Source organism: Perca fluviatilis, chromosome 14 (assembly GCF_010015445.1).
Source record: "Perca fluviatilis chromosome 14, GENO_Pfluv_1.0, whole genome shotgun sequence".
Classification (NCBI taxonomy): Eukaryota; Metazoa; Chordata; class Actinopteri; order Perciformes; family Percidae; genus Perca; species Perca fluviatilis.
The window spans coordinates 1,533,447-1,655,342 of NC_053125.1; the positions used below are offsets into that span (position 1 = coordinate 1,533,447).

The window sequence follows — 121,896 nt, forward strand, 5'->3', positions numbered from 1 at the left end:
CAAGTTCTGCAGCTATAATAAGGAGCATCTTTTATCTATGATCTCTGTTATTCACAATGGACATCAGATATAATATAAAAGCGTATGTCACAGTGAATCTAAGAATATGTGTACCATGTCTTTGTGTGTTCATATTCAACTGACATGTGACTTTGGGAAGGAGTGCCATGTTTGAAGCAAATTGCAGCAGAGTTAATGTTCCGTTACTGCCTTTTTGTGTGTCACAGCCACTGCTGCAACTGCTAACCGTGGAGAAAAGTGTGCGCAAAATCAGCGGGTCAAACATCATCATATATATATAGTATATAAGAAGATATTTGTTGTGTTTTTTTGATCATCGGCATACACTCCCTTTGCCCTGACACAGTATCTTTGCCTCATGTCTGGCCCTCTGAAGACCTTCTTGGCTGCTGAATTCTGAACAGAGACAGGAATACAGTAGTAGTCAAAGACAAAGGCTTAGAAAACCCTTTGATATCTCTCATGGACAAAAAAAGGATTTTATTTTGGAGACAATCTTTTTACCTGCAGAAACCATGAGCAGACAACTCCCTTGACCTGCAACTCAAAATGAATATTTTAATCAAATGTAACACCTGTGCTTCTTGCAGAAGTTTGGCAGCTAGAAAGCCCATTTTTAGGATGTGGATAATTTTGAGACATCCACTCTCTTGTTTCCAGAGGCCAGTGATGAAGAGGAACAGGAAAGCCTCGAGCAGACCCAGGAGCTCTTCTCCTCAGAGGAAACAACCTCAAACCCTTGGAAGGAGACAAGGCGGCAGGGCGTACAGGGGACGACACGGCGGCACCAGGTCACCATCATACATCTCCAGATCCCAGTCCCTGTCCCCTGTCAGAGCTGACACACAGCGCCTGGCCCGGCTCAGTCTGGACTCTGGAACTGACTGGGACACAGCTAGCACCTCCCAGCCTGTAAGCACACACAGCACAGTTTGATTCCAAAATTGCCAAAAGATTTTAAAAAACTGGCCATCATTTCCAGCCACTAGATGGCAGAGAAGAGCTAGGTTAGGTACAGGAGTTATTTCTACAGCACTGGGCTTTTTTTAATAACTTTGATCTAATACAATTATCACTCTCACCTCTCTCCTCTCTGATGTAATGTTATGTATCACCTGTGAGAAGGTTGGAGAGTCCGTTGCAAAATGCATCTGTTTGCCAGAAGCAAACCAGCAGTTCCTGTTAGCAGAGACTGACAACTAGCCTATCGACGCTTAAAATTACAGCAACAGCTGCTAAAAACACCACTACCACAGCACAGTCCTCTCTACCCAACGGACAGCCACACTTTCTCCGCTTAAAATTACGGCAACAGCCGCTAAAAAAAGCGCAGTTACTATACTGGCATTAGCATTGTTGTCAGAAAAAGCTTAGCATGTTTCCTTAATTTCTGATGACATATTGTGGTCATGTTTGGATTTAATACAGTAAATATATTTCATATTGCACGATTGCACCTTTAAACCTCAGTTGGCTATTTGCTTGGGCGTTTAGCGTTTGTTAATATCTAACAAACGTCAGATATTATATTGCATAAAAGTCTAGTCTAAAAATGGCATAGCAACCTGTGCTTTAAAAAATATATATATAAAAATCGAGAATCGAATCATGACCTTAGAATCGAAAATGAAATGGAATCGAGGATTTGGAGAATCGTGACACTCCTACTAGCTACAATTTGCCACTAAAAGCTACAGGTCATATCAGACCAAGTAAGGCCACAACAGCAAACCCCTGAACTGGTTATAAATTAAACTTTTCATTTGTTAGACAAATATTTTGTTATTTCTTAATTCAAAGGTTATGTAGCCTGTAGTTCCTGATTCTGTTGTGGCATCCAGTTGTGCCAGTTTTCACCCATTTCGATGTTTTATTAACTGGGGGAAGTCTCAAACCAACTGAACTGGGAGGATATATGGGGATTCATATTGTATACCAAAACTAAAATAAGGAAGTGTGTGTTAAAAATAATATTCCACAACTCTTTTTTTTTTTTTTAAGAGAAAATGCCATTTGTGCTGCTCTCCATTGCTAATTATTATTATTATTATCTTAAGCTAGTCACACCCATTTCAGGAAACATTATATCTGCTGTTCGGAACACCTATTATATGACTTGTCTCCTATATTCTTATCACAATAAAATGGTCCAACCTCTTTGCCAAGAGAGCTACAGCCCTGTTTGTGTACATCCTGCAGCAGTTTGACCTGCAGGCCTGCTTATTGTGTCATTCTTCTCCTGCATGTAGATGCTGCCTTTGTGGCCTGGAGCCAGTCGCTCCGCTGTGTTTACCAAATCCTCTTCACCTTTGACCAGGTCTTCATCAACAGGTAGAAATCCTCATATAATGCTGCTTTGATGCTACTAAACATGGATTACAGTCTCAAACAACCTACCGTAAAAGCTTGTAAAGTTTTTTATTTTTATTTTATTGTTATACTGCTCTGTTGACATGATGTTAGTTTGATGATAAAAACCTACTCACAGTTAGTTTCTATTGCTCAATAAATGCTAATCTGTTGTCACTCAAAAACAATTTCCCCTCTTTTTGGCGGTACCAGTGAGATATTCTCCAACTGGCAGAAGCAAAACCTTATCCAATGGTTTGGTAAGATCACAATTATTTTGTTATTATTTGGCCTCTTAAACAGAAGGTAATGGGGTTTATCAGATGAAGTACAGAGCTGGAGTCAGGATGTGGTTAGCCTAGCTTAGCATAAAGACTGGAAGCAGGGGGGAACAGCTGTCCAGTCCAAAGTTCAAAAATACACCTACCAACACACTCACTAATTAAGACACATCTTATTTAAAGGTCCCATGACATGGTGCTCTTTGGATGCTTTTATATAGACCTTAGTGGTCCCCTAATACTGTATCTGAAGTCTCTTTTATATAGACCTTAGTGGTCCCCTAATACTGTATCTGAAGTCTCTTTTATATAGACCTTAGTGGTCCACTAATACTGTATCTGAAGTCTCTTTTATATAGACCTTAGTGGTCCACTAATACTGTATCTGAAGTCTCTTTTATATAGACCTTAGTGGTCCCCTAATACTCTATCTGAAGTATCTTTTATATAGATCTTAGTGGTCCCCTAATACTGTATCTGAAGTCTCTTTTATATAGACCTTAGTGGTCCCCTAATACTGTATCTGAAGTCTCTTTATATAGACCTTAGTGGTCCCCTAATACTGTATATGAAGTCTCTTTTATATAGACCTTAGTGGTCCCCTAATACTGTATCTGAAGTCTCTTTTATATAGGCCTTAGTGGTCCCCTAATACTGTATATGAAGTCTCTTTTATATAGACCTTAGTGGTCCCCTAATACTCTATCTGAAGTCTCTTTTATATAGACCTTAGTGGTCCCCTAATACTGTATCTGAAGTCTCTTTTATATAGGCCTTACTGGTCCCCTAATACTGTATCTGAAGTCTCTTTTATATAGACCTTAGTGGTCCACTAATACTGTATCTGAAGTCTCTTTTATATAGACCTTGGTGGTCCCCTAATACTCTATCTGAAGTATCTTTTATATAGGCCTTAGAGGTCCCCTAATACTGTATCTGAAGTCTCTTTTATATAGACCTTAGTGGTCCCCTAATACTGTATCTGAAGTCTCTTTTATATAGACCTTAGTGGTCCCCTAATACTGTATCTGAAGTCTCTTTTATATAGGCCTTTGTGGTCCCCTAATACTGTATATGAAGTCTCTTTTATATAGACCTTAGTGGTCCCCTAATGCTGTATCTGAAGTCTCTTTTATATAGACCTTAGTGGTCCCCTAATACTCTATCTGAAGTCTCTTTTATATAGACCTTAGTGGTCCCCTAATACTGTATCTGAAGTCTCTTTTATATAGGCCTTAGTGGTCCCCTAATACTGTATCTGAAGTCTCTTTTATATAGACCTTAGTGGTCCCCTAATACTGTATCTGAAGTCTCTTTTATATAGACCTTAGTGGTCCCCTAATACTGTATCTGAAGTCTCTTTTATATAGGCCTTAGTGGTCCCCTAATACTGTATCTGAAGTCTCTTTTATATAGGCCTTAGTGGTCCCCTAATACTGTATCTGAAGTCTCTTTTATATAGACCTTAGTGGTCCCCTAATACTGTATCTGAAGTCTCTTTTATATAGGCCTTAGTGGTCCCCTAATACTGTATCTGAAGTCTCTTTTATATAGACCTTAGTGGTCCCCTAATACTGTATCTGAAGTCTCTTTTATATAGACCTTAGTGGTCCCCTAATACTGTATCTGAAGTCTCTTTTATATAGGCCTTAGTGGTCCCCTAATGCTGTATCTGAAGTCTCTTTTATATAGGCCTTAGTGGTCCCCTAATACTGTATCTGAAGTCTCTTTTATATAGACCTTAGTGGTCCCCTAATAGTGTATCTGAAGTCTCTTTCCTGAAATTCAGCCTTGGTGCAGAATTACAGCCACTAGAGCCAGTCCCACAATGAGCTTTCCTTAGGATGTGCCATTTCTGTGTCTGTAGCTATTGAGGAGGAGAGTGGGGGGGCAAGGTGGAGGGTGGGGGTGTGGCCTTGACCAACTGCCACTTTGCTCATTTGAAAGCCATGATGTCTCTCTCTCTCTCTCATGGGTGGGCCAAATTCTCTGGGTGGGCAAAGCAGAGAAAGGGGAGGTAACCTTGCTCCTTATGACCTTATAAGGAGAAGATTCCTGATTGGCCCATCTGAGCTTTCATTTTCTCAAAGGCAGAGCAGGATACCCAGGGCTTGGTTTACACCTATCACCATTTCTAGCCACTGAGGGACCATAGGCAGGCAGGGGGAACTCATATTAATGTTAAAAAACCTCATAAAGTGACATTTTCATGCCATGGGACCTAAAATAAACTGAAATGTGAATACAAAGATTACATTATTACAGTATTTGTGGTTTTTATTGAACACACTGTTCTGCTACTTCTGTGCAGTGTCTTGGTTTTGGTCTCGCTGACACCAACCTAACTGTGATACTAAGGGCGCTGACACACCAGGCCGATTATCGGCCGTGGGACAGTCTGGCGAGGTCAGTGACTCAAATCTTTTCGGTGTGTCCCGTGCCGTCGTCCGTCATGTTCGGTCAGCGGCAGGGCAGTCGGGACTCACCCGGACTACAGTCTCTCAAAATCTGACGAAAATCTTTTTAACTGACCTTTGTTGAGCTGAAATGAAGACAGATTCAGCAACTGCACGGCCTATTTCTCTCTATAAATGTTTTCAGAAACACGTTTCAGTGAACTATTTTAGTACAATATGAGATCGTATTCTGAACGGCCGCCATGACAGTCTGGCTTTGAATTTCCGGAGAAAACAAAACCATGTGACGCGTTCGTCCAATCAGCTGCCGGTTTTCGGCAATATGTGTCTACACCTTAAGACGTCAGCAGTTGTTCGCCAAAAAATAGTTCCAGCATCTTAACTTCCGCTAAATCACAAAATAGTAATTTTTACATTTCTGTTTGTGTACAGAGTAAACAAACGGGATGCAACATGTTGTTCGGTGAGCTTTAGAAGATGTATTCCTGAACTTTGGATCAGAGCCAGCTGTCTACGCCTGCTTCTATTCTTTATGCTAAGCTAGGCTACCCACATACTGCCTCTAGCTCTGTACTTAAAGTCACGGACATAAGATTGATAATCATTTTCTCACCTCACTCTTGGAAAGAAAGCAAACCGGCAAATGTCCAAACAAGTTCAAATCTATTCCTTAAAGACACAACCTGGGACTGAAAGGATTAACTCCAGAAAAGCTAAATCTAGCTACTTTTTTGACGAAGATGTGTAATGTTTTTATACACAAGCCTTAATCTGAATTATAGGGGGACATGCTAATTTTCTGATAGCAACTATTATTTTGTTGCTATATTATTGTTCAGAATGTCGACTACAGAACCATACCAACCATTTGAGTCAAAGTAACAATACAGTGGAAAAATACAAGTAAAACGAGTAAAAGTCCTGCATTCAGAATAGTATTCAAGTAAAACTACAACAGTATTTCAGTCAGGAGAGACTTAGATGCAGATATGCAAAGGTTTATTTGTACATATACATAATATGAAATGTACAGAGTCTTTGGAGATTAGACTCCATCGTTATAAAATAATTTTTAAAGGGGTCGAGAAACCAAGACATATCCCCCCGATGGAGTCTAGACACTGGTGGTGGTGGTGGTGGTGGTGATGGTGGTGGTGAAGGAGCCTGAAGACCGGACCGAAGGAGTCGATGGGAGCGGTTAGCCGGAGGAAGACCCAGGGTGCCGTGGGTGACGGTGACTGGAGGTGGAAGGGGGGAGGAGGAGGGTCGCACTCTTTGCCTGAAAGACAGCTGACAGCAGCAGAGGGAAGAACAGATTTAAATCAGGGATGTCATGCTGTGATTGGCTCGTGAAATACATGGCCGATTCTGACTGATTTAACTGAGAAGTGAACGCCTCGAACCAGCTGATCAGTTTTAGGAGGAGAGAGAGAGGTGATTAAGTTTAGAAGTCTTCCTGAAAGAATTTGCGCGGAGCTTCATTAGATTAGATTAGATTAGATTCCATTTTATTGTCATGAGTGCAGAGTACAAGTACAAAAACAACCAAATGCAGTTTGCGTCCAATCAGAAGTGCAAAAAGAGCAGAAAAGCACAATGCGATATACAAAATATAGACGGGTATAGACAGGTGGTGCATAGACAGGACAAGAAATATAGAGCAGTGTAGACAGTAGTATACAGTTATAATAGTAGTAAGAATAATATAGATATATGCAGTGTATTAACAGAATATATTATAAGAAAAACAGAATAAATATGGATATTCGGTATGAACCATATAGACAGATATGAACAATATGTACAGCTATGTGCAGTGTGGTAACAGTACCATTGTAGTGCAGAAACAGTAACATTATAAGAGTAGTAAGAATAAGTGTATGTGCAGGATGAATAGTATGAAGAGCAGTAGAATATGGCTATGTATAAGTGGAGTTACAGTATGTACATTTGTAAATAAATAGGACACTATGGGTGGGATAGGGGGGTTGGGGGCTTAGTTGGTTGGTTGTCACTGGAATGCAGAGCTAGAGTTCAGTAGGGTGACGGCCGCAGGAAAGAAGCTTCCTCTGAACCTGCTGGTTCGGGTGCGGAGAGACCTGAGACGCCTCCCGGAGGGGAGTGGGGTGACCAGTCTGTGGTTGGGGGTGAGAACAGCCTTTGATGATGCTGCGCACCTTACGCAAGCATCGCATGCCCTGGATGGCCTCTATGGAGGGGAGTGAGGAACCGGTGATGCGTTGGGCAGTTTTCACCACCCTCTGCAGTGCTTTCCGGTCGTGGGCAGAGCAGTTGCCGTACCAGACTGTGATGCTCTCGATGGTGCAGCGGTAGAAGTTCACCAGGATCTTAGGGGACATGTGGACCTTCTTGAGTTTCCTCAGAGATAAGATAACAGTCCCCCGGATGGATCTATTGTGCCACGTATTGAAAGGGGACCCCTATTAACTGTTTCACCGCTGAACGGCATGCTGGGCTCTCCGTCGCTCACTACAGTACATTCAAGAACAGATGAAGAAAGAAAGACCGGAGATTCAAAGCTACAGCGGTGTGACTTTCAGAATGAACACTTTTTTTCCCAGGAATTACCTTGTCCCAAATAGCTAGCTGTTATCAAATTACGTGTCTACTCTAGCACTGCTATGGGATGCAATTGTCATGGCAGGTGTATTCCTCAGGACCCAAAAAAGTGCAGCGTTGATTGTAAAGTTGTCTGGATGAGCGGTTCTGGAGAATCGGTCCATTCCCAACAGGCACTGCTAGTGTACATCATAGATTAGGTTGTCAGAAATGACTGATTGAGCCTTTAATAACTGCAATTGAGACCAGCAATAGAGAGTGAAATACATCAATTGCTGAGGTGCAGATGCATTAATTAAATTTGATAGTGAAAGAAACCAATAGAAAGTAACCTGTCTCTGCTTCAATTGACAGGTTGGAGGGTTACCAGAAGACGACTCCAGCTCTTCAGAAACACATGACCCCCTTGACCACCACCAAGGTCCTGACCCCTCAGGGCTGTGGCGGTCTTATAGGGAACAGGCCAGGCACAGCAGGTCTTTTTCTTGAATAGTTTTACTCATTACACATAATATAATCATGTACCTCATTACAAAGAGAATGTAATCAAAACAATATCAAAGTGATAACAACGCTTTCCCAATAACTGCACAAGTTAAATAAAGACGCAGTCATTAAATGAGCTTTGAAGCTGTTGGAAAACGATTTACTTCCATCTTGATGAAGTTAAGCTAGCAGTTTTCCTGTTTTTCAAGTGTTCGTGCTAAGCTACGTGGAAGTCCGGGTAAAGCAAAATCAGGGATTGATTTTCTAAACACATTATCCATAACTGTGTGTGCTACTGGGTTAGCTGCTAATGATAATTTGTTGCTGTGGAGCGACACTCTTTCTTCAGCTCGGTAGGTGTGTGCTACCTTTTTATTATATGTGCTAGGCTAGCAAACTAACACAGCTGCAACAAGAGTCTGTCGATGCACAGCGGCCCATTGCAGCGGCTTGTTCTTGGGCTTAGTGCCGCCCCCCCCCCCCCAGCATCTCAGAGCAGAGAGAACTGATTATTGTTTCCATGATTTTGAAACCTAAATTTAATATACTTGCCAATTGTTTTAGGCATTCAAATGTCGTGGTTAATAACGCATTTTTGTGTGGTGTGACAGACTTAGAACACATTTCATTTTGCTCTACCAGGACTTTAAACACATCATGGACTGACAGTGTCGCTGTAATAGTTGCACAGGGATTATGAATATCACACCTTTCATCTGACTTTGAGTTTTATTGCAAACAAGTGTATGCAGATGACACTGGGATGTTCATTAGTCAAGCAAGTAATGATGACAAACAAAATGTCACTCAAGCTGAAGTTCCCTGACTGTTGGTTTGATGTTCAGGTCTCAGTCCAGCTCTCACAGAGAATGGGAAGAGGTCCAAGAGCGTGTTCGGGGACTCCTTACGACACCAAAAGCTGTACGCCGACTTGCCTATGTAAGTAATACATAACGTTAGACTCCATGTTAGATATCACAGCATCAGCATGGGTTTCAGTCTACTGTTAGACTTGCTACCATTTATACAGGCAACTACATGTCTATGTGTTCAGCTATTACAATATCCAGTTATAGTTGTCTAATAGGAATGTTAGCTTCTTTTGCCCTTATTGGCCACTTTCAGTGGGCTCTTGGAATTTGTGGTCATCTGAATAAGACATTCCTTTAAAACTTATTCTCCATTAAAAAAAAAAAAAATCTTATTTTTAATTCTTAAAGAAATTCACTTCAACTGCAGCAGAAACCAGGCCTTTATTTGAAACAGGCCTATTTTAGAGAGATTCCTTTATTTTTTACTTTCCCTGTTTCATAAATTTATCTTAACATATTTCAGTAAGAAGCCTCCTTGTTTTCTGACCTGGTTCTTTTTTAATTTGATATTAATGCAATCTAAATACTTCCTCCATGGCTTTGGTGTTGCACTGATGAAATTAGTGCTGTGATATTTACCATGAACTATTATCTGTATGTCGTAAAGGTTATTTCTCCCCTCCCCCCTTCTTTTACGTGGCCTTAATTAGTGACCAGCCTTTATTTGCTCTCGCTACTATTATTTGAATACTGGCTTCTATTTGAAAATGTAATGCAAAGATAATACTTTTAGGTAAGTTTCTTATTTGTAGTTTATATTTGAAGGCAAACTTGTCCCTGTGAGTTTTATCACAATTCTGCTACTTTAATGCATAAATAGCAAGAATGCACTGAAGATCACAAGTAAAGGATACCGCAAAGAGAATATGACTGGTATTGTGTTTTAGGGGGCCACACACTCCGAGGTAGACAGGGTTTTAGCCAGGAGGTCCATCTCTCCAGGTCCACCGTGATGACCTGGCCAGACTCTGGTGAGGTGATTTCAGGAACCTTGTTCTGTTTTTTTTCCCCCGACAAAATTTTGTTAACTGGCTCTGTATTCACTGTTCTTATATTGCTTGTGTTGTTCTGTTGGTCTGTCTGTTGTAAAGTTGTAATTAAATTTACTTTCTTGGGTTTCCCAAAAGGGGTCATTCCAGGCGTATGTTTATTTTATTATTTGCAAAAATTATTATTATTATTGTACACTCACTGTTGTACAAATGCCAATTAGGACCCCCCCACCCCTTCTGAGGCAACAAAGCTGCAAAAAAGCCCCAAATTGTATTTCTGTTATTATACTTGTATGATGTCTGTCTTTTTCTTCTCCTTTAGGGAAAGAGACTATCACCTTGCCAGGTGTCTTCGTGTGTGTGTGTGTGTGTGTGTGTGTGTGTGTGTGTGTGTGTGTGTGTGTGTGTGTGTGTGTGTGTGTGTGAGACATCTATACATCACATTATGCCATGTTGTGGATTGAAATAAAAGTAAAATATGGCCCTGTTTTAACCTGGTTTTAATTCAATTCAATTCAATTCAATTTTATTTATAGTATCAAATCATAACAGAGTTATCTCAAGACACTTTTCAGATAGAGTAGGTCTAGACCACACTCTATAAATTCCAAAACCCCAACAATTACAGTAATTCCCTCAAGAGCAAGCATTAGCAGTGGCTATTGCAACAGTGGCGAGGAAAAACTCCCTTTTAGGAAGAAACCTCGGCAGACCCAGACTCTTGGTAGGCGGTGTCTGACGGGGCCGGTTGGGGGTGTGATGAACAGTGACAAATAATAGTCACATTAAAGATAATGGAACAGTGACTTCGAAGGTCATCGTGGAAGTTCATTTCATAGCAGGTCACATCGTGTCATACCGAGTAGTGCAGTCTCCAATACCGGATCCTGACTACTCTGTGCGTATGAACATCACAGCAGGGCGTTGCAGGATGTAACGTGGCGCTGCAGAGCATGGGTAGATATGGCGGACGCAGCAGGACTCAGCAGGACGTGGCCGGGCATTGCAGGGAATCGCAATGACATAAGGACGCTAGGTTAGTAACAAGCATTTCTGGGACAGGATGCATACAAAATTAACAAATGCAGGAAAGCATGAGGAGATTAAAGAAGAAGGAAAGGAGGAGCCCCCAAACTTCAGATTATGCATGAAAAATCAACATGTAAAAATATCCATTATTAAAATATAAAAATATGTTAGTTCAGTATAACATATCAATGAAAGTATATTGTATTTTGCATTGAAATTATGTTTGTTTTGGGTTCTGTATTCACAGTCTGGGTGTGTGGCTCGGGTGTGACTTTAAGGCCAAACGGACAGAGGAATGCAGGGTATAGGACGGTGATTGCCAAACCTTTTTAAGGCCTGGCCCCCCTTTTGTAGATGCAAATATTTTCTCGCCTTTGTTTTGGTAGTTGTGGTGTTTGGTGCGGCTTCATCGTCTGCTTTGCGTTACCTGGCGGTCCTTTCAAAACAACTCGGCTATGAATTTGCTAGCAGTACTGCAGAACCATGTGTTACGTCTTTTGAGTAGCCATTTGACACACTTCTACTTGTAATTGCTTTACATAATTGTACGTTATTTTCCTTATTATCCTAATTTATTTATCAAATAATTTTTCCAATTCTGAAAGTTTTAGGGCCCTTTTCTTGCACTCAGCGCAATTGCCTTTGTACACCGACGCATGTATCATTCCTATTTTGCACCCGACGCACAGCGGACTTTTCCCTACACAGACGCACCTCGGTAAATTAGGGAATGTATTTGTGAATTCTGTTAAAGAGGCAGAATTATAGTCCATGTTCTCTATGCTACATCCAAGCTGACAAGCTTACATCATGGAGTCCTCTGGTAAATCCCCAGAAGGTCATAAGTAAACTATGTCTGTGGCAATGCAACTCTTTGTGAACTACTGCCATATATCAGAGAAATAGCTCCTCACCGTGACGTTCAGTCATTAAGCTCCCGCTCTGTCGGGAACATTGTGATCTATTGCAGAATGGCTGCTGAAACAGAACTCTATTTTGGGTTTAATAAGCAGTCAAACTATAGGTCTTAGTGACAGTGCAGATTGAACAAATATCTTTAAAAAAACAGACAGTGTGGAACTAGCAGGCGCTGCTGTCTCCAACGACAGTGAAGATGTTGGGTGACTGTAGCTTATAGGGTTTTTCCCATGTTCAGTCCGCTTTAGCCACGGTCGCAATGCCAATTTACTGTTATAAGATTCAACAATGTACATATACATAACCTTCTACCACAATGTCAAAAGGCAAATGTGTTTATACCTGTTCCACTCAATGGCCACTGCTAATACTATTATTATTATTAGTCATAGTTCTATTCTCTTTATTGTTAGTATTATTGCCACTGTTTAATCATGTCATTCCATTATATCCACTGCTATAAATACCCCCCCAGCCGGTTGCGTCACATGGCCGACCACCTAGAGCCAGGTCGTGTCCGAGGTTTCTGCCTGTTAAAAGGATGTTTTTCCTTGCTGCTGTCGCACCAAAGGCATGCTCTTGTGGGAATAGTTGGGTCTCTATAAATTATAGAATGTGGTCTAGACGTAGTAGACGTCTTGTAACACGGAATTGGTCTACTTTTTAAGTTTTTCCGCAGGAAGGGTTGGGTTAAGTAAACATATTTTGCATACACATACTATCTAGAAAGCGGACGAAGATGGATGGATGGATGGATGGATACTATCTAGAAATACAAAACCCGTCATTTAAATAAGACAATGTATTTGTGTATACCCGAAAGTCCTACCAAACTGACTTCAGATCAGCATCTACACAGACACCAACACGCCACGTAATGTCACCCACACATGCACAGGTACGTCACGCTCGGTTACGCTAGGTCAGGTCCAGTCGGGACAGGTCACGACTCGGAGTCGGTGGCGCAGACAGTGAAAGGACAAAGCAACAGGTTGGTTTTTGCATCAGTGACACCCGTAGACTGTATATAATAGAGGTGACACTACAAAGCTATATTTTATATACTGTATCTAATTTCATGAGGCCATTTTAGGACCTAGGTGAAAGAAATGTTCAGGGAAAACTGTTTTTAATGCTGACACACTAAACATTTATGATGTATTACTATACATTTGGCAATAATAGCAATGTTGTTGGAATTAAAAAGCAGTGTATATGGTTTGGCAGTGGCATATTATTAGCTATGGTATTAGGCTATTTTTTGGGCTACTTATTTGGCCATTGGGCTTTTTTCACACACACCAGGCAACCCTGCTTCTGGCTAGACTCATGATTAGCCTGACTAGGTTTCTGAATGATATCAACAATGTCTTCAGCTTGACAGCAAGTTCACGTTCATGTCCACCACCACTTTCGTTGCCCTTAGCTCCACTTTCACCGTCGAAGACTTTCCCCCGCGTCGATATGTGTTTCCCCCTTATCTCTAACCATAACCATGGATGGGGGTGCTTCGCATTTTAACAGGAGGGAAAGACTAAACAACACAGGAGGGGAACACACTTCCACACAACACCGGCAACAGACAAGCGCTCACAATAGGAAGTGGGCGTGTCCGGCAAGCTGAAAAGCCAGACTCTGGCAGTTGTGCTATCGGGGTAAATATGTCCAAAGCTTATCATCGTTATCGAGCTGAATTTTTTGGCGCTCCCGTTTCAAGATGGTTTTATTGCCCAGCCCTTATTTGCACCATAAATTGATGCAGACTGCAGGAAATAAAGTGTTTGATGTTAAAAAAAAATTTTGCTACCAAAAAAAAAAGCAGACAAAAAAATTAGCAACTTTCTTTTATTTGCTTGCAGTTACACTTAACTTGGTACATGTTGATTCACATACTGTAGGTTATCAAGTAGTTGTCTGTACAGAGAAGCAGTTGTTGATGCCAGTGTACTTTTGAAATGTAGAATACAACCTGTTTTGTGAAGGCTTATCTGCATCATCTCTGATTAGTATAGAATTACAAACAAGCACCTTCATTCACCCATGTTTTATTTTAAATGTGGCCCTTTTAGCAGTGTAGGGACGACTACAATCGAGACACTGAGACTTAGACTGCATTCCAGACACAATGGATTAGGAAATGTTGAAAAAGTAATGGACCAACCTTTTGACATGAAAGCCCAAATAAGAAACTTAGGCAAGATATGTTATCCCCAAGCATGTAGTCGTGAAATCCCACAAAACTTGAATGCAGTCGGTAAACAGCATTAGGCCTACTTCATTTTTATTATTCTGAAAATAGACCTTTTTTCAACACTCCAGGACCTCAAAACTATCTAAATATGTGCATGATACTTGGTTAAAGTCAAGACAAAGCTAAAAAATTAAATAAAAAAGCATTTGCTGTATTTTCTATGCTAGGTAGCTGGAACATTGTTAAACATTGACACATTAGCTGTTGCTTTAGGAATAGTATTTAACACCGAGCATAGACAATTTCACATTTTTCTTATATGATTTTTCCAAACTGGACCACTGAAATGGGCAAGTCTACATAGAAAGGAATTTTTAAGAGTAGTGTTTGCAGTTACTAATATGCTATGCCTACCTAGCTACTAACATAGTGAAGTATTAGCACATTAGTTGCAGTTTTGGCAGCAGTACTAAACTACAAAAAGTAAAGAAAATCGTACAGGTGTCCTGCCCTTTCCAACCAACCTACATCTCTGGTATGGAGAGGATCCAGCCTGTCTCCAGTGTCTTGCCCCAGCAACCCTGAAACACATCCTGGTGGGTTGCAAAACCAGCCTCACGCAAGGCAGATACACCTGGCGCCACAACCAAGTGCTGAAGTGCCTGGCTGCTACACTGGAGAGTAAGAGGGTAACCGTCAACGCCATGCCCCTAGAAGCCCGGAGTACCTTCCGGCAACCAACATCCTTCGTCCGGGAAGGGGAGAAACGGTCGACCAACCGATCGCCTCCAAGACTCATGCCCACTAAACGCATCCCGGGACTGGGAAATGGAGGTAGACTTAAGTCAGAGGCTCACCTTCCCACCTGAAATTGCAGCGACCAACCTGCGACCAGACCTGGTCCTTTGGTCCAAATCCTGTCGACGCGTCTTTATAGTGGAGCTGACAGTCCCATGGGAGAAAGCCATCGATGAGGCAGTTGAAAGGAAACGGAAACTTGGCTGACGAAGCAGAGGACCGGGGCTGGAAGGTAAATGTGCGTCCAGTGGAAGTGGGCTGCAGGGGGTTTGTAGCTAGTTCCACCACAAGGCTACTAAAGGAGGTTGGAATCAGAGGACAGGCTCAGCGGAAGACCATCAAAGACCTTGCAACTGCTGCGGAAAGAAGCAGTCACTGGCTGTGGCTGAAGCGGAAGGAGACGCTATAGGCTGCCAAGTGACCTCATGGAGCCTCCAGTGCGACACACACCCAGGTTTGATCAGCCTGCGGTGGGCCAGCCTCAGGTGAGGGATGTATTGTGATAAAAGGCCAAAACACCCAATGATTGATGTGTCGTATTGGAGCCACCAGGCGGTCATCCCCCAATCCAACCCCACCCAAAAGGACATCTCCAACAACAGCGCTTGTGCTGAATATCAAGGGATTCTAACATCTAGTCCTAGTAAGCATACATAGGTTTTTTTTCAAGCTGGACCACCAAAATTAGTAACTTCAAATAGAAGACGGTTTGATTTCGACCATTTGATTATACCATAAATAGCATAGCAAAATTGGAAGAGAAACCCCTCATCTTTACCTCTGTCATGTCTTCTTCAAGTTGACTCCAACAAACAAGTCTACACCACTTATTCCAAGCGTAATACTGTAGAGTATGTGCGTGTGCGTGCATCGTAGTATGCAGTTCCTACATGGAGCCAAATGCACAACTCTAAGTTGTAAGACATGGACATACATTTTATAAAATAAAATTGTAAGACCAGGAGAATCACTCGCCGTGAGTATCACAAGTAGTGCAGCCAGGGAGCATTAACAGAAGTACAGACGTTTGTATCATCTGTGGCATTTGTGTCAAAGCGTTAACTGTCTTTGACATTCTAAAGAAGGCGAGGCCCGTTCGGTCGGTCTGTCCATCCAACACATTTGTCCAGAGTATTTCCAAAACTTCTGACCAGATAATTGCCAGCATCAGGACCCCATTTCCACTGGTTCACAAGAACTATCAACATGTAATGACTAGGGGCGGCCTCTAGCTCACCCAGTAGAGTGTGTGCCAGATATGGGCTGAGTCCTTGGTGCCTTGGTGGAACAAACTTCAAGCTAGCAAGCTGGTAAGAGAAAAACTATTACTACACATTACTGTATTGTGTGAACTGTTAAAGGTCCAATATGTAATATATTTACTGTAATAAATCCAAAAATGACCACAATATGTGATCAGATATTAAGAAAACATGCTATGTTGAAATACTATCTTTTCCGACAACAATGCTAACGCCAGTATTTTCTCCTTTTGAAATTTTCGTTCCGTGACTGAATTTCTGTTTGTGTTTTGGCCTGTGTGTTGGTATCAACTGCTCAGTTTGACAGCCAGGCCGGGTTGCCAGATATACCTGTAAAAAAATAAACCCAGCACGCTACAGCTGGAACGTTAGTACAGCCATGAAAGCAGCAAACAAATGAACAGGATCAACGTAGATAGATTCTACATGACGTAAAAAAAAACCCGGTATGTTTCTGAAGTGGGCCAGGCTAGCTGTTTCCCCCAGATTCAAGCTCCAATCCAAGTTCATCTTCTCCTAAGCGCCACACTTAATACAGAGACATGACATTGGTATGGATCTTTTTACATCTATGTCTTAGCTGAGCCATTGGTTTAAGACCATTTGAACATATTTTGACCCTCCTTCCAGGCAGCGCTGCCTGGAAGGAGACGTTGGGGGGGCTTAAAGCACCATCGAGCGTTTCCCCACGCTGCCTAAAAACAGCCACAATTTATGATAATTATACTTTGCAATGAATCAATACATGTTAATGATTTGGTTTTGAAAAAATGTCTTCAAGTTTCACAGTGTTCAATGACTTCATTGTTAATAACCATCTCCAGTCTGTGTGAAGTCTCCATAAGCTGCAGCCAGTGATTAGCATTTCATTAACATATTGCTTCATTCAACTTGGTGAAAAACCTCTTTATATGTTTGGCACAGTTTAAATATACAGACAAAGATATACAAGCAGTGCATTATGGGGGCATAGCCATTCAACAACACCCACTCAATAAAGACCATTTAGAAATTTTAGAGAATTATTGTCCAATGAAGGAGCAAATAAAGTAGGATTTGGGTATTGTTTTGTTTTTACCTGTGTTAAATTGATAATTTATTTTTTGCAAAATACACACACACACCCGCAAACACACGCACACGCACATGCACATGCACGCACACACACACACACAGAAAACTGACATTTTTTAATCTTGGCACAATTTGAGTGTAAGAAGGAAGCACTTTAATCTAGTCGTGATGGTAAATGTCCAACATGAAGAGTGATCATCTTGGATAAGCGTAATGGAGGCTGCTATAGTGTGATTTCTGATGTCTAAGGATGGGTCTGGTTGGATAGTTTTCCACTCTTGTCAGGGAGCTAACACGTGATGGAAGGTTTTCCGTTTTCCATCCATAGCAGCATGGCACTTTCTCTGCTCCTCTGAACCAACCAACAGGCTAAAACTGAGAGGTTTCGGTAAAGGAGATGGCATCTGTCTTGTCGACCGTGAAGCCTCCGTTGACGTAGGATTTCTTCTCGCACTCTTCGTCATCCAAACTGGCTTCCAGAGCAAAGGGGTTAGCAACATCGACGTCTGATGTCAGATCCATCCTCTCCAGTTCCCTCTTGGAAAGTTTCTGGACGATACCGGCTCCGTAAGCATCGCCAAGGACGTTGATCATAGTACGGAACCGGTCCCTGAAACACAGCACTCAAAGTCAATCTACGGCATTGCTCTTAAGTTACAGTTCAAACAATTTAGTAGGAAAACTAGTCAAGATAGAAGGCCAACAGATAAACCTACAGCAGCCAATCCACAGCGACTATCAGAGTGACATCACTTGCAGGTAATCCAACAGCTGTTAAGACTATGACCATGGTGACAAGGCCAGCATTAGGGACTCCTGCAGCTCCAATACTGGCAACTGTTGCTGTTATACTGCAACACAGAGACACAATGTAATTAATATTCTTCATAATAACATTCATAAATTAAATGTGAGTGGCCCTAAATGGCGGCAAGAGTGATTGTTTAAAATAATTAAGACCATCATTAAACCGTGCAAATGTGCAAGCAAGTGTAAGCAAAACGATCTGTTGCTACCTAGATATAAGCGGTATGTACCAGAAGAATAGGCATTTATAATTCATTCAGTCACCTATGCGTTTCCCGACTGTATTTGATGGGAAGTAAAGTAAACGCACTGAACCGCCTCACACAGTCCCCTTTTAGCAACAAAGCTAATGACGTAACGAGTAAACGTTAATGGATGGTCAATAATGGATAAATTATGGACAACAAGACTATCAATACTGGATCTAAGAGAATGGATTTATTATACACAAGTCCCCGAAAAAAAAGCACGAGTTCCAGACTGGATAGAAAAGCTTTTGCAAGGGCTACAATCTCACCGGGGGACAGGACAGCATCGCAAAAGAACAGCTGTTAGCTTCCAGAGGACGAAGGCGGTAAGAAGCCAGCTTTTACCCATGTGAGGTTATTAAATCATCAATAAACGACGTGTTTCGTTATCGTATATGACAAGCTCGGACTCAGATGGTTTAGTGCATGCATGTATATTATAAGGTGACCAGATCTCTGAAATGCAAACCAGGGACAAGTAGAGTTCAGCGTCCAATATATCATTAAAATAGGCTTCCTCTGTTCAATTCATTTTTTCTGATTTCAGCTCTGAGAAGCAAGAGCTTCACATGAGAAAATTCCACGTAAAAAAAAAAAAAATAAACAACCCAATAATATAAAATATTTTTTTTTTTTTTTTAATAAAAACTTCTTTCTTTTTTTTCTTTTTTTTTTTTTTTTTTTTTTTTCGGTCGGACAGGCAAGCAAAGAAACGTCCAATATTTTTGCATCAATCATAACAACTAGAGGTGTGTTGCGATCTCACGATATTAAAGTATGGCGATATTTCTCGTTGTGTGTGTGGTGCAGATAGCCTGACGTAGTCCTACTCAGATTCTTAGTTTCACAATATGAGTCTGATGCTGCTCCACTGGGATGTGATTATGGGGCGTGTTTCAACCGAACCAGGAAATAAAAGGCCTCTGCACTCAGTTGGATAGACCTACAACCAATCAGAGCAACGGAGTATGTGACGAATTGCGCCCCGGCTTCTTAGCGACCATCGGGGGACAGCTGATAAATTCAACTTTTGCCGAATCCCGTAGGAAGGACGGCAAAACGTCTTTCCAATCGACCAATGCCTGTCAATATCTTCTGTAACAGACGCGATGGCGGAATCTAAACATCTCAATTCTCCAGCAGCAGCCATCTTTGTTGTAAACGAATTCAACCCAAGCGCTCTTTGGTGACATGATTGATTCCGTTACGCAATAAATTCTCGCCTGCCTAGTGTGCGCCAAACCAAAAAAACGGGAAACTGTTTTCAAACTGAAATTATGCGACACTCAAAGCAGAAGTTGGTAGATTTGCAGACTTTGAGATTTAGATATTCCCACATAACCAGAGCGTTTGCATATTCAGGCCTGTGAAAGGTCTTGTTTTGCTTGATTTGCTAAACTTTTTGCTAACTTTTTAGGGATGTGGACCAAATTGTACGTGAGAAGGCTATATGAGACGTGCAATAATACAGTCAAAAATATTTGACTTATAATTAATAAAAGCATGTCAATACACTATTCATGTCTGGCCCTTCAGTGAAATTGAGTTTGACACCCCTGTTCTAATATATACTGTACTGTTTGAATTGACAAACGAAGGGTTGAACACGGTTCGTATAACCCTGATCCGACCCTGGTCATTGGTATAAAAGAGGTATTAGTAACTATGATGTACCTGATAGTAACAATTTGGCCCACATCCAGAGTGAAGTCGTTGAGCTGCGCGATGAAGATGGCAGCCACCGCCTCATAGAGCGCCGTCCCGTCCATGTTAATGGTGGCGCCCACTGGGAGGACGAAACGGGTGATGCGCTTGTCGATGCGATTGTTCTCCTCCGCACATCGGAAGGTGATGGGCAGGGTGGCCGAGCTAGAAGACACGACAGCGGTTGGCACACGATGCTTTTCATTCACAAATATGAAAATGTCTAATTTCCTGAAACCAGTAAACAGTAATATATAACGTTTAAATGCGTTTGTTGCTTTTAAGGCAATGTAAAAAGGTTCTGATTCTGACCTGGATGAGATCATGAGTGCTGTCACCAGGGCCTGAGCCATTCCCAACGCAAACGTATACGGGTTCTTCCTCACAATGACAAAGAAGATCAGTGGCAGACAGATGGTGGCGTGGATAGCTAGACTGAGGGACAAAACAGATATGATTATAGAACATTATTTTATTTAATGCGTATTACAAGCGCAATACGAGTTTTAGAGAAATAGATACACTCTCATATGCTTGTGGGTTAGAGTTATTTATTCTGATGACGTTCTGGCCTTCTTCCAAATCAATGTTGATTTGGAAGAAGGCCTGAGGGCCAAAATGTCATGCTTCAATCAATTTCAATTTCCAGGTAATACATTTATATCAATGTGGTATAATATAATTAAGAGAACTGTATAAACGGATTTCCTTGGTACGAATGCGGCTATGAAATGTGTGTAAATCAATCCTTTTTGGTCGTAATATAATAATAGCAGGAGGGGCAATATTATTAGGTTATTCTAAAACTGGAAAGTGGTTTATGTGGGCAGAGGGCAGTGAAAGTGCTCGTGTAGATCATGGATGTATTATAAAACCGTGTAGATTCAAACCACTTCATAAACCAGTCACGTGGTACGGACGGGCAGCGAGGCTTCGGACGTCATCCGTGACGTCATCCGTCTTAAACGATACAAGCCTCGATACGTGCTTGATGGAAAACTCCCAGGATTTCTCGCCACACGCTTCGAAGCCTCGCCACAGAACATCACTTACATCGCTGCCATCCGCCACCCAAACCTTTCTCCTTAAGCGGACTTTCGCTCTTTATACTACTCCTAGTCTGGCTCAATGGTTGTAGATGGGCTTTGCACTGGGCTGGGACGGTTGTGATTGGTTAAACAAAATGCAAACAAGCCAGAGCCTTTTTTTTCCCCTCTGTCCCAGAATAGATAAGCGATGTAGCCAGACCATCCTCCAACGCTGAGCAGCGTTGTGGCGATAGGCCTGGCAATGCGAGACTGTACTACTCCCTGCCATTTTTGCTCTTCATGGTGCATCATCTTACAGACGCGAATGGGTGATCCAGCTTACCAATAGATAATTACGGCCTACTGAGCCAAATTGGAGGTAGAGAAGGGCCCCACCGCCTTTATAACAACTGATAACGCCCATTCAAAGCAGGTGCTTTTTATGCTTTGATGGTATTTTAAATGAAAAGGCTCATTTGGAGAGCTTTGACTTCACTTTTTTGACTTTTTCTGTTGATTGTGTATAAAACTCACTGTGAATTATAGTCATAAAGCAATAATGCATGGAAACGTTTTGTATAGGTTCTGAAAGCTGCATTCAGAACATTACAACAGTTACAAGTGTGCACATTTCGTCACCCGGAGCCTTGGGCCAACCCTGTGACCTAACCGTAGGGGATTTACTGTACAGTCTTTAATGGTGTCACTTAGATTTAGTGGCATGGGCGTAGCTTTCATTACTGCATCTGCAGGTTGAGCAGTTTTAAATGTCCTTGGCCCTTATCAGTGCCGAACCAGAGCTCAGCTTTTACTGTATCACTGGAGAGAGAATCGGCCTAAATGTCAACCATAAATCCCTGTGTCTGAAACGGGCAGATATAGAGTAATGGGACAGCTTACCCACTCAGCACCGTCACCATATAAAGACCCATCTTCTTGAAGATCTCCCAGTCTTCCACCTCGATGATCTTAGCAGCAATTAGGAACAGGATCCCTACTGGCATGTAGCTGAAAACACACACAAAGTCGGAGTCATGTGGGGTATAGAATTAGATTATTATTTTGGAAGATTATAGCAAATACTGTGCTTCTGGACTACAGCTGAACGCTAACTCGATTAATCGATTGAAAAATGATCGACAACACTGATTACCATTTAAGTGATTTTTTAAAAAGGAAAAAAAAAGCTTCTCAAATATGAATGTTTGCTGGTTTTCTTATCTATGATAATGAAATGAACATCTTTGGGTTTAGAATGGTTGTTTGAACAAATGAATCAAATTGTCAGCATGAATATTTAAATACTGCATATACCGAAGATCCAAAGAGTTTTGCTACCCAACCCAGTGTTAGGTTAGCGGTCAGGTTTGGGCTGTTTTCGCTTCAAACTCAGGTTGGGTTTTAGCATTTTTGAATATAATTTATGGAGAAGTTTCTCTCTTACTCTTTTTGATAATGCCAAATATAAATGTGCTACAGGCAGCTTCAAAAACTCCAGTGGGAAGAGGGCTGGTTAGCCAGATCAACTAACCGTCAGTATAGTAGTAACCGTCACTATACATTGGGGAAGTTATTTGAAACTGTAGGCATGAAAACCTTTTTATTGTAGCATCTATCTTCTGTGGTCTCATATTATATAATTGTAAACGTGTATTCATTTTAGTATTATGTGGGTGGCTTCATTGTTGAGCTATATTTTTTGCACTTGGCATATGTTTTTATGTTACGCTTGTCCTTTTTTTGACTGTTATGAATTAGTAAATAAAGCATTAATAAAAATAAAAAAAGTAAAGTCATCGCAGGTTTCATAAAAAAAAAATCGTTAATTTAAGAGTTTAAACGGCATTCAATTAATTGCATCATGCTCACTAACTTAAAGTGATGGTTCGGAGTAATTTACCCTAGGGTCCTTTGCACCATGACCTCGAGCCAAACACCCCCCCAGAAGCTTTTTTCACCTGGGTCTAACATTGGGCGAGTTAGCGTAGAGTAGCGTTAGCCGCTGAATAGCTTAGCGCGGGGCTAATGGACCCACGTTTGTATCTCTTAAATGACCCCACTAATAATGCCCGAAATGATACCAAAGGTCTACACTAGTACATATAGGTTATGTACTCATAAAACGATGGATTGGAAAGTTTGTAAGTACACCAGAAGTTTATGAACACTTGCCTGCTCTCTTCTGCTCTCTGCTGCTGCTGCTACCTGCAGTTAGACTCACAGCAGCAACAACAACAGCAGAGAGCAAAAGCCAGCAGGCAAGTGTTATTTACATAAACTTCTGGTGTACTTAGAAACTTTCCAATCCATCGTTTTATGAGTACAGACCCTAGGGTAAATTACCCTAGGGTAAATTACTCCGAACCATCACTTTAACCGTGACCTCATTTAGAAAATAACTCGCGATTTCGTATTCTGAACATCTGAATTTACCGTTGGACACGCCCAGGCATGAGACGGGAGTTGTCCAGGTTTGCAGCCATACGCTCTTGGAACAACGAGCTATTTAAGCTCTTGTGAATGCGCACAGATTCACAAAATGGATCAAAACGAGCCGAGGACGAAAATACGGCTAGCTGGAAGCACAAAAACCTAAGAGTTTCACTCCAGACCCTGTCGGGTGAGGAAACCTGATTTTTTTATTGACGCTCTGTATATCTTTGCCAAGCGCAAACCAGTACAGAAGGCATCAATAAATTGTTGGGGAGGGGTCATGCCTCTTTTCCCCAATCATTTTGGAGGGTCATAGGAAAATGTATTGCTGGCAAAGGGAGGGTCAAGTCTATTTTGACTAAAGATCCCAAAACTCCTCCAATAAAAAAACGAACAGTCCCTTACGTTTTTTATATTAAATATCACAGTATAGGATATTAGTTTATTAACGTTAGTATATTTTGTAATGTATAGCGATGTAGAGATCTTTTAAAAGACGTGTTATAGTTAAAGGAATACGCCACCGTTTGTTGACATAGGGCTTATCACGGTCTCCCCTAGCTGTAGGTAGGTGGGCCAACGCATTTTTTTCTCAGTGCAAGTAACTAGGTTGTTTTTTTGTCTTTTGTTGGCTCACTTTTACTCCCAACATGCTAACCGGCAACATAGGATTCCATTCACTACGCTAAGCTAACTAGCGGCGGCGCTGCCGGTGTTGCACCGGACCAAAACAATGCATGCACAAAAAATGCATTGGCCCACCTATCTACAGCTAGGGGAGACCGTGATAAGACCTATCTCAACAAACGGTGGCGTATCCCTTTAAAATAAATATACCAACACAAATAGTCATGTATATCTTGTTGTAAGTTTTCCATTTTATGGACATAATGAACAAAAAAAGAAATTCCAATCGTTCGAACCAGTGTTTTTTTTAGAAGGAACATTTGAACATCATTTTTGACCAGTTTTGACAGCTCAAACATCATAAAAGAGACATTCAAAGCTTAATTCGGAAAACCTTAATAAAAGCTTTAAATGTAAAAGAATGACATTCAGTTCTGCCCTATTAAACTACCGTTTACCAAGGTCAAGAGCATTAAAGCCTTTTTGGTAACACTTTACTTTAAGTTTTTTTTTTTTTACATAAGAGTGATATGACACTGTCATGAACACATGACACTCACATGACACTGTCATGACACATGAACCCTAACCATAACCATAACCATAACTTGTCATGACAAAAGCGAATGACACTTACTATCTCGTTATGTCATAAATGTTTATGACTTGTTTATAATGTTTTATGACACGTTCATGACAGTGTCATGTCGCTCTTATGTAGAAAACTTCAAGTAAAGTGTAACCACCTTTTCTTGTCAATCTAAAGCAAATATATCTCTATATCACAGGAAAAAACTTGGGGTCTCAAATTTGGCAGCATCAGTCGAGTTTGACCTGTCTTAAAAGATAGGTACGGGACACGTTCAGGTCTAATATCCATCCATCCATCCATCCATCCATCCATCCATCCATCCATCCATCCATCCATCCATCCATTCATCCATCTTCGTCTGCTTATCCGGGGTTGGGTAGCGGGGGCAGCAGCTCCAGCTCCAGCTGGGGACCCGAAACTTCCCTTACCCGAGCCACATTAACCAGCTCTGACTGGGGGATCCCGAGGCTTTCCCAGGCCAGGTTGGAGATATAATCCCTCCACCTAGTCCTGGGTCTTCCCCAAGGCCTCCTCCCAGCTGGATGTGTCTGGAACACCTCCCTAGGGAGGCGCCCAGGGGGGGCATCCTTACCAGATGCCCCAACCACCTCAACTGGCTCCTTTTCGACACAAAGGAGCAGCGGCTCTACTCCGAGTTCTTCACGAATGACTGAGCTTCTCACCCTATCTCTAAGGGAGACGCCAGCCACCCTCCTACAGAAAGTACTGAAAAGTACTGAAAAGGTCTACATGCAAGTCATCCAAGTTTTTAAAAACTGAAACTATGATCATAAGCTTAACCGTGTAGATTTGAAATGTCCCTTTAAAAGCCCATACCTGGTCATCAGTCTTTCATACGTACCACATAATGATCTGGACCAGTTTCATGGTCGCTTCATTCAGGGCATCAAAAAATTCCAGGAGGATACGGCCCTTTTCGCCCATTTTCCCAATGACGAGGCCAAAAGCAACGCAGAACACAATGAGCCCCAATACGTTGATTCCATCAGAATATGTCCCAACGATTTGATAGTCCTTTGTTATGTTCTGCCAAGAGAGGAAAGACAAAGGGATTTTTTTTCAGCTAACTGAGAGCAGGTCAGGAATCTGATTTGCTCACTCTAAAGATCCATTGATGAGCTGTGCAAATGTTTTCTACAGGATCCCAGCCCAATGACCCATGGCTACTTATGACTCATTATTGGGTCTTCTGATGCTTTGAGATCAGATGGTGGTTGCCAGGTGGAGAAACATGAAATGGAAAGGGCAGCAGATGGATCGACAAGGACAACACTGTTGTTATTTAAAGATCAAAAACCTCAACATGCATGTAAATGGATATCCCCAACAGACACTGGTGAACTCTGGTGCAAGTGTAGCTTTGGCCATGCATCAAAAGCATTAAAGGGGCGCTATGCAGTTTTGGCCATTTCTTCGCTTCGTTTTCTGGCTTTTTGCTGGCAGGTTTCTCTATAGAGCTCCCCCTACAGCTTCGGAGTAGATATTTGGCAGCTCCGATGTTTACTCGTGTCTGACTCCTCCCTCGGTCAGTCTGCCTTTTCCTCTTTCTCTGTTCCTCTGACAATGCTTTCCTAGCTTTCTGCTTCTTTTTACCTTGTTCTTATAGCTAGCCGGTTCCTGAATGGGGGCGTGTGGGCCTACGTGTGCAGTGACGTGAAGCAATTTGTTACATCGCGAGACCTGATATCACGCGATACTTCGTGACGGCTCGCTGGCCCAAAGGGTGGTTTTTCCCGCTCACAGGTGCTAGGGGGAAGCGAGACAACCACCATTCAACCCGTAAAAAAAGTCATATAACCATTCCAATGACTCCGAAGCTGTTGAGTTAAGGTAAATTAATAGTTCCCCTTTAAGGTACTGACTGCTCTAGATGAACAGAGTAGAGTAATGGGCACACCTACCTCTACCACCGACATGATAGTAGTTGTGAGAGGTGGAATTGTGGTGGTGTTGACTGAAACTTTCGGAGGCTCCAGCTCTTTGCGCTTGGTCTTGTACTGGAGTGGAATTGGTCAAATTTCACAACATCAGAGTTACGTTCACACGGCTACATAGTACACACTCACCGGACTGGTGTAGGTTTAAATGACACTTTAAACATGTGTAGAAAGTGAAACATGGACGAATGATGGATGTGCGAAGCCTCTTACTTGCTGAAAACAAGCCTGCACCAGATTTTCGGGGAACATGTTTCTGTCGATGGAAAAAAAAACAAGATTGGGGGTTAATGAATATAATAACGTGTACCGCACTCATTTCCTGACAGATGGGTCATTGCAACAACTCGTTACGGAAGTCAAAATCCAGCAGAGAAGGATTTTCATATTCATAAAGGATGTAAATGTGAGCAAGGTAGCTCAAACACTCAAATGCCTTTCACAGCGCTACCAAGATTTTGTCAATAAAGCGTTGGGGGGGAATTGGATTTTAGTATCATTTATTAGTTACTTGTTATGAATATTCTGTTGAGTCCACTTAGCAGGAAGCTACTAGGCGATCGAAACGCAGCTGTATCTCACATCTTTCATGTCTAATGCAACACGTATGAAGAGGCACTAGGTTCAAGCTTGCTAGCCTTAGATGTTTAGGATTTACCATGACCCTGGCTTAGCATAGCAGTGAAGCGCTCTCTCTTTTATTCTTCACACCACTACTTTTGTCACTTTGAATTTGTATGGCTTAGTGTATCACCAATAATACGTTGGAGGAGAAACAGTCAAAAGACGCAAAGAGATGGAAAGGCATTAGGATTCAGCCAGGAGGAGGCTACTTTATCCCACCTTTGACTGTGGATATTCAGAACAAGTATAACCACGTTGATATGTTGCACAAACAAGTTTGTTTAAAGCATAAAGGCCGAATAAAGGTGACAAATGATTATTGACTGATCACCAGTTAAGTATTTAAATTTTAAATACTATCAGGGACAGACTAAGGGCCCTATTTTAACGATCTCTGCCTGGCGCAGGTGCGTTTAGGGCGTGTCCAAATCCATTTTTGCTAGTTTGACGGCAGAAAAAAGGGTCTGTGTGCCGGGCGCATGGATATAAAGGGTTGTACTTAGTGACTTCATTAATCAGAGGTGTGTTTTGGGAAATCATAAAATCAACCAATCAGAGATCATCTCCCATTCCCTTTAAAAGCCAGGCACGTTTGGACCTTGGAGCATTGCTGTTATGATGGAGGATTTGCTGAGCAGGAAGGAGAGAAGAAATTGAAGTTAAAGTGTGCGAGCAGATTATATCATAATACTATTTCACGTTGTGATATATTTATTTGTAATCTTCTGCATGTGTTTGTGCTGCTGTGCGTCCCTGTGTGTGTAACAAGCATAGTGTTCGCGCGCTGTGCACGAGCCTAGGACCATTTCACTAATGTTCTGTTAAAATAACAATGAAATGCTGCGTTATTGACTTTAGACCAGGTTTTTGTTGGTCAATGGCGCGATCACTTCCCGCTGCCTCAAGATAGCAATACTCCCAGAATGCACCTGAACACACCTCCCTGTAATACCAGCACGCCCGTGGGCCACAGATGAGCACAGGTGCATTTGCGGGCGCTGAACGGGAGACTGACAACTGCCTCAGTCTTAAACTAGCAGAGACAATTGCATCGGGCTTTGCGCTGCGCCGGGTGCGAGATACTGGGCCCACTATGTTGACTATGTTGTCACTTTAGTCTGGATCAACGGAAGTACATTTCCAGGATAAGGCCTGACATCTGGCGATGTCCCTCAACTTCCGCTCTCTGTGTAGTGTGTTCCAACTCTCTTTGCTTCAACAAACAACAAACTAGCAAGCTACACACTGAAAATTTCAAGTTTAGAAAAAAGATTTGGATCATGCAACAAGGCAGTCCTGCTTGGCTTTTTCTGGGAATGATTTCCAATGAATATATTTACGACATTATCTCTCTAACTGAGGCGTTTTGGGAGCGATTAGTGGGATTGCTAATGAAGTTGTTTAAATAGCACAAGTTACGGTATTGTGTGAACAGTTAACTTCATTTAATATTGTATGTGGCATTTTCTATTGCTACACATTTCTGTCTATCTGCGTAGGAGCGGTTTAATTTTCCTATCCCAGAATGTATGTAGCCAGACCTTCCTCCACAGCGCTGTGGAGATAGAGCTGGAAATGCGAGAGTATACTGTAAAAAAGTACAGACCCATTTAGTTATGTCCACTTATTTCTTATTTTTAACTGAACAAGCTTATACAAGTTTTGGATTTTGAACTCAACTTTATGAGTTTTTGAAGGTTAAACTTGCATGTATTCATTGGGTCGACTATTTAAATTTTTTATCAGATATGTATGTGTTGATTGAACTTGGGTATGTAAGTTATCAGTTGAAAAAAAAAGTGTGTGTGTTGCAACAAAAAAGAGTTGCCTTTCGAGTTTAACGAGTCTTCACGGCATAGTTAAAGCATGGACACAATAAATTAATTATACACCGCAGATAGGTGATGTAGCCTATGCAAATTTCTACTAAAATATAACACGTGTTGTGGCAAACAAGAATGCACTGGTGGGAGAAGGGAGTACCTGTCAAAGGCTTGTGAATTGTGAATTTGGCATTTCACTCTTCTCAAATTGAAATGTACTTGAAAAGTACTTCTCAAAAGTCAAACGTTTAGCTCCACCCACATTTAGCCCAACCCCAATCTACGTACTGCAGTCAGGTGCAATTGGTTCATTGGTTGGTCAATTCCCATGATGCAAGGCGGTAAATAGAGTTGTGTTAAAATTTGCTGAAAAGTTTGCAGTTTGTTCGAAATACAAATGTAACTATGAATTCCGTTTATTAAACGTGTGCTTAGAATGTAGTGTTTTGTTGCCTGGTAATTGTCATTGTTGTGCTGGTTTACATTTGTAACCATGAGTTAAGTGACTGTTATGTTTGATAAGAAGAGCTGGAGTATTATGGTGTAAAACGTTGAGCATTAATAGGCTTCCTTCAGCTGTTAATCTGGGGTGTGTCACTTCACTAGCCCAAGTGATGCAAGATCAGTGGCTTTAGAGGGACCCCTATTTCACACGGGGCTCTGGGGTGGCTGCCCTCAAGCACCCGCACTATCTCTATTATAAATGTGGTTATGTTATTTTAACTTTAAACTGTGAGCTGTAATAAAGCAGAAAAGTATGTCTGTTATACTAGGCAAGGAAGGTTTCTTGCATTATTAAAGAAAGTAAGTTATTTGTTTTAACTTAAAGTATGAAGTTAAACCAAGTAATAAAAAGTTAAAGCAACTAAAATAACAACTTTAACAAAACTAGAACACTGTAGTTACATCAACCTCATTAACTTTAATTTCTAAGTTGAAACAAAAGCAGTCTTCAAGTTGAGTGAACTTCGATTTTCAAGGCAGCAGGTGAACTTGCATTTCCAAGTTAAACTACCATGAAATGTATTACAGTGTGTGATCTTTTAGTAAAAACATTAGTCTGCTTAAGTTGAAAGTATAAGTTCAATTGCTGCTTTAAAAACATGAGTACACCTAACTTGAAAAGACAATTGGTATGAATACAGTTAGTTGAAATGGTGTAAAATTGTATGTTTGTTTAACAAAAGGAAGCCAGTTTCCTTGAATATACAATGTAAAATAGATGGTTGTTTTAACTCACAGTATCAAGTTCTAACAATAAATTATTATTAATTAAACATCTTCTCTAACTTACCTTCGTGAGTTGAAATAGCATACAATTGTATTTTTGCTTGACAAGAGGAAGCAAGTTTCCTTGAGTGGACAATGTAGTATTGATAGTTGTTTTAAATCACAGTATCAAGTTCAAACAATAAATGATCATTAATTAAACATATTCTATAATCTAACTTTGTGGATTGAAACAACACTATTCTTAATGTTGGCTTTACTCACATTTTTAAGGCAGCAATTGAACTTACATTTTTAAGTAGAACCACCCTGATAATTTTTACAGTATACTGACACTTTAATGAATGAGTGGATACTTCATGGTTATGAGACATTTGTATCAAATAGGTCAATAGGTCAATAGGTCACCTGACGAGGTCCAAGAGTGTGTCAACTGTTGTGACGTTGGGCGTGGTCCCTGCTCTGTCAATGTGGTCAGCTGTCTGAGAGACGCCCGGTTTGATAGTCATCACCAAAATAATCCCTGCAAAAGGACGACAGCACTCAGTATGCTGTGATGACAACTTGACTCATTAAATAGGTTTCATTTCAACCACCACTTTTACATTACACCATCTGAGTGACTTAACTGAAATAAACAGAGAACTAGAGAACTGAAGAAAATAATCAACTCACCAAGAATAACCGCAATGATGGTTGTTGAGAAATAATAAATAACAGCTCGCAGGCCTATCTTTCCCGAAACCTCGGAGTCCAGGGCTGCAACACCTGTGGACAAAAAGCACAAGATTAGAGAAGTCTCAACTTATCAAGCTCTGACTTAAAGGTGCTCTAAGCGATGTCGGGTGACGTCATTTCTTGTTGACGTTCAAAGTATTGTCAAACAAAATGGAGGCTAGCTTGCCCCTCCCTCCTCCTCATCCCGTCCCCTCCCCCTCCCTTCCGCGCAATAACCCCCCCAACCCCCACCCCCAAATCATTTTCGTCGGTTATTGGCTGGAACACTGTTTGTTATGTTTCGTGGTGCAGGTTGGCGCACTTTGTTGTTGATGGCGTTTGTGGAGCCTGGGCTGTCTACAGAGACCGTGTTTTTTTACAGTGTGGGCAAAAAACCCCCCCCCAGTTTTTGGAAATTTTTTTTTTGTTTTTTTCCCAAAAAAAAACCCCCCACAAATAAAAGTTTTTTTTTTTGTTTTCACAAAAAACACACAAAAAAAAAGAATAATTTTTTTTTTTTTGGGGAGAAAAAAAAACAACAAAAAAAAAAAAGTTTTTTTTTTTTTTTGGGGAGAAAAAAAAAACAAACAAAAAAAAAAATTTTTTTTTTTTTTTGAAAGAAAGCACAAAAAAAGAAAAAAAAATTTTTTTTTTTGTTTTTTGAAGGGAAAGAAAAAAAAAAAAAAGAGAGGGTTTGTTTTTTGGGGGGGTGGGGTTCAGGGGACAGACAGCTAGCGGATAGTGAGGAGATATTTTTACAGTGTGTTCAGGAGACAGGCAGCTAGCAGATAGTGAGGAGATATTTTTTACAGTGTGTTCAGGGGACAGGCAACTAGCAGATAGTGAGGAGATATTTTTTACAGTGTGTTCAGGGGACAGGCAGCTAGCAGATAGTGAGGAGATGTTTTTTACAGTGTGTTCAGGGGACAGGCAACTAGCAGATAGTGAGGAGATATTTTTTACAGTGTGTTCAGGGGACAGGCAACTAGCAGATAGTGAGGAGATGTTTTTTACAGTGTGTTCAGGAGACAGGCAACTAGCAGATAGTGAGGAGATGTTTTCTACAGTGTGTTCAGGAGACAGGCAGCTAGCAGATAGTGAGGAGATGTTTTTTACAGTGTGTTCAGGGGACAGACAGCTAGCAGATAGTGAGGAGATGTTTTTTACAGTGTGTTCAGGGGACAGACAGCTAGCAGATAGTGAGGAGATGTTTTTTACAGTGTGTTCAGGGGACAGACAGCTAGCAGATAGTGAGGAGATGTTTTTTACAGTGTGTTCAGGGGACAGACAGCTAGCAGATAGTGAGGAGATGTTTTTTACAGTGTGTTCAGGAGACAGACAGCTAGCAGATAGTGAGGAGATATTTTTTACAGTGTGTTCAGGGGACAGGCAACTAGCAGATAGTGAGGAGATGTTTTTTACAGTGTGTTCAGGGGACAGACAGCTAGCAGATAGTGAGGAAATATTTTTTACAGTGTGTTCAGGGGACAGGCAGCTAGCAGATAGTGAGGAGATATTTTTTACAGTGTGTTCAGGGGACTGGCAACTAGCAGATAGTGAGGAGATGTTTTTTACAGTGTGTTCAGGAGACAGACAGCTAGCAGATAGTGAGGAGATGTTTTTTACAGTGTGTTCAGGAGACAGACAGCTAGCAGATAGTGAGAAGATGTTTTTTACAGTGTATTCAGGAGACAGACAGCTAGCAGATAGTGAGGAGATGTTTGCTGTATGTGACAAAAAATGTTGTAGCCTAAAAATCGCTTAGAGCACCTTCACAATTTTTACATTAATAATTGATCTCGTTAAAAACTTTACAGATTGGGCTTTTGACACCTCAGCCATCAACCATGGCATAGTCAGGTGATGAGAACAGCGACACATCATTCGAGCATCAAGGTAATGTGGTAGTAGGCCAGTAGGCTTATCATAAAAGTTTCTAAATAAAAGTAACACATTTTTTTAAATATGGTTAACCTGGTGTTTTTATTTTGTAATGAAATACCCAAATGATGTAGTTGAAATGTATATGGATTATACAAATATAATGAGCTGGGTCTGCTGTCTAAGTAGAAAAGTCCTTGTTCCTTCAGGATGAATGAATAACCGGTTTAGTTAAAAAATGATGATAGTTTTTTTGAATCCGACAACTGAAAACTTCTGAACAATGCAAGATTTGCATACCAGCTTTTCTTTAGAGCTACCAACGAACCTTACAATCGTCTTCATCTGATTGGGTGAGCAAACTTCATCCCATGACTCACAAGTACTGAATAATAAATACTAAATGAGTTCAGCAGAGACAATATGTGGATGAAGACTGAGATGCTGATGAAAGATTAAAAAAAAGAGAATTGTGGGGCATTTAAAGCTTCTATTTGAGAGCAGACAGTGGAGAGATGCCAGGAAACGAGGGAAGATAGATGTTAGGAATGACACGCAACAAATGTTGCTTGCTGGACGTTAATGTCACGGCCAGCACCTTGACCCCTAATAATCAGGCGGTCCCTGTCAGGAGGAATACAACTCAACCTAGAAACTATAGAATCAATATATGATTTGATCATAAACATGGGAGAAATGAAATACACCAATTTTAGAAATATTTGTAGTCTTCACAACCATTCCATGTACTGTAACAATAACCAATACAGCTTGAATTAAAGTCAAAGCTGAATAGGTGGGTTTACACGTCCATCTACATTATCTGTGAGCATTCTCACTCCTCTGCATGCTTGTTTTAGCAGAAAAATAAGGGCTCCAAGCCTGATCCCTATAACTACAACAGGCCTCCATATGTTTCTGAGGAAGTTATGGCACACCGTGAGTGAGGTGCGCAGGTGGGGAAAACTCTGGGGAAGTGCAGGTGGAAAAAGCAAATCCTCATACTCATCAACAACCAATTCAGGAACTGTTTATCATGGATAAACGATGTAAAAAAAAAGAAGAAGCTCAACACAATCACAGTTATGTTTCGTAAGCAAGATCGATCTAAAGCTTCGTTGAAATATTCAATTAAATTCAAGTAACTGCTTCAATTTGCAACTTTAAAAGGTAAGTTTTTGGACCTGGACCCTATTTTCCAATGTTTTTGTGTCTAAGTGACTGAACAACAATCTTTGACATTGGTTCAGTATTAAGCCAGACCACTGCAACAAGCTACAATGTTAAGTTATTGGCCAATTGCGCACCTTCCATTTACATCCACTAAAAGCGCTGTTTTGACACTGACAAACACCACTGACCTACAGAGGGACCACCCGACTCCATTTCAATAAACAGTAATTTTATCATCATAAAACACACTTCATTCAAAGTCAACAGAAACAAAATAAAACTATGAAAAGCCGTCTTGGTTCATCTTTCCACTGTTACAACAATCACCACTCTGGTTTGGTTGAAATAAACCCTTAATTCACCTATTTACGTATGGACATCTGCAGGCTCTATACACTCCAAAATTACGGATTATTTAAAGGAAGTCTAGTGGGTTTGGTGATAGCGATTTCAGAGCTGTTTCTGGTTAATAAACTGCTTCTACAATAGCCTAGCCTGGTTAAACCCTGACGAACTTCCGGCAAATTTGAGATTTGCTCTGCAAGTCCGTCCGGCCAACAACCCATTCAAGCCCATTTCCAATTTTTCCAAATCGAGGCACCAATCACAACCGTTGAGGCGGGCTTTACACGATGACGATAGCGCAGCGACGGCGAGCAGCTTCTTGTTTACATTCATGCTGCTACGTCACCCGGATCGTTGGTCTGATTGGTTGAAGGACTCTCCAATTGCACCCAGAGGCATTTGAGCGGCGTCCGTTGGTGACGCACACCCCTTTGGAAATGGGCTGTGAAATTAAACTTCCACAGACCCACTCTCAGTTACAACTGAGAAGGGTCTGGTATCAACCAGGCATACAATAGCCCTAACAAATTTCAGAGGGAAGCCTCTATATGCTGTTGTGGATGTTCAATATATTTGCTTGTTTACGCCAACCACCAAGGCAAATTCCTCGTAAGTACTTACTTGGCAATAATCCTTTTCCTGATTCTGATAGGGTGAAGGGTACATCTCATTAGTATCAGCTACATGCTGCATTAGTCTGCAGCTACATTCTTTTCTCTTTATCTTTCACAATTATTTTATTTTGAAGTCATCGCTAAATAAGTTCAGCCATGCACACTTTCTCTTGGCCTCTGTGGCTGAGTACAAGATTTATGTCAAATTTGAAGTAAATTTTAAATATGTTCACTTGATCATAAAAGCATGGAATTCCGTATACTACAGTTTGAGGTGCTGAACATTTTCAGAAATGGAGCCATCGCAAAAGCGCCTCGTAGCAGCCGTGGCGACCATTTTACTTTCCAGTCACTGTATGGGGCGGCTGTGACTCTGGTGGTACAGTACCATTCGGAAGGTTGGTTGTTCGATTCCTGGACCTCCTCCCCCATGTCAAAGTGCCCTTGAGGAAAGGGCCCTGAATTGCTCCCGATACTGTGCCATCGGTGTGTGAATCTTTATCTGATTAGCAGGTGGCACCTTGTATGGCATCCTCAGCCCCAGTGTATGAATGTGTGTGAATAGTGCCTGTACTATGTGAAAGCGCTTTGAGTGTACCAAATTTCATGTTTTTATGAAAAAGTGAACATCATTTTCACATATCACCTGGACTATTACTATTATCAGTTCATCTTTAACCTTGTGCATATCAACTTAATTCACAGTTTTCACTGGTATCTTATAATGCACTTTTGTTTCTGTTATCACAATTCATCACTTTTACCAAGCGTACAAGCAAAAATATATTCACGTCACCTGTTATCATGCTTGAGATGATGAGCGGGAGAATGACAAGCTTCAGCATCCGCATGAGGATCTCTCCCGGGAAGCCAAAATACTGCTTGTCCAGATGGGAGAGGGAGGCATACTCTCTGACCACGACGCCCAAACTGATCCCTGATCAGAAGAAAGACACATATATTATACGTGGGTCAAGCAGGAAAAGACAAGCACAATGCAAACCTTAAAATTGGAATCATGTGGCTTAAATAAATCCAGAATTTTCTCTGCAACTGTCACTGTCACATTATTTCACAGGTCAGTGAGGTTTCATCCCTACAGAATTCATGAGGCACAACACACGCTCTAAACTTCACAGGTCCCACTCAGTGGTTTCAGTAATGCACTCCAAGCCTCCTTCTGCGTTATCACACGTAACAGAGCTCCATTAAAGATGCTTGTAAAACAGTGCGCTTACACAGCAAACTGTACGCTGATGGCCTGACTACACTGAGCCATCAAAACAGGACCTATACCTGATGGAACTGCCTTGGAACTCAATCTTTTACATTTAGCAAGCTACAGATTCAAGCCAACCAGCAGCAGCAGCAGCAGTTTGGACCTGCAGTGAAGACGTTTCAATGCTGCCACCTACAGGCAACGACAGTTTTAATACTAACATGTTAACACTTATGCCACCTGCAGGCAATGAGTGTTACAGCTGCAGCTGTTTTCTTTGAGTGTGTATGTTTTGTTCGTAAAGACCTGACCATAATCAAATTACCAAAACTTAATGACATGAACCGCGATAGAGACAGGGCGCATCACGTCATAACCTGAAAGCCACGCCCACCGTGGGGGAAGAACTCTCTGCCCTTCATTGACTTGTAATGCTGGAAGGGGCCTCCCTTTCAATTTCATCTGCTAGCAATGAAACGAATAACCCAGAAGTTGTTATAAGCTGCCGATCCAAAAAACTGAGCTTTTATGAAGACAGAAGTGGAAACAGATGTGAGGAATCAGCAGGGAGAATGGGAAGACTGTGGGATCCTGACACTAAGCTAACTAAACGATATGTCCGACATCAACTAACCACTAACTACTACTAACTAACCACTAACTTACAAAACAGATATATTTTTAATACTTAGCCAATGATTAGATGTAGCATTAAAATATCCATCCACATTATATTAGTCTTAGTCAGGAAGTTGTGATTGCTTATTTGCAGTGTGTTCACAGGTAACCTGACGCGCCAGATGTTTTTTTTACACAGAACCGGGGAGATTTTTTTTCTGTGTGATCCCACGTTTCTCGCGTGACTTTGTGATTATTGCGACAATCCAGTTGCCTTGCAAGGTAAAGTTCCTGGTGCACCTCGTAATACTTTCTGTAGCAGTTGCTTTCATAAAAACACAAAGGCATCTGCCCGGGTCTGATTTTTCCTGCGCAGTCACAGAATGATTTGCGGCAGGTAGACGGCACTACAGTCACACATTTGTAACACCGAAAAGCCTGTGTTAGTATATGCCAGGAGCCAGGTAAAAGGTAGCAGGAGATTTTCAATTACTAATTTGCAATTAGCCATACATTTTTCGTAAAAAGGCCCATGTTTGAGCTTTATATATTAGATTTCTCGCGTAAAAAAGTTTAGTAACGAAACATTGCAGTGTTTGAAATATGAGACGTGCTGTCTTGTCTCCAACGTACGTGTATGTCAACCAATCAGCGCGCAGCTCATCTAAATATTCATGAGCATATTTGGAAGAAAAGCTCTCGTTCCAAATAGGGCCAAAACACAGGGATATACACTAGCAACCGGGCCAGTTTCAGCCCAACCAATGTTACATACCCCATTAAGAGACCATAACCCTTGTGTTGTCTTCTCGTGGACATGAACTTGTTGGCCATTTCGGGTCAAAATTGAAAATGAACTTTTTTGTCAATTAAACTAATTTATATGAAATTATACCTCATTTGTTTCTTTAAAAAATGTATACATTATGAATTATTATGACTAATAGTTAAGATCAGAGAATTTTGAGTGGATCACAGACTGCTATATGTCAAAGTTTAGTCTGGATACTGTTTTGAAGCCATTTAAACATTTTAAACATCCAAAACTCAATGGAAGTAATCATTAATTTTACCTGCGAAGGATGTTGTATGGGTTCCATACCATACAATGTGCATCCATGTTATTTTTGGGCCATTTGGTTGAAAGAAACCCATATTTCACATGTAAACAACTTTAAAAATGGGTCAAAATTGACCCAAGGACAACACAAGGGTTAAGGAACAGTGTGAAATACCCTATACAGTCCTTCCAGAAAAATGCGAAGTTTTTTTGTGATTGTTGCGGGCACAAATCCTCGATTATGCGGCACGTTTTCTTAAAAAATGCGATGGAATATGCAGGATATTTATGCAATTTTATGCGATGAAATTGCAGGAACTTGCAAAAACTGCGGTTTGATGAAAAAGAGAAAAAAAGTGATTCCCCCAACACCCTGCTTTTTGATGATGTTCACGTCGCGTAATTACGTCACTTCATAACAATCCCATGGCAACAGGGGGAAGTAAACACAACATTTTTCAACTTTCTGCTAAGATATATGTGACTTTTTTGCAACGAAAATGCGGGGATTATGAAATCATGCAAGCCCCGCATATTTTGCGCGGAAATCGGCAATTTATGCGGCGAAAGTGCGGCGTATTTGAAAAAATGCGGCCCCCACATAAATATGCGGACTTTGGCTGATTATGCATTGAATTATGCAAACGCATAATCACGTTTTTCTGGAGGGACTGCCTATATAACCATTCTATCACCACTTTAAGACAGCAGGTTTGGTAAAAACACTACCGCTTTTGTCCAAAGGGGCCACTAGAATCAACACAAACTGAAAGTTACACATAGACACTTTAAGTAAAGTCACATAATTCATATATCGATTTCAGAAAGCCACATTTTTTTTTTTTATAAAGAAGAACAGGTGATTTACAGAGCAGATCTATAGATTAAATACACCGGCACAAACAGGAAATTACTTATCTCGTAAAAGTAACAAGTTAATTGGGCAGAGTATAACATTTAAGTTATTTACTTTCTCATTGAGAGTGCCTGCTTCAGCCTAGCTTAGCATAAAGACTGGAAGCAGGAGGAAAGAGCTAGCCTGACTCCGTCTAAAGTTCAAAAATACATTAAGACCTCTTAAAGCTCAGTAATCAAGACACTGAAAAAACAGAAATGTAAAACTGACACACTTCCACACCCAAATTCCTTAATCTATTGTGTAATTACATGAAGTCACAGTGACTGGATCATTTGTTATCGTATTAGTTTGTCTCTTGTATTGTTTTGTCTGTATTTTCTTGTCGAGTTTTGAGTCTTGTGTTTTTAATATCCATTGTTGAATCTATGCTTGCCTTGTACTGTCTCTTATGTATTTGTTGTTGAATTTTATGTATTTTAAAGGCCCATCTAGGGACAGGGATTAGAAATTAGCCTAGGCTATAAATGCCGTGGTGTGGCATTGGTTTATGCTACATACCTGTCCCTTTAGAAATAGGTGTTAAAATAAAGAAATAATAATGGGCATTACAACAGGACTTCAGTCATGCATGAATCCATCATGAGTCATGCGGTGGTTAAGCATTTCTTAAGTATATGATTCCTACCCTTATAAAAAAGTGTTACCAAGTAAAGGATGTGTTAATCAGTGAGCTTAGAAGGTGTTGACATTTGTATGTTTGAACCATAGACTGTCAAAATAAGGTTTGAACTTTAAACAGAGCCAGGCTAGCTGTTTCCCACTGCTTCCAGTCTTTATGCTAAACTGGCTTATGAATGAATGCAATTTTTAAACGGCTTAGGGCATAATCTACTTTTAATTTCACTTGTTAGACTTCAGACGTCACTACGTCTACTTAGTTTACGGTGTCTGAACACATGCTGCTTAGATTCTCTGCTATACTGCTGCTGCTGCCTCATACACATATCTATTTATTAGTAGTTCTGTTTTAATGCATAGGCTATATTGAAGGAACTGACAGATTGCATTTCATTGAAATTGTATTTTTTTATGATTACAAGTGACAAATAAATAAATGGAGTGATCAATCGATTGATTGATTGATTGATGGGGCGATCCTCACAGAGCCACAATCAGCTGTCACTTCAGTCTGGTCACGTCCAGACACTGCTCTCTGCCTCTGGAGGACAGAGGCTGTGTCTCCTGCAACCTCACTCCATTCTCTCATGAAAGATAATCATGGATTCACATCATGATTATCCTTAACACACATTAAGCATTTACTGTTTGCTGTTTAGTTTAAGCAGTGACCAGCTACTGCAAAAGAGGTAGATTTATGTCAACAGTGACAGCAGCTGAAAGCAAGACTGAATCCTAAAGCAAATTATTTATGGTTATGGACACATAAACAGAAATGCAGATGAAAGCGTCTCATTCCCTCAGCATGTACAGTACACGAGCAGGCATGTAGGGGCTTCACGTACCGAGCAGCACTGATATAACCGTGGCAATCAGAAGCCAGTTCCTCTTCAGCAAGCCTTTCAAATTCACGCCTCGTCGTTCTTTGTTACCCATCATGTCCGTGGTGTTGTTGATTTTTTTCCAACCCCCAAAAAAAGGAGAAATCACAATGGCCCCCTGTGGAGACACAACAGACGCTCGGTCAGGATGTCAGGTGCAGACGACGCAGAGACGAGGATGGAGAAGCCGTGTTGCTACAGCAAAGGATGCAGCCGTCAGACGCTGCTTCTGGCCAGCCAGCGATGGTGTGAGGCAGCGAGCGAGTGTGTGTGTGTGTGTGTGTGTGTGTGTGTGTGTGTGTGTGTGTGTGTGTGTGTGTGTGTGTGCTGGAGAGAGAGAGAGAGAGAGATAGAGAGAGAGAGCAAGAGAGAGGGAGGGAGACGTTCTCCTTCTCCCTCTGCCACCCTTCCCCCACACACTGTGTCTCTGACATTTTCTTTTGTAAGTGACACCGGTCTGTGTTGTAAGTAGAGAGGAATTAGGAATTATAGGAAACTTCCCCATTTGGAAACAAATGTAATCTAAAGTGCTCACATTGTGCTCATTTTCAGGTTCATAATTGTATTTAGAAGTTATATCAGAATAGGTTTACATGGTTTAGTTTTCAAATAACACCATATTTTTGTTGTACTGCACATTGCTGCAGCTCCTCTTTTCTCCCTGTGTGTTGAGCTCTCTGTTTTAGCTACATAGTGAGACATCTCACTTCTGTTCCATCTTTGTTGGGAGTTGCACATGCTCAGTACCTAGGTAAGGACTACTAGCCAGTCAGAAGCAGAGTATGAGGGCGTGCCCTGACAGTACCTAGGTAAGGACTACTAGCCAGTCAGAAGCAGAGTATGAGGGCGTGCCCTGACAGTACCTAGGTAAGGACTACTAGCCAGTCAGAAGCAGAATATGAGGGCGTGCCCTGACAGTACCTAGGTAAGGACTACTAGCCAGTCAGAAGCAGAATATGAGGGCGTGCCCTGACAGTACCTAGGTAAGGACTACTAGCCAGTCAGAAGCAGAGTATGAGGGCGTGTCCTGACAGTACCTAGGTAAGGACTACTGGCCAGTCAGAAGCAGAGTATGAGGGCGTGCCATGCTAGCAGCTAGGCGAGCATTATAACGTGTGTTCCAAAGTGACCACGTCTGTCTCTGAAGTAAAGGCTGGACTACAACAGAGCTGTTTGGAGCAGTTGGTGAACAGGGTTTTCTGTTGGAGATGGTAAGTCCCTTTGGGGTAAACTTTGGGCTTTTTCACTTTGTAAATCTATAACGTGCACAAAAAAGATATATAAACAAAAAAAAAAGGGAAAAAGGCAAAAAGCATAATATGAGCACTTTAAAGGATGTTTCCAAGATGTTCTATGATCTATAGCTGACATCAACCCAGAGCAGTTCCACAAGCTAAAAATAATGTCTCGGTCTGGATTCCAAATGGATTCTGTCTACTGTACTGTTATGTCTGTACAAATACAAATTGATTGAACTGAATCAGAAGAAAAATCTCTGCATATTTCATCCCTCCAATGTGAAAGATGTATTTGAGTTCTGAGTTTAAAGTCAGAAGTCTGAGAATAAAGTCAGAGCTCTCACTTTACTCTCATAATTGTGTATTTAAATACATATTTCACATTTGGCCCTAATCCTCAACAAGTCCTCCAAACCATACAACGATATTGGTTGTATTGGTTGTGTATTCCTACCTGCTTATACCTGCACAGGAGCGTTTCATAAATTAGCGCCCCGAAAGGTGGCAGGAAATACATCCTCATATCTTAGAGAAGGTAACGGTCGGGGTTAATGTTCTGAAACGGTCGCAGTTTGGTTAGGTTTAGGCACCAAGACAAATGAGTTAAGTTTAGAAAAATATCGTGGTTTAAGTTCACATCAGACGCTACTCCACTTCAGGTGAGGTTAAGCATGTGATGCAGAACGTGTCATACTGTAGCTCTGTATGTTCTGTAAAGTAAAGTAAAAAAAAAATTGCTGTTTACTCTTTTTAATCAAACGGGACATGTACCCTAGTACTGTATTTGTTTGACCTATCCACCACCCCAACCTTACACCAAAATCTGGCGCTCTTATACTTCCTCACCTTACTTCCTGCTTTGCCCCTGTCATAACTACTACGGCCACTAGAGGGCACCGTCACTCGAAACGTAATATAAGCTGCAATTGCTGCTTAAACAAACAACCCATGTGGCCGTTTTTCGGGGAAGGACAGTCTCCAAACACAACAACATTACTCTCACTACAGATTTTTAGGTCTTCATTTTATCCTGGGCAAAGACAAAAGATATACTCTGGCCCCTATACTGAAAAAGGGTTACTATATTATTGTATTACATAATAATAATAATATTAAGATAACGGTAACTTAATTTCTATGTTTGTTGCAACGTAGAAGTAGTACAATACAACTCAAGAAACTTAAAGGTCCCATGACATGGTGCTCTTTGGATGCTTTTATATAGGCCTTAGTGGTTCCCTAATACTGTATCTGAAGTCTCTTTTATATAGGCCTTAGTGGTCCCCTAATACTGTATCTGAAGTCTCTTTTATATAGACCTTAGTGGTCCCCTAATACTGTATCTGAAGTCTCTTTTATATAGACCTTAGTGGTCCCCTAATACTGTATCTGAAATCTCTTTTATATAGACCTTAGTGGTCCCCTAATACTGTATCTGAAGTCTCTTTTATATAGACCTTAGTGGTCCCCTAATACTGTATCTGAAGTCTCTTTTATATAGACCTTAGTGGTCCCCTAATATTGTATCTGAAGTCTCTTTTATATAGACCTTAGTGGTCCCCTAATACTGTATCTGAAGTCTCTTTTATATAGACCTTAGTGGTCCCCTAATACTGTATCTGAAGTCTCTTTTATATAGACCTTAGTGGTCCCCTAATACTGTATCTGAAGTCTCTTTTATATAGGCCTTAGTGGTCCCCTAATAGTGTATCTGAAGTCTCTTTCCCCAAATTCAGCCTTGGTGCAGAATTACAGCCACTAGAGCCAGTCCCACAATGAGCTTTCCTTAGGATGTGCCATTTCTGTGTCTGTAGCTATTGAGGAGGAGAGAGGGGGGGGCAAGGTGGAGGGTGGGGGTGTGGCCTTGACCAACTGCCAGTTTGCTCATTTGAAAGCCATGATGTCTCTCTCTCTCATGGGGGGGCCAAATTCTCTGGGCGGGCAAAGCAGAGAAAGGGGAGGTAACCTTGCTCCTTATGACCTCATAAGGAGAAGATTCCTGATTGGTCCATCTGAGCTTTCATTTTCTCAAAGGCAGAGCAGGATACCCAGGGCTCGGTTTACACCTATCACCATTTCTAGCCAATGGGGGACCATAGGCAGGCAGGGGGAACTCATATTAATGTTAGAAAACCTCATAAAGTGAAATTTTACTATACTTTATTTAGAAAGAAAGGTGTCCCTATATTCAAACTGAAAACACAAAAAAAATGCTGTTATGAGCACACTGCACCAACATCCTAGCAACTTAGTTGCATGGCAATACAGTAATGAATCTTGAAAACTTGTACTTTGTACATGCATTGTAAAATTGTGTAACATTGTAATATGTGTAGATAAAAATAAACTTTTACTTCCCGGCTTTTGTGAGAGTCCTCCCCATGTTGGGCCCCTGGGTGCTTGGTTATCCTCTCACTACAACACCTCTGCTTACAGGTATCTCCTTATACATCTGTTATGTGACTAAGCTGCCATCTACTGTACCACCTTGGGACTAGTTGGTTGGACAAATAACCTCAAGTCAAGGTCTACTTTATATCTTTTTGTGAGCTTTCAACCCAACCCTATTTTTTGATAGTATTGGACAACTATGCAACATCTGAAATACTTTCAATGACAATGTTTAAAAATCAAATTCTATAATATCTGCATAACATGGCTAAATCATCAAGATAAATAGAAAAATGCATATGGAGCCGGAGTGTGCAACAATAATTTCTTATTTTCAAGTCTACTCCCAGGGGTCAGCACCTCAGGATATGCCTTGGCGTGTGTTACTTTTCTATAATATATAAAGTTAGACGACTAAAACAGGTTAGGCAAAGTTTGTGGTTACCATTACAGTAACTGCATTGCAAGCATTAAAGGTGCAGTAGGTAAGCCTTATAAAACTAACTCTGTCATATTTGCTGAAACTGACCTTATGTTCCAGTAGAACTACATGAAGCAGGTCATTTAAAAAGAAATCCAGCTCCCCTTGCACCCCCTACAGCCTGTAGTGCGATTTGCAAAAATCCACAGCTCACTGTTCAGATGCACCAATCAGGGCCAGGGGGGGTGTCTAACTGCGTGTCAATCACTGCTCAGGCACACGCATTCATTCTCCCTTGTGGGGGGGAGGGGCTTAAGAGACTGTTTTGGGCTTTAACGGAAAGGGGAGAGGGACTGAGAAGTTGTCGATGTTCAAATTTTTTGGATAAGTCCTGGATCTTTGCAATCCAACCTACAGCACCTTTAATTATCACCATCAGCCTGGGAATCATATCATTTGGACAAAATTATGAGGGATGGTGCTGGGCTGTTAAACGCATTTCACAATCTTCTTTCAGAGATGGGGGGATGGTAACCTCTGTCTCAGTTCAAAGATGGCATCAGATGTGAATGTCCTCCTTGATCTTCCTCTTATCGTCCACTGACTCCTGGTCGATGACCTTTGAACTCTCCATAGTGGATGCTGTGAGTAGACTGGTGTTCACAGATAACTTGTTAATGTGACCAAAGATGTGACCAAAGTTCAAGACTGGTGACTGCAAATTGAGCCAGTTCTAGTCTCTGATGCAGTTGAAAGCTTATACTGTTAAAATAATGGACGAAGTTTCCAGGTCTGAGAAGTGAAGCTGAAGTGCCTTAAAGCTGCATTCTATCTCATTTCCAGCACTTGTTGCAAAAGTCTATGAGAAAATGTCCCTACTTCTCACTTGATTTATTAAGTCAATAAACATTTTCCTTTTTTAACCCTAATCATCATCAAAGTTAAAGGGGTGATAGAATGATTATATAGGGTATTTTACACTGTTCCTTAAGGTCTCCTAATGGGGTATGTAACATTGGTTGGGCTGAAAATTGCCCGAATGCTATTTTATTAGGCCCTTAACTACCCTGTGAATATGGCTCTATTTGGAACAAGAGCTTTTCTTCCAAATATGGTATGCTCATGAATATTTAGAATGAGCTGCGCACTTATTGGTTTGAGCAAAATACATAGAAACACATGGGAGACTCGACAGCAGGTCTCATATTTCAGGCACTGCAAAGTTATACATTGTTTGTCGGGCTATTTCGTTATTAAATTCACTTCTGAGACTTTTTTAAGCGAGAAATCAACTATATAAAGCTCAAATATGGGCCGTTTTACGAAAATTGATGGCTAATTGCAAATTTGGTAAGACTGTGTGTCGGAGTTCAGCTCCGGTGCTGCCTGTGTTGCTGCCTCGCCGCCCGGCCTGCCCTCCTTCACAGACCCCGGCCTGCTATGAGGGACTTGGAGCTCCGTCACGGCTGGCAGCCCACAGCAGTCCATACCCGCGCAAAGGCACCGTTTTTTGGGCTAATGGCCTACCAAACGCCGCTGCCCTGACAGAGCTCCAGGGCCTGCAGCTCCCCTCTTCCTGCTAGCTAAATGGCCTATGTGTGAGAGTGAGAGTGAGAGCGCGGTCAGCGAGCTTGTTACACCAGCAATCTCTTACCACATGTTACACACATGTCACGCCACTTATACAACATCTACCTAAAGGTCTTATAAAGCTAACAACGGTGTCCGATTTCAAGTTAATGAATATTTATGAAGATTAGGGGTTTCGTTAGCTGCGACTGTCCCTTCAATCCTAGCTATGTGTAGCTACAAATCACGGATAGTTAGCTTCATTTTCGGTCGTAATTCAAGTAGATTTACAGTTTGAATTTCGTCACGCCACTTATACAACATCTACCTAAATGTCTTATAAAGCTAACAACGGTGTCTGATTTCAAGTTAATGAATATTTGTGAATTTCAGAGGAATTCTAAGAGGAGGCTAGCTAGCTCTCATTGATAGAGCTACATCTAGCCGCAGGCTCTATCAATGAGACTCGCGGACAAGCAGAGTTTATTTCCCCAATCGTTCACCAATTAGCCATCCATTTTTGTAAAACGGCCCATATTTGAGCTTTACATAGTTGATTTCTCGCATAAAAAAGTTTCAGAAGTGAATTTTGTAATGGAATAGCAGAGATCTGCGCGACCTAGATTCAGAAGACTACCTGATCTCAGGTCAGTTGTGTAGCCTATATAAATTTTGGGGCGTGACCGTTCTCTTAATATACCCATGGGTGTGACAAAGGTACAGGTCCTGAGATGCTTATGTAAACAACTAGCTTTGTTGAGATTCGCCCGTTTTCAGTGGCAGTTTCAAAATATGAGATTTTCATAGTAAAGGGGTGTCAATGGGATTTTGAGCTTCTATGTATGTCCTATTTACCCACTGAACTGTCGTTATTCAACTATGACAGGGTAAAATCGGTTTTGCATTCTATCACCCCTTTAATAGGAACATTTCGGTCGCCTAATAATGTCTTGTTCAGCGACTGTAGATCTGCTAAATAGTCTCAAGAGGGAACTTGTTCTGGTGGACCATTTGCACCACGCAAAAGAAAACGCCACATACAATATTAAATGAAGTTAACTGTTTACACAACACAGTAAAGTGAGCTATTTAATATGACTGGATACATGGTTAAACCTCATTGGCTCTTACCAGTGTATCTCCGTGTGTACTTCATCCACAGCAATCCCACCAATCAGTCCCAAAATGTCCCAGTTAGAGAGGAAACGCCCTAAACATATTCTTTGTAAATCTTTACAATCATTCCCTGAAAGAACCAAACAGGCCTGTCTTGTTGCTCGATCCAAACTTTCTTTAAAACTTGCCATTTTCAGCGTGTAGATTGCTAGCTCGAAGTTAGTTGTTGTTTCAAGAAGCGAACAGAAGAGTTTGAGAACGACAACCCACGGAGAGATGAAGGTGAGGGACATCCAGTGTGTGAGCCATGCTCCGGATGCCAGGCAATTATCCTGAAAATTTACTTCTGTTGATTCAGGCCAACCCGCTGGTAGTCTCGCATTGCACTGCGGAGGAGAGTGTGGCTAGTTCACACGACATTCCGGGATAGGAGAAAAACATGCTCTGGTTTATTGGCATTTCTTTAAACCAATCACAATCGTCTTGGGCGGCGCTAAGCGCAGGACCTGAAAAATGGCCTCAGGAAGGAGCTTGTTTTCGTGGAACATTTTCACAAGAACTTAAGTATCAATGCTATAATATTAAATAAGATAATATTATAAACAGTATCCGGCAGTCTAAGAATAGTGCAAACAACTCAGATATGTAAGTACACAGTATGGGTGAATGTATTAGTCCATGTTCACAAAAGATAAACAGTGTACACTGAGGACACTGTGTTGTAATAAAGTCAGCTGTGCCAATCATTTTGGGGCAGATTATGGGGGGCACTAAGTGGACGGATTCACTGCCGTTAGGAGCTATATGAAACCACACAGAGATGCAGTATGTGAGGATGCTTTCTGTGGTGCAGCATTAAAAAGTCACCAGCACCCGTTGGGGAAGACCAGCTTATTTTTTTTTAGCAGCCTCAGCAACGTGATATCATGACTGCACGTAAACATGCACGCCACTTTCTAAACCTAAGTGGCACGTGTTATCTGTACGCATTATGAGTTATGTCTACACCAGAACGGGACGTTGCATTTGGAGCTTGGGTTGGGTTTAGGAAAAGAAGAACGGGACAGTTGGATTTAGGAAAACAATAACAGGACGCGGGACAACAACGGCACGGTTGGGTTTAGGAAAAGAAGAAAGCAACGGTTGGGTTTAGGAAAAGTGACACGCGGGACACGAAGGAAACGTGACACGTGGGACACGATCCCCGGTCTCCTGGGTGAAAGTCCTGTGTTTGACTCATCGACCACCCCAACTAACCTCCTTACGCGGATTTTCGGCCTTCATACTCGCTACGGCGTAAATTGACACGCAATCGCAAGGTAATGTATGTCAATGGAGGCCAAACGGCATTGATAAACACGCTAACAACCGATTATACGTCTAGATAACACGCTAAAATGGCATACGAATTGGCGTGCATGTATGTACGTGTAATACGCCACTTCATGAGATCAGTCTAGCCTCAGAAAAAGCAGCCGTTACTGCGCTTTCTTGACCAGTGCAATGGTGCTATTAAGGGACAGGCCGTTCTCTGAACACACAGCAAAGACCAAGGAGCTAATTGTCAACTTCAGAAGGTCACAAAATGATAAGGATGCTCCAGCTTCATCAACAGGGAACTGTGTCCAGCTTCAGATTTCAGGGCAGTGGGCACACACATTTCAAAGGACCTCGACAGTCACATGGTCCACTATCACCACTGCAATGGCCTTGTTCTACACCGCAAACTAGTTTAGACTATCCAAAACCAGCAGCAACCGCCATAAACTGGTTTCAGCTAGAATTTCGAGCAGGAAATGAAACTGTGTGTTGTTGACCCTTCTTCAAAGAAGGCTGAAACTCTCACTCTCTCACAAAAAAAAAAACTGGCCGAAAGAGATAGTAAAGCAGAAGAAAGGGTGGGCTTCTTTTACCCCATGACCTAATCATAACAGTGGCTGTTTCAGTGCTCTACGGACCAAGGCTCCACAGATATACACACCATGGCTGTAATCAGACTCTACTGCCTTTTCTTGCCCACAGTATCTAAATATCTGGTTAGCATCTAGTTTGGGCGTTAAGATATGTGTTAGGCTGCCACCTACCGGCGATGTGTCCCATAACATCTTAAAAGCTTTTATTTTGAATGTTGTAACCGGAAGTCGTACACGGATCCCTTGTAGCTGACTTGGCTGTGGCGTGACGTCTAGGGAAGCGCCAGCCAGCAGGTCTCGACTGTTGTGTGTGTGTGGATATGAGAGGAAGTTCGATGCATTAATCTTGTAGCCACCCGGTGTACAGGCCACTGTACAGCAGCATCCATCTGAACAGGACTGCCCGACCGGTCCGGTGGCTGCTGTCACTACCTAACGTTAACTGGCTAGCTAGCTAACGCCAACCCGCTAACTTCACCAGTTTAAGGCCGTTTAAGGGGACGAACAGTGTGGAGAAAGCGGGCCTGTGGCTAGTAACGTTACGACTCGGTTTACCCCGCTGCCCTGGAGAGCTTAACACCCCGTTTTTTTTCCCCCGGAGCAACATACTGCTGAGATGGGTGAGTAATGTTAGACAGCTGGCAACCAGCTCACTCTGAGCAGAGTAAGCTAGCTAACAATAACTGCTTTTAAACACTTAAACCACGTTAGTTAAACCATTGAATGGTTATTATTTGAACGCACGCAACGAGCCGTCAGTATGGTTGATGTTATGTACCATGCAATAATGCCACCATATGCCACTTCCTTCTATAGTTTTCTGTTACTCTGACGTTAACGTTAGTTAGTCATATAAAAAAGCTGACTGTGGCTAAATCATGTGTACGTGCGCGCGCGTGTCCGCCTCAGTCTTCGGGTGGGGTAGCTTCCCTGACTCTCCATCCACTAGCTAGCTCTCTCCTAGCGTTCGTGGGTTTTCTTCCCATTTGGCTACGCTAGCTCTGAAAATATGCATTCGCATTGCCCTCGTTCTTTCTCATTGCTCGAAGGTCCCAATATCTAAATAAATGTGCATCCCCTGAAATGGCAATGCTGTTAATGGTGTGGATGGCACTCCTCCATCTTCACAGCTGTTATGCAATAGGATCCAGCTGCCCACTTTCTGTTGCTGTTTTTATACTGCACTGCTCTCTATAATGTTGCTGGTTATTGATGGCGAACACGCACTGGTTATTGGTGTTTTGAGCACAGGCCTGCGACTGCTGCTGTAGTCATCTCCCAATGAAATTGAATACAAATTGACATAAAAAAAACATGCTGTCCATTCACTTAATATTACCTTTCTATCTATCACATAAAAAAAAAAAACGTTCCCATGTGAGGCAGTGGCATCCCTCAATTGCATCTGGAGCAATATTTGACAGTTCATGAGGTATTTTACAAGGTCTAGCCTAATTCCAGGCTGGATCACTCATCGTCATTTGATATAAGCCATCTATTATGGGGGATGGATGGTGTGTGGGTTGTGCACTGAACAAGCAACTGACAGAAACAACCAGGTCACTGAAACAATGTCTGCAATCCTTATACAACTTATCATTAGCTGGATTGATGGCAATCAGATTTTGCTGCGAATGTAGATTGTAGGCTGTGAGTAAATTCATCCAAAAACATGTCAGTGTATATACTGTATAGAGTATGGATCAAGTGAAGAGGAATCTCTTTACTGGAGATGTGGAGCAGCTGTCAAATATATCCCAAAATGCAGCTCTTTCAAACATTTCTTAGAACTTCTCACAGTCTAAACTTTCATTAAAGGCTAGTCTATGGCTGCATCTCATAACCCTCATTTGATAGCTCCTTGACTCCTCGGTCCTCGGCTGAACAGGAAGTTGTTCCATCCCTCCTCGGTGAAGGCCGTCCCAAAGCTCTTATTTCTGCCTGTCACCGAGGAACCATGAGCAAGGATACACGAGAGCAGCCTTCCCGGAAGCCGTGCTACTAAAGGAGTTGCTAGCTCTGCCCCAAACAGCCTAACATGAATTCATGTGACGCTTCTCAGGAAAGGACGTCTCATCCCTCTATAACACATTTGCTTGTTGCCTCTCTCCTCCCACGATTTCCTCGCGTTTCTCAGGTGCCTCCTCGGTGGAAGGGACTAAGATGCAAGTGGAGGAGTCTGGGATGCAATTTAAGGGTTATGAGATGCAACCTATATCGACGACCTTCCACTTCCGGGATTGTTCAGGTGACGCCAGAAATGCTTGGATGTCCGTCCCCTTTCTCTTCCTTTGTGTCGGCGTTCTAAACTCCGGTGGATTTCATGAGGACTATTGGTGCGTTCTTTTTGTCTACCGAAGTCGTTTCACGAGTTGTTTTCCGGAGTTACGACCCGGAAGTTGCAAAAAGAACGCCCCCGAGGTCGTATTTACGACTCGTCAAGTCGTCTGAACTCAGAGGACCCCGAGCTCACTTTCAAAGATGGCTACGTCGTGCATCACACGTAGTAAACATTGTGGTTTTCTACAATTTTAAGCACTTTTGTCTTTGTTGTAACCAAATGAAGAAGTCGTACACATAGCACTGTATACTGCTATCTATAGGCATGTCGCTACAGTCTTATTGGGAGTTAAATACCGCCTAATTAGTTATTTTGTAGCTTGTGCAGCTGAAATTGGCTAGAGACGCTCGGTTGCTATATGACAACAATGGCTTTAAGCCGAGTCTTGAGCAGAAAGCAGAGCAGTAGCCTAACGTTAACGTTAATCAAAACGTAATTTTCATGTATCAAACTGTGAAATATGTGTGTAATATGTCAATAACTGGGTGAATAGAATCCTAAATGTTACTAAAAATGTTACAAAAATCCATCTTTTCTCCGACTCGTAGTATTGTGTGACAAAAAGAATGCAACAACCCGCGGTTATTCGTTTTTCGACACGGATGTGACGTCACGCTCGAGCTACTAGTCGCGATTACAAGACAAAAAGAACGCACCATATGGTTAACTGCTCCTCCGATCTCTGCAGGGTAAATCCAGACAGCTAGCCAGACTATCTGTTAGGGGCATGACAAGACACCCAGTCCACGAGACGAGACACAAGATTGGGTTCACGATATAGAGACGAGACAAGATTTTAAACCGATTTTACAGAAAACTTCAATGAAGAAATAAGAAAATAGTCCTTTATTCAATCGAAAGTCACAAAATGAAAACCGAGCACTGAAAGGATTTGCCATAAACCCAAATGACTGGCTTCTCTCCTGTATACCTAACAGTTACACTGTTACTTATTCCATATGTACCGGAATGTAGAGATAGTCTCTTCACTCAGAGAACCAAGGTTACAACATAACTTGTTGAGACCAAATGTTTTGTACTTGAATTTGTCATTGTACAGTAGACCGAGAGAAATAAAGCTTATTTTACTATCGTTTCACATTAATTACGTTCTAAAGCACAAATAAATTACACTCAAACCCTCAACAGATGATTTTTGTGATGACAGATGCTATTTTCTCCATTTTATTAATTGCAGAACTAAAAGTAGTAGGAAGTAGGCTACTCTAGTATCAATTTATGACCATTATAGGACAGAGAGAGAGCGAGAGATACTCTAATGTCAGACTGATCTCATAAAGTGGCGTATGTATGACACGCCAATCGTATGCCATTTTGGCGTGTTATAAAGACGCATAATCGCTTTTTAATGTGTTTATCAACGCTGTTAGCCCGCCATTGACCTACATTACGAGTGAATTTTCGCCGTAGCGAGTAGTATGAAAGGACGTAAATGTTTGCTACTGAGAGAGAAACAGGTCTCAAACAAAGTAAAATTTCTCCTGATGAGTCCGTCTGAAAAATGCCATTTTAGTGTCAGAATGTTCTGGAGCTATGTGGCTTGTGAGATATGGGTCCAATAATTACTTTGGTGACTATGGGGCGAAAGGATCGCTCATAATTTGTGTTCTTCTCCCGTTGGAATCAGTACACTCAAACCTGCCGCTAGTCTCCTAAAGAGGCGTGGCCGTGGCGGAGCCCATGTTACACAGATACAGGAAACCACTCCGAGCTGAGGCATCTTGGTTCTAAACTGTCCCTGGTTTAACTACTTCTCAACAGTGTTGCTGTTTTCTGAATCAAATAGCTTTTCAGTAGAAAGCTCTTTTGTTGATCAATTAATGTAGTAGTGTCCACTAGGGCTGGATACCGAATTCGATACTCTTTAGGCACTGGTCGAATTGCCTCCCAAGTATCGAGTATAGAAAAATGCTGAAGCACTTAAATCCCAAATTTCAATACCTAAGATGTAAATCTCATCATCGCCAGTGAGCCAATAAGCACGCAGCATGCTTCTACCAAGATCTATTCATGTTTGTGATTGGCTGTCTAACGTTCTAAGCTTAATTTAATGTAGAATAACTGGTAGCTTAGCTCACTAGACTTTCCAAGTAGCTTGCCTAACACTGGTTATAAGCGATATTACAATGTGTACACGTTGCTTGTTTACTAGAAAATTCATATTTTTTGGGGGGTGACAAGACGATATATGGCAGAGTTAGTCTGAAAGAAAACTAAAACTGTGCCGCTGATATGGAACCATTTTGGATTTAAAGCTGATGAAAGAAGTGAGCTGATAAAGGCTGTAAAGTGTAAGACACCGCAGGAAAAAAAGTCATGGCTCAGAGATGCATTAGTGCCACAAAGTAGACTGAAGTCGCTACCAGGCCTGGGATTTTCCAATTTTAGGGGCAGGGCCACTTTGGTGTGGCACATTTTTTTGACGACACAAAAGCCAAATGCCTGGAAATAATTAATTGTTTTTATTAAGATTTATGAAACCAAACCAAGTATATGTGTGGCTTTTTAAAATCTGACTAAAAATCTGAATGCAGATGCGTATTTCTGTCTTTGCCTCGACAAAAGACACTAAACTGTATTGACAGTGGAGGGGAAAAATCAGCTGGAGCGGAGCAGAAAGGGCATCATGGCCACTGTGGCCGCAGGGCACACCATTTAAATGTTCCCCCTGGGTTTTTAAGAGCGCTTAGGTGCAAATGACATCATGTGTGCGCAACGTGCATGGTGTGTGTGTCATTCTGACACGGTTTGTGCCACTGTGTGCCTACGTGAACCATCATGCAGCATTTGTGAGCAGGAGACGAGTGGACTCCCGTCCTGTGCGTCGGCTCCTGTACAGTCTACGGTCAGCTCGTCGTCCAGATGCTTTTCCACATTGTTTTTACGTTCATACGCTCACGCACTGCGCCTAAGCCATATAATGGCAGGGAGAACCCTGAAATCCCAGTGCTGGCCGTCATCTTCTCCCTGAGAGAATAACCTTTCAAAATGTGTTTATTAAATGTTTCTGTTCTCAGACAACCTAAGCGAGGCCCTGGAGAAGCTGAAGCTAGCGTCCACAGATAGCGCCACTGACAGCGTGGAGAGCTGCCTGGACTGCCTGCTGAAAGCACTCGCCAACAACAGTGAGTAGATTTACATTGTTGTAAGTTCTCCATAAGGGTCTCTGGCAATCTGCCTACTCTCGACTCTGTGTGCTTCCGTGCGTGTGTGTGACAGCCCCAAGTGTGATAAGAAAAGAGCAGAATTTTGTGGAAATGATATGGGCACAAAACCCACTACAGGAGCATTATCCACCACCATTAAGAATAAAAGGAGGTTTGTAATCTTAGCAATAGTGACCTTAGTGATTCTTTCGCCAGAAATGAGCGAATTCCATTGTAATTGAGCACTGTAGCCCCTTACTAAATTTTAGGGGCACAGGCAGAAGATTTTGGGGGCGCACACCTTAAAGTGGACATATTATGCTTTTCTGTATTTTCTGTCATATCTACGATGTTATAGTTGAGCTTTTTCGTTCCATTACACAGTCCCTCCAGAAAAACGCGATTATGCGATCGCATAATTCAATGCATAATCAGCCAAAGTCTGCATATTTATGCGGGGGCCGCATTTTTTTCAAATACGCTGCACTTTGCCGCATAAATTGCCGATTTCCACGCAAAATATGCGGGGCTTGCATGATTTCATAATCCCCGCATTTTCGTTGCAAAAAAGTCACACATATCTTAGCATAGGGTGACCATATTTTGATTTCCAAAAAAGAGGACACTTGGCCCGGCTTCGAGACAAAAATTCAGACAGGCTTAATTAATGGTTAATGAACATGCTTTATTATGCCTCGATGGTGCAAAAATAACTTCTGTAATAAAATAAAATCTGTAACAACCTGTAACAAAATAATATCTCTCTTTTAAAATAAATAAATAATATGAAATAATGTTCTAAATATGACCTCTTCTGTGTTAGAAAATCCAGCTACAACAAAATATGTCTTAATACCTTTTCAATGTAATAAGATAAATAATAAAGACACTAAAACATATGTGCCAGCTTTGCACACGGTGCACTCCGCCTCCCACTAGTCCGGTCCCGACCGGGACGGGTATCGGGACATTTTTTGTTGCAGTTCAACTGTGAAGCTGCACTAAGTCTTGTTTTATGGTGGTGTACGCAGGCTCCACGCAGAGCTTCGCGGCGCGCCTGATGTTAATATTTGTGCGCTGGTGTGTGTGTCGAGCCGGCATGTCTGTGTGTGTGGGGAGTGGGTGATAGAGTGAGGAAGAATTAAGGGAGAGTGACGGCGAGCGAGTACGACTCTAGAGTCATAGCGAGAGAAACAAAGTGTCTCCTCTGTGTTTTCTGACCACGGTGGGAAAACATTAGCAGGAAACGCTGCAGCATTTTGTGTACAATGCTGCTCCGCTGTCTGTTCTAGTCCCTGTTAGACCTGTTCGAGTTGTGATTCACTCGGATCTTTAACCCGAGTCTTTAAATTGACTCACGAATCACGAGTCTCTAGCATCATTAACCCAGTTCAGTTGAGTCCTACTACAATTCAATCTAACATGATAACAGCGGCACACACAAACCTCTTGCAACATTAGCTTCTACTATTCCTAGCCATCTTAGCTGCAAAAAGCTTTATAACTTACAATTTCGTAGTTAACAGCAACTCCACAAGTCAACTCAAGCGCCTGAGTGAGCAGAGAGACAGTCCCGACCCGCAGACTCAGAGCCGGAAGCTCGCAGACCGTGGGATTCACTCGAGAACTCACGAGCCCTCGATGACTCGTGAGTTGTTGGTGATTCATGAGTTGTTGGTGATTCATGAGTTGTTGGTGATTCATGAGTTGTTGGTGATTCATGAGTTCTCGCGGGAGTCAGTAAATCCCGCGAATCAACTGAATCAGCCGGCTACGTTGTCATGAGTGGATCTGATTCAGACGAGCGAGCAGCGAGCGAGTGCAGCTTCTCCTCGAGCTCAGAGTAATGCAAATCAACAACAAAAGTCATTCTTTCACTTCTTAAATAACATACAATGTTCTGCACGTAGCCTAGCTAGGCCTACTGTAGGTTTGGTGTATAAATTTAGTATGCTAAATGCAATTAGGTTGAGCAGACAGTCCGAAACATTACAAGCTCGACTCAGCTCGGCTCGCAGACAACTCACGAGCCCTCGATGACTCATGAGTTGTTGATGACTCGTGAGTTCTCGCGGGAGTCAGTAAATCCCGCGAATCAACTGAATCAGCCGGCTATGTTGTCATGAGTGGATCTGATTCAGATGAGCAAGCAGCGAGCGAGTGCAGCTTCTCCTCGAGCTCAGGGTAATGCAAATCAACAACAAAAGCCATTCTTTCACTTCTGAAATAACATACAATGTTCTGCACGTAGCCTAGCTAGGCCTGCTGTAGGTTTGGTGTATAAATGTAGTATATTAAAATGCAATTAGGTCGAGCAGACAGTCCGAAACATTATAAGCTCGCCTCGCCGACAACTCGTTTTTTTTTACTTCACAAAACTTTATTATTCAAATACAGATGCACATACACATTTAAAACATTAAATGCATACAGTGCATACATGAAAAAGGGGCGCATGGAATTTACATTAAAGAGATTTTAAGTCATTGTAAATGTTCAGAGTCCAGATGGCTTTCTTATTTGTCAGTCCTATTAAAGTAAAAAATATAATTCCATGTCATTTTTAATTAATTATTCGGTTTTCTTTCAGACCATTTATATTTATGGATATTTTTTTCAAATAAAATTAAAAGATTCTAAATCAAAACATGGCATTTTATCCAAATCAAAAGCTCGCCTTGGATGTAGCATACAATACTGACTCAAGTGATTCAAGTGACTCGCACAACCCGGATCAGTTTAGTGAGTGACTCAGAATAACCTGAATCCTAAAAAGGAATCGAGTTTGCCAGGCCTAGTCCCTGTATGTGCGCGTCGCAGAGCCGCCCACAAAGCAGCCGCTCGTGAATTACGTCACACAACAAAGTACCGTAGTACACTGTGCAAAGTGCCACTCAATTTAAGTACACGCGTAATAGACCCATGAAAAACAGTGAAAACCGGACATTTTCATGAATTTATAAAACCAGCCCGGACCCCCCGGACAGTACGTAAAAAGTGGACATGTCCGGGCAAAAGAGGACGTTTGGTCACCCTATCTTAGCAGAAAGTTGAAAAATGTTGCGTTTACTTCACACAAGAGCAGCCATTTTCCCCTGTTGCCATGGGAACGTTATGAAGTGACGTAATTAGGCGACGTGAACATCATCGAAAAGCAGGGTGTTGGGGGTTCACTTTTTTCCCCTCTTTTTCATCAAACCGCAATTTTTGCAAGTTCCCGCAATTCCATCGCCTAAAATTGCATAAATATCCCGCATATTCCATCGCATTTTTTAAGAAAACGTGCCGCATAATCGAGGCTTTTTGCCCGCAACAATCACAAAACATTTTTCTGGAAGGACTTATTACAATCTAATGTTAGCATATTGCTAACTACAGTATTAAGTAGCTGCATGCTAACGCCAGATAGCTTTAATCTTGGTGGCCTATGTTGGTCATTTCGCCCCAATTTCGGGTCACATCACTGCTGGGACATGTAGTATTTGGTTTAGAAGCCTTTATTGGTGGTATTTCACGCCACAAAGTCCTGCTGTATACTCCACTGCAGCAGTGTTGTAATGTAACGGAGTACAAATACTTCGTTACTGTACTTAAGTAGAAATTTCACGTATCTGTACTTTACTTCGCTATTTAAATTTATGTCAACTTTCACTTTTACTCCACTACATTTCCTAGATAAAATGTATACTTTTACTCCGTTATATTTCCACTAAGAATCTTCGTTACTCGTTACTAAAAAATAAAATTAGAAGAAATGTGTGCGACTGCAATAAGGGAGGTTTGGCGAATCACTGCTCCTAGATTGCATTACGCACGCTCCGCACGCCGCACGCTCTATTTCAGCGCTTGTTTGTTGCAAACCGCCATGGAAGCATGAGCACCTACTGGAGGACCTCCCGTTATCGTAGACCACCAGGCTCGACATAAGCAATGGCCCGATGGCCCGGGGCCAGTAAAAACGTTTGTCGGGCTGGTTGCAGCCACAGTCACTGGTGTGTGCGTTACTTCACGCAGCACATGTACTGACTGGAAACGTTACCGAGGATTATTTACCGCCGATGGCGCAGATGAACGCTACACTCGTTACTGTAAGTAGGTAGCCTACAATAAAACCTCCATGATTAAAGAGTCAATAATTATCAATAACGCACCTACCTGTTCTACAGGCAGAAACACGTAGAAACCATATCTCAGTCTGATCTGTCTGCGCTGCCCACTCTCGTCCACCGCGCTGTGCAAACACAGCTCTACTCTGCAAACAGCGACTTTACAAACGAGCTAAAATGAAAGATGTCCGTTTGTAGTCTAACTGTTTGTCTTAATTTGCAACCAATCTCGAACTTTGGACAAACTCTTGTAAACGTAGCTGATTTCTAAAAAAGCTATCGTTCAGTTCGCTGAATTACAAATATAATCCTTATTTCAAATTAGGCATACAGGACTAATCTGAGATCATTTTCTAGTTAAGTAGCCTATCTAGTTATCATTATGGATTTTCCATGTTTTTAGGGGTTTGCTTACTAATGTAAAAAATATAGCATTAATTTAGTAAGAAAGTGAAAATATCAAGATGATGCGTATTAGGTATAATTTTATTTTCTTTATTTGAATGTAGTTGATGACCCCTGGTCTAGCTTTGTTGCTAATGGCACAACATCCAGTGGCAGTGGCTAGCTTATTTCCTGCTTTTTTGTCCAATATCACCTATGATATTTCTTTCAGGGCCAGTAAAAATGTAGAAGGGGCCAGCAAAACTCTGATCTACTGGCCCCTGGGGCCAGTGGGGATTTTTTTTTATGTTGAGCCCTGCGACCACCCCAACAATAGTGGTGAACTCGGTGAACAGGGTAGTGGTGAAGATAATGTCATACACCCGTGTTGCAAGAAATGTTTCTGTACATTGATGTCAGCTCTAAATATATGCTGTTTGTTCTTTGAACTTAAGAGAATTGTGCCTGAAAAGTCCCTGAATATGCTTTATGCTTTACTATAAGAAAGCCACAATAAAAGTTCTAACCGCTTGCTTTTAAAAAAAAAAAAAAACTTTTACTTTTGATACTTAAGTACATTAAATATCTGAAAATTACTTTTGATACTTAAGTACAGTATATATCAGATACTTTAAGACTTTTACTTAAGTAATATTCTAAAAGGTAACTTTCACTTCTACCGAAGTCTTTTTCTAGTACGATACTTGTACTTTTACTCAAGTATTGCTTTCTAGTACTTTATACAACACTGCACTGCAGTAGCTACAGCTGCTACTAGTGAAACCAAACTTGAGCGCACCGGAGATTCCAGGAAACGCGCTGGCCAATCAGAGCAGAGTGGGCTTTATCGGGAGGAGGGCTTAAAGAGACAGGCGCTCCAGCAGAGGGTGAATACAGGAGCAGCAGCCATGGACAGTATGATGCATACAGTATACGTTAAAGCATGTAAACATGTCCTAGTACAAACACAAAAAAAAAGTATGAACCTGAAAGTACTATAGAATAGCGTCCCTTTTAAATCAACCTACAATTTCAACATGAAATTAAAAAATAAATGCTGTTAAATTTGCAGGTTGCACATGTGCAAATAGTTGTTAAAATACTCGCTCTGTGTTAAAAGCATTTGCCCAAAGAAATTGCTACGGCTATTGCATTGATACTGAGAATATTTAGTCACCTTGCATTTCTGAGAAGCGTGCATTAATGTGATTGAATGTTTTTCCTCCTGCAGACACCGAGGCCAGTGTGAAGATCCAGGAGATGGGCATTCTTCCCCTGCTCCCCACCCTGCTAAACCCCCAGTCCTCCTGCACCCCTAAAGTAGCCAACATCATAGCTGAGGTGGCCAAAAATGGTGAGGTTCGGTTTTCAAGCCCATCCACCCAGGAACATCCTGACTTTCTGTTCCTCCATTTGTCAGCATTTTTATTTTTACACCTTCTATAGCTCTCATCCTTTTGAGTTTTTCCATGTTTTCTTCATGAACGCATTATTTGGTGGAACAGTGGAGCAACCGTGTTTAGTAATGGATATTTTTGAACTATAGAACAGCCCTCTTTGGCATTTCATAGCTAAGCTTATCACTGACTGAGGTTATTGTGTAGGGACACAAACCTTGCATTACTGCAGTGTCAGAGAGCTTCAAGTTTCCATAGTGGAGGAGACGCAGGGGAAGCTTTTAAAGTAGAAAAAAAAGCAGGCATGAATAGAACTTGGGGCAAGAAAAGATTAAGATAATGAATGGGTTTTTAGCAGCTTGCAAGACGGCAGCTAATGATCACCCTAGCAGTTTGCCAAGCATGGCAACAACCCGCTGGCATTTATCTGTTGCTGCTTCCGGAAAGGTCTACAAGCAGCCAAGTGACTGCTGGGCTTAAAGACAGCTCCATCGCTGTCTGACAGTTTGAACTGACGTGATTGCTTAAAGCTGCACCAGACAAAAGTTATGGTAAAATCATCAGAATCAGGAAAAGTTTATTGCCACGGTGAGTTACACTTACGAGGAATTAGCCTTGGTGGGAAAACCAAAACAAATGTGTAAAAAATAGCTGTTTAGCATAAGATAAAGAAGGCTGAATGGGTTGAGTGCACAATGTGAAAATAAATATATAGTATGTGCAATGGGTAGTTGTATAGCAGATAACATATCTGACTGATTAGCACAAATCATTACCACAAACAGAGAATCCCCACTTAATTGATGTAAATGATATTTACATGCTATGCAGTAGTCAGATTTCCCCTATACTTTAATTTATGTGATTTCTTTAATAGTTAACTTCATATTTGCAACCAGACATCACTTAGAAGATGAATCGGTAAGACTAGAAAAGTGCGATATGAATGCTTTTTTATTTATATTTACTTACAGCATTTAAAAAGCCTTTTTGTGACATTTTACCTTTCTTTATTTGTTCAAGGCATCACTACATGTACGATACTATCAGTAACGGTGTAGGAAATGTGAGTAATGAAGCACTTTGATGGACTTAACCGAGACACTTTTCTACTGACCTAATATCCACTGTGTGTTATCCACCTTTCCCACTTTCAGAGTTCATGCGGAGTACTTGTGTTGAAGCCGGCCTCATCCCGCCCCTTATTCAGCTGTTAAACTCCACCGACCAGGAGGTTTTGCTGCAGACTGGCCGGGCTCTCGGCAACATCTGTTATGACAGCCGTGAGTAGGACTTTGCTTAGATTACACCGAATCCCCCCCATGAGCCTTGTCATCACCAGCACACAGTAATCGAAAATACCTCATCAAAAATGATTCTTGCTTTTGGGCTACAGTAGACAAACTTTTGATGTGTAACAATGTGTTTCAGCTACAAACACCTTTTTTATTAGTGCATGCAGGGAAATTTTGTTGAGCTCTAATTAACCAGATTGCATTTTATTTACATTTGCATAGAGGGCACTACAGACGCTCCCTTGCTGTCTGTTGGGTTTGAACCCTTCAGTTGAGTTTCCTCTGACAGTGAAGCAAATAGTTAATTTGGTAGTCTCGCATTGCCAGACCTTCCTCCACAGCGCTGCGTATGGCTGCACGATTATGGCCAAAATGATAATCACGATTATTTTGATCAATATTGAGATCACGATTAATTATCACGATTATTTGTTGATTTTAGCCAAAACAAATTTTATTGTCACATAATTATATAATTATAACTGCTTTTACATCCATATTGTGCTACATTCCTCCTTTATTGAAGGATACTGTGAAGGAGTATGCCATTTCAGCTGTTGTGCGACCGCTTTCCACACATGCATGTTTGCCGTGAAAGATACAGGCAACGCAATTTTCTGTTCACGTTAACGGCGCATGTGGTGCCTGGTATCTACCAGACGAAATAGCTACGTGGATTTCTGTGGCTCATTACACTGCCACTTACATGTCTGCGTTGCGCTCTGATGCTCCGAAACCCACGTTAGAGGCAACATAAACATCGCTGAATGTCCCGCTAGTAAACACTAATAACACGTTACACAGCAGCTAACGTTAGCCTACCGTTAGCCACAGTAGTAACTGGATTAAACACTGCTAAAATGCTGACTGCTAAACAGTGTAGTGTGTCTGTATTTCACTGTAGGATTCCAACAGCGGGACGTCCAACAGTCTGCTGCTAAAGCTATAAGCTAAAAGATCCAAACTAGCACCGGTCACTGCTGTTGTCTGAAAAACAACACAGACGGGACAAAACGTTGCGTTTACTGGTAAACTGGTAAACATTGTGACCGGCTTATGATGACCGACTGCTACCTGTTGTGGAATTTTCCTCACGTTACTCTGTCCTCTGTGACTGTCTACATCTAGAAACTAAGCTGCACGGCAGGGAAAAGCTCTGATTGGCTCATGGAGACATGTGATCAGACAGTGGTTTATGGAGCGCTAGATTGGCTTTGCAAAAACTGTTCTATGAAGGGAATGACGCATTTTAAATATCGCTCGATCACGCAAATTTGATCGTGGGAAGCCAAAATCGTGATCGTGATTAAAATTTGATTAATTGTGCAGCCCTAGCGCTGCGGAGGAAGGTCTGGCTAGTCCACACAGCATTCCAGGATGGGAGAAATGCATGCTCTGGTTTATTGGCATTTCTTTAAACCAATCTCAATCGTCATGGGCGGTGCCTCTGTAAAATAGCCTCAGGAAGGAACTTGTTTTGGTGGAACATGTGTACGTTCAAAAGTAGTTTTAGTCGTGCAACAGAAAACTCCGATTGGACAGATAGTCTAGCTAGCTGTCTGGATTTACCCTGCAGAGATCTGAGGAGCAGTTAACCATAGTCCTCACAAATCCACCGGACTTTAAAACACAAAGAAAGAGGAAGGTAATGGACATCCTGCCGAAAAGAAGGACATTCGGCGGAATTTCCAGCGGTACCGGAGCAACCCTGGAAGTGGAACGTCGTTGATATAGACTAGTTAATTGGAAACGCATATAATAAGCTGCTATATTATTTTATTACATGGCTTGCTTGAATTCTAATGTAGAATGCGGTCTGTTATTTCTTGATAACAGACCGCTGCTAAGGATAACACACCGTTGCCATGCAAAAGCAGAGCGTTGCCATGGACGCAGTTCTGTTCACTCTGGAGGACAGCTATCAATCAATCCGCTGAAAGAAGTCTGGATAATTTAGCCTATCAGCTGTGGCAAAAAGTGGGGAAACGTGGAGCAACTTCTGTCCTCCAATTCAAGCAATGACAGCAGATCTGATGAGCGTCTATCGCTAGTATCTTTCTAAACCGTCTATGATCACTAGCTACGCAGTAACAGCCGTACGGACAACAACGCTAATTAGTTAGCTTACATTGCAACTTGTTTAACGTTAACTTACAGGTGTGTCAACATGCAGCGGCTCTGCAAAAAGGAAACGAGATGAATAAGGACATACACGTCCACATAAATATTCCCAAAGAAGCCATTCACTGTGTCTCACTTCACCGTCAACAGAAATGTTCAGTTTACTGTAAATTAGAGCAGCCGATAGCCCGCTAGCTCACTACAACGCTTCAGCTAATGTTGTGTCAATTCCTGCAGTGATTAAAACAGCAGCTGGGTCATTTGTCCACCACGGCAGCACCCCATAAAATACACGGCTACTACCACAGCCCGTAAGGTGGTGTTGAGTAGCTATATAGACGGGATTGCATTACAGAGTTTTTACGTGCTATGGACCAGGGATTCCAAACGCGAGACGGAACAGACTATTTTTCTGTAGCGGAAGTGGAAGCAATACAATTGTATTTAAATCAATAAACTCCCATTTAAATCAATATTTTGTCAAGTTATTAGTCAAATTATTGATTTATTTGGTAAGTAGCCATGTAATAAGCGGGATAATGTAGAGCGAGGCGGTTGTTATAGCGAATACAACCCCTTCAGGCTGATTCAAGACCTGATCACCCTGTCGGGGTTGTATTCGCTATAACAACCGCCTCGCTCTACATTTTCCCTTACGTAATAGAATCAGAGGAGGCTGGTCCATAGAGGCAGAGGAGGTTGCTCCTCTTCTATTTGTGAGAGGCAAGAGGGAGATCATACAATAAAAAAAAACAGAGTAATTTGTTGAAATCAACCATTACCAAATCTCAGTATCGTTTATCAAATATTTTTTCTCTCTCTTCCGTTGGGCGGTATCTCCTATATCAATTTAATGTGTTTTTTCGTTATTGGCCAGAATACGTAATATGATGCTCCAAGGGAGGACGTCCTCCCTAACCAATCAACAACCACAATACACGATTGACGTTGCGTTGATCCGGTGATAATTTTGGTGTGAGGAACTGGCAGTAATCTTTTTTTAAAGCCAATGGCAGTTAAGTGATTGTGATTCATACAGTAGCATATACAGTAAATTATAACGTGCAAATTACGAACTAGCCTAATTTTAAACACATCGCTAAAAAATTAATTTAATTTAGTTTTTTTTCAAGAGGCCAAATTTTCTTTTTTTTTTTTTTTAAGATTTAGGTTTACCTTTTTTATCCAGCGAGCAGTAGCTACCTCATATTACTTGTGTTAGCCAACGCAACAGCTAGCTTGTTGTAGCGTGTTAAAAATTGACTTGACGAGTCTGATAGCGAGTTAACATTACATGATTGTCCACTGCAGGTTGATGAATGCTCAGCCAGCCAGCCCCTCAGTGTATCGGCTTTATGCATGGCTGTAACTACCGTCTTACTATGTTTACTTTAATCAAATCGCCTGAAGACGACACCAGGCTGCTTCAGTGTAACCATACAGACATCTACAAACATCAGACTGTTCTTGGCTGAGACAGACGACATAGTGCTGCATTAATTAGCCAGCGCTAGCGTATATTTAGCAAGAATCTTAATCCCAACAAAACACCACAACTCAGCTGCTCCAGAGTGAGACTGATGACGGAGCTCATAATGAGAGCGGAGCGACTCCAGTCCACTCGGTGGCGGTAACGCACCTCTAAGCAATGCCTATTTCCTGCGGTGTTTACACTTTGCCTCGTCTTTTTCGGGTTACCGCTGGTCGACTTCAAATAGGAAATGTTTCCATATCGACGGCCGAACTTTTAGTTTTCATATTTCTGCTTAAACTCTAGATATTGGATTCCACCAGGCCACTGATCTCGACCACTCTAGACAAGGCTTGTGATACCGCCAGCGTTTCAAAAGCGGCTCCCACTGTTTTTTTCCTATCTATTCCTACCACTTCTGTCCCACTTCTCATCACCTGGTCTAATATTCAGATCCTTTTCCCATATCTTCTTGAGGGCTGACCAAGCTCCATCCTGCCTATTCTATTGATGAGCCCCAGCGCATTGCACAGAGCAGATCGAGCTGGGAAATAGACAGGAAGTGGAAATATCGCCAAACTCAGCGGAGCACCGCAAAGCGCATTTGTCCAAGCCGGTCAGCAAGTGATTTGTCTGTCAGTGTAGATTTCACCATTAAGCAGGAGAGAAAACCTGTAATTGTACTCTATTTTATAAATGATAAAATGTATTATTACAACAACTGAAGGCGCATTCTCAGAGAGAGGCCTATTTTTATTTAAATAGGCTATTTATTTTAGATATTTTTTCATTTGCATGTTTGGCAGCTTTATATTTTCAACCAGGGAAGTAACCTCTGTCTTTGTATTTGATCGGTTTGTTGTAATAAACGTGCTTGTGACATCTCACATGTGGCACTTTGTAGAAAATACAGAGCTTTATATCATGTATCGCCATTCAGCCTAAAAATACAGAGATATGATTTTTGGTCCATATCGCCCAGCCCTACTTCACACAGCAGCAAGATTGTGGCAGTTCAGTGTCTTTACTTTGTTCTTAAACTTAAACTTGCATGCTATAACTGCTAATACTGTAGACAGGCACGATACAAATCCAATATTTCTAACAGTGCAAATTTGTTAGACATTATGAGCGCCCATTCTACACATTTAAGTAGATGCTCATCTGCAACTAAAAGGCTTCAAACACCATATACGAGTGAGGTGACAATACATAATTGGACATGGCTGATGGAATATCTATATTTCTTAATGCACATGCAGTTAGCATACATTTGGCTATTGTGTGTTTTAAACATGGAATAAAGGAAGGGTCTATGGAAAATGTAGTCTTGACTTTGAGAAGCACGTGTAATAACAACCATGTTGCACAGTACCCCATTTGTGTAGTGATAAGCAAACAATAAACTAAGGTATTGCTGTTCATCTGACAATAATATAATTGTTTGAAAATGCTACATGTGGCATCTTTGTGATATTTCTGCTCAAAGAAAGTTTCATTAGTGAATGTACCAGTGGAGTATTTGAGTATTGACCTCAGGGAAGAGCAGCAGAATTTAAGCCTGATTTTACAGCCAGCTTTAGAGGCTTTAATCACAGCTGTCAGTTGTGGTGCATAGTTTCTCCTCTAGTTGAAAAGCTGGGTATCTGTGGAATCTGGTGGGATGTGACATTTGTTTGAGTGGAGGGGGTCTCAGCAAGCTGGCATGGTTTTACGATCGGCGCAGTGATCGTGTGGCGAAGCATCTGCTTTCTACCTTAAAGAAACACACTGTAATATGGGAGACGTTGCTTTCGTAAAACAGATCAAACAGGATCTTCTGAAACCACACATGATGAAAATGGGTTACTGTTTATACAATACACTCACATGAAGTGACAGAGGTCACATTTTTAAACACTGAGTTTACTTACTCAAGGGTCTCAGTACATTACATACAACAAAAAGGAAATTATATTGCATAAAAACATTTTTTACATTTGATGACGTGCGAAAATATCAAAATGAAAAAATCGAGGTATATTTGTCACAAAAGATGTTGATCTTTAATGTCATGTATATTAAGACACAATTTTACAGTTTTAGGTTTTTATTAATGAGGGTAAATAAAGGTAATTAGGGTAAGGGTATATTCAGATGCCCAAACCACCTCTGGTGACCCCTTACAATGTGAAGGAGCAGCGGTTCTACTCTGAGCTCCTTCCAGATGTCCCAGCCTGCCATGATAGCCTCCGCACTGCATCCGACTACCTTCCCGATCCCAATCTAAGAATTATTTTGCGTGTCTTAGAAATGTCGACATGATGAATCGTACACTAAAGGGAGTAAATGTCGTATGTTGCGTGCAATTTAACATTAAATGGGATGGAAGTATTTGTACGATTGTCCGGTTGTCTCTTTCATGAAGTTAAAAAAACAATTGTCGGCCACAACCCCGAGACCATAGGTGACGCGAATCAATTCAGTGTGTTCTGCTCAAGTGTGTAGAAAGTGTCCATCCGGTGCTTTTCAGCTTGGGGATCCTTTGAAGGAATCTGAGGCACTTGAGCATAATGGTTAATGCGTTTCATATCTCTTAGCTATTAAGTCATTAAACCATGCCTACAGGTTGCATAATGTTTTATTATGAAAACAAACATTTCTTAAAACAGCATACAGTAATTGTGCACATACTGTATATAATCTAACTCTACTAAAAGTTTGGCCACCAATGTCATTTGTGGCATTATATAAATCCAATTTGAGGTTCTTGAATGGATTTCAATAACAAAAAGGCCTTTATCAGACTATATGCCTCATGTGAACTGTAATCATGGGGTTGGTTTATGTCATATAGGTTGTGGTCATAATAATTTCCTTTTAATCTTATTTTATTCAGCATCTTGACTGTTTTATAGTCTTAGTTTGCATTGATTTGTATGTGTTGTACTGCTTACGTTGCTTTCATATGTATTTTTCAGATTGTGGTTATGTCTCTTTTCTTTTTTTTTTTCTTTCCCTTTGCTTTGTGGTTGATTTGTGTCCTGGCCTCTTTGTTTTGCAGATGAGGGCAGGAGTGCAGTTGACCTGGCAGGAGGGGCTCAGATAGTAGCTGAACACATTAAATCCCTCTTCCAAAATACTGAGCCGGAAAATGAGAAGCTCTTGACTGTCTTTTGTGGCATGCTGATGAACTATAGCAATGATAATGGTAATGACCATCTTCCCCCAAGAACGACTGTTAACTAATCTTAACTAATCAGCGGATGTTCTCTTTCTTCTACGCAGATGATGTCACACTATGTTCTGTCATTAGACTGCAGGGTTGAACCTGAACAGTCTGTGCTTTAACTTTTTGGACTGATCTCTCTTCTGATCTTCCTACCATGCTGTCTTTTGCTTTTCCAACTCCACCTCCGAGATAATCTGCAATTATTCGTTATTTGCTGAGAGTTAGCTCATTCTGTCAGCTAGCTCATTTCCCTGCTGTTAGCCATGCTAGCGACGTGGCTCTAGGTATGGCAATGCTGGTCTGTCTGTCTGTCCACTACTTTGGTCCAGACTGAAACTTAAACAACTAAATGTTAGCATACTGATGTAAGCATTTAGCTCAAAGCACCGCTGTGCCTAAATAAAGCCTCAAAGGAGCCGCTTGTATAGCTTCAAACACTTAGTCTTGTTGCATTTTTATTCGTGTACAGATTAAACAAATAATAACATGTTAATCAGGGAGCTTTAAAATAGTTGGTAGTTGTATTTTCAAACTTGAAACAGAGCTAGGTTAGCTGTTGACCCCTCCTTTCAGACTTTATGCTAAACTTGGCTAAGCATGTCCTGACTCCTGCTCTGTACTTAACCACGCAGATGTGAGATTGAAAGTCCTCAGTCTCATTTCTTTCTGGACTGTGCTCCAGTTTGTGTCTTTGTGACAACGAGGCTCGTTGACGGTAGCGAGAATGTGATCTGACGACATCGGATCTCCTGCCAAGTGTCTTTGGCTCTAGATGATGGTTGGCTCTGTTTGTCCGGGTGATGCAAGGTTTTGGGTTACGCTAACTGAATGGATGTTGTTGTTTTTTTGTGGCTTTCTGCAGCTTTTGGCATCTAGCTAACTCTTCATATCGAGCTAATGTTAAGACAAGTCAACTTACTACTTCAAAAACAACTGCAGCAGTTAAAAAGGGTCTCTTAAGAAAAACATGCTGTAATGTTCTAACCTTTATCCCCAATGGGGGCAATGTTTCACAGATTTCTAGTAGAGCCAGACCAATACTTGGAAGCTGATACAGATCTAGATGTTGCAAAGTTTAAAAGTATATTGGTTGATATTATTTATTTTAACAAACATTATATATAGATTCATGTTTTTGCTTATCATAGAGTAACATTGTTATTTGATGGCTTCTGTCTCTCACCAGTGGTGTTTGGTAGCATTTCTCAGAATGCTTTAGCTTCTTGACCTTTTGTTTTTGTGGTCTAATCAAGTCCAGTGTACTTATGACCAATATATAAAATATCTAAAGGCTCATTAAACAGGAAACAGTTGTAACAGTCAGTAGAAGTACTAAGGATTATATCAAACTATAGGACAAGGGCTACATTTAAATAGGATTCAATAAGAAAGTTGCATAGCGGCCTCATAATGGCTTTTTTGTTTTGTCTTGTCTTTCCGCTACCTGCCTTCCAAAAATGCTCTGAATTAATGTCTTGATTTCCAAACACATGTAGCATCTTTTTTAAGTGGCTTTTTCTACTTCTTACTTTTTTTTTAGCTTGTCGTGCTACTATATAGTTCTGACTGACATTCAATAAGGATCTGAAAAGATCTCTGAGTATTGTTTTTAAAAACTTTAACTGGACTGCTTCCGTCTCTCTTCTGATCTGCTCATCTACACTCTTGACTTCCTCCACCACTCTGGTTTAAAAAAAAAAAAAAAAAACTACATCTAAATAGACGTTTTGCTCTCCAGGCACGTCTTGTAGCTCTACCACCTCTTGCCATCAAATGGCAAAAGCATCTTCACTTCTTGTGGTGTGTGTCACACACATTGACACCAGGCCATGAGTGAATAACTATTAAAGGTGCTTTATGCAACATTCAGAGTCTGAGGTGGGGTCATCTGCACACTGCTCCCACCTCTGACGTCACAAGCAAACATGGAGGTGGCTGAGCCGAAATTAGCAGCGCTACAGCAGTGTTACAACAGTGCTACAGCAGTGCTATGGGGCAAGCCTTTCAAAGGGAGGGACTAATATGCCCGGCTACCAACACAAATGAACAGAGAAACTGGGATTACACCGAAGCCTCGAGACCTTTTTCATATTTCAATAACACATTTTCTAAACCCTCTGGTGCCTTTGGGGCTGAAGAATTGGATCCAAAAATCCCCACTAACTGATTGCGAAGTTGCAAATGGTGAATAATCGCAGTGTGAATTCACAGTTTATGCGTGCCTATGTAACTTCTGGGGGGGAAAAAAGTGGGCACACAGTCACAAATGGTCCGTGATAATGATTAATGCCAATTGCAGTGTAAAAGAAGAGCCAGTTACACAACAAAATCTTGCTAACGTTAGCCACCGTTAGCTACTGGTCATATCAGACTAAGCAAAGGCTTGGCCACAGCATTAGTTCTAAATGGTGTGACATTCCAGCAGAGATTTCAGGTTATTCCGGTGGAATTGCCGCGATGAGTGGATTGGTCAAAAATAAATCTCCAAATTTTTAGTGTCCAGTTTAACTTTGGTGACTTTGACCGGCCAATTCACTCGTAGCATTCCGTCTTGACCACACTGACCTCCGAGGAGACAGAGAGCCGGAGAGTCCAAAATGGAGGAGGCTATCGTAGCTTATTAGCTGCATGTCACCGTTCCCTTTTAATTTAACCTCCTTAGCTGTTAGCATGAACTTCTCCACGTAAGAGTAATGGTTAAGACCAAAGCCGATGGTACAAATACATCTTTTCAATGAATAAACTGTGTACTTATTGTCCGGCTTAGCCAAGCTAAGCTAACAAATTTGCTAACTGACCGTTAACTCGCAGCGCTCGATTTTCCCTCTTCAATTACTTTTAATGAATTAAATGAGTTATAATGGTGAGCAAAATGCTCAGGGTCATTAAACCGGAGCGAAAGGGGGAAAAAGCTCACCAGATTCATTTTGTTGTACCAGTGACCAGGCCTTAAGGCTGTAGCATTATTATTATTAATTTGTTAATTTATAGTTTTATATTTTAAGAGGAAGAATGGGTTAATCCTTTCAAAAGTGCCATAGTCTTGCTTTGAGGTCCCATAATAACTAACTGTAACTGTAGTAAAGACATGCTAGGTAACTACAGTTGAAAATTAGCCAGCTGGCTAACACTGGAACATATTACATAAATGTTGACTAATGTGCGTTGTCCTCCATTTAAAAAAAAAAAAAAAGGTTAATTGTCTATTTTCAGTGGAAGCGGGGCACAGTGTTTTCAACTCATTTTCAAATAATCAGTTTATTTAAGTGTAGCAAATTGGCTTTCAAGCTGAAATCTAATGGCACACATTTTTCTCTTTAATTCCTAAGCTCTTTGTCATGTTCAGAACAGCAGATTGACTGACTTTTTTATTTATTTATTTTTTTGCAGATTCCTTACAAGCTCAGCTGATCAATATGGGTGTGATTCCCACTCTGGTGAAGCTGCTCGGCATCCATTCCCACAACACAGCCCTGACAGAAATGTGTCTAATTGCCTTTGGGAATTTGGCTGAGCTCGGTTAGTATACCTACATACCTGTTAGACAGAAGCTTGGCGGGGAAAGGTGAATTTCTGATGTGTATCCAAATATCTCTTTTGTCTTTCTTTCAAAAATCAAAAAAATAGTAACAATAAATTTGAGAACGACTGTGGCTCGAGTTTTGACTGCCTTTGAAAGTGGTTGATTAATTGTGTTTTCAGTTGGAAATGGAGTGGCTCACAGTTCCTCCTGCAGAGCCTAGAAATACCTTCATTATCTAAATGGAATGCACATGTCCATGTAGGGGAGAGGATGTCTTCTCAATCATGACATGTCTGTGATACTCCTGTGGTATTTTCAGAGTCCAGCAAAGAGCAGTTTGCCTCCACCAATATTGCTGAAGAGCTGGTGCGTCTCTTCCAGAAGCAGACAGAGCATGAGAAGAAGGAAATGATTTTTGAGGTTCTGGCTCCACTTGCAGAAAATGGTAATGTGATTTGTCTTTATTCTTTTATTTTTTAATCACTATTAAGTTCTACAAAAAGCATATCCACTGTATGGGAAGTGTAGATAATATTTGAGTACAAAATAGTGAGAGACTGTGGATCAAAATCATTTCCACCTACTCTATAGTAAAGGATCCTCTCAGTGTGAGTCATGCTTTCCAGGCAAGCTGCTAATGCCAAACTGCACAGTCATGGCAGACAGCTCTGCATTTGCCTTAGCTGCTCTGTGTGTGTGTGTGTGTGTGTGTGTGTGTGTGTGTGTGTGTGTGTGTGTGTGTGTGTGTGTGTGTGTGTGTGTGTGTTTTTTTTTTTTTTTTTTTTTTGTGTGTGTGTGTGTGTGTGTGTGTGTGGTGGTTACTGTTATCACCTCGGGTTGTTAGTCTCCAGGACAACGTCCTACTTAGGTCTACTCTAGAGAAATGTCGGCCTCTCTATCTCTTTTATTTGTCACACTGCGTCTTTTTTCATTACATTTTCTACACAATTGAACACTTGTGTGAAGAAGTCAGAGGTATTATGGTAAGACAGGGATCATTTACTGTGCAAGTGACAAATGGTGTCTTTTTAGTGCTTCATTTGTTTTTAGTAATTTACTATATTGTCTATACATCAAAAGACACTCGCAATTAAAAGTTTCCTAACACTCGTATAGGACTGTTACTTTGCTATCACCGAATCTGCAGATTATTCTTTTTCAATGAATCCTTTCGTCTCTAAAATATCTGAGAATGGTTACAAATTCCCGTTACAAGTAGTCCGAGCCCCTGGGGATATGTTTAGTTGTCTCGTTTTGTCCGATAAACGTTCCAGGCCCCAAAGATATTTAGTTTACTATAAAACAAAACGGACAGACAATATTCACAAGGTGTTACCAATAGTTTTTTGCCATTTTTGGTTTAAAAAAAAAAATGCCTTCAAATGATTAATTGATCATCAAAATGGTTGCAGACCAATTTGTGTCACTTGGTTAATAGACTAATTCTTTCAGCTCTTCACTTGTACTTTAAAATCGTACATACATGTGTTAATATACCTAGATATTATCCATTCCATTTTCTATTGTAATTTGGCTCATTTAGATTGTAGATTAGAACTCATCTTTTTGTTTCTTATACCTTAAAATAAAAATAAAAACTATATAAATTCACCATAATGTCTACACTGGATTGCTGTGGTTTTCACATTTCTTTATTTTAGTATAACTAAAGTTTTTGCAACAAATTTTACTAAAAGTATCACAAGTAAAAGTGCACATCATGCAGAATTGCTCTTGTCAGTGTGAGATTATATTATAGGATCATTATTATTGATGCATTAACATATGTAATGCAGTTAGGCACATTTTCATTGATCGTATAAAGACAGCTGGATGAAAAAGCTGAACATTCAAAAAAAATGCTAGAAACAAAATGTGCCAAAATGCAATGGAAATAGCCTTAGTGAATAAATCCTGACGTATATGGCGCGTGAGACTTAAACCCTATTCCCACCAAAATGACAAGTGGTTTTCTTTTTAAACACGTGAAAACCCATAAAAAATATGCAATCGACTCCTTTCCCATTGCCAGTAGTGGGTCACGATCAATGACGCGAGAGCTCTGGAAAACAGGTGTTCACTTTTCCTGCTCCAGCTTTCCCATACAGTACACACACACACAACTGCAACCTCAGCTGTAAATTCACTTGATATCTTCGCTACTAGGCTAAACTCTCATCGGCCCTGACCATTCTCTCTGCATTCACCGTCACTCTCTGGCTCGCTCCCACACACACACACACACACACACACACACACACACACACACGCTAATGGCTCTGCTTTTAGACCTGTGTGGGCGATGAGGAGAGGTTACCTCTAATCTGTACATGGAATAAACATAAATGCTATATTTCCATCCTGTTTTCCACATGGCTTTCCACCGTTTTGAGGTTTGGGATTTAATGACGTCATTTCATTGTTCCCTCTTCTTCTGCGACGGTTAATTAATTAATGGCACGCGACTGGAGAATGAGCTCCATCAACTACTTATCTGGATGCGCTAAGCTATCTAATATTTGCATAATGGTCGTGGATGGTAAAACGCATTTCTGTTGCCGTTTGTTTTTTGTAGACTGTGCAGTCAGGTTGGTAGGCTGGGCAGCGATGAGTCCCACGTGTGCTAACTGCATTATGCATATATGTCATATGAAGCACCACTGCATTGCAGCAGCGGTGTCTGTGTTTCAGACTTTACTGCTCACTGAGGTCCGCTCTCAATGTCTCGTCCTCCTTCCCCTGCCAGATTTGATAAAGCTCCAGCTGGTGGAGGCCGGCTTGGTGGAGTGTCTCCTGGACGTTGTGGCTCAGACTGTAGATGGAGAGAGGGAGGAGGACATCGCCCAGCTCAAGACTGCCTCAGACCTCATGGTTCTCCTGCTGCTGGGAGGTAAACACCTCAGGGGGACAATGTGAACTCGTGATAACTGGTGGGAGTATCACCAATTATACCACAAACTTACTTTGGTGGATGTGTTCTGTCATAAAATATTCAACGGTGAAATTCGTTAGCTACATAAGGTTAGGTTTCAGAGCATTCGATAGGAAGAACCTGAAAAGAACCTTGTGTAACAGCAATTGGAAAATTTATGTCAAACTTAGATTACTGTTGCAGCACAGATCCTGCAGCCAAATGCACATGGTCAGAATCAGAAAAGGATTTATTGCCAAGTAAGTAACACTTATAAGGAATTTGCCTAGGTGGTTGGTACATACATGCACATATTAAACATTAATATGAAATAAACAATAACTACAGGAGCAAATATATACGAAATAGCTGTTTAACATAATAAAAAAGAGGCTGAATGGTTTAGTGCAGAATGTGCTAAAAAAGGTCATCATTTTGTGAATTATAACCTACACACATGTCCATAAAACTAAAAGCACACTGTCTTTTGTCCAGCACTGATGTTGAGTATTAATAATTCAACCTTTTATGTAAATATATTATTGCAGTGAAATAGACCTGAACATGATGTGGTATAAATATACAAACTGGATAACGGTTGCCACAGCATTCTTTCTGTCCTCCTTTCTGGTTTAGATGACACGCTATTTTCAGAGCTTTTCATAAGTGCCAGCCAAACGGCCCCCTACTCATTTAAGTACAGCTGGCTGCTTAAATATTATATACATTTTTCATTTAAATGAAATAGTTTTGATTCACAAGTTGTAATACGCTATGTGTACCTTTTACAGTACGACCACTAGCCTTCGCTTCAAAACAATGGACATGAAACAATGTGAGCATGATACTAGAGAAACATGCCTATCGGTATCAGTCCCTCATGCTCTGGGTTTCTGGGTTAACCTTGTTTATTTTTCTTTAAAGTGAGAGTGCATGTATGCTTCTAGTAATACATTAACCATCACTGTGTCTTGATAAATCATGCAATAAAGGTGTCAATAAATATATAAAAATAATATATATATATATATATAGTTATAATAATAATAATAATAAAAACAGTTCAAATTATTCTTAATTACAAAAGTTCAGTCAGGAACAGGCTTGTGTTTTTGGTCAGTGACGTATTAACGAGCATTGTACAGTAACCTGTCTTCCTTGTGTTGTGTAGACGAGTCCATGCAGAAGCTGTTTGAGGGCGGAAAGGGCAGCGTCTTCCAGAGGGTCCTGTCCTGGATACCGTCTCACAACCATCAGCTGCAGCTCGCTGGGGCGCTGGCCATTGCTAATTTTGCCCGCAACGGTAAGTTTAACTTCACGTTGATACAAGATTAAAGCTTTAGTGGGTTTACTTTTTCATATTAATGAACGTCCGTTACATTCAAGCCATTACCAAATGAGTTGCTACAAAGCTAATTAAGACTATCAGCTCCACACAACTCTCTCTGGATTTCTCAGTATGGCTATGTTCAGAAGATTGTGGCGTCTGGTGACTTTTGAACGCAGAAAATTAAGTGAGGATAATTTCCTCTTCTGAAGAGTCCATCATGTTTTTTTAATCCTCCGTGTCCTCCTTGGCTACTAGCAACTGTTTGGAGGAAGGGTGGGGGCGTTGGTGCGATCACGGAAGGCTTGTATCATGTGGACGCACCGACAGTGTTGTCATTACTTAGAATTCCTCATGGGGGCGACATAAACTACAGCACTACAGCTCCCAGAGGAAAGTTATCGACCCAAACTTTTATCATCCCTGTTAAAGTGGGACATTGCAGCAGCAAAATGACAGTAGTACAACAAATAAAATGTTGATATACATCGTATCATAAATGTATTCAAAGTGGTATTTATCCAATTTCATCTCGTCAGCTGAGGGAGTGATGTGCTTAGGCAAAAGTTATATCTACCGTTGATATAATATTATGTGCATTAGTAACACGTAACAGTAAGTGAACCGTAGGGCCTAGCAAGCACTGGTCAGTATCTGACACAACATAAAGGTATCTGCTTTTGTTGCATTCATTTCTCAATGTGTAGATGGGAATTGCATCCACATGGTGGACACTGGGATTGTGCAGAAGCTTCTGGAGCTGTTGGATCGGCACGTTGAGGAAGGCAACGTCACTGTTCAACACGCAGCACTGAGCGCCCTGCGGAACCTGGCCATACCCGGTGAGTTGCTGCATCACACACACTAGGGGTGGGAGATATTGTCAAAAATGAATATCTCGATATTTTTTTTTCAATATCTCGATATCAATATTCAGACGATATTTTTGAAATCCTTCTAGAAGTTAAAAGAAGCCCTGTTCGGAGGCTATTTCGGTGGTTCTCTTGGGAAAATGTACAAGCAAGATGAAATCATAACAATAAACAAAGGGCTCTGTTCTGTAACATATTGCACACAACCATGTCCTTATTGGAAGCAGTCCTGGAGCTGGGACAGGGCCGGGTCAGACTAGGTTCTGATAGTCCTTCTACTTGGCTGTATAGTCCTTCTGACTGGGATTTATGCTGGGATCAGGAGTTGGATTTGATCTGACTGGCCCAGGTGAGGGAGAGGTGCAGTTCTGTATGCTTTTTTGATGTTAGAGTAACATGGTCTAGTGTGTTCTTCCCTCTAGTAACACAATCTACATGCTGGGAGAAAGCTGGAGGGGAACAGACTTTAAGGACGCCTTGTTAAAGTCCCCTGTATCCCGTATCCAGGTGATCGCGCTGCAGTTTTATCACTATGGTTAGCAGTGAACCAAACTTGTGCTAACGTTAGCATCGGGGGCTATGTAGATGGCAGTGTGCTGTTTTCATAGTAAATAAAATGGTCAGTATATTACCAATAGGGCTCCAGGTCAGGTGAGCCGTGCTGGGCAACGATCCTGCAGTTGGTACTCCATTCATTGTGCACAAAAATGCAGTCCTCCGCCTCTGGTCGTGCCGGAGTTATTTTGTCATTCTGCCGGTAGATAGCTAGCTCGGCGTGCTAGCGCCAACAACAACCTGGAGGGCTCGGTCAGGCTATGTCCTCCAGGATGTTATGAGCCGCCTGGAAGGCTCTTGTAACGGCTGTGTTGTATCGTGGTCCTGTATTGATTAGTTCAGTATGGCTGTACATACTTGTATAAATATACACCGACAGGAGAGCCGCTGCACAATCGCGCGCCGCCATCTTTGTTGACATGAGTGAACGTCATAACACACAGGTAAGAACTAGTAGCAGCTTACTCTCTTGCGGGACGATCGTGATTTTGTACAAAAAATACAGTCAAACAAACCCCTACAGTATTAAAATCGCTACATATAATTGTTTAGAAGGTTATAGTGTGCGTTATTTGTTTTCTCTTTAACTTCTTTCAGCTCTTTTCATGTTTGGGGGGTCGGATTGTACAAATTATGAATTATTCGATATCCCAATTTTGCATATGGTCCAGACAACAATTTGGATAGTACCTGTGTCATCTAGAGGTCTTTAAAGGTCCATTTGGTTCCTAGTTACTAAGGTATGACTGGACCCAAGTCTGACTGGGTGGGTTAGGGTAACGTTGTACTTCAATGCACATAAATACCTATTATTCTGACAGAGACGAGGCAGTGGAGCGGGAGCGGGTCTTACAGGTTTTATATTACATCCATGAACGGGATTGGATGGCTAGCAGAAACAAAGCCCTTTCAGCAGGAATGGATAAAGAAAAGGCTCTTTTGAATGGCAAGCCCTTCCAGATGGTTCTCTCCACAAGACTAAAGTGATTTACATGTGCTGTCAATGTGAACTGAGTTATCACCGGAGTAGTCCAGTCTCAAATACAACTTGAGCATCAAACACTTGAAAAATTATTCATTTGAAAGTACATTTAGAACAGATACAAAAATGTGTGATTATGTGCGATTTAAAAACTTTAACTAGGACGCGAGTTAACTATGACAATCGTGCAATTAATAAATATATATCTATATATATATCTATATATATAGATATATATATTATAAATAACAATATAAACATTAGTAAAGTGACCTCTGCTTTGAATTTTGAGAGTTGCCATCTGCAAGTATTGTATATGGTAAGACTATACTACCCACGTTTAAGTGTTTAAAGTCAAATAAAATATATTTTTAGTTATACCAGTACATCTCATTTTATGGACTAAAGCAAGGTGTAAAACTTGAGAAAATGACATATAACGTAAACATGAAACATTTCTTGAATTAAAGGTAACTTTTATTGAGCCAAACCCGGCCGGCCAGAGCAAACGTTCTCATTTCACAGCTAAACCGTACACTAAAACGTGTTTCTGAAAACATTTAAGAAGAGAAATAGGCAGTAACAGAATCTTGATTCATATTTGATCAGCGCTGCCTAGTTGTACAGTTCGACTGCATTCATGAGCAGTCATATACACTGCGTTAGAGACTCCTCTAGCAGATTTTATTCTTTCTGTGAGAGAAAGGACACTATATCCTGGAATGTAATTGTAAGACATATGCTTTTGAGCAACTACTGAAAATACAGCAAACTGTTGCTAAAAACAATTGACACACTGCATTGACTTAGGTAATGTTACTGTTTACAACTTTTTCTAGCTGTACCAGCATATGTTCCTATGAGAACACGCTCAGGAACCATAACACCTGCACTATTGTTCATTGCTGTTGGCGGCCAGCCGTGTAGCTAGTGCAGCCGTACTTTTTTATGATCCTAACCTAACGTTAACCCTTTTCCCCCCTGCTGTGAACAAAATCCTAGAGGAAACACTGTATGATAATCAATGAAAGTCTTTGAAGTGTTGCTTGTGTGTTTTTTAATGTACGTCATTTCCTCTCCCCAGTGGTGAACAAGTCCAAGATGCTGTCAGCCGGAGTAGCAGACGTGGTGTTGAAGTTTTTGCAATCGGAGATGCCTCCAGTCCAGTTTAAACTCCTGGGGACGTTACGTATGCTCATCGATACACAAGGTAGAGATTTGATCAGTTATTTTATGTGTGCACCAAACCCACGAACATTATCACAGCAAATATATCCACTCTGACAACACATTATAGACTGTGACGCAGTTCTAAATTCTAAGGTGTGTCTTCTCAAAACATGGTGGCCAGGCTAGCAGAGCCAGCAGGAGACCTGTGTCTACATTTTCCTATCTTAATGAGCGACTTGTAGTCATGGGATGGCAGCAGAGATGGTCTTGCTAGCTTGAGCTCATCTTCTCCACCTTTTTCTTCTGTGTTTACTCTGATGTTTACATTTGGAAACTTGACCGGCAAGCTGGCTAGCTATCCAGGGTCGGCTGGAGACTGGCAAGTGGATTTTCCGATCCCGATGAGGCACTCCTAGCCACATGCCATCACCGTCCAATGTCAACCACAAAAAGCACAATAATATTTGTAAAATAGACATTTCAGAATACATTTGCGGAGCTGACGGAGAGGTGGCTGGTGCCTTCAGAGAATGACACTTGGAATGCAGTTAGATATATTTGGGAAAAGTCTCGTATTTCCAGACCTTCCTCCACAGCACTGTGGAGGAGGGTCTGGCTAGTCCACACAGCATTCTGGGATGGGAGAAAAAGCTGCTCCGGTTTATTGGCATTTCTTTAAACCAATCACAATCGTCTTGGGCGGCACTAAGTGCCAGACTCAATGACAGTGCCTCTGCTAAATAGTCTCAGGAAGGAACTTGTTTTGGTGGAACATGTGTACGTTCAAAAGTAGTTTTAGTCATGCAACAGAAACCTCAGATAGGACAGATAGTCTAGCTAGCTGTCTGGATTTACCCTGCAGAGATCTGAGGAGCAGTTAACCATAGTCCTCACAAATCCACCGGAGGTTAGAATGCCAACACAAAGTGAGCGGAAGGTGACTGACATCTGGCGGGGAAAAAAAGGGACGTCTGACGGAATTTCCGGCAGCACCTGAACAATCCCGGAAATGAAACGTCGTCGATATACTGATTTGGGTACAAATAATCAAGAAAAGGGATTATTTTACTGGACTTTGGCAACACCAGAATAAATGGCAGTAATCAAGTGTGGTGTGTCTGTCATTTCAGCTGAAGCCGCAGACCAGCTGGGAACCAACGGGAAACTGGTGGAGAGGCTAGTGGAGTGGTGTGAAGCCAAAGATCATGCAGGGGTGATGGGCGAGTCCAACAGGCTCCTGTCGGCCCTCATTCGACACAGCAAGTCCAAGGTCAGACCCAATACTCTTCAGGTCTTTAGTAAGCTAAGTGTTAATCGTTCCTCGACTGTTTAAACTAGAGGGTTTCAAACTGTGTTGAAGGGGAGGTGTGGGGGCAGTCTGGCCGCCCACCATCACAGTCAGCAGTTGCAGCTGCTTTAAAAATGTTTGCAACGGATTGCCACAATTTACTACAAAGTTCCTACTACTTGGAATCACAACTTAACTTAACTCCTTTGTCCCTCATGCCATCATACTCTACAACTCCTCGGGGGGAGGAGGAAATGGGGAAAAGAGGACAGAACGAACAGAACAGGAAGGAAGGGAAGGAGTGGTAGCCACTCACTCATTCACTGTGCAATAAATTAATAATCTACTCGCATACATACCTCTAACTGCTCTTAACTGCTAATTTATGCTAAATGTCATTTATTTATTAACTGTATAATAACACAATACCATACACAGTCCTATATCTATCTATCTATCTATCTATCTATCTATCTATCTATCTATCTATCTATCTATCTATCTTTATTTATCTGTAGTTTATTGTTTACTGTTTGTTTATTTTTTTGTAAAAATATTTAGCTAAAAGTTTATTGTTATTCTTATACTGTGTTTTTTTTTATACCTCGTTATTTAAAGAGTGTTTTGTAAGCTGCTAAAATCTGCTGCTGGAACTCCAATTTCCTTGCGGGAGTCATCCCAAAAGGATCAATAAAGAGAAGTCTAAGTCTAGTCTAATGAAAACACAGATATGATATACATATTTTTGGATTCAGTGTGACTTTCCAAGGATATCCTTTTCTCAGATGTCCACCACAGTTAAACTTTCATGAATCCTTATCCTCCTTATAGCTCGAGAACTTGCCTGAGAATCCTCATGTTTTTAAGTTTTCTGTACATCCATGGGTGCACTGCAAACAGGAGCTGCAGTGGCTAATTCAGCATACTTTGTCAGAATTTGATCAAATATAGGTTTAAAAAATGGGGCTCAAGTTTTAGCCCACAGCTAACTAGCTCACTCAGGGCAACATTATATTTCCTGTTTACATCCCCCAAGCCCCCAAATTATTCCAAAACTTAGACTATCCTTATCCCCATTAACCCCATTTAAAAACTACAAATAATAGGAGTGACATAATGTCTATAAATGGTTGTTTTTTTTGACAGGATTAAGGCTCAGAATGGTTTTTATATTCCTGGAGCACTGACATGTTTTTGTATTCATTCATATTGTTAAAAAAAAATCAGGTGGGTGGGGGGGGCAGAGCGGGGAGGTGCAGTTGTCTCCATTTTGTCTAAAGGGGGGTCCACAGTGCCAGACTTTGAAAGCCTCTGGTGAGCAGTTATGTCCGACTGGAGTTTTTCCTTTGGATGGGCTCTTCTGTGAGAACACAGCCTTTAGGCAGACATTGTGCACAATGTCCCATCATATACAAACAGAACTTCAGGAAACACTGCCCATTAGGAATCAAAAGCAACTCTTATGTGACCTCTGCTGAGCAGCCACTAGTGGCAACTATGTGGCATTAGTAAATGCTAAAATGCAGTGTAGCAGAAGCACAAATAAAGAGGGGTCTAAAATCAGTTTGCTAACATTAGCCACCATAAGCACCATAAACCTGAGTGTATTGAATTGAGAAACTGTGCATTTTTGTTTATTAATAACATGTTTATTGTGTTATTTCATCTTCCAAAGGTGACACAGTCTGGCTTTAACAAATTTATAGTGTCTTCTAGATTCTGAAAGTACATCTCAGGGTTGGTTTATTAAAGCCATTTCTTTTTCAGGAAGTCGTCAGATCTGTCATCCAGGGAGGAGGAGTCAAGCACTTAGTGACCATGGCAACTAGTGAGCATATGATTATGCAGAATGAAGCACTGGTGGCTTTGGGTCTCATAGCAGCGCTGGATTTGGGTAAGAGTAAAAATAAATCAATCAGAATGTAGTTATGGTTTGGTTGTGTTTACAGTTAACACATCTGCAAAGTTGAAGTTGGTCATGGGTTTGCCTTTTTGTGTTGACATTATTGCAATCAGTTGATTTTTAAATATAAAAACTCCACAATCTTATACACACTTTACTCTGCTTTCAAGCCATAATTTGCCACAGCGCCTTTATTAGCACACAGCGGATTGGAGTAGATCTTGAAAATAGCACCACCTTTGTGCTAAATCGAGAATCTATTTCCATCCGAGAATCTTATTTTGAATCGAATCGTGACCCAAGATTCGGAATTTAATCGTGAGATGCGGATACAGGATCTGTAGAATCTGTTCACACCGCCACAGATATTTGCTTTGTATGCCGTTAAATGCCTACCTATTCAGAAATCCAGTTTACATAACCAAACGTGCTATAACAGTGTTACTCGCATTGCTCCCATTTTCTCTCTGTGACACGCTCTCTTCTCAACTCTTCTCCAAAATAAACCGCTCTGAGATAACAGAGCTCAGCCCACAGCTTCACTCACTCAAAGCAGATAGTATTCGAAATGGCGATTTATCCATTTAAATGTGAATAAATGACATATTGCTCCTCAAAACCACTGAAAACTGTCCAAAAATCAAACCCAAAGTCCAATTATTATGGACGTTATCTGTCATTAAGCGTTTGTGCTTCATTAGATTTCGATCATTCCCTTTTTCTTTTCTTTTTTTGACGACGTAGTTAAAGCGGCAGGCGTGTGTTGCTTAGGCGGCCGCCATAACTGCCAAATGCCGCGGGAAACCCTGGGTCTAAACCAGGAGGAGTACTGAAAACACTTGGACTTCAGTCCTGTGACTTAATTATTTCATTACACCTGCTTTTTCTCCGTGGAACATTCTGTAGAAAACCTATCGTGATATTCATCACGCTAACACGTCGACACTCTCTTTCTGGATTTCAGTTGCGGCGGAGAAGGACTTTGTTGGAGCCAACCTGGTGTCGGTGCTTCACAAGCTGCTGTCAGACGAGAGGAGTGCACCAGAGATCAAATACAACTCCATGATCCTCATCTGTGCAGTCATGGGCTCAGGTGAGACTTAAAAAGGCTTTAACCACATACAGGGTGTCCGTGGGGTCTTAAAAAGTTGCTAAATACATTCATTGAAATTTAAGTCCTTCAAAAAGTCCTAGAAAAGTCAGTTCTCCAAGGCATTACATATTGTAGCTTGTTTTCAAAATGTATATTTGTCCAAAAAGGTTGTATGCTAAAGTTAGCGTGAATTTAAAGGTTGCATGGGCGCGTAGTGGGATTCTGTGTAGTCTATTTATGGAACCCTGCTTGATTTGACGTCACCCGAAAAGGACAACCGTTAGCGCACTCACTAACCCATGACCGCTGCTGCTTCTTAACGTTACACGAAGGTCCCTTCACACCTTGGCGCTACCTAGCTAATGGGGAAGGTTTTCAGACATATATGGTTGGAAGACAAGGAGTCCCATCTCTGGAAATAATTGAGAGGCGTAATGTTACTTTTCGGTGTCAGGATGTTGGAAGTGTAGCCTCGATGGGGATCAGTGCTGTCCGGGGTCGTGGAAGTGCGAGCACCTTGCAGGAGCGCGCGCAGCTTTAGCGAAAAACGATTTAATCTCATACTGAGATTTGCATCAACTGTTATTCATCCCTTAACCTTGTCTCTAGATATCTAAGAGTCTAAATAGTTTCAAGAGTGCATACGTTGGGCAACTTTTTCACTTCAATATTTGTTTTATTTATCGCAAGTCACATGACTTGCGATAAATACGTCATCGATCACAATATTATTGCACATCTCAGATTTTCCTCCTATTGTGCAGGCCTCTCTGTATTACGTGAAGGGGCCTTCTTGTCAATTCTGTCTGCTAGCAAATGACAGAAAAATACCTAAAAGCTGCTGTGTGCTGGGATGCACTAAGAACAGGGTAGAGAACCCATAACTAAGTTTTTTATAAGCTGTCGAACCGAAAAACTAAGCTTTTAGGAAGACATAAGTGTATACAGGCGCTACGGTATGAGGCATTAGCAGGAAGACTGGGGAATCTCTCAGTATGCCTAAAATTACGTGGGACATTTGACAGTTTTAGGCCGACTACATTTCTGTAAAAAAGCATTTTGACAGGATACAACATGTGTTCTAGTGGAATGTGGATAAATCCGAAAGCTATGCCGTATTATGCTTGCTAACATTAGCTTACTAACCGCTAACTTCCCCTCCCTGGTAGACATAACGTCTTTTGTTTTTTTGCTAGCTACATGCATTTATTTAGTGTTCCAGCCCTCGGTTGCATATTGCGGCGCCGATTGTTTCCCTCAGGTGGGCGGGGCTTTCAGAGTATGACGTGTGCTGTACTCGGTCTCTATAGAAAGGCGCTCCATGACTAAACACAGCTGTTATTGTTGATGGCTAAATAATGCCACATCCAGTCATGTAATCCATCTGCTCTGTCTGCAGTCTTTCATCTAGCGGTGGATGACGCAAATATAAAGCGTATGTTTTATTGTGTCGAGTCATACTCCACATTCTCCGTCTCCGTTTCTCTTTGGAACACAAATGCTGTTTTCCTTCACTAATTATTCAAAAAAAAGAACTTATTTTAAAAAGAGAAACTCTGAGTAGCAGGTGAGTGCGTATGACGTCACTCTGTTGTATGTATCGTTGCTTGAATGTCAGCTTTTATTTGAATAATTTCCCCCGATATCCCCCCTTCTCTCTCTTTTTATTTTTTTCATTTTTTTAGAGCCTCTCCACAAAGAGATCCAGAGCCTGGCGTTCATCGACGTGGTGTCCAAGCTGAGGGCCCACGAAAACAAAACGGTCTCCCACCAGGCGTCCCTCACGGAGCAGCGACTAACTGCCCAGAGCTAAATGACTGTGTCCAACCCCACGCCCCCATCCACCCAAATGCCTGCCTGACCACCTGATCACCTAATGACACCTCATGACTGCTACCCCACACCCCCACCCCGTGCCCCCATCGTCATGTGCCAAGGTACCATGTCGCGTTAACTGCCAGCCAGACCTAGTCATGTCTCTAACCCCCCAAACCCTTCGCCCCGCCCATCTCCACTAGGGTTAGACTGATGTTGATTTGGAAAGCCAACACTCTGCGCTTATATACAAATCAGAAATTCTATTTTTTATTTGAATTACAAACATTTCACCCACAATTTGATCCTTGTTTGGGTGGAAAAGCCTCTGAAACTGTTTTTCGACTACTCTGGGGGCACCGACACTCCTCTGAAAGCCATAATAATGAGATTTATGTAGGTGGGTGAGCAGGTCCTTAGGGCAGGGTGAGGCAGTTTTTCATGTCAGACTTTACAAACCTACACCCTGAAATGGTCAATGGAGGGATTTGTGTAGAAGTGGACCCCATTGACTTACTGGTCTATCTACGTCAGTCTAACCCTGGTCCCCCCAACTCTACTTGTGCATGCGTCTTCTGCTACAAGTAGCTCCACAGGGGCCGAGGCGCCATAAGCAGCCTAACGCAATAGATAAGAGACAACACTCTTTTACGACCATAGCTGTGATGCCATCCGCCGGTAACCCACCAGTAAAAAATGTGCACAAAAAGAACAAAAAAAATAAACTTCCTGTTGTGATTTCTTTTTCCCATTTTTAAGAAAAGCAGGCATCCATGATGTGCCCAGTTGTGTCCCATGTAGCTCGAGTATAAATTGACTAGAAACTGTGCATGTTTTAGTCCTGTTGAAGGTGTGACAGTGTTCATTTTACCTCTCTAGTGCTCGCATAGCCCAAAGTACAGCCCACTCTGCTCCACTGACACCTCCACACTCATTTTATCAGATTTTTAATTCAACAGTCGTCCAAACACGTTCCCCCTGCTCCCAACAGCTGTACAGTGATGTTAGAGGCTCCTTCAGTCTCCGCCTAAGAACTAGGTGCATCCAACGCAGTGGAGAACAGGGGCTGTAGTCAAGTCTGCCTTCGTGGGTCGAGTCCAGTAAGCTCCCAAGACTGAGTGCAGCCGAGTTGAAGTCCAGACCAAAATAGGGATTGATGGTGCGTCTATCCAAATGGCAATACAGCAATGTTTTCCTAGTTTAACCATCAACAGAGATGAACAACTTCTGCAGGAGCTCCGTTAGCCCTGATACAGCACAGTCGTACTACTTATCACAGTCCTGTGTTGCCATCTCCCCGAAGGTGGATTTCAGAAGATATTCTAGGGTTGACAATTGGTGCTTTAACAAAATACCTTTTTAGATAAGTAATCATCAGTAATGTGGACATAATGTCTAAGTGGGTAAAGGCAAATAATAGAAGAGCTAGAACAGTCTGGTAAGTTCAGAAAAGTACATCACTTTACTGTAACGCAGCCTTTAAAACCAGTAAAAGACACTTATGTCATATCACGATATTACAATATCCAAAATCTAAGACCATATCTAGTCTCATATCACGATATCGATATAATATTGATATATTGCCCAGCCCTATCGCGAATACAAACACACAAATCTTCGTGGCGATCAATAAGGTGAGAAAAGCAATGTCAGGTGGGTGCAAAGTAAAGATCTTTTTAATTAGAGTCAAAACCAAGCATGGGAAATCAAAGATGGTGCAGGATTTCTTGTTCACAAAATCTTTGATATGACATGGTTGGTATTGGTAAAAAAAAAAGTCCTTTCTTGGTCAGATGAAATCATGTTTTTGACCATGCTCTGTGACTTTGCACCCATCTTATAGGTTCCTAAGAAGATTGCCTCTCTAACATCAATCCAATGGATGCAAGGCAGTTTGCCTAATCTGTTTGACCCCCTTTGCGTACCCAGATTTCTGCAGATAAAATTCTTGTTTTTGTAGCACTGTGGACAAACTCAAGAAAATATCAATTGAAGGTCATTTTTTTTAAATATATTTTTGGATGGGCTGAGATGGCAGAGTAATCCATGAAGAGCAGCCACGAACAAGATAAGTTTAAGTCAAAGTAGGCATGAGACTAAGAATTCCGAACGTACTACAGCTACAAAGATCCACTGCATGTGATTCGGTTAGAACACACAATAGTGCCCCCAAAATCACAAAAGTGGGACACTATTGTGCAGTGTAAGAAAACCAGGGAGTGTGATTTTTCGGTTTTAAAGCAGCCACCATTCATATGTGTGTGTACAGTTTGTGTGTGTTGTGGAGCAAAGTCTGGGATCTTGTGAGAACAGGTAACTGAATGCAGACACAGAACGGTCAGACAGGTCTCTCCTTATGTGTGACAGTTGGTTCTTCTAGTCAAGGGATTTCTGCTAACATGCACACGTCCCACACTGTACGCCACTCTGTTAACACGCCACGGTGGGTTTCCTGGTCTGGGCCCACGCCATTTTATTTTTTTTTTTTTTAAAAAGGTATGAATGGTTATTTATCAGATTTGTGCTCTTCTAAAGACACATGCCTGTGGAGATGTATCCATAGTAACTGCATAAAATACTATAAAGTTAAATGTTTGTTGTAAATGTCATGAGTTGTACATTTGGAGGACTGTAACTCAGCAGATAATTAAAAGATGATAGCTGGTGATGGCTGATGTCTTTATTCCTACAGTATCTCAGTGTTGTGTGGTAGAATTCAGACCAAATAACAAATAAAACAAATACCCTTTTCATTTCTATGACCTAATCATTTAACAAGAATATTTTATTCAGTGTACTAATAAAATGGTTTCTTTTTCTTTTTGTGTTTTTGGTAACGCACGTTATAATGCTCACCTAGCTGCTAGTGTGGCTCGCCCTCATCCTCTGCTTGACTGGCTAGTAGTCCTTACCTAGCTACTGAGTATGTGCAACTCCCCACAAAGATGGAACAGAAGTGAGATGCCTCACTCTGTAGCTAAAACAGAGAACTCAACACAGGGTGAAAAGAGGAGTTGCAGCAATGTGCAGTACAACTAAATTTTTTTTTTAATTAAACCATGTAAACCTATTCTGATATAACCTCAATACAATTATGAACCTGAAAATGAGCACAATATGGGCACATGAGCAATGTAGCTAGCTAATGTTACTAAGTCTTAATCTGTTACACTAGCATGGAATTCACTATACTATATTTGTTATTTTCCTCCAGTTTCTCCCTATCCTCTCATCTCTGTGCATTTATGAAGTAAGCTGGGGCATAAGTCTGGGTGGTTGACACTTAACCTCAGTTTACAGCGACCAGAGCAAGTTGGTGCCAGTGCAATCACAGTGAGAAAATCATTTCCCATTGGGTCAAAACCGTTTGAAATAAAAATCCTTTTCAGAACTCCATTCCTCCATTGTGATTCGTCCATGTTGCGTTAGCGGAGAGATAGCAGTAGGGCATGCAGTAGATCAGAGTGCCTGCTGGAGTAGAATGCCCCGTTGTGCTCATACACTGTGAATTTTGAATTTGGATAATCAATTACAGATTAAATATAGATTTCTTCCCACATTCGAATGATAGTTTAGATTTCAAATATACAGTAACTGGCTAAATCGTCAATCAGTCCGGTTGTTTGGAATGAACACAGTTGAGACTAGTTTCTATCAGAAGCGACAGACCGCAAAGATGTCCGGGAACGCTGACAGATGATGTGTGGGAAGTGAGATGCCTAAACAAATCAGAGCTCTTGCCAAAAATCTGGACAAAAAAAAAATATCACTCAAGAATGCTCAAAGAATTCACCTTAATTCATTTTACTTGATATTAAAATCGGTCCAATTTCAACAGGACATGAGACAAGGAAATTAGAGGAGGTAGTTACATTACAATGTCTGTGGGGTAAACTGTGATCATCTAAACAATCTGTACAAGTGGTACAGGTAGTGATAAACAGCAGGGCCCTGGTACGCCCGCATTTTACAACCCAACACAAGCTCCATAGTGACAAATCGGCTTCAGTAGTAATGGGTTTTTACTGTCCAATACACCAGGGAAGTTATAAAACCAAATCAAATGTACAATACATATTTAGTATCAAAAACACATGATCCCTTTTTATGTAGCTTAACACTACCACAATTCAGTGTACGAGTTCCACAACATCAGTCTGAACATACTTTACTGAAACAATACTGTAAAAACAAAACAAGTGATCCATGCTTTGAGCAAATCGCTTTAAACCATCAAAAGAAACAGAATAAAAAAAATTAAAATCATCTTAGCACTTTCCATTTCAAATTTGGTTTCAATCCAGAATGGATTTAAAGATGTTCATTCAATGTGTGTGCTGATCAGATGTGCCACAAAACACACGTAGTGAAAGACAGCCACTGGAAACACGTGCCAGGTTGGTTTTCATTCAAGTGAGGGCAGAAATGAATATGAAAATAATACCACCAAACTGCGTAAACCTGGCAAGGAAAACATAACCTCCTTGGCAACGGTTAGAACCAAAATATGAAATGACAGCGGGGGTTACAACTGCATTGGTTTTGTAGCCATACGTGGATCAGAGCTGGAACGGGTTTCATAATTATCCAGACTCTTAAAAATATTTTAAAAAGGGGGTTCACTATTCCGTTTAAAGGCTCCGACACACCAACCCGACGGCCGACCTTCGGCAGAAAAAGCCAGTCGGACTGACTCCTCCCCGAGTTGGTCCAAAAAGTGCCTTGGAACACACCGAAGCGACGCCGACTCGAGCGTACGTTCTGCGCGTGTGTGAGACCTAATGCGTCTCCATAACAGCAGGCGGCGCTAATCTGTATTGTCGCCCAAAAACATGAAAACCGGCAGCTGATTGGACGAACGCGTCACGTGGGTCTGGCTGCTCCCGGACTTTACAACCGGGCATAATGCCAGCTTCATTCGGAATACCTCATTTAGTACAATATCTCATATTGTACTAAAATAGTTCACCGAAACATGTTTCTGAAAACATTTTAAGCGATAAATTGGCCGTGCAGTTGCTGTCTTCGTTTCAGATCGACAAAGGTCAGTTTGAAAGATTTTCGTCAGATTTTGAGAGGCTTAGTCACGCTCATATTGGCCATTGAGTCCGACTGCCCGCCTTCAGATTCAACAAGTCAAATCGGCCCAAATGAAGGCCGACGGCTCCTCAGACTGACGACGGCACGGAACACACCGAACACACTCGAGTCACTGACCTCGCCAGACTGTCCGACGGCCGATAATCGGGTTGGTGTGTCAGCGCCTTAACAATTACAATAACTTCTTTATGTGTCCTGATAGGACTGGGCCAGCCTGTGCAAGTGCTGATTTCCATACTGGAATTTCAGTAGAGATGCCAAAACTTCACTTTTTCCAATTCCTTTTTTCAAGAAATAAATACAATTGACACATTTTTCATAAAAAAAACAATTCAGATTTTTCAAGCCTATATTTTCCCGCGTCACCAAAAATGTAACGTACTCACGTTATTGGTCACATGATCATTCCTCCCGTCTAAAGTGGTCAAAACTAAATCCCTCTAGCATTTGGTTTGCCAAATGGCTTGCTTTATCTTCTAAAGCTGAGGTCTTTTTAGTAGGGCCGGGCATTGTTTGGATTTCAACAATTCTGATTCAAATTCTGGTTCTTATCAATTCTCGATTCCAGTTCCATGGTGATTTACAGTTTTACGGGGCTTTTTCAATGAAAAATAAAGCCAGACTTTAGAGGGCTTTGCGCTCTGTGACACAACAAGCACCTGGAAGTACGGCGGCTGCTACGGAAAACAAAAGGGTAACTACGGTTTGTTTTTTAACCTGATATTTCACCAAGTGAATTTCTTTTTTTTTTGTCTGGTCTCAAGTTTGTTTTTTTACAGTTCTGAAAATCCAGAAACATCTTTCGGTTTAAGCAGTGGTTAAAGGGTAACTACGATTTTTGTCAACCTGGACCCTATGTTCCCATGTTTTTGTGTCTAAGTGACAACAAGCTACAATGTAAGTTAATAGGACAATTGATCAGTTTGTATTTACCTTCACAAAAGTGCTTGTTACTCTGCTGCCGACTGCAGCGATCTCTCTTAATACAGGACCAATGTCAAAGATTGTTGTTCCCATCAGTCACTTAGACACAACACATAGGAACATAGGGTCCAGGTTGGAAAAAACAGTAGTTACCATTTAAATTTGGAACTGTAGTTGGATTCAAAACCAAATTTCCCATAAGATTCCAATTAAAAACTATTCCAGTGGAATCGTAACTTTTGAAACGATTCCAAGTTGGAACCGGTTCTTCATGCCCAATCCTAATTTTTAGTCGCTGGGACCAAACACTGATTCGGCTAACTCTGAAAACGGCCGGATTTTAGCTTCAGCTTCCAACTCTGGAAAGCATTTTTATACAGAGTGAGGTAAGCTACGAAGGGATTATTTCACGGTCAGTATTGAGAGTAGGAAAACTTATAGCAACCAATAACTGTTTTTTTTTTAATAACATCACAATTAGCTGACCCCTTAGTCCATTAGTAACTCAGTATGCTAAATAATTGGAGTAATTTGTAGTCATTTCCGCTTTCATGCTGGATGAGTTAGTATCAAGAGACTATTCAGCTGATCTCTAGCGCCACCGTATGCACAGTCCGATACACATGGTGGAAAGGTACATAAAGCAAGCACTCCACTTTAAAAGAAGCAAATCCTTAGTTCTTGTACACAACTATTTCACAGTCCTATATGATGGGTTTTAGCAATGGAGCGTTATTTCCACAGTGAAAAATACCGATCTAATATCAAAAAGATGTATCAAAACTCCTACTCTCTACACGTAGCTATAAAAACCGGAGCATTGTGACAACGTGCATGTAGTGCATGTTTAACCATCCTCTGCAACAACAAGTCACACAGTGTTATATACAGGGCATTTCACATATTAGTGCCTTGAAAAGAAGGTGCTGGTTCAGTGGACAAAATGGTGCCGGTGATCGACGTGGTCCTCTGAACGCTCCGCTGACGATGTGTTCAAGGAGGCGCATTCAAAGACCCGGAGCTGACAATACAAAATGAGACAAAATCAAATGAACATTATTTGGATTTTTATGCCATCCTGATCTACACCGGATTTAAATTTCATTAACGAAAGGCAGCGGTGGAAGAAGTATTCGGATCCTTTACTTAGCTTAAAGTATATACCACACTTTAAAAATACTCTGTTACAAGTAAAATTCCTTCTTTAAAAATGTTACTTAACCCTCATGCCCTCTTTGGTCATTTTTGTACATTTTTCTCAAGTTTTTTTTTTCATTTTGTGATCATTTTTGCTGTGTTACTTCTTATGGCATGAAATTTTGTAGGAATCCTTCTTTTCAGTCAAATTTTTTAAATCCAGTGTTTTTTACTCTTACATGTCTTTTATACTTAAATGATTCATTTTGTACCCTCTGGACACCTTCGAGGCAAAAATGTCCACGCACACAAAAACTGTTATTAAATCATCATATATCAATATTTTTTTCTGCTTTTTTTTCATGAATCACTTAAACAACTTCTTACCTAATCAAAACCACCAAACATTCAATCATTTTCAGGATTTTAACCCTTTAAATGCCAGTTTATGTATTTGAAGTATGTCATTTTTATAAAAAAAAACACAAAAATGATTTTTTCCCTATAATGAATAATATGTAGATGGAGCTTTGGTGGTGATTAGAGGCTTGGATATGCCAAAGATAAGCAACAAAACTGATTTGATTGCATTAGTATTTTTATGTAATTCCAGATACTCCCTCTGGACACCTTCGAGGCTAAAATGGCCCCATTGACTTCCATTATAACCACATGTTTTGATCTCACTGCCTTTACAGTATAAAACCATGCATTCTGTAATGTCAGCATTTCATTTGGAAGAAAACTAGTCATATAACATTTTACAGTATTTCACCAGATTCAACCATTTTGCCCTTGTAGGCCGATGCATGAAATTATAGTTATATTATGGAGCTCTGTGTGTGTGTGTGTGTGTGTATGTGTGTGTATATGTGTGTGTGTATGTGTGTGTGTGTGTATATTTTTTTTTTTGTGTGTGTGTGTGTGTGTGTGTGTGTGTGTGTGTGTGTGTGTGTGTGTGTGTGTGTGTGTGTGTGTGTGTGTGTGTGTGTGTGTGTATATATGTATATTTGTGTGTGTCTGTGGGTTTGTGTAAATCTGGGTGAAAAAAGGGCTTCTTTTGAAGGATGCATTTCATGTGTCTTTGAAGACGTGCTTGAATAAAAACATTGTCTCCTGCTTTAGTTGTAAACAGAAACAACTATTAGTGTGTTTATGCACCTGGCTCTAGAGAAGGAGACAGACCTGGAGCAAAGAGAAGGAGCCTTTATCTTCCAGCCAACTGCAGGACTCATCTGAAGATGACACAAGTTTCTGGAGTCTGACAAAATGGTCACTGGTGTCCTCCAACTCTGTGAGTGCCTCTAACCCTTCCTCTGAAAGTGGAGAGGACACTGAAGATCCTCTCCATCCTAACATTGAATGGACAGTGAAGAATTGGCAAGTCTGGTCTCCATCTAATACAGAGACGCTGCGCAATATTCAAGCACCGACCGGCATGATGCCAGAGCCCAGGAGATATGCCATATCAAGAATCCATGATGTGGCATCCTCTTTCGACCTTTTCTTCACTCTTGACTTGATCCAGCTGATTCAGGAAATGACAAACCTACACGGGAGGTGTTCAATCTCAGGATGGAGTGATGTGGATGCTCAAGAGATTTTAACATACATGGGACTTCACACTTGGCTGGTGTGTACCGGTCCAAAGGGGAATCCACCCGGAGCCTGTGGGATGTCCATAGTGGGAGACCAGTCTTCAGGGCCACCATGTCCCACAAACCATTTGAAATGATAAGCGCCAGTTTACAGCACATGCAGGAGACAATGTTTTTATTCAAGCACGTCTTCAAAGACACATGAAATGCATCCTTCAAAAGATGCCTTTTTTCAGCCCTAAAGTGATCATTGCTTGCTTACAGGTTTACGCAAACTCTCTCACTCACACACACACACACACACACACACACACACACACACACACACACACACACACACACACACACACACACACACACACACACACACACACACACACACACACACACACACACACACACACACACACAGCTCCATAATATAACTATAATTTCATGCATCGGCCTACAAGGGCAAAATGGTTGAATCTGGTGAAATACTGTAAAAATGTTAAATATGACTAGTTTTCTTCCAAATGAAATGCTGATATTACAGAATGCATGGTTTTATACTGTAAAGGCAGTGAGATCAAAACATGTGGTTATAATGGAAGTCAATGGGGCCATTTTTGCCTCGCGGTGTCCAAAGGGGTATCTGGAATTACATAAAAAATACTAATGCAATCAAATACGCTTTTGTTTTATCTTTGACATATCCAAGCCTCTAATCCCCAACCAACCCACATTCCTCTGATTTATTTTATGGAAAATAATTAATGTTTTGTTGGGTTTTTTCAAAATAATTGTTACTTCAAAGATTTAAAACTGGCATTTAAAGGGTTAAAATCCAGAAAATTATTAAATTTTTGGTAGTTTTGAGCAATTTACAAGTTGTTTAAGTGATTTATGAAAAAAGCAGAAAAAAATATTGATATATGATGATTTAATATCAGTTTTTGAGACATGTACATTTTTGCCTCGAAGGTGTCCAAAAAGGAGTATCTGGAACTATGTAAAAATACTAAAGCAATCAAATTAATTTTGTTGCTTATCTTTGACATATCCAAGCCTCTAATCACCACCAAAGCCCCATCTAGATATTATTCATTATATGGAAAAAAATATTTTTGTGGTTTTTTGTAATAAAAAATGAAATACTTCAAATACATAAACTGGCATTTAAAGGGTTAAAATCCTGAAAATGATTGAATGTTTGGTAGTTTTGATTAGGTTAGAAGTTGTTTAAGTGATTTATAAAAAAAAAGCAGAAAAGAATATTGATATATGATGATTTAATAACAGTTTTTGTGTGCGTGGACATTTTTGCCTCGAAGGTGTCGAGAGTAAGTTTTTTTAAGGAGGGCATGAGGGTTAAGTAAAAGTATATAGGTATCGTCAGGAAAATGTACTTAAAGTATTAAAAGTAAAATAACTCAATGCAGAACAATCCCCCCATTGTAGAAAGAGTAAAGGATCCAACCAGTGTGTTTAATGGTCTCATCATCTCAGCTGGACTTGTAGCCGTTATATTGTTGGCTAGTTTACTTTAGAATCAAACATCAGATTTTATAACTTTAACTACATGTGTTTTGTCAGATGAATGTAGTGGAGTAAAAAGTACAACATTTCTTTCTGAAATGTAGTGGAGTAGAAGAGTAAAGTACATGTACCTCAACATTTGGACTTAAAGGGTAAGTACTGTTTTTTTTTCAACCTGGACCCTATGTTCCTATGTGTTGTGTCTAAGTGACTGATGGGAACACCAATCTTTGACATTGGTCCTGTATTAAGAGAGATCGAAACAAGCTACAATGTAAGTTAATAGGACAATTGTCCAGCTTGTATTTACCTTCACAAAAGTGCTCGTTATGCCGCTGACATACTTTATTATTATTAAATATTTGATTATTATTCTAAATGTCTGACAACATTATGGAAAGGATCCCTTCAGAGATAGACGTTTAAAACCTCCTTGAGACCTTTCTGTTTAACCAGAAACTCTGAAGTCGCTAGCGCTATAAACCCACCAGACTCCTTCTCATATAAATCGGTAAACTATGTGTTTATTTCAACCAAAACTAGAGTTGTGATGGTTGGAAAAGTGGAAAGACGACCCAAAACGGCTTTTCATAGTTTTATTTTGTTTCTGTCGACTTTGAGTGAAGTGTGTTTTACGATGCTAAAATGACTGATTATTTACAGGGAGTCTGGTTGGTTTAGCGAACGCAAGTTCGCGGATGTTTTTATGTTTAAAAAAAGGATCTTACTCTTTAACACAAAGGTCGACCTCCTTAGAAATCCTTTCCATAATGTTGTCAGACACTTAGAATATTAATCTGAGCCTGGCAGCGGCAAAACAAACACTTTTGTTAAGGTAAAACACGCTGGACAATTGCCCTATTAACTTACATTGTAGCTTGTTTCTCTGCTGCCGACTGCAGCGATCTCGCTTAATACTGGACCAATGTCAAAGATTGTTGTTCCCATCAGTCACTTAGACACAGACACATAGTTACCCTTTAAGTACAGTACTTGAGTAAATGTACTTAGTTACATTCCACCACTGAAAAAAGGTTACCTGTTAGGATTGAAATGCTGCTTCAGCATCAGGTGAAGAAACTAGAAAAGAGGAGATAGAAAGCTAAATTCATTAGAAAGCCTTGAAACCATCTGCTTATTAACAAAGCTCCAACACCCCCGTGTCATTGGTACAATTTCTAATAAAAGTTGAGGACAGAGAAGTTAAGGGTTAGGTTTGGAATGCTTGGAAAAACAGTGTTCTGCAAAGGATCAACGGTCTAAACTAAAGGCTGGAGAGAGAAGATTTAGGATTACATGTTGAGGCGGAGAAAAGACAAAGAGAAAAATGTCTTTTAGTTGGACAACGTGACAGTGGAAGGAAAGGTCAGGGAAGAAAGACAGGATTGTTGTGTCAGTGACACGACTCCAAGGCTTATAAATGCGGACCAGCCCAACTCTACAGCTCAGCAGGAACATGTCGGAGCATCAGCAATGTGCAGTTGCTTTAAAGAATCAAATGTATTTTAATAGCTTTTCACTAGGTTCATGCCATCAGCACTACCTTAATTTCCCAAAGGTCTAGATTTATGTAAATGTGTTCTTAAGAGTTTCTTCTGTTTACGGATCAGCTAGAAATGTATTGGAATTGGCCATTCTCTGCACCAAAGTGTCCTGCTGTGTCTGTTTATGAGTTTAGAGCTTTCAGGGAATAAATGTGTATTCCAACGGTGAAAAGAAGACTTTGTCTGACTCTTTGTCTGCGTGTTCCATGTTGGCCGGTACTGAATTTACTACTCCGGACCTCACAAAGACTGTATTAAATGGCGCCACCTTATTAACAATGCCAATGTTTCTAGCAGTAGATCAAATAGTTTTATAGTAAATAAACCTGGTAGCTGCATCTGCATGCTGATATTTCACCAAGTGAATATCTTTCTTTTTGGTCTGTCAAGTTTGCTTTTTTACAGTTCTGGAAATCCAGAAACATCTTTTGGTTTAAGTAGTGGTTAAAGGGTAACTACCATTTTTTTTTTTCTCAACCTGGACCCTATTTTCCTATGTTTTTGTGTCTAAGTGACTGATGGGAACAACGATCTTTGACACTGGTGCAGTATTAAGTGAGATCGCTGCAGTCGGCAGCGGAGAAACAAGCTATAATGTAAATTAATAGGACAATTGTCCAGCTTGTATTTACCTTCACAAAAGTGCTCATTTTGCCACTGACCGACTCAGATTATTATTGTAAGTGTCTGACAACATTATGGAAAGGATCCCTTCAGAGATAGACCTTTAAAACCTCTTTGAGACCTTTATGTTTAACCAGAAACAGCTCTGAAGTCGCTAGCGCTGAACCCACCAGACTCCATTTAAAAAAGCAATACTTTTAGCGTGTATAGAGCCAACATATTTTCACATGTAAATCGGTAAACTATGTGTTTATTTCAACCAAAACTGTTGTGATGGTTGGAAAAGTGGAAAGACGACCCAAAGCAGCTTTTCATAGTTTTATTTTGTTTGTTTAAAAAAAGGATCTTACTCTTTAACAGAAAGGTCAACCTATTTAAAAATCCTTTCCATAATGTTGTCAGACACTTATAATAATAATAATAATAATAATAATAATAATAATAATAATAATAATAATAATCTGAGTCTGTCAGCAGCTAAACAAGCACTTTAGTGAAGGTAAATATACAAGCTTGATAATTGCCCTATTAACTTACATTGTAGCTTGTTTCTCTGCTGCCGACTGCAGCGATCTTGCTTAATACTGGACTAATGTCAAAGATTGTTGTTCCCATCAGTCACTCAGACACAAACACATAGGAACATCCAGGTTGGAAAAAATGGTAGTTACCCTTTAAAAAGGGATTGGCTGCCACCACAAAAGGTCAGTGCAGCTCAGTCAGAATGTAGACTACAGTATGGGGGGGAAAAGAACTTCTTAAAGGGGTGATAGAATGATTATATAGGGTATTTCACACTGTTCCTTATGGTCTCCTAATGGGGTATGTAACATTGGTTGGGCTGAAAATGGCCTGGTTGATATTTTACTGGCCCTTATGCATCCCTGTGTTTTGGCCCTATTTGTAACAAGAGCTTTTCTTCCAAATATGGTATGGTCATGAATATTTAGATGAGCTGCGCGCTGATTGGTTGAGCGACTTGCCATACCCGACATTAGAGACGCCGCACTGATTGGTTGACGAATCCCCAATACACATACATTAGAGAAGCGACAGAATCTCATATTCCAGACACTGCAATGTTTCATTACCAAATTCACTTCTGAGACTTTTTTAAGCGAGAAATCAACTATATAAAGCTGAAATATGGGCCGTTTTACAAAAATTGATGGCTAATTGCAAATTTGGTAAGACGTGTCGGACTTTAGGAGCTCCACACAGTCTGACGAGAAAGCGGCAGCCTGCTGGGCTCCATACCCAGCGCAAAGTCACCCTTTGTGGATATTGCACTACGGGGCTCCGCGGCCAGCTGCCGGCATAACTAATATATTTACGGTTTGAATTTCGTCACGCCACTTATAGAACATCATTCCCCAATGTCTTATAAAGCTAACGGGTTGTCCGATTTGATTTTAAGGGCATTTTTACGGACGCTGGTATGCTCTTTTGTAGAACGAGCAGCTGCTTGCTATATGTCCCATTCATTACAATGGGAAATACCGCAGCTAGCTAGCTACACTTTGCCATAACTAAATTATATTTACAGTTTGAATTTCTCACGCCACTTATACAACATCATTCCCCAATGTCTTATAAAGCTAACCGTTGTGTCCGATTTGATTTTAAGGCATTTTTATGAACGCATGCCGTTTTTGTAGGTGGAGCAGCTGCTTGCTATATGTCCCATTCATTACAATGGGGAAATATCGCAGCTTGCTCACTTTCGCATAACTAAAGTATATTTACAGTTTGAATTTCGTTCACGGCATGAATATTACAGGTTCCTCAAGGTCTTACAAAGCTTAGCTAACACTTGTCCGATTTCGGATTTCAATTGAATGTATTTTTGTGAATGTCAGAGTTAGAGGGAGGCTAGCTAGCTCTCATTGATGGACTCCATCTCACCGCGGCTCTATCAATGAGACTCGCAGCCAAAGAGGTGTTTATTTCCCGATTGTTTGTTTAAATAACTCAACACACATACCCATTATAAGATTAACTGGAACCTGCGGGCTGGCGGTAAAAGATTGGCGGGGCTAACGCTTCGCTGACACTGCGGTCAGGCGCGCATGTAGCAACCCAGGCAGCACCAACACCGGCACTAAACTCCGACACACAGTCGGAGAAAATTTGCAAATAGCCATCTATTTTCGTAAAGCGGCCCATATTTGAGCTTTATATGGTTGATTTCTCGCATAAAAAAGTTTCAGAAGTGAATTTTGTAATGGAATAACAGAGATCTGCGTGACCTAGCTAGATTCAGAAAACTACCTAATCTCAGGTCAGTTGTGTAGCCTATGTAAATGTTGGGGCGTGACCGTTCTCTTAATACACCCATGGGCTGACAAAGGTTCAGGTTTTTGGGAGGTTGACGTCAACTTCCAGCTTTGTTGGGATTCGCCCGTTTTCAGCGGCAGTTTCAAAATATGAGATTTTCATAGTAAAGGGGTGTCAATGGGATTTTGAGCTTCTATGTATGTCCTATTTACCCACCGAACTGTCGTTATTCAACTATGACAGGGTAAAATCGGTTTTGCATTCTATCACCCCTTTAAAAACTTTCATGTCAAAATTTGTCAACCTCATGTTTATTGTGACACGCCGTCAGCAGAAGCACAAACTGTCAGTGCTACACCGTATTGCTTCTAAATAACCATGAACTTAAGGGACACACACAGCAGCATCTTCACACAGGATACAAAACAAACTACTACTTCCTTTTCATCGACATGTGTCAACGGTCCAGAAAAGCAGCTACTTCTGCCTGTAGAGCGCCTCTGGCGTGTGCTACAGCACAAACGTCACTTGTCACAGCCAGTGTGTGTTGCACATAAGTTCACTGCAATAACTGTGAAAAATGACATTGCATAGAATTTTTTACGTAAACGAATAACATACTGCTAACTAGCTAGCTAACACTGCCAATTATTAAAATAACAGGACATGCTGCATGGAGAGCAGAGGAAGCAATTTGTGTTTTTTCTGAACCTCTAGTATGGAGTGTGGAGTGGGCCACTGGAGGAATTGTAGACTTTTTTTAGTGTTTAATTTTGTCCAGGGTGTGATTTGCTGGTGGGGGGGATGCGTGGGATTATTGATAATCAAATTATAGTTAAGTTGTGAAAAGTCCACAGAACATCACTGTCACGCTAGTAAACACTAATAACACGTTACACTTGGCAGCAGGTAACGTTAGCCTACCGTTAGCTAGTAAACACTAATAACACGTTACACTTGGCAGCAGGTAACGTTAGCCTACCGTTAGCTAGTAAACACTAATAACACGTTACACTTGGCAGCAGGTAACGTTGGCCTACCATTAGCTAGTAAACACTAATAACACGTTACACTTGGCAGCAGGTAACGTTAGCCTACCGTTATCAAGTAAACACTAATAACACGTTACACTTGGCAGCTGGTAATGTTAGCCTACTGTTAGCTAGTAAACACTAATAACACGTTACAGTTGGCAGCAGGTAATGTTAGCCAACCGTTAGCTACAGTATTAACTGGATTAAACACGGTTAAAATGCTGACAGCTAAACGGTGTAAAAGTGTGTCTCTATTTCACTTTAGAGGATTCCAACAGCGGGACGTCCAACAGTCTGCTGCTAAAGCTAAGAGCTAAAAGACACAAACTAGCACTATGGTCACTGCTGTTGTCAGAAAAACTACACAGACGGGAATAAAGGTTGCGTTTACGTAAAACTGGTGAACATAGAGGTGCATTCAAAGTTATTGTAAAACGCCCTTTTCTCATCTGAAGTAAGTAATTATTGTTTAAAGTTATTATTACATTTTTAATAATCATTTAAAGTCCCCCCTTTTTTTGTGCTGATCTGAAAATGGATCCAATTTGTGACTCAAAACTGTTAGCCCAAACCGTGAGTTTTGTGATCCGTTGCACCCTTTTTTGAGAGGGAAATTATATTGCAAGCCATTATGTCATTGTTTCATTATTAAAATATGTGGTATAGTTACGTAAGAAATGAATTGCTCCAACTATAGGCAGTTTAAAGCATGGCAACCGTATTGTCAATTTCGGCAACCAAAAGCTGATGCCTTTTAAAAAGTCAGCGTTGAGCCCTGTATGTGATTAGTTAATTAATGATTAGTTATGGAGAGGAATGTGGTTATATTTGATACAAAAGCTGGACAGTGGGGCATGTTGATATTTTTTCTGATAACTTTATTGGTTGAATTTCTGCAGTTACACCCATCAGTGCAGCATGGGGTCACCACTGTGGAGGCAATGCTTCTCAGGAAGTGGGAATGTTATATGCCCGTTTTAAATTAATCGATTAATTAATTGATACAATTAAAAACTGACTCCAGTGGCTCACTTTTGCCTCCATAATATACTGTAAAGGGTCGAATAAATACCTAGCAGCTCCAGGTTTACAGATTCAGACCTTAAATGGAACACAACACAACACCAAACAGATCATCTACCCAAGACACAACAATGACCAAATGGATCCATCACACCCACCGGCTACAAACACACACAGCGCATGTGTTTCTGTGTCTCATGAGTAGTAAGCCGATGCTTTCTTGCTGGAGTGTGGTGGGAGGCGACGCATGGAGAGAGGAGGGGGCACCCTGACGAAGCATGGAGGAGGAAGAATGAGGTGAGTTTTGGCATCGTGATGGTAAAGCTTAGTAACCTAACATCTTTTTCTGCATATTGAAAAAAAAAAGATGTTTGATCAAAAGCTTATATTATGTTCTTTAGATATGTTATCTCTGCTTTTGTCGTTTATGAAAGAAGGCTTATTTCAAGGGTCACTAGAGCCTCTGTGCCAAAATTGCATACTTTCCATTTCTTGATTATATTCTAATATGTAGTTTTAATTTACATTTTCAACCTACACCATTGTGCAGCTTGCTGAGCCCCTGAAGTCCCAAAAGATTACATATCTTTATATCTTGTGCGCACAGGCTCAGGATCTTGAGCAAACAGGATATATCAATCTTGGGCTAACAAAATAATAACTGGCACGCACAAGATATGGATCTTGTGTGAAGATCCATATCTTGTGCGTGCCAGTTATTATTTTGTGATGATAATTTGGGCACAAAACCGAAAAAATATCTTTCATCACTCGAGGGGCTCTGTACTTTTCAGACCTATATAAATACTTTGCATCAAGCATTCTTCTTAGAGACGAAATATAATTTAGACTATTGTTTTTGGCTGATTATGAAAAGTTTGAGTTAAGAAAGGACTTTGATGTCTCTCGGGGAGGTGAGTAACAAACAATAGTCGTGTTTCTATTTCATTGTTAAAGGTTAACTATTGTTTTTTTCAACCTGGACCCTATGTTCCTATGTTTTTGTGTCTAAAGCCACGTTCACACTGCAAGTCTTAATGCCTAATTCGGATTTTTTACTCAAATCCGATTTTTTTGTTTGGTTGTTCACATGACCTTATAAAAAGGTGGCCTATATCAGATTCCAGTGTGAACTGTTTGCGGTTTCAAACTGACCCGCATGCACAAAAGAACAATAACAATGACATCAGACGCAGCACGCTGTTGCACTAAAGTTAGGGAGGGTATGGAGGTCAGCATTTTCGCTTTTATTTAAAAATGTTTGTGTAATGGCAGCCATAACATTAATGAGCAGGTGCTGAGGAGGAGAAGAATGAAGAGAAGGAGAGACAAATTGGCTATTTTGGCCTTTTGCGGGGTTATGGCTGCAAATTCACTACAGAGGTCTGCGTGACCGGATGACCGATTTGCACGTCAGGACCGCTACAGGCCTCCACCAGAGTTTCCTCTGGCTTTGCCCTACCCAGGCATAGTTCACCATCTTTCGGGTCCTGTCGCACGCGCTCACACTCCACCTCCACGACGGTGCGGGCGAGACTTGTATTTACCTTCACAAAAGTGCTCATTTTGCCACCGACAGGCTCAGATTAATATTCTACGTGTCTGACAACATTATGGAAAGGATCCCTTCAGATATAGACCTTTAAAACCATTTTGAGACCTTTCTGTTTAACCAGAAACAGCTCTGAAGTCGCTAGCACTGAACCCACCAGACTCTTTTATAAAAAAAAAAAAAACTATACTTTTAGCGTGTACAGAGCAAACATATTTTCACATGTAAACCGGTAAACTATGTGTTTATTTCAACCAAAACTAGAGCTGGGATGGTTGGAAAAGTGGAAAGACGACCCAAAAACGTCTTTTCATGGTTTTATTTAGTTTCTGTCGACTCTGAATAAAGTGTGTTTCACAATGCTAAATTTACTGTTTATTTACATGGAGTCTGGTGAGTTTAGCAAACACAATTCCAAGGATGTTTTAAGGTTTAAAAAAGGATCTTACTCTTTAACAGAAAGGTCGACCTCCTTAGAAATCCTTTCCATAATGTTGTCAGACACTTAGAATATTAATCTGAGTCTGTCAGCGGCAAAACAAGCACTTTTGTGAATGTAAATACAAGCTAACTTACATTGTAGCTTGTTTCTCTGCTGCCGACTGCAGCGATCTCTCTTAATACTGGACCACTGTCAAAGATTGTTGTTCCCATCAGTCATTAGACACAAACACATAGGAACATAGGATCCAGGTTGAAAAAAACGGTAGTTACCACCCTTTCATCAAATTTTGAGCAACCTTTCAAATGTTGCAAATAAATGTGAATGAGGCAGGATTCCATCAGCTGGTTTGGTGCGGATGAACTGGGCTACAGTGTAGTTGGGTCAGTAGATGGCTGTAATCCGCCAGTAAACAGAGTAAAAGAAGTAGAGGTTTCTAACTGGAAACAAAACAAGTTGCTTATGACCAATCGAACTACGCGAGAGAAACATGGAGAGAGGTCTTCAGGAATTTGTTTTAAGTCGCCTAGTTTTGGCCATGTTTCATGCTGTCCGGAGACAAAGTCAAATTAATATAATATCTGGGAAGAAGCCGGCGGTGGAAACAGCTGATCAGTCCTGCGAGTTCATTTTCTCTGCGGCAGAACTTATCCAGGAAAGGCGTTTCCATATCCCGTTTAGAGCATCAACTCGTTTTCCACAAAGGCAAAAGGAAGTTTTATGGAATCCTGCCGTTTCCATCGAGCTTTTTTTAATGCCATAATTCAAAATGTGCATACAAACGCGTGAATGGAAACACAGCTAATGCCAAAATACTTTACATTATCCAGAGCACTGCTTACTGTAACTAGGGTCTACTAGGCCTACTTTGAATTGGAACTATTTTATTTATTTATTTATTTTTTTAACAAATCTAAAATATGGCCAGCATTTCTACTATGCCAAAGAGCTGAAATGCCTCATGTTGTGAAATGGAAAAGTAGAAACAAATGGGTGCAAATCAAGAGAAGTGTACTTCACAAAAACAGTGCTGTCTGCATGAGGACAGATGAGACACTGAACTCAAGTATAAGAAATGTAGATCATTTTCTCACCAGCTCGCCTGCACAGCTTCGATGTCACTCACTAAGTTTTGGGCCAAACAAATCCCAAAAATCTGTGGATGAAAGAAAATATTGGCAACATTAGACTACATTAAAGAAGAAAAACATGGAATGATGCTTTTTAGCGTTTTGTTTAGGAACATTCTAAAGGTGAAGTATATGAACTGACCTGCAGTAGTGCAACTCCAATAAAGATCCCGGCCACCAAGGTGAGGTTGTCCTGCAGCCACTTCTCAAACTGCGGCACGCAGCCCTTCACGTTGATGTAGTCCTTCTGCTCCGAGTCCTGAAGGGATCAACACAACCTCCTGTCATCGTCTTTACGTTTTGACTCAAGATTCCTTTATTTGTCATTTTTATGCACCACATAAAACAATGTCCACTAGTCAATAAATAAGTCAGTGCAAGACAGAAGACTTTAAAATGATAAGCTCATAAATAAAAACACTTAAAGCTATAGTGCGTAGTTTCTGTCGCCCCCGTGGGGAATTCTAAGTAATGACAAGAAACACTGTTGGCACATGATACAAGCCTTCCGTGATCTCATTTGGCAACGGCTTGAATGTAACTGACGTCTATTAATATCAAAAAGTTACGCACTTAAGGTTTAATAAATAAACTAAGATAACTCTTAAAGAAGAACTAATTAAATCAACTTAGATAATGCTAAAATAGAATGAAATTTGTACTTTAAAATGAACTGTACTCAATGTACTCAAAAAAAAAAAAAAAAAACTCATTCAGTCTAAACGAAAACTTAAATAACAATGAATGGAAAAATAGTAAAATAAAAAAAGATACCAGTTTCATGTCTGTGCGTCCAATGCAGAGATAGCTCCACTATGTGTCCTAGTTTAGCACAAAGACTGGAAGCTTACCTTGTGTTAAAAAAAAAAAAAAAACTGCCTTCCAACTTAGATAAACTCCGTCGTAGTCTTTTATTTGCATCTTTTTTACCAGACGTTGTAAAAGACAGCAAAAAAAAGAAAAAGAGAACATTTTCCAAATTGGCTGAATGTTACTCTCCCTGGGAGAAAAAAATCAAATGTTACTTACTGGTTTAGCTCGAATGTCATATCCACACTGAGTGTTTATTACATCCTCCTAGAGACAGAAAGAATACCATATTTAAAATCAGCGTAATGATGTAAGCAACTTTTTATGTACAACTGAACAAGACTCAGAGGCCCTATATCTCGCACCCAGCGCAGCGCAGCGCAGCGCAGCGCAAAGCCCGACCCAAGTGTCTTTGATAGTTTAAGACCGACGCAGTTGTCAGTCTCCCGTCCAGCGCACATGACGTTTAAATAACAAATGCACCTGCGCCTGTCAGTGGCTAATTGGGCGTGCTGGTCTTACAGGGAGGTGTGTTCAGGTGCATTCTGGGAGTATTGCTATTGTCTCAAGTTAATAACGCAGCATTTCATTATTTTAACAGCAAATTAGTAAAATGGTCCTAGGCTCGTGCACAGCGCACACACACTATGCTTGTTACACACACAGGGCTGCGCAGCAGCACACACACACACATGCAGAAGATTACGAATAAAAATACGAAGCAGTAAATCCTCCATCATAACAGCAACGCTCCAAGGTCCAAACGCGCCTGGCTTTTAAAAGGGAATGGGAGATGATCTCTGATTGGTTGATTTCATGTTACGCTCAAAACACACCTCTGATTAATGAAGACACTAAGTACAACCCTTTTGAAACCATGTGCCCGGCACACAGACCCTTTTTTTCGCCATCAAACTAGCAAAAGTGGATTTGTACACGCCCTAAACACACCTCTGCTCACATCGTTAAAATAGGGCCCAGAGTCTACAGCAGACTGTGATCCACAGCAGTGTTTCTAATGTCAGCATGCTCACTATATCTGCATTTAACAATGGGTTAAATAAAAAAAAAAAAAAAAAGCAAAGTCAGAATTAGCCAGGCATTGTGTGCTACCTCAGGTGTGACAGTGTTCTCTGAGTGTGTTCCCTGAGCCCCTGCTGTTCTGGCCCTGGAGCACGTGTGCGTGGAGAACTCTGTAAATGTGAACGTGCATGCGGTGAGGGACTCCTACCGCTGGGTCCTTGGTGCAGCAGGAGAAGGGAACTCCACACTTTTCCCGACTGGGATTCCCATCAGTACAGTTAAAATAGATGTTCAGGTTCCAGTCGTCTGCCCCAAACGCACCACAGCACTCCCACTGAAGTCACACGGAGAGGACACAAATGTGTAAGTTTCCTATTGTTGGAATTCCAGATTTTTCTCAATTTGTAGACAGAAATGATAAAAGACCTTTTTGAGAAGTACAGTTTCAGACCCATCACAAGTGGACCTGATTAGTTCCTTCCCTTTACTTTACTCAATCAGAACAGCTGGTGGCTTTTCAAGGGCAACACCTATACATATCAGATTGACCTTATTTAAATTAGAGGAGCTGCTGTTGTTGATCTCACAGGGTCAGTCTCGGTTATGTGCCTGTAAGGATCCATCCTGCAGTCACAGGCCAACAAAGGTTTTGCAAAAAAAACCTGTCTGTGAATCCTCATTCATCATGATGCTATGATTGCAAAAAACTAAAGCAAGGATCTACTTTAAACATAGCAACTGGAACGTCCAGGGTCTGTTCCATAAGTAAGAAAACCTCATTCAAAAATCACATTCACCTCTGTAATACCAACATAATAATAATATGCTATGCAGTTCACTCCTTTTGAATAGTCAGGACTGAAGTTGTAAAAACATGTGATATAGTTTATTAGCAGTGGTGAAAGATGTACTCAGATGTTTGTGTGACTATGTGGAACTTTTGAATTTTTCTGAAGCTTATTTTTCATACAATGGTCTTAAATGACCTGTAACAGCAAATGAGACTAACAGTGAAAAGAACGCTTTTTTTTTTTTTTAGCTTAGACCGGTTTTAGCCGGATATTTCAGATCGTCCTAATTGTATTCTAATGTTATCTTAATGTTATGTTCTACAGTTATCGGCTGTAGTTATGGCTGATACTGGGGCATGGCCATCACAGGAAAGAAGGAAATTAAACAAAGAACAACTAAAAGCTGATGATAACACTTGTCAATCTCGGCCGGCCTTTCAAACAGATGGAGACATTTACAGGATTGTAAATGGTTCCAAACCCACCCCGAATTGGCCCTCAGGTATGTAATATGTCTATTTTATTCATAAAATTACTTTAGATTGCGCGATGTGGTTGTAGTGAGTAGCCAACATTAAATTACGTCCCCCTTCCATTTAGTGAAGACGTTTTATTCCTTTTACTTCGTGTTTGTGTTGGTCTACTATTTTCTTTTCCCTTGTCCCCCTGTTCCTGTGTAAAGCGTCCGTGGGTTTCATGAAATGTGCTATATGAATCTAAGTTATCATTACGTTGGTTGCTACAACAATCTCTTAATGCTTTGGCTCTTGACACAGTGACAGTGATACCTGGTTTATCTCACGAGACATTTACAAACGTACCCATTTAGAGACTAGGGATGTAACAATGCATCGCCAATCAGTTAAAAATCAATATACTGTATATGTGTAAACATTACAACCGGTTGAGATAAAAAAATAAAAATAAAAAAAAAGAAGAATCGCGATGCAATTTAAACGGCCAGGGGGCGTAATCTACTTTTGATGTCACTTCTTTGACTTCAGACGTCACTACGTCTTCTGAGTTCTCTATCGTATGAAGACTATCTCTTCACCGTTACATATTATATATATGTACGGGAATGATTCCCCTGAGGTCAGGTACGTGGATACTTCTTTAAGACACACCGGCTTGCCTGGCCACGCCCTACAAAGCACCTGTGCTGGCGTGGAATCACTATGGAATCACGATAGTGTGATCGGAACCGTCTCCGAGCGGCCTACGGCTGGAGAACTCAGAGAACCAAGGTTACAACATAACCAAGCATTTATTTATTTGAAGATATTTTTTGATTTATTTATTAGGGGTGGGGGGAAAAATCAATACAGCATAGTATCGCAATATTTTCCACAGCAATACTGTATCGATACACAGACGCCAAGTATCGATCTTTTATTATATATGTGTTGGTCAGTTTGTCTGCTTGACAATCTGATTTTGCAGCAATACAATTGAAGTGAGATGAACAAACAGAGAAATGTATCTTTTTAGATAAAACAGATGTTGACAAAGTTTCCTTTTGGGGGCAAAAAGGTAATGAATTGCAATATATCGCAGAATATTGCAATATGTTTAAAATCGCAATAATATCGTATCGTGACATAAGTATTGTGATGATATTGTATCGTGAGGCCTCTGGTGATTCCCACCCCTATTATTTAGTTATTTGGATGTGGGATTTGTTTTAAAAATCGATTTATATTTTTTTTTATTTAAGATAGGATATCTTCAGCTCATTCTGTTAAAAAAGCAAAAAAACTCTTAGAAAATAGAAAATCGTATCGTGAACTTAAAATCGTGAACCCTGAGTTGAGTGGATCGTTACATCCCAGAGTAGAGAAACAGGTAAAAGGCCTCCAATCAAAACTTCACTAGAGAAGTATGGAGTAGAAGCATACCCCAATCAGACAGAGCGTGTTTTAGCAGCCAGGGGCAGCTTTTTGTAATCATTTGCCCCTGCGTGTTTTGATTGTATTTAGTATTTCATGCAGTCATTTCAATTATGAAATCTGTGAACTGCAAATTAACATTTGACAAATCTTAATTAAGGTCCACTCGATGCATCTCAATGTCTTGTTCAGCCAATTGCAAATTCCATACGCTGAGGAAGACTGAAATTTGGTTGGAAAGCTCTGGATAAAGCTAGTGGAATTTGTTTCAATATTTTTTGACTTACATATTCCTGAGTGAAGTCGATGAGGTTCTGTAGATCGATGTCGTCGCGGTACGCCCGGATGTTATTGTTGATGAACAGGTTGAGCTGGTCTTTAATCCAGTCCTTAAAGACAAATGCCAGGATTCCCGTTGTCAGCTCCAAGAAAAAGATGATTCCCAGAAACACGGAGAACTACAGCAGGAGGACAGAAAGCGGTGAACATGATTTCCCCCATCATTCATCGCTGCAGTGTGCAAATCGGAGGTCTTATCATGAAACGTACAAACTTTAGTAGAAACGTGTTCTCTCGCAGTGCACCAATGCATCCTGCAAAGCCCAGAATGAACATGACCCCCCCGACCACCATGAAGAGCCAGACTGGGTCCAGGCCCCCCAGGTCTGTGATGGACGAGATGTTGGACAGGACTCCCTGGAGGGGAGAGACAGAGGACAACACACACACTCTCAGCCAGGCAGCTGCGTCTCTTTCGGGGCAGGATGTGTTTGCCAAAAGGGTCGCAGTGACACACGAGACGGGACTCGAGTCAACTCAGAGGAGAAATAATGCTTCTGCAGCCACAAAGACAGATGGTTTAGCCTTTAATATGGCGTACTTTGAGTAATTACATTTTTAGACCTATTTGTAAGTAGAATACTACACAAGACACCTGGGAATATGAACTGATTCAGGGAGATGTTTTGGATAGATTTCTTATTCAGCCTCATCAACCGTATGTTCGAAAAGCTACAAAAAGTTGAGTGTGCACCACATTGACTGCTGCTGTATAAGGACGCGGCTGGCCGTGCAGGGAGGTGGTCGGGGAGGAAGGGTGGGCGTTAAGTGTTTTAGTCCAAACCACAATCTTTTCCTAAATTTAACTAGTCGTTTTGGTACCTAAACTTAACTTTCGTCAACTAATAACGCTCACTTTTTCTTGCCTAAACTTAACCGTAATCTCCGCCCAAAAACCCCCCCCCCCCCCCCCCCCCCCCCCCCCCCCACCCCCCCTTTTTAAAAAACCAACCACCCCTGAAATGAGACGGAGCACCATGACCGGCAGCTCGCGGTGCTCTGTAACTGGCTTACAGTCACCTGTTGTTGGGTAACTGAACCACCAACTACCGCTGACCTGGCTGAGCACCACGCGGTACACCGTAGCTGGCAACACCAAGCTCTGTAGCGGCTTAAACAGCCAGCAACTACCGCTCTGTAGCACAGAGCTCTGTAGCCGATGTCACGTGACCAGTCGGAAGGTCTCCTAGTTTTCGTATAATATCATTCGTTTTAGTGTGCATAACTTTTCGTACGATATCACACAAACCCGTTCATGATGATGCGTTGTCTTATTTCTATCACCCTGGGTTATATTAGTAAATATAGAGTAAACTCAGTTTGTTGCTGAGTTTGTCTGTCTGCTGTTAGCGTGAAGTGGGTTTATCAGAGCTTGTTTGATTGAAACCGATGCCTACTGCTGGCAGAAACCAGGTTGCAGAGGTAATGAATTGGTTGCAGGTCATAAAACCGAAGCAATGTGCTGAAAGAGGCTATAAAGCTCTGCCATCTGATCCATTGTTTACACAATTATTGATTAGTGCAGCTTTCATTTGCATCAAGTAGTAGCACGAAAACAACATATGATCAAACTGGCCTTTGGTTGAAAAAAAATCATCTCTGAATTTTTGTTTTTAAAAAGGAATGAAATCAATTGTATTACAACACTATATCTCTATTTTGCATAATCATTAATAATAACTCTGTCTCTTCTTACCTTCTCACTCCATGCCCACAGTCCAATTCCAACTAAGGCCATGCCCAGGAGCTGCAATACACCACAGTCATGTTAATCACTGGAAAGATGTGTCGATGCAACATGACATGGTGGCAGTCTGACACATTGTTATTTATAAACATACAAATTGATTTCCTCTGAGGCCACTGATGTGGGATCAGTTTGCATGGTTCTGCTCTGAGCTCAGCCTTCTTTATCTCATACGCTCTTCCTTTCTATCCCAGTATATCATAGCTCTGTTGTATAGTTTTCATAGTAGGTTTACCCTTACAACAAAGTCACAGATGCTAATTTAGAACAAGGGGTCTTTGGAGGATTGTTTTCCTCCATGACATCACACCTTTATTACATCAGACCTGTAGACTGTAAAAACAGTGGACATAGCACTGGTGACGTCACCTGTTGGTTTGTGGACTGCCTTTTTTGAAGGCAGGAATTTCCATTTCGAGAGGATGATGAGGCAAAGCCAGTGTTGTTTATGGTTTCAATGGCGCTGAGCTAAGCTAAACGCTAAAGGGATAAAGTCGCAGATTTTAAACTCTTCTAAAGCGAGTTATCCAGTGGAGTTCTGCTGGCGGGTAAACGCAGACCTCGGGGTAATGGTGCTGTTCATCTGCATGTATGGCAGTACTCAGTGCTGGTTGAAAATCGGCAGACTTCCCCTCAAATTACTAGCTAACACTAGCTAACGCTAGCTAGTGCCCTATATTTAGATAAATATATATTTAGATAAATATAGGGCACTTACGCTAGCTAGCTAGCTAGCTTGGTTGGCAGAATGCTTCTAGGTGACCAAAAAGTTCCACTTAACTTTGATGACGTGAAAACACACAGTGGAGAGGCTCAAAGTTTAAAAAGGTGAAAACATGGACAACACCCAAAAACAAGTTCAGGTCTATTTTAATGAACAGTGTTAGCACAGTTAGCATTGCTAAGCCTCTGTCCTGATTGACAGGTCGGCGTGTAGCAACGCCCTAAAGCACCCCCTGCTTTATCGTCTATTTCGAAAATAAATGGGACCATCATTTACAAAATGAACATCATGCTGTATTGACCAAGACTTGAAACGAGTGATTGAGACCATAAACTCATTATGGGAATGTTAACTGAGCTAATAAATCAAGGAAGAAGTAGCGTCTTTTTCTCATAGACTTCTATAGAAACAGACTATTTTTTGGAACCAGTGGAGTCGCCCCCTGTTGGAAATGAGATAGAATGCAGCTTTAAGGCACTTCAGCATAGGCTTCACTTTTTACACCCAGAAGTTGCCGCTTGGTTACACCTGAAACTTGCATTTCACACATGAAACATTTTTCTATGTGCACTTATTTTTTTACTTTTACTTTTAATATATAAAGAATATTAGCATTAAAAAAAACCTTCCCAAACACATTTTCATATCAGATATGGGGGTATGAATTTTTATTTGTTTTGTATAATAGTCGTTATCACTTTGTGTTGTATTGTGAATTGTTTTACTGTCATGGCAGTGTTCCAAGAAGACGTATGCAATGTGTGGAACCTTGCAAAAGAATTTCTCAGTGCATATAATTATGAATGATGAGCTTGACTTAAAGCCACAACAGTCAATCGATAATTGACAGTAACTTATTGGCAACTATTCTGACAATCGATTAATCATATAAGCATTTTTTTTACGTAACATGCCCTTTTTTCAGCAGTGTATGGACCAAGACAAGCAACGCTCTGTCAGTTTAGTATTTTCCTGACCTTGAAATTCTCTTGGCCTATCTCTGTGGTATTTTGGTGCCCTGCACAGAGCACATAGGTTACATGAATATTTGGATTTAAGTATATTTGGAAAATAGCTTTATTTATGCAAAATATGAATAAAATTGGCAAACATTTTACTTTTTATGAAACAATTGGTAGACTAACTGATTAGTCGTTGGACAGATAATTCATCTGTCACACTTCTGATTATCACTTCATAATTTCAATTCATAAGATTTCAGTCCTAGTTGATTTAGAATGTGGGATTTTGGCCATAGTTCCTTCTTGTGGAGAAAAACATTAATATAGCATTGTTTTCTGGGAATGTTGAATAGCGTTAGTTAGTTTTAATATGAATAGATAGTGACTTAACAGACATTTATTTAAACGAAAATCTTCAAGATTACAGCTTTGAATTAGCCTAAATAAAAATACAAAATAAATAGCTGTAAATATTTAGTGCTTTCCTTTGTTTTGTGTTATTGTAAATTTACTTTCTGAGTTTGTAATTGCATTAGGTACATGCTTAAGATGAATTGGTAATGAAAATACCTGATAGCAGCTTGCGGCCTCAATTTACATGCAGAAATAGAGCTGCAAAGATTAAATCGATAATTGTCAACTAATAAATGAATCGCCTTTTTGTTATTTGAGCCATTCTTTAAGATTCCTGCTTGATAAATGTGAATATTTTATAGTTTCTTCTCTCCTCTGGGACAGTAAACTGAGCATCTTTGAGTTGTGGACAGAACAAGACATTTGAGGACATCGTCTTGGGCTCTGGGAAACACTGATCCACATTTTCTGACATTTTATAGAACAGCTAAAGAAAATAATCCACAGAATAATCAGCTATGAAAATAATCGTTAGTTGCAGCTCTATGCAGATGATATTTACTTGAACATCAAACACTGTGGTAATACTGTTCCAGCTCACTCGGATTATATATGTGCTGTCAACAACAGCACTCTAGTGCATATTTGACATGAGTGACATCACTTCTTAAAACATAGTAGGCTACGTCATCAAGTCCAAATATATTCTGACGTGTGACGTACACATGTATTGCGCTTTGTCCCGCTGTCAGTGCATGTGTATATGAATGATAAGCCAGCAGCCTGCCACTGAGGCGCTGAGCTGTCATTAGTTCACTACAGAAAGCCGATTAGCTCTCTGCTGTGAACTGCCCAGCAGCTTTACAGTATAGGCCTACATTACTAGACGAATATAACCACAGTAATGCATTGATATGACTCTGAATAGAACACTTGAATGACAACGGTACAATGGTAAGATGCGATGGTGATTGGGCCTTCCTCCCTATTGGCCAGTGGACATGATAATAACCCAACTGTAGCCGAGCGTTACTTGAGAGAGGCGTAGAATAAAGCAATAAACCTTCTCACCCAAAACAGGATGTTGAACCCAAAAATGAAGTATTTGATGCAGCAGCTGACTTCGTTGCCTTTGTAATGATTCCCCGACATGTTTGAGCATCATCGGCGCGGTGTCTGCGTGAGGGAAAAAACACGGCCTGCTTCACAGGCTTTGTGTGCGGCGGGGTGGAACAGGTTCAGCGCTCCGAGGATGCATTTCACTTGGTCCGCTTCTAATGTTCTCCCAGCCGCTTCAGATCCACGTCGGGACCATGCTGGGGAAGCAGTTCAGGACGCGCTCATACACGTAGCATAGAAGATATAAAGCGGGCTTAAACGCAGTAAACCGCAGAATAAAAACGATCCTCTGTGTTGTGGGCAAATTGCGCCTACAGGAGGCGGTACCGCTGCTGCTGCTGGTCGGCAATGATTGGCTGAAAAAGCACTTGAAAGACTGGGAGTGCAACTAATCGTATCAAAAGGAAAGATGGGGCACTTCCTGTGTCCTGAATGAGTCAAGATTTTTTTATTTGCCATCTGTGCATACACCAAACAGTCCAGACACACAGGAATTAGTGTGCAGGCTCTTTGAGTCAAGTAAAAAAAAAAAATAATAATAATGAAGGCCAAAGATAAGCATACCGACTAAATTAGAAAAAGATACAAGGTAAATAAACCAAAATAAAATAAGACAAAAAACTTAGATACTATACAAAGGAGTGCAAAAGTTATAATAAAATGATAAATACTGTAACTGGAGTATACTGTAAACCAGGAGCTTGTAATCATAATATACCAAACTATTCAAATGATGAACTAAAATGATCAAATACTTCATATAAAGTCTATGTATTAAACTGTCTGTCTGTTTGTACTGACATGTCCTTTATCCAAACAACTGACATGTATTCTACAACCCACTTTACTTGACCAGTACATACTCTGTTCCTATTCAGGTACATATTTTCATATTATTGTATTTGTTGTAACTTCTGTATGGCTGTTGTTTATTCATTGCCAGTTATGAGAGTGTGCCCAAATGTGCTACTGTGAGCCAACTGTATGGATGACCAGTACATACTCTGTTCCTATTCAGATGATAAATGGGCCCATTGCGACGTAAAAGATCAACGGGCCTCCCGCTCGTCATTCTAGGCAAGGCAAGGCAAGGCAGCTTTATTTGTAGAGCACATTTCAGCAACAAGGCAATTCAAAGTGCTTTACATGAAACATTAAAAAACTGTTAGAAAACAATTAAAAACAATTTCAAAGCATTAAAAGACAAAAAATTAAATGTAAAGAGCAATTAGAAAACAATTTAAAACAATTTAAAATCATTAAAAGACAAGAATAAAATGTACAGTGCAGTATAAGAATTTTAAAGAAAGAGCAGTTAAAAATAGGTTATTTAAGGAAAGGCAACATTAAAAAGATAGGTCTTCAGCCTGGATTTAAAAGAAGTGAGAGTTGCAGTGGACCTGCAGTTTTCTGGGAGTTTGTTCCAGATATGTGGAGCATAAAAACTGAACGCTGCTTCCCCGTTTAGTTCTGACTCTGAGGACAACAAGTAGACCTGTCCCAGACGACCTGAGAGGTCTGGGTGGGTCATAGTGTAGTAGCAGATCAGAAATGTATTTTGGCCCTAAACCATTTAGTGATTTATAAACCAGCAAAAGTATTTTGAAATCAATTCTTTGAGGCACTGGAAGCCAGTGTAAAGACTTCAGTACTGAAGTGATGTGATCCACTTTCTTGGTTTTAGTGAGGACTCGGGCAGCAGCGTTCTGAATCAGCTGCAGCTGTCTGATTGATTTTTTAGGGAGACCTGTAAAGACACCGTTACAGTAGTCAAGTCTACTGAAGATAAAAGCATGGACAAGTTTTTCTGATTTTGTAATTGTCTTAATGTGGCTTTTAAAATTCAGGTCTGAGTCCATGACTACACCAAGATTTCTGGCTTTGTCTGTTGTTTTTAACATTGTCGTTTGAAGCTGAGTGCTGACCTTTAATCGTTCCTCTTTAGCTCCAAAAACAACCACCTCAGTTTTTTCTTCATTTAATTTAAGAAAGTTATGGCACATCCAGTCGTTAATTTGTTCAATGCACATATTCAGTTGTTGTATTGGGCTATAATTCCCTGGCGATAAGGTTATGTAAATTTGTGTGTCATCCGCATAACTATGGTAACTTATTTTGTTGTTTTCCATAATCTGAGCCAGTGGAAGCATGTAGATGTTGAACAGAAGAGACCCCAGAACTGAGCCTTGGGGAACTCCGCACTTCATATTTGTATGCTCAGATGTATAATTACCTATAGACACAAAGTAGTCCAGATTCTTTAAATAGGATTCAAACCACTTTAGTACTGAGCCAGAAAGACCAACCCAGTTTTCCAATCAGTCAAGTAATATGTCATCGTCGACTGTATCAAATGCAGCACTGAGATCAAGTAATACTAAGACTGAAATTTTGCCACTATCTGTGTTTAAGTGGATGTCATTAAAGACTTTAACGAGAGCTGTCTCAGTGCTGTGGTGTGGTCGAAAACCTGACTGGAAGGCATCAAAACTGTTGTTTATTGACAAGAAAAGGTTGAGTTGTTGAAAAACCGCTTTTTCTATGATTTTACTTAAAAATGGAAGGTTTGATATCAGCCTATAGTTGCTCATTAGTGTCGTGTCTAGATTTTTCTTTTTTAGGAGTGGCTTGATGACTGCAGTTTTTAGGGCCTGTGGAAAGATCCCTGAGAGCAGAGATGTGTTTACAATCTGTAGAAGATCAGAAGCCAAACAATTCAAAACATTTTTGAAAACACCCGTTGGTAGAATATCAAGACAACAGGAGGAGGTTTTTAGGTGTTGTATAATGTCTTCCAGGTTATTATGGTTGATCGTATGAAATTGTGTCATATTTGATTTTGTTTTGTGTGAACACTGTGACAACACATATCCTGTACTTGATATGGAAGCACTGACTGTCTAATTTTCTGAATTTTGTCTGTGAAGAAGGAGGCAAAGTTATTGCAAGCCTTGGTAGACAATAGTTCAGATGCTACTGGTACTGGAGGTTTTGTTAATCTATCAACAGTAGCAAACAAAGCACGTGAATTATTATTGTTTCTGGCGATAATGTCAGAGAAAAAGGACCGCCTTGCAATCCTTAGTTCCAAATTATAAATGTCTCTCTTTATAGATGTTATAATGGACCTGGAGATTAGTTTTTCGCCAACTGCGTTCAGCTTTTCGACACTCTCTTTTTTCTGTTCTCACCACTATACAATTTCTCCATGGAGATCTTTTCTTACCAGAGACAGCTTTGACCTTAGTGGGAGCAATAGCATCAATAACATTCGTAATTTCACAGTTGAAATTATCTACAAGCTCAGTGACTGAGGCCCCAGTGAGGGTGGGTGTAGAGGAGAAAAGCTGAATGAATGATTCACTGGTGTTTTCAGTGATATACCGTTTTCTGATTAACTTTGTTTGAACACTTTTGGGCACCGAGATAGTGCCGTTAAAGAAAACACAGGAATGATCAGAGAGAGCAACATCAGTCACCACAGCCTTGGAAATGTTTAGACCCTTTGAGATAATCAAGTCCAGAGTGTGCCCCCTTATTGTGCGTGGGCTGTGTCACATGCTGAGTCAGTCCATAGCTCTCAAAAACACAACACAGTTCTTTGGTCCCTCAGTCCTGAGGGTTGTCAACATGAATGTTAAAATCACCAGCAATAATTACACGGTCAAAGTTAATACAGATTATAGACAGCAGTTCATTAAAATCGTCAAAGAAGTTTGCACAGTATTTAGGTGGCCTGTAGGTATTTAGAAGTATAGCTTGAGGGGAGGATCTTAGCTGAAGAGCCACATATTCAAAAGAAGCAAAATTTCCATAAGATAATTGCGTACATTGGAATGATTCATTAAACAAAATGGCGACTCCACCTCCTTTCTTATTCACTATATTCTCACTCATAAAACTAAAGTTAGGGGGGGCTGACTCAATGAGAACAGCAGCACTGTTATTATGGTCCAACCAGGTTTCAGTTAAAAACATAAAATCAAGATTGTGCTTAATAATAAAATCATTGATTAAAAATTATTTTCCTGCCAAAGACCTGACGTTTAGTAGGTATTTTCATTTTTTGTGACTGACTGTGGCTGACGAGGAATGGATGCTAAGTTTGCAAAGTTTGCCGTTAAGTGCTTATTTGTTATTGTTTTTCTATTACCTATCACAACATAAATTGTGGAAGAATCTAATACGCAGGGCCCAGGCTTGTCTTGGAAAGAGTCATGAGTGCTACTAGGCATGCAGCCTGGACCCGGCCCATATCAGTTAACGCTTGCTGCATTTTGCACACATGCATCCTTATCAGTTTGGGGAGAAGGAGTTAGCTGCCGCTCTTGAGGGGGCAGAGGTGCCTGGCGTTTTACTTTTGGCCGGGGGCGAACGATGGGAGAAAGAAGGGGGGCATACTTAGTTCCAGCATTCACCAGCTGCTTCATCTGGTCAGTGAACTCCAACATGGGGATGGGGGAAAGAGGGGAGAGAGGGGAGAGCAACGCATCCTCAAAGGCGTCCTCAAAGGCGTAGTGGTTGTTAAAGGAGTTTGAGTAGTGTTGGACGGGTGAGAATGGGGGTTGAGATTTTTCATCTCCACTCTTTGTTCTCCTATGGAATGGGGAGGGCGATGGGTCCTCGTTGGGGTTGGTAAGGGGGTTTGAGGAGTGTTGGACAGGTGAAAGGGGGGGGGTTGAGATTTCTTGTCTCCGCTCTGTGGTCTCCCATAGTCAAATCCTTGCTCAGGTGGGGGCTGTGGTGGATCACTGCCGCACTTTGTTGTGTCTTCCTCTTGTTTTGTTTGTGTTGACTTATCTTGTCTCGTGCCCTTGGCCGAGGGAGTAGATGTGTGGCGCAGAAAGTAAAGTAGGCTAGAGGTGAACAGCTTTACTCCTGGCTTGTTAAGGAAGAGTCCGTCTGCTTTAAAAAGCCGAGTCGTAGGAGTGTGACTGAGCATGGTTACACACGGGACAGCCGTCCAGAGCGCAAATGCAAAAAGGGCCTTGTTGGGATGTTCACAGGAGAATGGGCAGGCAGATCTTTAGAATTACTGAGTGGAGAACTGGGGGGCAGTGCAGTGCATGCTCTAACCCCATTTTTACCTGGGTCTAAGTACAGGTCTGAAGGCACTCAGGACGCATTACAGGCTCATACCCTTTCACACAGAAGGCTCAACCAGGGTTGAACCAGGGTGGACTATGTATTTGAAAGGGTTAACCTACGTTGATCGTCTCCGGCCGAAGTCAGTGGATTGGACATGGGTCAGACAAGGGTCGATTTCAATCTGAATTTCACACGACCAGGGTCAATAACAACGGGGGACAAATTATGTGATTGGTTGGAAATTTAAAAGAAATTAAAAAGAATAACAAAGATTTCGTCTTACTGTGCTTTACGCTGGGTTTTCACAGTCAGGCATCTTCAACAACAGCAGAGTGGAGCGGTTTAATTCATTCCCCATGAGAAGAGTTACAGCCGTATGATTGAAGCGGGCTGACAGAGGCGAAAGCGCCCAGATGTTCACTGCTCTGCACGTTCTCCAAAGCTCCAAACTCTGAGTCAGAATCTCCCTCTTTTTATTCTCTTCAAATCAAGTACTACAACACATTAGTTCTGGTGGTGTACAGCTGGACATAAGGTAATTGTTATGCATGGCTCCAAGGTTGACCCAGGTCATATGTGAATTGTCATGACCAGAGATCAACCCGTGTTGACTTGGCTTAGTTTGAATTAACAAAAGAAGGGTTGAACACGGGCCAGACAACCCTGGTCCAACCCTGGTCGTAGGTGTGAAGGAAGTATCATTGAGATCCGATCACTCAGACCACATTCAGAGTTGGTCTGGGCCACATATGGCCACATTCTTTTAGCAGTGTGTACGGGTATGTATCCAGGGCCACATTTAGGACTGCCTACTCAACGTGAAGTCATAGTGTGTAACTATGTAATCATTCAAAGGAGGCTATTTCTCATGTCACAAAAACCACTGAGAGTGAATCTTGTGGTTGGAATGTTATTATCCTACGGTCAGTGATGTGTCTGTGTTTTTGTTCCAGTGCTGCCTGTTGCTATATCCCTAACTCCCTGGAGCTCTGTGCCCTGCTGTCAGTGGCACGGAGGGCCCCGGGGATCCTGGGAAGAATACACAACAACCTTATTTTTAGTTTCCCAGTTTAATGCAGACTTTCCTGTTTTTATGTCGCAGTGTCTGCTGTCACTATTTAGAAACCGGAGCAGCTGTAAAACAGTGGATAACACTTTTCATTTCCTATAAATTC

The 121,896-nt window shown here is 40.9% G+C and overlaps 4 protein-coding genes across 10 annotated transcripts in view; 2 read left to right on the forward strand and 2 right to left on the reverse strand.

Annotated features, from left to right (window-relative positions):
• The window catches only part of spata6l (spermatogenesis associated 6-like), a 20,891-nt gene extending 10,451 nt beyond the window's left edge, over positions 1–10,440 (forward strand). For all 4 annotated transcript variants that reach the window (XM_039823464.1, XM_039823466.1, XM_039823465.1 and 1 more), the window contains exons 7-13: positions 682–933; positions 2,271–2,352; positions 2,584–2,630; positions 8,003–8,124; positions 8,980–9,073; positions 9,894–9,977; positions 10,321–10,440. In XM_039823464.1, coding sequence (XP_039679398.1) covers positions 682–933; positions 2,271–2,352; positions 2,584–2,630; positions 8,003–8,124; positions 8,980–9,073; positions 9,894–9,959 — 663 coding nt within the window. In that variant the 3' untranslated portion in view covers positions 9,960–9,977; positions 10,321–10,440. The remainder of the gene's footprint in view (positions 1–681; positions 934–2,270; positions 2,353–2,583; positions 2,631–8,002; positions 8,125–8,979; positions 9,074–9,893; positions 9,978–10,320) is intronic.
• A 6,641-nt stretch (positions 10,441–17,081) lies between these two features.
• Positions 17,082–40,678, reverse strand: slc1a1 (solute carrier family 1 member 1). Its single transcript, XM_039823242.1, has 12 exons — positions 40,354–40,678; positions 35,871–36,011; positions 31,020–31,112; positions 30,753–30,867; positions 26,881–26,923; positions 26,632–26,727; positions 25,572–25,756; positions 21,958–22,065; positions 20,342–20,464; positions 20,000–20,194; positions 17,987–18,121; positions 17,082–17,880 (listed from the first exon to the last, which is right to left on the reverse strand). Exons 1-12 carry the CDS (start codon positions 40,445–40,447, stop codon positions 17,640–17,642), a joined length of 1,569 nt encoding a protein of 522 aa, XP_039679176.1. The 5' UTR covers positions 40,448–40,678; the 3' UTR covers positions 17,082–17,639.
• Positions 40,679–49,282: 8,604 nt separating this feature from the next.
• On the forward strand, positions 49,283–87,404 carry rap1gds1 (RAP1, GTP-GDP dissociation stimulator 1). 3 transcript variants are annotated; one of them, XM_039822693.1, is made up of 15 exons: positions 49,283–49,657; positions 54,417–54,524; positions 60,267–60,389; positions 61,590–61,715; positions 68,363–68,509; positions 71,921–72,049; positions 72,373–72,498; positions 74,800–74,943; positions 76,136–76,267; positions 76,999–77,133; positions 79,785–79,910; positions 81,001–81,140; positions 82,926–83,052; positions 84,026–84,154; positions 85,840–87,404. In XM_039822693.1, exons 1-15 carry the CDS (start codon positions 49,654–49,656, stop codon positions 85,965–85,967), a joined length of 1,824 nt encoding a protein of 607 aa, XP_039678627.1. In that variant the 5' UTR covers positions 49,283–49,653; the 3' UTR covers positions 85,968–87,404. The 3 variants fall into 3 exon arrangements, with proteins under 3 accessions (XP_039678627.1, XP_039678628.1, XP_039678629.1); XM_039822694.1 differs by lacking the exon at positions 68,363–68,509 and having other exon boundaries at positions 49,284–49,657; XM_039822695.1 differs by lacking the exons at positions 49,283–49,657; positions 54,417–54,524 and adding an exon at positions 61,456–61,498 and having other exon boundaries at positions 60,277–60,389.
• A 5,040-nt stretch (positions 87,405–92,444) lies between these two features.
• On the reverse strand, positions 92,445–115,986 carry tspan5a (tetraspanin 5a). 2 transcript variants are annotated; one of them, XM_039823147.1, is made up of 11 exons: positions 115,586–115,986; positions 112,424–112,474; positions 110,938–111,084; positions 110,676–110,846; positions 107,917–108,042; positions 106,905–106,952; positions 106,018–106,134; positions 105,840–105,901; positions 102,910–103,019; positions 97,289–97,329; positions 92,445–93,017 (listed from the first exon to the last, which is right to left on the reverse strand). In XM_039823147.1, exons 1-9 carry the CDS (start codon positions 115,664–115,666, stop codon positions 102,947–102,949), a joined length of 876 nt encoding a protein of 291 aa, XP_039679081.1. In that variant the 5' UTR covers positions 115,667–115,986; the 3' UTR covers positions 92,445–93,017; positions 97,289–97,329; positions 102,910–102,946. The 2 variants fall into 2 exon arrangements, with proteins under 2 accessions (XP_039679081.1, XP_039679082.1); XM_039823148.1 differs by lacking the exon at positions 102,910–103,019.
• Positions 115,987–121,896: the final 5,910 nt, after the last annotated feature.

Bases quoted from the DNA above. Each gene is read 5' to 3' on its own strand.
- slc1a1 (XM_039823242.1), bottom strand. From the start codon at position 40,447: ATGATGGGTAACAAAGAACGACGAGGCGTGAATTTGAAAGGCTTGCTG. The intron at 30,868-31,019 runs GTGAGTTGATTA...GTCCTTTTGCAG, and splicing joins CATCATTGCGGTTATTCTTG to GGATTATTTTGGTGATGACT. The intron at 26,924-30,752 runs GTGACCTATTGA...TTCCATCGACAG, and splicing joins ACACTCTTGGACCTCGTCAG to AAACATGTTCCCCGAAAATC.
- tspan5a (XM_039823147.1), bottom strand. From the start codon at position 115,666: ATGTCGGGGAATCATTACAAAGGCAACGAAGTCAGCTGCTGCATCAAA. The intron at 111,085-112,423 runs GTAAGAAGAGAC...TCTCCCCTCCAG, and splicing joins TGTGGGCATGGAGTGAGAAG to GGAGTCCTGTCCAACATCTC. The intron at 105,902-106,017 runs GTCAGTTCATAT...TTTCATCCACAG, and splicing joins TTGGAGTTGCACTACTGCAG to ATTTTTGGGATTTGTTTGGC.
- rap1gds1 (XM_039822693.1), top strand. The intron at 77,134-79,784 runs GTGAGTTGCTGC...TCCTCTCCCCAG, and splicing joins GCGGAACCTGGCCATACCCG to TGGTGAACAAGTCCAAGATG. The intron at 84,155-85,839 runs GTGAGACTTAAA...TCATTTTTTTAG, and splicing joins CTGTGCAGTCATGGGCTCAG to AGCCTCTCCACAAAGAGATC.